Below are 141362 nucleotides of genomic sequence, written 5' to 3' on the forward strand. Positions count from 1 at the left end.
GATTTGTAAGGACAAATCCTTCCGCGCAAAATATGGGCTGAAGGGAAAAAAAAGTGAATCATGGAATGAATGTAGCACATAGCTGACCTGATTTTGCCCTGCACCCCCCTGCTTCATATTTCCCCCTCAAACGATAACTCATCTATCATCTACGAGCCATTAACAACCATCCCCAGTCCAGCTAATACCATCAGGAAGAGGAGAGCCACTCTCTGCCCCCTCTGCTGCCGCTAACATAACTGTTATGCATCGTCTCCAGTCAAACGCTGCTCTCCTCTTTATAACCAATTACCTTTATCTTTGTCAATTTCCCTTCAGAGCATAATAATGAAAAACAGCTTCTACCACATCGTAAATCCCCCTTTGATAAAAAGTGGATATATATATGATTAACCTGTTACTGTAGGAATTGTATTTTTGAGTAGTTTATTATTTTTGGAACATTTAGATTCTGTGATTAAACATCAATAAAAAATATATGAATATAAAAATATTTTTCCAATATCTTTCATGAAGCTCTGTCTTCATTCTGTGGTTTTCCCGTTACCTCAGGAAACAGTTTCATTTGGCCGTGAAACAGACTGGAGGATCACATTTTCTGCTCTCTGCCTTTGCAGAGGAAGTACTGTGTATTTGCAGGATTGCTTTTCTGGCCTGTTCATTACATGCTTGGGAAAATGCTGTTCTTACTGTCATGAACAGCAATATGGATCAGTCTTGGTTTTAAGACATATTCCATTCTGACCAGGAATATGTTTCTTCAGTGCTGCAACCTACAACCCTGACCTCAATAGATCAGATTCCCTTTGTCCCTATAATAAAACTAATTCCAAACAAAATGAATTTGGGTTTGCAAATATATGATAGAATGAATTATATATATATATATATATATATCTTTAAACCATATTCAATGCATTTATTATGGTAAAATCTTTATTTAAAGGTGTTAATATGTCAAATGTATTCTAAACAGATGGCTATGCTTTTTGAAAATGCGCCAATTAAAGGTTCAGTGTGTAAGATTTAGGTGAAAGGGATCTATTGGCAGAAATTGAATATAAAATAATCCTAGTGATGTTTTCACTGGTGTGTAATCATCTTAATTATGCTGATTTTAGTTTTCTTGACCCTTTATATCTAAATACTTTATATACACCTTTTGAGTTTTTATATATATATAAGATGTTAGATATGTTTATATATATATATATATATAACGAATCTAGCTTCTAATGTGTGGTGAATAAAGTATATACAAATACATGCATATATTCTATTCCTCGTAACAAACAAAGCTAAGACTTACAGCAGACTGAATCATAGTTACTTCACTGATGAGTTCAGTTTCCAGCAGCAACAACTCAAAAAGTACCAGACAGTGAATAGAGGTTAGATTGTGGTTACAGCCTCTACAGATATTTTTACACTTCACTGAAATAACAGCCTGTAGCCGAGTTATAGTTTCTCGACATGGCATGGAAACAGTTAGGATACAGAAAGGAGACAGAGCCATTTATAGATCCGTAGTAATACAACGTGCGGATACTTCCACCAAAGCGACTACTACACCTGCATCTGTTCCACAACCATCTCCACCGGAGCAAACTGCCTCTTCACTCCCCAATTACATAACATTACTTAATCCTTGGCCTCTTACTCTCCTCCTCACAAAACACCATCTCCATAGTGATAAACTCCATCCAGAAATAATTGTTGGCTGCTGCCTCAAATGGTTGTTCTGTGTATCTTTAAAATTTCATAAGTTGTGCATCTGTGCCTACCTTTGGTATACATAACATAAAAGCCCGAGGCCTCTGACTTTTCTATTTATGTCCTGGGGGTGCAGCCTGTACAGGGCTGTTATGCAGAGAATCAGTTGGAGGAGAGTTGCCTGCACTGATCCAGACAGCCTGGTGTATGACAGCAAAATCATCACAACAGAGCAGAAGGGGTTTGTATTGGTTTGTCTCATATTCTGGGGCCATATTGAAAAAGTTTTTATAGTTTTTTTGTGATTATTATATGACCAGAATGTCACTCAGTAGGGCGCATACCTCCGCCAAGGCCCAACAGGCTCCGTAAATTCAATCAAGCTGCACCACATTTCACAAACTCAAGATCCATGATTTATTCCCTGGGACACTGGGGAGAATGTCCAACCCATCCTTCCATTGAGTTGTGTGGTAATCCGATCTGTTGTTTTTGTGTAATCTGGTTTATAAACACAAAAAAACAACCAACAAACGAACCAACAGGGGTGAAAACATTTAACACACCTTTAATCTGCTTTTTACAATGAGTGATCCTATGTGAGAAAAAGGTTTTGTTATATCACATGAGAGTTTTCTGTATGTCGTATTTTCCTCTGTGCTGTTAACAACGGTTTGAGGGGGCAGGGTGTAGTAGAAAAAAAGCTATGTTGCAAACCCCTGACAGCCAATCAGGATTTAGCAATGTTTGAAATTTAGAATCTGACGACAGATAATGGGTTTGTTACTGTCGAGCAAATTCCGATCCAACCGCAGCCCTGATGATGGAGGGTAACCAAGATGTGACTTAACTCACCATTAATTGATTAGGATTTGGTTTGTTCTTATTTCGTCATGACTTTTCAACGTTATACAAAAATATGCTACTTCGAAATTTGGGACCCCATAATCACAAAGTCCCGGATTGAGCCCAATCTTTTTCTCACTCGTTTTCTGTCGGCTCTTTACAGTGTAATATATAAAAACACATTAATACTCAAGAAAAACACCTTTTAAATTAAAAAAAAGACACATGACGTTTAGAGCTGGGGTCCAGTGTTTTTGTTTTATTTTTGCAATTTATATTATTCACGTTAAAATGTTTATCCTTTGCAGAAGTGTTGATCAGCAAATAGTCTCAGTAATGTCAGTTAAACAGCCACAATATCTATCAAAGGTTGCAAACTAAAACTAGTTAACATAAGCCACCACACTGGAAATATCAGACTGTGCTGTATATAGATACAGTCATTGCACCAGACCATTGAGACTGCAGCAGCAAACATACTGAGCGTAGAGAAATGACCAAGAGATAGTTCCATCACTTTCCATTTGTTAGAGGAAGAATCTTTAAGGAATATTAACTGTCACACTTTGAAAACTGTATATGTTTAATGTCACAGAGGAGAACTGGAGCCTGAGATAAAAGTTTCAGGGTCTTTTGGCTGTTGATATTAAGCTTGTTGCACCGATGTTTCTTTAAAAACACAAGACGAGCAGGAATCAGGCTGAAACAGCAACGTCAGTTCAAAGACAGTAAATTCCGTCCTGACCTGATTCCTTGCACCCGGTTATCTCCCTGAAAATGTCAAGTAGCTACCTGAGTACGCTGATCAGGGCATGAAAGTACTTATAGATATTATGTCCTTGAGTCACTGAGATTAGAATTTCCATTTCAGGGGGAGCCAAATATCACATGCTGAGGGTAGGAAACTGTAAAGGTTATGGAGCCTTATCTGCAATTATGCAAAAACAAAGATCGGCCAAACCCATGCTTATTGGTACAAAGAGAATCTACAATGCCTTGATGTTGCTTACAGCCCTCTCCTCTATACACGCAGATGTGTAGCATACAGCACATCCTAGAGGAGAGTACAGGCAAGAACAGCTGACTGTACACTCCTCACACCTTGCCATGTTTTGAATAATGAATTCAGGTGATTAAACTTTAAAAGATAGAGAAGGCTAATTAAAGGATTTTTTTTTTTTTTTTAATTTGCTTTTAGCTCAAGAGCTCCTCGTTTTCATATGAGATATGAGATTCAGGCAACATCAAACTGGTTTTGTAACATCCGAGGCTTTGTGTTTCTGTTTAACAGAAAATAATAAAAAAACAAGCACAAGATTCCTCCCACACCACAAACAAATAGCAGGGAATGTTTAAAGCTCCACTCTTTCTGACCCTCTTCGTCTCTCAGCCTCTCTGCGTGGAGCTGCTCAGATGTTGACAGCTTCACTTCTGCACTCATTGTGTCAATTGTTTCTTTTTTTTTTCATTAGACGAAAGACTCGGGACAAGAAATGGAAATTTTGGAACACGGGTCACATGGTAGAAAAAAAACAAAAAACCTGTTCTCTCGTCATTTCATCAACACCTGGGGGTATAAATAGTTCAGTTTAAAAATAATGGCTTTCATCTTCAATTGTGGCCCTGAATATTCAATATGAGAGCAATGGTGCCCCCTTGTGTAAAATATAATCAATAGTCTGGCGTTGACGTGCATACAAGGTGGATTCTAATAAAAAAAATCTCCTGACAGCAGAGATTGTGTCTCGCTTAAAAACTTACTGCATTTCACCCCTGTGTCCTGAGGAGAGGCATATTATCTGAACGTTTTCATTCCACACACTCGCACATTTCCCCCTCTGCAGCAAACTCCTCTCAGAAGTGAAGGGCATCCCCCTCTGTCCGTCTTCGGCCCTTGTCCTGCTCTGTCAGACACACTGCGGCTCTATCCTCCGCCGCCGGAGCTCTGGGCGCACTGCACTGCCCTGGGCTCGGCCAGGCGCTCGTAGGACAGCGCCGCCATAACCTGCAGGAAGATTTACAGCGTGATGGGGCTTCGGGAGAATAGAGGGCACCGAGTAATAAGCAGACGCTGTCAAAGACATGCTGAGTGGAGGATTTCTCCGGGAATCACGGCCCTCAGCTACTGGGGTTTTTTTTCAGTTTGCCTTGTGTGAAAAAATGACGTTTTAATGAATGTTTTCCTTAAGCCGCAGCTTTGAATGGTTCCAGATGGCTCAAAGTATTAAACTGTTGTCAAATCCAGAATCCGAATTACAGCAGGGCTCCCGACATTTGGGAGGGATTCGTTTTATTTACCACCTACAAGCAAAATTGATTTGTAATTGTGTAACGCCACTGAAAGATCTGGACTATAGCTTGATGATGAGTTATATATTCATTCCATAATTTGTGCTGAGCTGTTGTTTACAGCTGTGGAGAGTTTTCTTTTAGAAAACAACAATTATAATGTTAAGGACATGTCCTGATGTTTGACTGGTACTACGTGGTTTATTATGTTTCTAACATAAAAGTTGTGTCCATTGCATGAGACTCACACTCAGTGTAGCTGGCAGATCGGATTAAAGCAACAGTAAAACATATTGTGAAACATGTATTTGCTTTTCTTACTGAGAGTTAGATGAGACGTTGGTCAGGAGACATTGGATTACATCTTCTAATTTTCATATTTTCATAAAGAAGGATTGTACTTATAAGCGTTACATGGACCAACATTTGATATCACTCTCATAATTGGCTATGTGGGTTTTTGAGTTACCTTAAGAACACACCTCAGTTTGCTATTTCCCCCTGTTTCCAGCATTTACACTAAGTGAACTGACTTCTGCCAGTAAGTTCTTATTTAATGTGCAGAAACAAGTGCAGTCATGTCACTATTCTCCACTGAAAGAAAGCAAGTAGGTTTATTTCCCCAAAACGACTCCAAGCTACTAATGTAATTCATCATGTTAGCACTTTTCTTTCTGTCCAATGCTCTTAAATATTTGAAGGATGTGTGTTCTTCTTACTGTGATCAGAATGAGGAGAGCTAACATCATGCCCAGCATTATGTACATATTATCGGTCAGTCCTCCAGCCCACAAAGGACCCAGGATGGTGGCCAGGCCCCCGACTGAGCGTCGGACTCCTTGGCTGAATCCTTCAGGCGACACACAGACACAAAGAATGAAAGGTTACATTAAAATATAGACTGAAACTACAGTACAGATAACTCGTATACACTGAGCAGTAATCTTTTCTTTCAGTATGTTGGATTGTGCAAACAGCACCTAGGTAAAATTAGCCAACCCTGTGTTTTCTCATCGGTGACTTTGGAGAACAGAGACACCTGAGACACGGCCACAAAGGGAAGGCCCAGCAGCTGCAGAAACACTCCGATGATGAAGGCCGTCAGCTCCCACCCATAACCACCTAAAGGATGGAAAGATAACACCACCACATTACTTTATCACAATTGTATGGAATATGTTGTTTTAAAAAACACATTTACAGAGTGTAAAACTAACACCAACTCTCAAATAACTAAAAATATATATATTTCGTAAATCGCAGAGCTGTTGAATTACAATTTTTTGCTGCATATTATTTCTCATATGATTCAAAGCGATTCAAAGACAGTTAATACTGGAGTTATCCAGCCCGTCTTCTCTGGGTTTTTAAGTTCCTTCCACAAACGGGTTGGCACCAGCAGAGATGGCTCTATCTGTAAACCAAACCCCTGCCAAGCTGGCAGCCATTCCAGTTCTGTTCTCTGCTGCTTTGCATCATGCACATGTTTGTGTGAATCTGTGCCCACTCAAACTGTTGGATGTTCCTGCACTCTTGCCATCAAAATGCATTTTAAACCAATGAAACATTTCTCTTATGGCGCGAGAACGAAAAAAAATCCTCTTTCTTCAGGTGTCTGTCTTGTACGTTTTGTTTCTCAGTCTGGTTGTTCCCACTGTAACAAATAGCAAACAAATGCAGGGTATGCTTTAACAAATAGCGTTTTTCTCTAATAAGATTACTGTAATCCTTTTATATGTACTCAGGCACTCCCCAGCTCCAGCACCTGTTACTTATAATCAGAGTGATAAACGTGACGAGCCGCAACAGACGCAGGCCAACGTGAACATACAGATTCCAGTTTGCCTGTGTGATCTCCGTCTGTCCTGCCAGAGCCTGAATGATATCGTTTACAGGGCACATTCAATTCGGCCTGTGTGTAACCCAGTATGGCTCCACTCGGCTCTACGCATCAACACCAGTCGCACAAAGAAGGGATTTGGCACAGAACTCGAGTCAGTTGTGAGTCTGTGTCTGGCTTCGCATGTGTGTCTCGCTGTGTTTGCATGTTTTCCCGCGACAGGTTGGCACCTCGAGGGTCGCAGAGGAAGACGAGGGACCAGATACAGGCGGTGCAGCAGATGACCAGGCCCACGGCCAGCACGACGCGGTCCGCCACCTTCGAGCTCAGCCAGCGCACGAAGAAGAAGCCCAGGATGACCTCCACCCCACACAGGCTGTACATCAGGCTGTTGCCCAGCTCACCGAAGCCGAAGTAGCGCTGCGTCAGGGGAGTCACCATGGTCTGGGGGTTTTCAGAGAGATGTTCACAGGGTCAGTCGGTTGGATAAAAGGATTCAGTCGAGGAGGAGATTCTTATCAGGGCTGAAACAGGCAGCTTTTTAAATCGATCAGAGGCGTCAGATCAAAAGAGGTGTTTGATATTAAAATGAAAGTAAAATTGTATAATCCATGTCAGCACTGTGTGACTATTCTGTCATTTTTCAAGTTCACAGCATAGAGACTGATCATGTTCACTTGTTTTATTTTGAGCGTGAAGCACTACTTAAAGGTTCAGTGTGTAGAATTTAGTGACATCTAGTGGTGAAGTTGCATGTTGCAGCTGAATACCCCTCACCTCTTCCTCCCCTTCCAAACAGGAAAGAGAACTTGTGGTAGCCTTCAGTTGTGATAAAAACTCAAACGTTTGTCCAGTTTGGACGACTGTAAAAAACATCGGGCCCCCGTTGAGAAGACCTAAGACCGTTCCTAATGTAAATATAAAGATGCATAAAAAATGCCCCTTTAAATCTCAATATCTAACATTATATTACATACAATTTTAAGTATTTATATATAAAGGGCCCATTCTAGGGTAAAAAAAAAAACGTACATTTTCAGTGATTACACACGAATGAAAACATCACTAGGATTATCTTTTTTTCAATTTCTCCCAATAGATCCCTTTCACCTAAATCTTACACACAGAACCTTTAATTATCATTATTATTAGAAAGACTGCAGCTCTCTCTAGGTGGGGCTCAGATGGATGCAGTGTGGATGTAACCCTGGGTGAAACAGTGAGACGCTGGGTGAAATGTTTGGAAACTCAGGCTGATGGATCTCCACGTTAACTGCCCTCACCTCCAGCGCTGTCTGATTGAAGAGAGTGATGAACTGAGCCGTGAGGAGCACAACCACCTCCTCTCTCAGGAACTCTGCAGAGCGAAAGAAGAGATATACTGAAAAACCGGAGGAACCAAACAGAGAATCATAAAACAAGCTCAAGTGGTAACGTTAAATTGAAAGTTTCGACTGGCGAGTCACGACGAGATAAAAAAAAAAGTTTCAAGCGAAAAAAGAAAACTTGGACTATCTGAGGGGGATGTTTGGACTGAAAGAGGCAGGTGTAATCAATCATGTTGATCCTCTCATCCAATAAACTATTTCTTAATCTAGAGAACAGTGAGAATTCTGTTTTGTCCTAAACACATTTCAATAAATTCCAAATTGTGGTACCAGCTTTTCCTGGAACAAAAAAATCCCTTATGGACTTGGAGAGCAGGAAAAATGAGCCGGGCTTGATGCTAAATTTGGGAGGATGTGCCAGATGGCTGTAGGAATGGTTTGATATAACAGTGTGTGATCTGCTGTGGTTCAGCTCTCTCTGTTTAGTGTTTATACCATCATTCACAGGATTTCATTTTTCTATACGCCTGCATATACAGTACAGTTGGTTGTATGTAAATGTGCATTAATCAGGCTTTAAACGATGATGATATAGGTGTAAAGGGGCCCTCAAGTGGCTTAATATTACACTTACATAAGCTGAGGGACTTGGAAGAGACAGATAGAATAAATACAATTTAAATAAATGCAGCAGAGATTAAGATGGGTTGAAATTCCAAAACATTGAATTCTGCATTTCCCTGAATGTGCTTCTTTGGGCCGTTCTTGCCTCGTAAGAGTTTACCTATATGTCAAACTGCACATTCCCAGATGATGTCATCAGGTACAACTATAGTGTGAGGAGTTTTGTCTTTTAACGACTTTTTGGAAAAAATACAGTTTCACTTTAGAGCTGAGAATTAGACGAGAATATTGATACCACTCTCTTATCTGTACATCTCATATAATGCCAGAGCCAGCAGCGTAGCTTAGCATAAAGACAGGAAACAGCATCACTAACAGTTCAAATGTAACAAAAGTCCTCGGATAGCTACTTTGTCCAGGTTCCAGACTTTATGCTAGTAGATTCTTTGAATTGATCTAAGATGGTTTCTGTCTTTTTAAGTAGTTTTTATCACACTGATGTATGTTCAAATATAGTATATATATATGTGAATGTATGGATCACATATAGGAATGATTATTTAGATACTTAATATTAAAATATAAGTAGGATTTCGTATATCTGTAGAAACACTGATACTCCTCCCAAACCAGAACTAAAAATAGTTGAAAAATGAAAGATTTTCTTTTTCCTAAAAGATACACAGCAAGTCAGAGAAGATCAATAATTCACAAGAGTGAATACTAGGTACACCACAGCGGCTGACACACACTCAGTACAGCACAGTATATGCCAGAGCTGCAGATATCCTCTCGTTTTTCTTATGAGTTTCTGGTGTTGTAAGATTTCTTTAAAACAAAGCAGAATCAATGAGAAGGATGTTGCCACATAACCAATTCTTTCTCCATTTCATCCACAAGTCAACCACAGCAAAGCCAGTCAATAAAGGAGGAAGTCTGCTATCCATCCCTTTGCCACATCTTCAAAGAGTGAGAGAATCGATATGAAAGTCTGACACATGCACACACACACACACACGCACACAAACGCACGCACACACGCACGCATGCATGCACACACACACACACACACACACACGCACACTCAGATACACTTGCCATTCTCCAGACCTCTGAGGAATTCTGTGTGGCATGTTAGATCAGATTTCGAGTGTATTGATTGGATGTGTGTATGTGTCTGGTACTGTATATGTGTGTGTGTGTGTGTGTGTGTGTGTGTGTGTGTGTGTGTGTGTGTGTGTGTGTGTGTGTGTGTGTGTGTGTATGATGTCAGGTGTCCTACTGGATTAGTGTTATAGTAAGTTTACATGGGATGCAAGCAGCGATTGTGTGCCACCATTGATTAACTTCCTTTGTACTTTGTTAGTCCCTCTCTCTCTCTCTTTCTCTCTCTCTCTCTCTCTCCCTTTGTGAGTGCGTGTGTATTTTTGTGTGTTTTCAAAAAGAATCAATAGAGCAGATTGGAAACATGTGCATTGGCAGTGACACCTCCTCCTAACAGAACCTCACAAACAGGGCAGTGGAAAACAGTTATTGCTGTCTCACCTCTGCTGGCGCTGAAGTTTTTGAAGGGGTTCGACGCCGCCGTGGCACCATGGTCGGGCTGCGTATCTGACAAGGCGGAGGTCTCCAGTTGGTTGGAGCTGACGGCTCTGTAGGTGTGCGACAGATCCTCGTTGGACTGCATCAGTGGCACCTCCTCATCATCATCCTCCTCCTGTTTCATCTCCAGGATCACGGCTTCATCTTCTGAGCTGATGGGCGGTAAATCCCAATACAGAGCCAGGACAACACACTGGAGCAGCACCCACAGCAGACACATGAAGATCTGAGAGTATGAAGACAAGAAAGTCCTCAAACAATATTTAAATTTAAGTTCAAATAATGTTATTTTCATGACACCAGAATCCTAAAAAGCTATCAGGAGTGAAACTCTAAATTAATTCTTCTGATAGAGTTAAAGTAAGCATTTTTACCAGGCACAGTGAAATCAAGAGCGACATGCAGTGTCAAATTATGTGGGAAAATGAAAGTAGGCATAGAAGAGCTTTGTTATATCTAATTTAAGCCACATTTGTGCTACAGTTGTTTTATTCAAAGACGTGTGAGATGGAAATAGATCAATATGGGTTGTTACAGGCCTCAGAATGTCTTGTATTTGTACAGTGTTTTGTATTCTTTCAGAGGAGCAGCAAGAAGAAAACAACACATATGAGCGCAGGATGCAGAGAAACTATTTCTGAGGATTGCTTTTGTATTCATGAGGCTTTTGGAGAACCTTAGATTACTGATTATCTGGATGCTGTTACCCCAGGAGACGTATACTTGTTCACAACAAAGGGCCCCAGTTTGAAATCACACAGCCGCAGGAACAGGTTGAACGCCGGCCCTGGAGAGACAGGATGAAGTGCTGTAAAGAGGAAATGGAATAAAAACAGGGGATGTGCGGAAGCAGTATAGCCTCCACCGCGGTGATTTTATCAAATGTCCCCTTCTCTCAGTTGAAACTGCACATCAAAGAAGACAGCACAAAATCCTTTCGTCTCAGAAGACAGGGGAGGTGGAGACAGGTGAAATGACACCTCTCTCTGTGGTACGATGAAGGGGGGGACTGACCGACAAGGAGGCCAGCTTGTCGACAAGCCATGATTGCAGCAAAGATACCGGCACGCTCCTCTGGCCGAGTGCTCTGAGTCAGGAGACCGAAGATGGAGGAGCCCGCTCCTGCTCCGACACCTGAAAGGAAAACAGCTAGTGTCTTCAAAAAGTCGACATTTTGCTGAAACACGTGTGTGTGTGTGCGCGCACGCATGCATCACCTGTCACAAGCCGACTGCATAACAACAGCCACTTTGAATATCCAATAAAATACATGAAGTTACCTGCAAACAGAGAAAATACAAAAAACATCTTCATTTAAGACTCAGTGTTGTTTCCAAATTTTGCTATAGCCATGCTAGCAGAAGAAGCTAAAATATGAACGAGCTCCACCACCACTGGATGAGTTAGCCATGAAATGTTGGACAGACCTTAACTTATGGTACTATCATTAGGTCAATATGGAATTTTGCCCAATGTTTTAGCTGTTATTGGAGGTAATAACTACATATGACACATTGACTATGGGTTATTAAGCTGATATTAGCCTTTAACTAATATCTAGTAGTAGTAGTAGTAGTAGTAGTAGTATTCGTGGTTGTGGCAATAGTAGTATTAGTGGTAATAGTGTTTACCTACCACTGTTGTTGTTGCCTTTTTCTCTTGTTTTTACCTTTAATACAGTTTTTGTCATTTTTGCCACCAGGGTTTTGCTTAAATGTTTAGTCACCCATGCAACCCACATTCAAAATATTCCCATAATGCATTGTAAAGACTAGTCTATAATGAATGGTCATTAACCAAGGAGTTACTTCAATCATGCACTGTGCAGACAGTGGTTAAGAAAAAGGCCAATTTAAATTGCTGCAAAATTAAAAGACATTTTTGAGCCGACCATCTAAAGCTCTTTATAGTTGTTTAGATAGAAACCACATTATAGTGTGTGGTGAATGCTAATTGAGACAGAGCACAAATATGTGTTACAGAGAGTCTCACAACAACTGACCACACAATCTCTGTCGTGTGATTTGTCTCATGGTGCGACTACTCACCGACAATCTCAAAAAGATTGGAAAAAAGAATGATGGACTTTGTCGTTTTCCACCGATCTGACCAGAACCCAAAGAGCGGGCCTGTGAGCAGCCCGCTCAAACTGAAGGCCGACAGACCCAGACCCAGGAAGTAGGGGGGGGCCTCCAAAATCTGCAGGTACGTCCATATCGTAGGCAGAATGACGGCTGGCTCCACCACAGACAAATAGAGGGTGAGCATGGAGGAAGAGGAGGGAGATGTGTAAATGACAAGCTTCATTTACCCAGAGAAAAATATATTTGAATAACATCAGAGGCCATGTCCTCTCTGATATGAGCTTACAACCTAAATGCCAAGCCCATCTGTATTTCAGATTGCTCCCATGAGACCAGTATCTTGTGTCTACAAAGCTGCCATAATGAACTTACCGTACTCAATGCCGCTCAGCAGGAATATCAGTCCAATGGTAAAGAAAGTTAATTTCCTCTTTTGGTGATTATCCATCGTGCCCAGTGGTGTGCAACCTTTTAAACACGGAACTCTGTCTGCACATAGTCAGAAATGTTCTTCAGATTCATAATTAGAAAAGAGGAGACACCGTGTGTCCAATTACAGCTGCTGACCCCGGATGATCACAGGAATTTGTTGTGCGATTGTAGGAGGCCAATTCAGGACTTTGCACAGATATTAAACAGAGGTCGTATAGAGGAGTCTCAGCAGGAGGGAGACCTGAAACACCGGACAGAGCACCTCCAAACAGCGCTGGAGACAGAGCAGTCCACTTTAAATCATGCAGTAGTCCATTTCCATTAGTCGTCAATGTTAAAGATGAAATTCTATTAGAGCCACGTCCGCAGCCCAGCAGCCCAGCAGCCCAGCAGCCCAGCAGCCCAGCAGCCCAGCAGCCCAGCAGCACGCAATGAGTGTCGCGGACGAGTCAATGTCTCAGGTTACCAGGTGAGGTAAAGTACACTGAGCTTCATACATTTTTAATCTTGTTTTCTTCAGTTTCATCAGAAACACTCGAGTCTCATACAACCCTGTGAAGGAATCTGTCAGGCCTGTATCGCAGATGAAGATCGCCAACGTTGTTGTTTTGACAGAAAATTGCCAGTTCACAAACACAATAAATAACAAATAGTTATGAAGCCAAACAGGCAATAAAAATATATCGGATGAAGCATGATGACATTACATGGAGATGAAAGGCTAGATTGTGTGATGAAAGAAAAGATCCGAAATAACACTGTATTGTATTGAATACTGAATAAATTAGATGTGACACACTGTCTGTTTTATTGAATGACTGGCTCCATTTCCAAGCTGCTGTGGGTTCCTACCCTTGGGCTTGTTATGTTAAACAGAACTGTCACCAATTTAATATCGCCACATGTTTTTTTCCAGCCCCACATGAATAATACAAGGAGTTTCAGTCGTTTGAATACCACATAAAAAAAACCCGCTCACCATCTTGCATGTGTCAGGACAGTCTGACAGGTTTCAAGATCAACAGTCCGGCGGCGTGTCGAGATGCCGCAGGTCACGTGTGTTTGGGTATGTATATTTACTCTGTGTGTGTGTGAAGGTGCTTGATTTGAATTACACACTGTAAGTCTCCTCCCTGTCCTGCTCTGCTCATTCTGTGCAAAAAAAGTTAATCATCACGGGGTGGGGGGGGGACTCAGCTTTTCCATGACAAACTGCTGCATGCAGCTGAGCCTCACGGGCCCACTGAGAGGCCATTAGCATCCTACCTGCCTTACCTGTGGCGGTTTCTATGGAAACACACATGAGGGTGGAAGGTGTCGTTGCGCTCACCTTTGAGCCTCGGTAAACAACAGGGAGTTCCCCAGTGTATAAATTGCAATATAGTCCACCCAGTCATTCACTGCGCTGCACTGGAGCCAGTCGAGGATGATGAGTGAGTCGCTGGGAGAACGACATTTGACTTTCAGATAGACAGGAGCTTGTTCGGTGCCTGTACGTACTCGGGACTTAAGGAGGTGGCTGCAGTATAGGAGTGAGCATGTTCTTGAACGCAGCTTCTCCCCGGAGGTCGTTCAACATCCCCATTAACATCAACCTGCAGGGTGCTCGCAGGCGGCAGACACGGTAAGAGAGGAAAATCGACTGGGCCGGGAAGCAACTCTTTGAGAACACTACCAGGGGTTCATTATGAAGGAAAGTCTAGCAAAGTTACACATTCAGGCTTCTGACTCTTGGGAAAATATATGCATGTGATATTATACACACTGCATTTTGTATGTTAATATTAATATTGGATTCCACTGATTCTATTTACTTGTCATGCAGACTATTAGGTGTTTTTTTGCTTCTGTGGCTCTGGAGAAACGTTTAATAGAAGATATCCTTATTGATGTCATCAGGGTTATCACTTGAAGTAGTGTAGGGGAACGTTTCTCCTATCAAGGGCCATTTTAACAAGTTTTACAACATCCTTCGAGGGTCATACTAAATTACTGAACACATAGATCACACTATCACACTGACTAGTAAGGGTCATAAATCCTGCCTCCTCTATGTCAGTGGACGGAATATGAGTCAAAATAAAAAACATTTCAAAGATGGTTTGGGTATCACACTGATATTTGTTCAAGTGCAATTTTTTCCGGTAAGTATGATTTTAGTTATTTATTTGATGTTGTAAAAACGAGGGTGAATCGTCATGACTGACAACTGAGACTGACTCGCGATTTGGATGAGCGCATATATCATCTATAGGCAATACTGCGACTCTGGCTCCAAATGCACAAGATGACACCATTTTCATATCCTGCACATTTCAGCTTCATTTCTGGATCATGGGAGGAAGTGAAGAAGTGTTGCCCATCTTTATATAAAGTCTTGGTCTTCACAGGAATACGTTTTTTGAAAAGTACTGCACACTGCAGCAGGTTGCCACAAACAGGGATCCTTCAAACGTCTATGCTCTATATGGATGTAACGCTCTGGCAGCTCCCACATCTGTCAGTCACTCTTGGAACTGGATCTGATGGCCCAGCAGACTTGAGAGGAGTTGACCTTTTTTTGTCTTATGCCTGGCCTGAGGACTATTCTACAGAAGAGTGTTAGGACCAGGTATGAGGAAAAAACAGAGAGGAGGAATATTTTTTCCAGTTTGCAGTTGAAGTAAAGAAGATGAAATAGTACTTTGTGAATAAAGTTGAAACATAGTGGAGTAAATTCAACTCCTCTGGTCTAGTTAGGAGTGACTGGCAGCTATGTGGGCTGTGTGTGTTACATCCTCGGGGTGAATGGTGCAACCATTGATATCCTTGCATTTGTCCATCACCATTTATTACAGGATTCACAAATGAGGCCACCTCTTCCAAGCTGCTGCACAAGCTGCTTCCAGTTTAAACTAGAAAATAAAATGTTGTTTTTTAACTAGAGCTTACACATCAAAATCAGACTAAATTGGTTCAGATACTTTTTGTATTTTCTCCCTGAGGAAGAATCATACTGTTTCAGAGAAAAGGATCAAGTCACGAGTCGAACATGAGAGTTGTTGATGCATCGAACCACAAATACAATCGGAATCATTGCGACCCTGGTGGCCATGCATCTGTCCCATCTGGATTTAATAAATTAAACTTGAACTTGAACTTGATGCATGTATTTGCGTGTGTGTGTGTGTGTGTGTGTGTCTTTGTGTTTGAGCGACGCAGGGACCTCCTCCACACCTCCTCCGCAATGCAGGAGCAGGAGTGGAGCCGAGGGGTGGATGGACGTGGAGGGCAGAGAGTTCGGTCCCAGATGCCGGGGTCGAGTGTCGGGGAGGACAGAGCCATCCTGCTGGGCTTCGCCATGATGGCCTTCTCCGTGCTCATGTTCTTTGTGGTCGGCATCACTATGGTCAAACCCTTTGTCAACAGGTACACTGCAGTCTGTCATCTACGTTAGAAAGGAAGTCGTATGGTAGACAGTACAATGACTTTTATTTGATTTTTGACAGTAATGGAAATTAAAAAATATATTTTGTTCTAAATATCAAAACAAATGAATAAATGATTTCATATTTATCAATTGATTAGATTTTAATTAACTAATTCATTGTTGAATTCAAACCCAAACAGGGATATTGTATTTGCAGTGACATGAAAAAGCAATCCCTTACATTAGTACATTTGTGTTGCTTTTTTAGGATAATTGTCTTAATGTAAAATGCTGTAGATGCTATAGAAATATAAAATAATATATATTTATCATACATACATACATCTTTGATTTTACTGGCACAAATTGGCTTCCATAAAACGTGCAACCCCATTATTACCAAGATTATCAGACCATGTCCCGAATCCATGCTTCCATGATACCGATTTTTTTGTGTTCACACTAGAAAGGTGACCACTACACTCAGACATGATTCTCCCTCAATGTGATGGAAAGGAAAAAGTAAATGGAATAAGATAGAATAGTAAAATGTAATTAGATTACATGCTGACAAGCTCAAAATGTAACATGATAATATTTACCATGTTGGTGCTGATGCTAAAAAAAATTTCTGATTAAATTAAGACAAGGCTTATGGGAAATTCCTTGGTGTGATATTATGCAATGTATGGTACATCTTTGACCTAATGGTGGCGCTAGATGAAAAGTCAGCGGATTACCAAAGCAAGGAGTCATCCTACCATGAGTGTCAGTACTCAATGTCACAACGATTCATCCTATAGCTGTTGAGATATTTCAGTCGTGACCACAATGGTGACTTGACTGACAGGCAGACTGACATTGCCATTCCTCGAGCCCAGAGCATAGTTAAAGCATAAAATAAAACCAGGGCACACAGCAGAGATACAGCGAGAAACAAGCAGTGGCTTCCTGGTTTAAGTTTGCATGTTTTGTGGATGTGAGGGTCGGGTCTCCTGAACGTTTCCTGCCTCTTGTTTTCCAGTGACTGGGTGGAGGAGGCCAGCTGTGTGCTGATGCAGGCCGACATCCTTACAGAGTGGGTGGACTGCAGAGGTGTGAGCACCGTGCCGTGCCTCAGGGTGATGGTTAACCTCACGGGCTCCAATCAAAGTGCTTTTCTACACTTCGACGAAGATTCGGTCCTGCTTGCTCCTGAGGTACTACGGTAAAGTCCGGCTCGTAGGTCTCACCTATAGTTTCACGAGCCTCTGGTTTGGATGAGCCTCTCACCATGTGAGGCTTGTCGAGTGGCATGTGGGAACACCTGCAGGATACTTTGCCTGGAGGTGGATCTGAGCAATAAAGGGGACATATAGTGCTTTCTCAGTTTCTCCCTTTCCTCTTTCTTGTGTATTCAAAAGTTCTGCAGAGTTCTGTTTTGTGAATGGTGATTTTACTTGTCAGGATTCAGAGTTTTCATCAAGCCGTGACTAAAAAAAACACCTAAGAAAGCAATAAAGAAAAAAGATAAACAGACAGGACAACAAAAACTAACATCACTCTGATTCCTGTGCTTGTCTGAATAAGAGATGCTCCTCTTCAGTCCCACTCACTGAGACTGCATGAAACAATCGGACGTATCTGTGCTGCAAATGGAGGCCGAGAAGGGCTTTTCCTTTTTTGACCTTGTAGCTCGTCTCACTGATTGCAATCAGCACTGCCAACAGGGACAGGCAGCTCGATGATGGAAATGACACTTCTTGAATCATATCTTTTCTTTCACAGTGTTTCTACATACCCAAATGTCAGATGGACATTACGGATCTTCAAGCTGAAGTCCACAGAGTGAAACAGATGTTGGACGCTCAGCAGGGGACCACGTCATCGTGCTTCATCGACCGCACAGGACACCCCGGGGAAGTGATCTTGAGCAGGAAGTACACGCTGGAGAAGGCCCTGTTTGCTCTGCTGTGGCCCTGTCTGATGCTGGGCGGTGGAACTCTGCTGGTGGGCCTGGTGAAGCTGACACAGTACCTGGCTCATCTGTCCGCTGAGGTGTGCAGTAGAGCTGCGGGGGGCTGCCTGACGTCAAGATACACCCAGGGCAAATTGTACAGACTCCTACGGAGGTCCAGCCTGCAGTCGCCATCTTGACACAGTTGGTGTTTACGCTGCCATAACTGTAACAAGCCAAAAGAGAGATGAACAGATTACATTAGCCCACAGCAACCAGTTTGTGGGAAAAAAACTTGAATTCTTTGATTTGGCTACAGAAGACTGTAATAATAAGACTGTAATGACCCCATGGTCGAGGACTTCCCTTTCTGCCACAAGTTTCTTAATTTTAGAGGTGTGGTCGAGGACTAGAACATTTACGTGTGTATGATGTGCCTGAAAGGGGGGGAGGGGGGGATAATACCTTTGCCTGGGCCCCCGAAGTGCCCTGAAACACTCCTTCTTGCCAGACCTCTGTCGCCCCCACCTCATCTTTAGTCGCCAGGCCACAAAAGCTGCAACACACCCAAACCTGTGGCTGAACTGTAAAGAGCATCTCCTACATGTTTTATACGCACTGCTGCAGTTTGCATTGAGGAGTCATGTGTCGGTAAAAAATATTTTTTGAACACAGATACAAAGATTGTTGATGTACTGATTCAAGCCTTGTTCCACACTGTTTTTCATTTTTATTAGGAAGCAGAAACAAATTGAATTTCCTTGTAAATAACATCATTTGAAGTGTCAGACATTGTAATAAAATAACCTATTTAGATAGGGAGAAATGTATTTATTCAACACAATAAATGAATGCATACAGTTCATTATCAGACATGGTCATATGATGACTAAAACAAATATTTGAAGGTTTTTTAATGATATATACAGATGGACAGATAACTAACATCATTCCGGTTCTTTTTTTTTTTTTAAAAACATGCAGGGCAGCGTCTTCCTCCGTATTGTACTCACAGGGCAAGAGATCTCCACGGGACATGAGGGTCGCACTGGGACAACTGCATCAAGTCCCCGTCCTTCATTCAACAATTCACCTCTGCTTTGTCATTCATATCGTTTCAACAACTCGAGGCCGTCTACTGGGTTTGCGTATGAGGATGGTGCATGTTATGCATGATTGCTTTTTTTGGTTAGCAGTTACATATATGAGTTTGCTTTACATTTAAAAATACAAAAATATATTACCTCTGTAATTATTCAAGGAAAGCATTTGCACATGTAGTAGCAGGATCAGTATCTGTTACCTTCATTGTGACTTTGTTGTACCCCCACACAAGTAACAAGGTCATTTCTATACATGAAATTCAAGTAAACAACATCAGGTCAAACAAAAGGAAAAGTAGATATTCGAGGACCTCATGCATAATGAAGTGTGAGAAACAGAAAACAACCATATCATGTGGAAGTATAAAGGGAAATCGCATCATTTAGTTTGTTCTTCCATAAAGAACATGGGGACTAGTTTTCTCAAGTTGGGGTCCGGCCCACTGCTCTGTATCCCGTACAGAAGCACATGCATTTCGGTAGGATCGGTTTCCTGAGCATTTTTTCTTTTTTTTTTTTTTAACCAGGAACAGAATTGAAAAGAAATTGACTTTCACACAGACTCGTGTCCAGGAAACCGCCCTGTGGGGTATCATTTGGTAAAGCTAGAACATTTACTGACCTCTTACATATGTGTCTGTGCGGCGAACAAAATTGCAAAGACTTTTCTTGCGCACATAAGGGGCGACAATCATAGGAGAGAGTAGGGAAGAAGACACTTGGAAGGTTTAAATTAAAAGAATTCACTTTTTTTTAACCTGGATGTCACGATCTGGGTCCGTATGGCAAATGTGAGCAGAGAGTCGTCTTAAATTATTTTTTCTTAAAGGAGTTCGAGGAGACGGGAGCAAAACTCAAAATCTTAAATATTTTACAGATGGCTTAGATTGGAGCTCCACGCGGAAACCTGGTAGGGAAAGGGCAAAGGCAGGGTCCGAAGCTGTAGCTCATTGTTCTTACTGTTGGGAAGAAGTAAACAACACTGCTTTTCTTCCATGTACAGTCTGTACAGAGTTTGGACACGCTCGTTTGTGTGAAGCCTCTCTGCCTGACTCTGACATCAAGTTATTTTTTTCCCCTCAGCATACAGTACATATAAAGATCACAACTTGCATAGTGTAACAGCACAGCACACAAAATGAATGTTATGCATCCTTCTCTCCTGCGTTTCTCTCCTTCATCGGCTGAATAACTAAAGACCAATTCCTAGCGCGTGATACAGCTGGCCATCAGGAAGCTGTTCTGCAGTCACTCGATGTTTCAACATTTGTGCCTCAACGTCACCTGACACAGAATAATACTGATAGACAAAACAAAACAAATACTGCAGAGATCAGTGTGATGAGTACACGAGAATTGGAATAGTACTGACTATTTTCTTTTACAATAAGACTGCGGAGTAGTGGGGTTACACATGTAGTACTTTGGCTCAGTAGAAAATAGACTCAAAAAGGAATATGTGCACCGAATGCAAACAAGTCTGTGAATATTTCTCTGTACAAAGGTCAGTTATTTCGTGGTGGTGTTGGGATTTCTACACAGTGGACACATCGTCTGAGGGCTACAAATAAGTCATGATTCAGTTTCTGTGAAAGTGTTAAATGCTAGCTAAGTGTTTTCCACACTTCCTCTCTCAGTCTTGTACTTATAGTGTTTTTTTTTTTTGTAAGGACTTTGTTTGGGCACCTGCCAGGCTTCATTCACAGCATCTCAGCTGTCCTGGCTTGTGTCCGCAAACATCTCCCCATTCTTCATCCGGTCAAAATAGGTAGTGGAAATCAACAGTAAGTTTATCCGTAGAAAAAGCCTGCTGTGCTCATAGTGTACCACTTCAAAATGTTCCTTTCTTAATGCTGATGGTTGTAGATGTATTGAAAGAAGTTTTTAAAAATATGAAAAATAAAAATTTGTCCCAAGTTCTGTTTGCATGAAGAAGGTCAATGTAGTCCAGGTCCATCACACTTTTAGTCCCTATGGAGAAGACAGATGAATATAACTCCACCCTGCCTTGTTGAGTTCATAGTGCAGGGAAAAGACATTCAGACACCTGAAGAAATAAGAGCAATTAGGCATCATGTCCCTGAAATTGGCCCTTCTGAGCTCCCTTAGTTTGTGGTGCACGGGCACATGATGTTTCAGAGTCAAATGCTGGCGGTAATATTAACCAGGCCTTGGTGGAGCTGGGCAAATACTTATTTTTGCTTCTCCCTTCTCTTTTGGTTTTTAGTGTGCTGTTGTTGCCACAGTCCTTTACACCTCTCGTTGCGTACTTGCCATTTTAGTTCATGGCATGCTGGCGGATAGTGTGAAAGATCCAGTCCATCTTGGTCGTCCAGCCGCCATGGTGAGCGTCGTTCATCTGCTTCATGAAGTAGTCCAGGGCTTCCTGCTCTGTCTTGTCCAGGGCCAGGGTCTTCCTGATGTAGGCGATGTCATCGAATGACTGCAGCTCGGGCATCCCAGAGCCCAGCATCATAGAGAAGAGGTTGATGAAGAGGTTGGCGTGTTGTCGGATCGCCAGGTACGCTTTGTAACACATTTCCTGGAACCTGAGGGGCAGAAGGAAAACGTTACCTAAGGAGTGGAAGAAATAAACGTGGGGACAGAGAAAACAGACCAGTGGGGTCAAGTGGGAAATTCGGCCACAAAGAGGAGATGGAAGCTCGATCTCATGCCGTAAAAATACTGCAACCTTTTTCTTTCATCCAAAGATAACAAACTCATGTCCACTGCTGCCGTTACCTTTCGAACTCCCTCGTTTTGGTGCACTCTTGAGTTCCTTTGCTAATAACGATCAAGAAGTCCTGTGTAAGCACAAAAGGCACACGCTCCCTCTTGTACCCGAACTTCTTCTTTTTGTGGTCGAGGAAATGGCCAAAGTCTATGTGGAACAGCTGTGGAAATAGAAGGAAAAACACACAATTTAATTAAACACTTAACAGAAAGTATGTACGTGTATATATAACATAGAAAGAATGTCAAATGTAATCTTTACCTGTCCATCATCTTTGACCATAATGTTGCTATTGTGTCTGTCTCCTATGCCCAGGATAAATGTGGCTACACAGTAGCCTGCACATGATCGTGTGAACAGATCTATGGCCTGGTCGTACCTGAGAAATCAAACAAACGGAGAATACTTGTGTCTCAGAGAGGATCCAGTAACTGTGTGGTCACCTCTCTGTCCTACAGCTGTATAAATCACTGTTTCTGCCACTCACATCTCCCCCTTGTTCTTATCCTTGAGCCACTGGTGCAGTGTGTGGCTGTTGAACTGCAGCGCCCCCTTTAGGCCTCCTTTACACTGGATCTGCATGATGGTGTGCGAGCTCCTCACCACCTCGATCAACCCCACGCAGTCGCCGATTGACAGGCAACCGTATGGCAGCATTCTGTGAACACAAGCACAGAAAACATCAAGAGAGGCAGGGGAAAAAAATGATGGCGTCTAAATGAAATGACCTGAAGTGGCTGGCGGGATTTGCCACTAATCTGCATTCAAGCATTGAGTGCAGAACATGAAAGGTCTGGCGCTGTTGAAGTGTACCTTGTCGTTGATGTCACAGTGAAGTGAGGAGCCTACCTGAGATCAAGGCCTTGGTTCTGCCAGATGTTCTCCATTATCTTAATGATCTGCAGCGTCAGCATGTCCTGCCTCAGATCTGCGAAGGCACAGGGAGACAAGGAGGTGAAAGACAGTGAGGTGAGCACTAGCTCGTCTTTGATCAACTCCAAAGATGCATTATGGAGCAGAGCTGTCAAAGTCAGTTTTGTCATACACGGCGCTGCAAAATGCACAAGCAGCTGAGAAAAAGGGTGATTCAAATAACATGACACGTATTTCTCTGGATTCCGTGTAAAGAGCATAGATGAGCTCGTGATTGTGTAACAGGATATGCCCTACAGGCTTCCACTGAAATTTGCTGCATGCTCAGCAAACAGATTTTCAAGTCAAGTTGTGTGGTCATGGGTATGTGAGAGAGAGACAAAGGGTGGACAAAGAGAGGTAGAGATTTAGAGAACAAGAGAAAAACACAAACAAAACTCACCATCTCCATTTTTGAAGATAATTTCATTGTTCTGGAAGAGCAGCTCTGACATCATATCTGGGTTTTCCCAGTTGAGCCACAGTGGTCGCTTGGCTGATGACATCATCCTGCATTCCTCCAGACTGAAACACACACAAGGATGTTTAAAGAAGAAGAGAAATGACAGAAGGGAAACACCAAGTCCTCAGCAGTTGTTCCTGTGCTCTCGAGTCCAGACTCAGTAAAATATACAAAATATACAGTAAATTAGCTCTTCCCAACTGAGAGATGTGGACTGGGTCCACAAAATTAAGGTTCTGTTTGGAGAGCGATGAGTTCATTATGTTCCTAAATGTAATCATACACAAAAGGCTTTTTAAATTACACCTAATAGTATTTAAATCCTGAAGGACAGAGAGGTACAAGCAACACCCTCAGAGGAAATAAGCATTAAATGCCAACCATTAGAGTTAGATAAGAGAGTGCTGATGTACCGGAGGTTTCCGAGCTGATGTGCTGGATTCAGTGGGGAGGTGAAGCTTTGCAGTGCATCCATGTAGTCCGGCCTTCTCATCTGCTCCACCAGAAACTTCATTTGAACCTTAGAAGAGATGAAACAAGTGTATCAGTTAGTTTTTCCACCTGGACTGTGGCACCACTGTCTCATTTTTACAGGCCAGTTTCATAATGAGCAAAAACAAACTGTCATCTCTCACAATAACATAAATTATCTATAGTGTTTTCCATTCTTTCTGCATCGATTTGCCCGGCCTCTCCCCTTTAGAGAGAATCTAATTATGTAAGAAAGAATGAAGCAGTTATTAATGCTACTGCTGCTGCTGCCGAGCAGCTGGATGAGTGAGCCAGCCTGGTAAAGTTTCTGGTCCAGGCTCTTGTCATCTCACACCTAGACTACTGCAACTCCCTTTACCTGTTAGTGCCATCCGAGCTCTGCAGCTCATCCAGAATGCAGCAGCTTGACTGGTCTTCAACCAGTGGCTGCCCGCATCCGCTTCAAGACACTAGTACTTGCATACAGAATCAGGCTAATTCTATATCCAGGAGATGGTTAAACCTTACATCCCGGCCCGTCAACAAAATCACGTCTGTTTGCTGTCCTGGCTCCCAAATGGTGGAAAAAGCTCCCCATTGACATCAGGACAGCAGAAAGTCTACACATCTTCCGCCGTAGGCTCTATTAAATCAGTTTGCTAGTTAGCGAGCTAACCAAGACCTCAGCTTAGACAATTAGCCAATTAGCAGGTGGCTAAAACATTCTTGTAGCCTGTAGTTAGGTCTTAAATTTAAAATGACCTTCTGTGTTGTTGTTTTTTAGCTTTTTCTGTAGATCTAAAATAATCTGTTTTTGGATTCAGATCATAATATTAAGTAAAATCTTCAATAGTTACCAGTACATCTATTTGTTAATTTTTCATAATTTAGGATTTTCCTTGATTTATGAATAAAATATAGTCCCTCTAGTTTTCTCCTCTGCATTAATTTGCTCTTGCTGTGTTTTACTTAACATAAGAATCTTGTAGCAACTGACACTGAATAACGTTTTGACTTTGCTTAATGTCTCGTACCAATAATTCACTTACTTTAACCCATTTAAACACCATCTGATTTAACCTAAACATAATTTAAGTAACTGCTTTTATTTATTATTTGTATGATTTTTTTCCTATTACTGTAGGGATGAGTCAAGTATCATTCTGGTTTGAAATATATTTTGCTGTAAGCAGACTGAAGGCAACTGTCCAAATGTATCCCTCTGCTATATATCCTAACATCTGTAAGGCCAGATAGTCCAGATGTTGTCAGGATTAAACTCAACGATTCAGTGGCTCACAATTAACAGGTAGTGGCTGTTAGATTACCTTCTGTGCCTCATCTTTTTTCTCCTGTTTGAGGAGGTCTGTGAGATTGATGAGTTTCTCCATGGCCTCCACCTGTCTGCTCAGGTGCTTCAGATACATGCCACACGCCCGGCAGTATGACTCCAGCAGCAGACCGAACCGCTGGCTCACTGTCTTGTTGTGCATCTCTGACCTGTGAACATACAAGAGAAGTAAAACAATTAGATGTTGTTGGTGCCCTGATGGAAAACATTGCATGTTGCAGCTTAATACCCATCACTTCACCCTCCCCTTCCAAACACAGAAGTGAACCTGTGGTAACCTTCATTTATCACAAAATCTCAAAAGGTGTTTAGTTTGTCCATTCTGGACGACTGTAAAAACTACTAGGATTATTTTATATTCCATTTCTGCCAATAGATCCCTTTCACCTAAATCTTAAACACTCAACCTATAAATTCAACAAAATTTGGCATCAGACAGTTAAGTTCCATTAAAAAAATGTTACCAGTTAGGTCTCAAACAAACAGATACAACTTGGTGAAAGAAGGCTTTTTTTCTATTCACTCACTTTAAATGCCAGAAGAAGAAATGTCCTATCCTCTGATTGGTTAATGCTCTTTTCAGCAAGAAGCGTGCAAGTGGGTTATCAAGGTACTGCTCATACTTTAGAACCTGGAAACAGACACAGAAAATAATTTACCATAAAAACCACTTCGAGAGAACATGAAACTAAAACATTGAGGGTATTTCTTAGAATAATTCACACTGCTGACTTTACAGTCCAGCCAAATAAAGATGCAACACACCTGAACTAGCTGAATGAGGTACTGAGAAAGTTTGTCATCTGTTAGATATTTCTCAAGGCACTTCACGGCAAAATCTCTGATCATAGGATCGGGGAAGTTGCAATCTAGCAACTCCATGGCTTGTTCTGGCTTGATAGCAGGCCAGTCCTTCAGAAGGCAATACATCTATAAAAAACAAACAAACATGGGCTGGTACAAATTTACATAGATAAATGTTGTTTTAGCATTTTCCATTATCAAACAGCTACGTGGCATTGGTACAACAACCAAGTTAGACAGAGTATCTGTTATGGTACACGATGTCCTTCAAAATAAAGGTGTGTCAGCAGTAGAAACCTGAGCTCACCTGTGCAACCTCATCTCTGGAGTTCCATTTCACAGCCAAGAGGATCTTGGGAAGGATCTCTGGCATGTTGACACAGTCTTGTCTAGAATAAGTTTGGAGATAGAATTAGTTTCAACCCTAAATGCAGGGTTTCCCTTAGGTTTTGCTGTTTTGGTCAGGTTGGGTCGAGGGGACTGTTTGGTTGGGGCATTGTGAAAATATGCATTTCCACTTCATTTTGGACCACAGAGTTAAAAACCCACAGTTTAAAACACAACACAGGTTGTTGTTTTCACAGTACAATCAGACATTTGCAAGAAGAAAAGCAAACGAATATGCTCACTGAGGATACAGGAAGTGAGTATGTCATGAAGCAACCTTTGCATTTTTGTGAAGGATCACACTGTGCGCCATAGAAAAGGAAATTTCTAAAACAAGACTCATAGTGAATGGATTTGAAATGCTATTTAATCATCCGCTCATGGCTCTCTGACAAAGTAACAGTGTTTGGCTGCGTACCAAAATTTCTCTAGTCTGTCTGCAGACAGCTCACTGTCTCAGAGGCCACTAGTCAGCTAACTGAGTCACTGCAGCGAGACCACTCTTCTCTCACAGTCCTCAATCCTCTCGCTAAATTATTTTTTCTGACCGTTAAACATTTTTCACACTGCAGTCTTTTTGAGATCATCGTCTGTGACAGATGTAATTCTTAGCTAAACTCCTGCAGGTCAAACTCTATAAGTGTGGCTGTGGATGAGGGGTAGAACGGACAAAGATTAAGAATAGAAAGACTCGAAAACACTCACTATCCTAGCAACATAATAAAGCTAAAAGAACCCATAATGCATTTCAAAAGACCATAGTTACTATTGTATGTTCTCCATTCTAAAAGAATACCTGTTATGGTTTTACTTCATGGTCGATACAGTATTTTATTTCTCCAGTGAATACTCAGTATAGTTTTTCTCTTGCATTCAGTTTAGGTGATGCACCCAAGTCAGATAATTGTAGGGAAAATCCTGCCCATACAACAGTGGAATGCGTAAAATGTAATGATTTGGATAAGAGAGCGTTTATATCCAATCCTAACAAACCACTCATACACCTTCAAAACCCCCCTCACCATGATATATAACCATATACACATTACCTGTGCCTCCACAGAAAGTCTTTCTCCTGCTCTGTGATGTCAGACAGCGCATCTCTGTTGCACACCTGCCGCAGCTGCTCGTTGTCAGTGTCAGTCAGGGGGTTGTCACGCGCCAGTCTGTTACTCTATGAAACCATATAATTCACTTTAATAATAATATACACAGAACCACATGGAGTCAACGCTGACGAGTGTCACATAAAACTTCACATGTGAATAAGACAGTGATTTCATGTCAACCTCTGTGATGTGATTGATTTATGTGGCAGCTGCTCATGATTTAAAGAAAATGTATTTCTTTCGATGAATCAGATTAGTGAAGCAAAAACATGAAATAAACAACAAATGCTTGTTATCTTACCAAACCAGTGTGGCAGTAATTGAAGCCAAGCTCTCTGGATATATTCCAGTTCGCATGGTCCTCAATGGTGGTCATGTCAGGGAACTTGACAGGGCAACTGAAGTGGTCGAACTCTAGCTCAAGACAAGGGGTTTCCTGTGTGTTCAGAAAAGGTTGTCAAAGGGTTTAATTCAATCACAGAATTGCGCCTGGATCAATGAGTTATTAATTAAGTAGAATTAGAAGCTTGGTTGCTTAAATCTAGGCAGCTGAAATCCAGCTCTGTGACACTATAGGTTGTCATAAGCTCAATTAAAATTGGGACATGAAGCTTAGAGGTCATAAGCAGACACAAGCATAATATAGACTTGTGTTTGTACCTTATGATAGTCGGAGAAAGTTAATGTTTTAAATCCTGCCATTCCATGTAATTGAGTGGGAATTATATTCACCTTGTTGGGGTTGGAGCCTGTGACGCCGATAGGGTTGAGCAGGTCTTCTAGGCCATGTGGGACAGGCCATAGGTTGAGAGCCATCTTCCCTGCTACTAGTGTGTGGGTGTAGTCAAACAGGTTGATGTTGCCCCAGGCAAGGGGACAGTGCTCCTACAGGAAAATACCAGCAGGATGATGCATATGAAGATGATTAAACAGTCAGCAGCTCAGGGCTATGAAGAAGGAAGGCGCAGTGCAGCTCGCAGGGACGTTGTATATATTCCATTTCTACATTCACTGACCTTGTTAACTCTTCTGACTCACTAAATAAACAGAAATTCAAATGACCACACTGCATCCAAACATTGTAGAATCTTTAAGTGACAGTTAATGTTATAATTCCTAATATTTTCATGAAATAACATGCTTAAATTAAATTATTTTACAATAATTTGGGATTCGAATTGGCTTTTTAGGTATGAAGGAAAACAGAATGATGATGCGTGTTATCCACCATTAGTGTTTAGTATGACACACCGCTGTATATCAAAGCTGTATTAACATACATATACATACAAGTTATATACAACTTCAATGTAGCGTTTCACTGCTAACCTCTTTGGCTCCCTTCCTCCCTTTCACAGAGCAGATAGAGAGGCAGAGTCGGGCGGCACGGGGGATGTCTGGAATGTACATGTCGTAGTTCAGCCACTCATTCCACCTGTAATAAACAAGGAAACGCCCATTACCAAAAATCAATCTTGTTACTGATGCAAAGCTGAGAGAAATTCCAGAGTATAAAACACTACTCCTCATTGTGTATTACCTGGGGTTCGAACAGGGCACCCGCTGGGTGTTGACATTGTCACACAGCTGCTCTCCACCGTGGTATATCCCAGTCCTGACGTAGATCTAGAGCAGTCACAAGAACAACAGATTATTTACTAAGCCCCTGAGTGATAACAGTATCTTTCACTGGATGAAGTACAGGAGATGTTAAGATTTTGTTTTAGTCAATGCAGAACAAAGCAGAGACTCTTTAAAGAGAGCCAGATAAAATAGTTACAGCACCACACTGCATTTGTACCTTGTCAATGTCTCTGATGTTGACATTGACGTATGTGGCGCACAGTATCCTGATCCTCAGTGTTCCACTGATAGTCCATAGAGCCTTGGTGGCTGTTTCCCCATTCATGTAGGGCGTTGCTGTGGATATTCGCCTTGCATACGACGGCATTGTGAAGTTGTCGATGGGCAACTGGGAATACAGGCTGTCTTTTGCCATTAGCATCAGGTTGGGCATCCGTCCAAGCATGATACAGCTGCGCACATACTGTTGAGCAGAGTCAAATTGACATTTTGAAGCAATTCATGCTGTTTGACATTTCGAAGCCATTCAAATTCCTAGGTTTATTAACATCTGAATTACTGAATTTTACAATGACAACTCTGCAATAACAGACATACAGCACCTTGTACTTAACATACCATGGTATGTATGGTCTATTCTTGAATCAGCACATTATACAGGCAGCATATTTTCTATAAATTGCATTTCATGTCATGAATGTCAAGCCCATTTGGACTGGATGATAATTTGACGTGAGGTGGATCTCTTCCCCCATTAAGTACAATAGCATCAGATAAGCTATGATTAAATTAGATTACCTTGTACTGACTCAGAGGGTATTTCTCCAGTAAGTACTCGTCACAGCCGCACACTTTGAGGATGTATTTGCCCTGATACTCCTGCACACACATCTTTAACTGCTCCTGGGAGAGCAGCATGCTACGTGTCTTCTTACGGATGGCTTCCGCAATCACCTGCTCCGGCACATAGTCATGGTTGATCTTGAGCGTATACTTCTGTTTGTCATTGCTGGGTGACACAATAACCCAAATGACAACGATGATTTGACCTGAGGGAAAGAAAATTAAAAGAAACATTTTATCATTTTATCCACACACCCAGTGAAGGTGCAAAGAGAGAAATGTGAATGTTTATAAAATATATTGTGATGTTCAACATTTGCTTCCCAGTGGCTGTAGTAAGATGTCTTACCTTTATCTAGTTTGTTATAGATGTGCCGGGGAAGTTCTACTGAGGATTCTACATTGGGAGGGTACACATATAAAGCTCTACTGTGGGGTCCGTTACTGTCTCTGAGGTCCACAGCATCTTTGCAAACATTTAAAATGTTTCTTCTGAAGTCCTGCACCTCCGGATCTTTCACCAAATCAAACTCACATATAGGCATTCCAATAGCAAAACCTATGAGGGAACAAGTGAATAAAAAAAGTGAGTTGCGAGTCCTTCAACCTCAAAATGATTTAAGGTGGATTTTTCATGTCACATAAAATAATACGTTGCATTTCATAAACACAATATATGTTGTGACCAGTTAAACCCAATGGTATTATGTTAATCCTCCTCACTCTGTGTAATAACATTGCCAAGGACAACAGCTATTATAGTTTATTACTGTATGCTGCAGCATATTGTTTTGACATCTTATGTAGTTACATAAGATGTCAAGAAACATACCTATCTCTCGGTTGAGAATTTTCTCTTCCCTGTTGCCCACTGGCTCAATAACTTTGAGGAAGGCCTGGAAGAGTCTGAGATCGCACAACCTCCTGGTCTCATCGTAAAACTCCTCCCGCTCTGCCTCCTGGGTGACACTGACAAAGATGTAGGAGCTCTCCTCCTGCAGCAGATGGTACAGAGGGTACTTCCTGGCCTCTTTGAAAAGCTCATGCTTGACTGTGATGAGTGTGGCCTCCCGAAGGCACTCCAATGTGAGAATCATGCCATTTGGCAGAAGGCAGTCGACTAGGATGCTGGGGGGCATCAAGTGCATCCCCCATAGTTCTCCTGAGGATGGCCTGGGAGGCATGGTTGTGCCAGCAAATCTGCTCTTTTCAGAGGCTGGTAATTATCAGATGAGTGATGCCAACTAACTGTGAGAGAGAAGGAAACAGAATTATATAACAACCTCTGACCTGTGGACAGAACTAGTACAGACGCTTGTGGTTAGGATCTGGCTTCAGAGATGGTGTAAATGTACGGGAGCAGAATATAAACATGTTAAAGTTAACTCCTGAGGGTATTCTAATGTATTATGGGCGGCCACAAGTTTTCTATAATGTGTTTACATTACATAGGAAAGCCTACAGCAGCATTACATAGTACTAAAACAGGCCTTTTGTTTTTAATGTGCTCAGCACACTGTACACAGCTACTATGTGGAGATATTTACACAGACAATAGCAACACGCTAACAACTTAACACAACTTGCAGCAAATGGAAATGTCATTTTGTTCATTTAATTATTATGACGTTAGCATCAAGGCTAACGATAACACAGCTTGTCAATGCAAACTTTAGCTCTGGTGAATTTAAGCTAACAGTGGTGTCAAACGAAAAGCACTTGCAAAACCATGTAAACAAACTTGTTAGCAAACACCCACACACAGTTCAGTGTGGCTAACGCTGCTAAGGTTTAGCTTTCAGCCCAAGCTTGACAGGCGCCCTCGGCTGGTCTCAGTGTAAAGCGGCTGCTGTTGTGTTTTGTTTCTCTGCTAGCTAGCTCGCCGTGCTAGCCAGGATCCCTGAGCAGATCAATGTCATTTTAAAATATGAAAAACATCCGCTCAGACACAAGCTAATGTGACGTTACTACAATAAAACGGGTGCGATCCCACCGCTTGTTGTGAACCCGTGGAACTCGTTTAGTTGAAAGCAAAAGCAAACACACCACACAACATGAGGGGAGGAAAAAACAAATATTGGGCTACCTGTGTCAGACAGCTATCACCACCCGGTTAGCCGCGGCTAGCTCTGGAAGTCCCATTCGTGCCCGCTCTGGAAGTCTCACCCAGCGGTGCTAGCTCTCCAGTCGTACTTCATCCAAACAATGCTACCGAGGGCCCGGGACAGTCCCGCTTCACCGGGATAAAAAGACGCCCCTAGCTCCTGGTGAAGTTGCCAATATGCTGCAGCGGAATAAATGTATAATGCTTCATAATGCTCTCCATCGTGCTGTCCCGAAAACACACACACACACACACTAACAGTTTGGTAGCGAGCTAGCTCCGCGCAGCAAGGCTAGCAGCAGCAGCAGCTTGGGGATTGCTAGCAGGCTCCTCATCAGCAGCACGCACCGCCCACACACACACACACACGCACCGCCCCCACACACACACACACGCACCGCCCCCACACACACTCACACACTCTCACACAGTGTCATGAGGTGAGACTGGGGGATTCACGGGAAGCGGGTCTGACTCTGTAGAAATTCCAGCGAAGAGCACATGAGAGAAACAGTGGCTGAGCTGTGGTTGTTTTCTGCAGACAGGTCATAATGTGGAGACCAAAGCGAATCCCCCCCCCCCCCCCCCCCTGCAGCGTGTGCGTGTTTCTCCTCCGGGAGAAAGACGTGGAGCTGGTAGATGCAGCGCTCTGATTACGACACTGTGTGTTTATCACTGTGTGTTGTTCATCAATTAAACGATGTTACATCTCAATGGAATTCAAGCTATGTGATCATGTGATTGAGCTCCTGATAGAGGAGCATTTATTACAGCTGCAGAGCCACGTGTGTGTGTGTGTCGGTGTGTGCGCGTGTGTGTGTGTGACCAATGCACCATCATTATAATGCATGAAGATTGCTGTTATCGTTAATAGGGTTGTTGTTAATGTGATGCAAGAGTGAACCTCTCGACCCTATGTATGTGGAAACAGAATTATTGATCAATTATACTTTTTTACAGATGTAACATTTTATTCTATTTTATTTATATTCTATTTTATTTATTTATTGCTTAGCTATTTGCTTTCTCTGAGTTTTTTTCACTTTAATATTCACTTTCTTATTTCTGGTACTTACTCCTCTTATAGCATTTTATCTTTATTTCACCTTTATGATTTTCACGTCTTTTAGTATATTAGTATTTTATCTTTTCCCCTTTGACATCTCTTTTAGAATGTTATTTTATTATCTTTATCATTTTCACATGTCTTTTAGTATTTTATTATTTAATAATTTCCACATCTCTAAGAATTTTATTATTTTATCTTAATCTTTGCCACCTCCCTTTTAGCATTCTGTTACTTTATCTTTATTCTTTTCACATCTTCGTTAGCATTTTATTATTTACTAAAACATTTTCACATCCATTTTTAGCATTTATTTTCAACTTTATCGTTTTCACATCTTTATTTGGCCTTTAATTATTTCTGATTTATTCATTTCATATCTCTCTTGTTATTTTATTTACGACAGCATCTTGCTGTGGATGTGTCTTTGTCTTGCTTTTATTCTGCAAAGCTCTTTGTGTTACATTGTATGCATGAAAAGTGCTATTCAAATATTTCAGAGGTCTAGCACAATTTTATTTCATCGCTATTCGTGTATACACAAAAATAGGTAAAAGGCCTACTGCATACTGGTCATTAGTCATAATTGGTCATCGTGGTGGTGAGTATAAAATAAGAATATATTATTGTTTCAGAAAACTATTTTGATTCCAAATCACCAAAGACAAATTCTCAGAGTTGTACAACGTTGCTCAACATCAAAAGTTTGAACACAGAAGACATTGTTCGGAAAGACAGGGCAGTGTTTTACAATGTCTGTTTTTTGGTATTATCATATAAGTGTTGGCAATATAATATAATGTAGTATAATACACTGGATTTAAAATTACTGGTAGAATAAACTTCCTCATAAACAAGTAACCACAGAGCATTTTATAATCCTCCAACACAATGCAAAACCCAGTCCTAGTTTTCCCTGTACAAGAGCCAGCTACACATCTGAACGTTTCCGCCTCGGAACATTCACTCCACTTTTATAAACAGTCACATCCTCAGGCCGCAGTGAATCTCATCTGTTCCACATGTCTCAGCTGAAGAGGAAAGTTTGCTAGGGGGTCACAGCAAGGTTGTTTAGTTCCAACAATCCTTGTCATATCACGTGTCCGTCACCAAACCACCATATGATTGGCTTTCGCAGCTGCCAAATGTATTTCACCTCTTGATCTTCCCAATCTCTTCACAGAGTCTGGAGAGGTACTGTGTGAGCTTCACCATCACGATGATGAGGACCCCCCCTGTGATCATGCAGGAGGGCCAGAGCAGCGAGTGGAGGACGACGCTGTGGTCGTACAGCCGGGTCAGGAGGACGGTCTCCTGCTGCTCGGAGGGGTCGTAGTAACAGGGGACCTGCTGGTTGACCTTCAGGCGCTCGGAGATATTCATAATCATGGTGTGCATGGCCACACTGTCCCTCTGGCACCTGGGCACATAGAAACACTGCAAGGACAGGATGGAGGCACACAGAGGTTATTTAGAGGGCAAGGATTTTTGTTTATTTCACAACACTGAATACATTTTCTTTTAGCTTGTCCAGGAAAAATTACAAATCCTATCTGCTAACATTTTCTGCACTGGGAGCAGAGTGCATCTATAATCAGGCCAACATCTGACAGCCGCTGCCAACATTTGAAACGGTTCAGTAATTCCTTGTATTTTCCCTCTGGCACAGTACTCACTTCAGAGCTGGCGTCCTGGGTCTCTTCATTGTGAGATAAACGGCTGACACGGCCCGTGTTATTGACGCTCACGTAGACCTGCAGACAGGGGTATTTGGAGACTCTCCAGCAGTCTGACCCACAGTTGTAGGAACAGTTCATGTCTGCCGTGACCGTGGAGTTGCGAACAACACACACACCCTCCTCTGTCCACACACTGTGTTGACATTTAAATGAAGATTCAATTTAATGCAAAAAAGAGAAAGCATTTTGAGGGTCTCTCTAGGTGTGAAATCAACTCGGTTTGGGGGTGTAAATTGTCCCAGAAAATCTGCTTTCATAAAAAGTATTTATTTTTTGCAATTTTCAGCTTGAGAGAGCACTGACTCAGTTTTTCAAAAGGCACATGTGATGAATTAAACATGTTTCTTGCAGGAAGTTAACTCCTACGTAAGGTGTTTGAATAAAAGGCCTGTACCTGTCTGCATAGGAGCGTAATATGGTGATCCCCAGGACAAAGTACATCATGACAGATGAGAGGATCATTCCCAGACCCAGGAGAATGGCCCGATCTTCACCAGGCTTTAGAGCTGTCACTGTCTTCTTTTTGTCTAATAAATCTACCTCTCGAAATTTCTGGTAGATTGAGCTGATGATGGAAAATGACAAATGACGTGAAAATCCAACCTCTGTTTTTTTTAGTGGATGTTCAGGCCTGGAATTGTATAAGCCTTGTTACCTCCTCTCATTTCCTCTCACCGCGCCTCTTGTATTTTTGGCCCCTGCCACAAAGAACATCTTTCCAGATGATCTACGTCCTCCTGTGCTTGCTGAGGCCGAACGGAAAGATTGTTGAAAAGACCTGTGAAGAATCACAGCCTATTTTATATTTAGCTGTGATGCAGCATAGTCGGAAAACACTTTCACCAGCAGGATCATGAACAGAGCAGAAAGCCTCAGCCACCGGTCGCAAAACAAACTTGCCATGAAAGAGAACCACGCATTGTACCGTACCTTTGGTGCATGTTTGCTGTGAAAATCAGGGTTTTTAAAAATAAGTCCAGTGTTGTACAAAAGAAATAAGAATCCCGACAACCCTGCAGAACAGCAGTGCCTGAATATGGGAGTATTATGCTGGGCTGGGACAGGAAGTACCCCAGGTAAACATCACGTTTTGAACACAATGCAACTCTACTAAAGGGTAAACAAGACGGCAGATGATAGGTGTTAATGCTGATGAGGCGCTCCGTGAAAAAAAAAAACTTACCTGCTGTATCCTGTACACTTCAGCTGTCAACACAAAGTCATTGGCTCCTCTCTTGACACAACAACAACAACACCTTGCATGTGCCTCCTCCTGCTCCCTGCAGCTCCTATAGCATTTGCAGAAAACACAGTATTCAGTGCTGCACATGAGGCTTTCAGCCCCATAAACCACATTAGCCTTGATTCAGAGGCAAAAGAATGGGCGGCTGAGACATTATGAGTTATTAGTTTTGGGTCTGCCGAGCGTTAGCGTCAAGGTGAGGGTCAATGCAAACCCACTCATGAAATTGCCAGGTATTTATTCACAAACAGGATTTATGACAAATGTCTTTACGTGACCGTGTTGTTAAGCGTGTGCGGTCATTTGCTCAGATCAAATCTGTGATGTCATGGCCCTGTCTAAATCAATAGTGTGCTGCATCATGACCCAGAGGAAGTAGCAATAAATCAAGTAGGAGTCAACAATCAAGTCACATTATTTATTTACTCTCCTTCAATATGGAATGGATTAGGTTTTATATTGTTGGGTATTTTTGTAGCCTCTAACATTTTCATTTTTGAGGGGATAACAACCCGACCAGAGGGAGCAGCAAAGCTCGAAAACAAGCCAACAAGTTCCTTTTAGATGAGTAATTTCCTTATTGTATTACATTCCCAGCTGCGTTGGGGAAATGTTGCTGAGAGACAACCCCAGTGTGACATGAGACATCTGAAGGAGCCCGTAAAAGTTTCCTCGAAACATTCCAGGCGAGGTTGCATGCTGCGTGTGTGCACAACAAACAGTTTTACACTTACACGTATTTTTTTTCTGCTTGCGTATTACAACCTCCCAACTTTTCTCCTCTGTAAAGGCACGCTGACCGTTGCCCCTCTACTGCCTCAAGTTCCACACATAACGGTATTGATTTCAGCTAAACATGGAGACGCACACGGTCAGAAACGTCACCTCACCCCTTGCATTACAGTCCAGCAAAAAAAGGTGCCAGGTGACTTCCTACCTAATAACTTATAAGGAATAACTGGTGTCCTTAATGACATGTTGGACAGGCCGTCTCACTCGGGTTTAGAGCTTCACCTTGCATGGCCTTCTGTGACAGCTATAGGGAAGGAAACACATTTATACCATGGAAATATAGTGTTCAAAATTAAAGTACATATTGTCCACATTTCAGATTGGACTACTTTACATGAAAACTCTTTTTTAGCTTGATAATTTTCTCATTTATTAAAACCGACAGTGATTAAAACATTTTTCACATGGCAATAAAATAGTATATTCGCTCCTAAGCTAATCAGACCCGTGAAAATCTGAAATGATTGAAGTGAAATGGCTAAAACTGAACTGAAGTGGAAACAGTATCATAGCCATCGGGTGAAGGAGGGGATCTGAACGACAGCCACCGACTTGAAAAGTAGATTTAAAATAAATCCTTCCTCATATCTCTGCCTATTTAAAAAGCTACTGAGTCTGCAGTGTCACTGCATGAAGCAGTGGAGGGGGACAGTCTGAGGAGCTGCTTCAGCTCACAGCGCTGGTGTGAAACTGCTTATCCTAGCAGGAACGCATTGTTCACATTTCCCTATTATCAGTTTAATGAAGTACATATCCTGAGCCGAGGGCCGATGGGATCAGCTGACCTCACGGTATAATATTTACGGGTGTGTCCTTGGTTCATGTTTCTTCCAGCTGCCCCGCTCACATCTTGTGACACTGAAGGCCTGACTGAATGAGGGATAAAACCTAATTGGCACGTGGTAGACAGAAAAAAACACAAACTACAAAGAAAGACATAAAACAGCAAAGACAATTAAAGAGTAAAATAAACACACAAAAAGTGACAAACTAATTTGAGGAGACACAAACAGAACTAGAATGACCCTCACCTTCACCATGGCCCAACAGTCCTCTTATTAAACCTCATTTAACAGGTTCAATCATTCAATCAATCCACATTTAAGGGGGAACTGCACCAAATTGTACATAATTAGAAATATCAATCCCCTAAACATGTTTGATTTTTTTTCATCGAGATCCATGAATTATTCTCTGAGAAATCAACAATTCTCCATCTCACAAGAAAGTAAGTAAAAAAAATTGCTCTGCCCCATGATCCAGATCTGCACCAAAATGTAATGGTTTGTCTCCTGACTCATACTGCATCCTTCCACCGAAGTTTCATGGTGATACATCCAGTAGTTGTTGTGTAATCCTACTAAATATCAGACAAACATAAACCTAACCTCCTTGGCAGATGTAAATAGAAAAGACACAACACAACTTCACAGAGACAAAGAAACAACTACCAAATACCAACAAAAACATACAAAACCACAAAAAAAAGACACAAAACACCTACAAAAAGACTCAAAACAACCACAAAAAGACAAAAAAACTACCAAAAGACACAAAACACAGGCAAAAAGGCTATGAAAAAGAGCCAAAAGAAAACAAAAGCACACACAACAGCCATGTTTTGTGTTGTTTTTGTGGTGTGTTGTGTCTATTTTCCGGTGGTTGAGACAGCTTTTATGTGTCTGTGCCTCATAATTCACCCAATTGTTTTTAACTTTCTGTGGATTTTATTGAGCTCGTATTACCAAATAAAGGCTTGTACAACATACATGGACAAACCTGAGATGTGAGGACTCTGAGGTTTACTGCTGCACATTTTGCTTTAGTACATGTGGACTCTGCACGCACGCTAAGCAGCACGGTGGAATTTAAAGCCTGACCTGCTATCATCACGCTCTCTAATGACGAATGTCTCAGGATGTATTTTTTGCCACGTCCTTCCAGTGATAACTGCCTCGCTGTCAGGTGTCCCAAGCACTGTTCGGTGCCTTAAAAAAAAAGTTGCACCCTCCACTGCACAGCAACAAAGCAGCAAACACTTACGTGAGGAGCACACACTGGCAACTGAGTGGTGTGAGCAGAGGATAGCCTACTAATCTACACGTCTAAGGTATATTGTACATACATTTATTATTATTATTTTACTGTGGAGTGCATGTGCCCATTAAGTCAATTTAATTGGGATTCATCCAGGACCTGAAGAAGAAAAATCTCCATCCAGTCAGTCATAAAATCCATAAATCTTTTAACTAAATATCAGAAGGATGAGACATGTATACATTCAAATTACAATAAGCTCCGGCTCCTGTGTGTGCTGGGTTAAAATAGTGGTGGTAATATGTCCAATCTGTGAGGTCCTACCTGTTGTCGCTGGGTTGTTATGATAATCCTGACACTGGGCTACAACTGTCAGCAGTGACTCTCCGACATGGTGTGGGCTCCGAGGGACATCAGCTGTGACCTCTTATTTAAACTCTTACCCCAAGTGGACAGGATGCCTGCCATACCTGCGTGAGTAATATGAGTTCCCTGCACAATGCTGCTGTGCTTAAAATGGTCCCACACAATGAATCTCCACTGTACTCTGGCTCTGAAGGGGCTCCGCTGGGGGCCCGCCGCTATGATTATTGCAGACACTTCCACGAAGGATTTCAGGAGCAGTTATTTCAAACACCTCCGCCTTTCCATGTACAGTATGTATGGGCAACTTCAAAGTGAAACACGGAGACAAGAACACTTACGGCCACTAGGTGTCTCTGCAACCTCAGATACAGGAGAAAGAGTGGGTTGGGGAGATTCCTCTTTGTCTGATTTACCAGCAACTGATCAGATGAAATGTGAAACTATGTTAGTGTTAGGTTGTTGGTTGTAGATCTATAGAGTTATATCTTTATAATGGATACATAACACACAGCTTCCTTATTTACCCCAAAAAGATGCACATTAAGAAAGATTATCTGTGTTAAATCAGTAAAACAGTTAAAGATTATTGTAGTTATTTATGTCTGTATTTCATTTTGTTTCATGCTATACAGATATCATTACTCAATAAGGAAATTTGTGAAATAAATCACGCTTTTTATATTTGTTTTATAACCATTATACCAGCCCCTGACTTATTTCACCCTTCAGAACATTATACCTTAATTTGTAAGCTAGATGTATAGACTGTATTATTGTATATTGTATATAGGTGTGTTTATGCATAATTTTATATTCCAATTAAGTAAAAACAATTTGATCATAGGGGCCTTAATCCCTTTGTAAAGTGTGATGATTGAATTCAAAAACATTTTTGCTGTATTTCTTAATTCATTTACTTTTATTTCATTTTGATATGGACCTGCCAGTCTCAAATAAAGCGTTACTAACTATTTTGTCTTTCTATGTATTGTCTTGGTCTGTATATATGTCTAAAATTTGAATAACATACAGAACAATCTGAAGCTCAGATCATCTTTTATTATTAGGGCTATTTAACTTTTCAATCTCTTCTTATTTTTAGTTTATTCATTTGTTTTAATTGATTCACTTGCTTTAGATAAAATTCTATTCACTTGTACTGTTTCTTATTTGTGTCTTGGAATGTTTTGTTTATTCTCTGAAATTCGTCATATTATAAATAAGGTCTCTAGTTCAAATAAAGGTTGAATGAATGAATGAGAATCCAAAGCATTTGGCCAGTGATGACAGTGTTGTTCTGAGCAGATGGAGGGTTTCCCCTCGCAGTCTTCAGCTATGAGCCAGTTTGTCCTTCACACCAGCAGCGTCAGGTCATATTCTACTGGGAGTGCACACTTATTACCACTTTGTACCACTTTCTGTCTCCTCGAAGACACATCCAGTGATGACAACAGTACAAAGAGTGCAGTATAAAAGAAAATCTCCACAGCTGCTTCCTTACTCTTTAGCTCAGATGCCTTTCTGAGGTAATTATACATTGGCCTTCAGCCTTGGGGGGAAAAAAATAGCCCCCCTTCTGCATACAGTATAGGACAGCAGAGAAAATGTGCACAAATAGCAGGATGAGAAAAAAAAAGAGGGCAGATGGAGAGGCATTCGCATTTATTTGAGGTTAGGCCTAAACATAGCTGCAAAGACGTGCACGCTGTCTTTGTGCCACATTTGGACGCGAAACAACCCAGTAAGAGAGAGAGGGGATGAAAGACGATTCTGCTCCTTTGTCTCTCAGCAACTAAAAATAGCTCTTGCTGAGCAGGCAGAGGAGCTGAGCTGCAGTCCCTGCTCCTGCTCCCTTTTCCTCCTTTTTCTGTCGCTCACTGCCTTTAGCACGTAAAGCATCATGTTGATGATGCACGTGAGGAGACTTTCACATCAGCTGTAGGATACAGTTATTATCATCTTAGGTACGGGAAGTGCCAATGATATTTGTACAGTGGTTAGTGGAGGTGTCGCCTGCTGTGCTGATGGATACAAAGATTTCAATTCCACTGTAGATATTTCTAATCTGTTTTCGCATCTTTATTATGGACGCTTTTATTTTGAGAAAACACATCTATGCAAATAAGTACAATACAATGCATCCGCTTGTTAGAGTTTTTGTTGTGTGCATGTGTTAATACCTCCAAGGAGTTTTCATCTTGACCCATATTTGTTTGTTGGTTGGCTGCTTTGTTTCTAAACAAGATTATACAAATACTACTGGACGTATTACTATGGCGTATTACTATTTCAGGGAAAAATCAGAGGCGAATCCAGGAATTTTTTCTTCATTCGCTTTCTTTAACATTGTGAAAGAGGACGATTTGTTGACATTTTCACTGATTTCCCATAATTCATGGATCTTGTTGAAAAAAATCTGGCATCTTTAGGAAACTGATATCTATGAGTGTGTGCAATTTGGAGCCGCTTGATTGAATTTGAGGAGACTGTTGGGCCTTGGTGGGGACATCTGCTTTATTTAGTGCCTTTCTGATTTATTTCAGGTGTTTTTAAGAAGAAAAAATATATACTGATTTCAAGTTGTCGTCTATATCTTGACATCTTTTTCTTTTTTTCAAACATGAAAATCTGAGACCTGTGTTTACGTGATATTATTTTTCTGTCTTCTTAACACAAAAATGTGCAAACAAGCCAGTGAAAAGGCAATGCTGCTGTTGCTAAGGCCGTGGATAAAGCTGGTGTGGCTGTATCCAAGCAATTACACAATGCCAACATGTCCAGCACATATTTATCAGTGTTGCGGCTGTGCTCACATGCCTAGCAACCTTGTGTTATTGTCCTGAAGATTAGCTCCCTGGCTCCACACACACAGATACCGCACTGCTGTCTCCCCTCCCAGCCTCACATTTATGGTGGAAAACAGTGCTAATCTCATTTTAGGGACTACAATGTGCAAACACAATTTACCATTTAATGATGTAAGCTGTTGTGTATCTTTTATACCTATTAACATACAGTATACAATATGTGCATATGATGTATTTGAAAGTGGGTGAGCAGGATTATAGTCACAGAGAAGAGGTGAGTCAGTTCACAATATCTGCCCCTGGAGTGAATCACATATTGCGTAAACCCTGGCACTGGAGAGGAGGAGGAATTTGCTTTGCGTTTTTCTTCACTGGCAGCTAAAAACACCCTCACACAGCAGTGGGAGTGATGGAGCACATTGTTTCTGTTTATTCTGGCTGGAGAAGAAGGGAAGAAGAGGTAGCATTTGGGAAATCATGCCTCTGAATGGACCAAACAGCACTGAAAAGAAAATCAGATTTTCAGAATAAGGCCTGCAATTTTTTAGTGGTGTGTATAAAGATCCACCTCAATCCTTGGGCCTTTAACCCTGTGACTTTTGCTCCATGTAAAGAAGTTACATCGCCGTGTAACATCCAATCACCCATGCATGATTCTGAATGTGTGGCACAGGATACTAGACTGGGAGGTCTGGGGTGGATGAGTTGCTGACAAAGGGTCAGATGAGCGCTGATATAACTGAGTGGGAGGATCAAATACAGTAGCTCAGAGACTGGGAGGTGGCAAAGGATTTTTTTTTTTTTCAATCAGTGGACTGCAAGAGCATAAATTATCTGAAACAGCCAAATCCATCACTCAGGACCCCAGTTATGATATACATGCTAACCTTTTAGACTTTTACTATCCGATTGAATGCAAATGATGTAGCTTGGCTTTAGTGTCTGTGACCTTGGCTGAAGATTATAGGTCAAACTCCTCAATGATTTGCCTCGCAGAATGAAACATATGATTCTGAGGCGATGCTTTGGTTTTCTTGTGTTTTTGTGAGGATGCAGATTGTGAGGAATTAAAGTGGGATGTTGTGAGTGCATGTTTGTACACAGCAGAGACTTACCTCCACCGAGGTGGTTATGTTTTCCTCTGTGTTTGTTGGTTATTTAACGGGATTACTCAAAAAGTGCTGCACGAATTACCACAGATTCTGGGGGTAAGGATGCAGAATGGTCCAGGAAAGGACCCATAACATTTTGTTGTGGATCTGGATGAGGATTTTTTTTGTTCACTTTTTTTAACATCGTGAAATAGTGCATTATTTCACGTGTTTGTTGATTTTGATGAGAAAAATCAGACGTTATTTAAGGGGTTTGTATCTATGAGTGTGTATATTTTGGGGCAGATCCAAATAAAAATCTGGACATAGTGAATTTAGATGAGGTTTCATAAAGGGACAGATGGGCCTTGGCAGATGTATCCACTATAGAGGGTCATCCCAGATGCATTTATGACAGCAAGAAACCACCAGTGCCACAAAACGATGCACCGAATATGCTTGTTGCTGTTGTAAGAACTGACCTAACGATCCTCAATTCAGCTTTTCACGTCATGTCATCATCTCACATGCAGGAGCCTGAGGCGATGCAGCCACTGAACTGGAAGCTGGGGGAGTCGACACTGAGGGGGAAATGAATAATCCAGTGTGTTACGTATAGAGCTGTATAAAACAGAATCAGTGTACAACACAGATTGCACTGATGATGTAAGCTTGTTGTTGACTTTCCCAGTCTGAATGACTGAGCAGAGGAAGGGGGTGTCATTAATCCAGAGCTAGTGGTGACCAGACAGGCGGAAAGGAGGTGTAAGTGGGGGATGGGCGAGCTCTTGTTATGACTGGTGCTTGGCTGTGGGACAAACTTCCAGAGGAGGCCTCGGTGTGTGTGTGTGTGTTTGTGTGTGTGAGTGTGAGTGTGAGAGTGTGTGTTTTGTCTTTTTCCATCTCATGGGTCGGTTCCAGTGGAGAAACACGTCTCCGTGCTGACGTGACGGAGCAGCGGCTGGTATCCGATCATCGCTGGAGGACGGATGGTGTTTGACCGCAGGGGGAAGCAGGACGGGCTGTGTTTGTGATCGCGTCTGGAGAATAGGTTAGTCATCTCCGTGATGGCGGTGTGTCCTGGTGCTGCTCGGCGGGACTGTGGCGCGAGGGGTGTAGCCGGGTTTGAAGTGGCACAGCTCACTGTGCTGTGGTCGGTAGGGGGGGACACGATGAAGGCTGCCTCCTCCTCTTCCTCCTCAGTCGTCACGGGTTAATCATTATATTGAGCCTCGGCGAGTGGCGCTTTGAAATAACAGTGGTTACAGGCGGCTCATTTCCGCATGTCGGGTCACCCCCACTGTGTCGACTATGTGAAGCCGTTGCTGGCTTCTCACCGCCTGGCGTTAGCTTCAATATCATAACCCGGCGATAGTTTCACTGTATGTGCGAAAACTAAGTGATCCGAACACATAACACGGTCTGATGTGAACACACGAGCTGCGGAAGATATCGCCAGGCGAACAGTTTTATCCAAGTAGGTACGAGATTACAGCAACACTGTCATTAGCATAGCATGCTAGTGCTAGCTAGCTAGCTCGCTCGCTGGTTCTTTTCAGTGGGGTGTAGAGTGGCAGCGACGGGTTTACGACCCCGTCAGAGATGCTATTTAAAAAAAAAAGCTAACCACGTTTTACGGCTGAAGTGTTGTGTGTAATGAGTACGTCTGCTAACACGCGCAGGGTGCAGCACATTAGCTTGGTAGCTAACTGGCTCCGTTTGACGAAATCTCGGAGCCCGAGTGGCATGTGAGTGGACGGCTACACAACTAATGTTAACGCGCACGTTAGCCGGGGTGCTAACGCTACCTAGCTTGTGGCATTAAGCATTTGAATGGGCTGGAGAGCGGAGGAAGCCAATCACACAAGTTAGCGAGGTAAACAAGAAGAGAAGTGTTCACTTGACAGGCGCCTCGAATAAGTTACGGTGGCCGACAAAGCCTGTTCCCAGGTCCCCGCGCACATCCACTCAGTGACCCGTGACATGTGGGCGATCCTCAGCCAGCAGCGCATTGTAATGGCAATGAGTTGAATGGAGCCATTGCTACACTTAATAGATGCGGCATGTGTGCATTCATATAAGAAGGGCTGTTTGATTCGGGCTTGTATCACGGTAATAGAGCGCACTTTGACTCCGCCATTAGCACAACGTGAGCCACAGGTCTGCCTTCCTCCAACAGCGCGAGGGTTAACGGACTCCACCGTGGTCCGCTCAGCCCATTCACTGGCCCCCGCGTGTGGGGGGATGGGCAGCGTATTTCCGCTAGTAGCTTACCGTGCTATCTTGCTAATTTAGCTACCGGAAGATTAGCATGGTGACATACCTCGCTTTGGGTTTAACTTGCACGAAATCTGTCCAAGGCCCTGCGCTCGCGTAGACCGCCGATGGCGACACAAACCAAAACACTGAATGGAGCTAGATTAAACACGAGAAGGAGCAAGACGCTGCAATCCCCTGGCACCAGTTTGTGATCCATCAGCACAAGTGAGCTGTAGTTAGCAATCATCTTCTTAATCATACACCTTTTTAATAAGTTAAACTGACAGTGGCATGTCTGTGCTTTATTTACTTTATACAATACAACAAGGAAACACACTTCACCTCTAATTACAGCCCTTCAGGGATGGTTCAATCATGCACTGCTCAAATATCTGCAGACTGTTTGGGCTTCTTTTGCTGACCCAGTTTCTCGCATTGTTTTTGTGACACGCCCCTTCGTGCAATAACACTTTGTCTGTGCCGCCTTTTCACCCACTGACACATTGCTGCTAAAATGTCCCCTCTAATTGGGGCAATTTCCTTCAGCGCTGATAGACAGATACCGTCTCCCGTGACTATTTGGCAAGGCCTGCTGTTCTTGCATGTGAAAGTGTATATTTGGCAGTATTGAGGGAAAATAGGAGCAAAACCCCAGTATGTGTTGGCAAATGGTCCAAAGTGGGAAAAGCATCCCAAGCAGATCCTTTTCTTGTTTGTCAAGTTATTCTACATGCAGAATATTTCCTTATTTTCTGAACATTTGTGAGTACGTGATTTCTGCCCGGAGAAACACTGTCATCTGTTTTATTGGTACAATGTAGATATGATGTCCACCTGTGATGTTTCTTCAGTTTAATGAATGTGTTGGAGGAAGTTAATTCATTTTCTCTCCTGTTTTTCTCAGGTTCTGCGAGTTCTTGCTGAGGACAAGGGAGCTATGATGCGCCTTTTTGAAGACGTTGTGATCACATGGGTAGGGTATCTCACTAAACACCAATATTATGAAATTGACCTGATAAAGAGAATAGTCTTAGAATCAGTCAATCAAATGTTATTTGTATAGCCCATATTCACAAATCACAATTTGTCTCATAGGGCTTAACAAGGTGTGACATCCTCTGTCTTTAACCCTCAACAAGAGTGAGGAAAAACTACCAAGCAACCCTTTTAACAGGGGAAAAAACACAGAAACCTCAGAGAGAGTCACATGTGAGGGATCCCTCTCCCAGGACAGACAGAAGTGCAATAGATGCCACGTGTAAATGAGAACATCAGCAAAATAACAGTATGTAGACATGTATACATCTTAATCACATTATAATGTCCTATTGGACCTTACACAGCTTTTTGTGACCTCACTTTAAAGTAATTCCCCTTGCCTGATGATGCATGCCATGCATTGGTAAACAATGTTGATCTGACTCATAATCAGACTATGCTCTGTGACAAATAAACTGGAATTTGAATGAAATATTCTATTAGCAATTTATGTAAACATCATAATCAAAATAATGTCATATTCAGTATAAGGCCAGTAGCTAAACATTTTGCTGTCACTGATACATGTCCCAGTTTTGTAGCGTTTTGTTCCATGTACAAAAATAGTTTTGCCTCTTTCTGTGGCTGCATATTGACACTTGGAGGATCACCTCACTGTGACCCAGTGTCAAGAGTCAGGTTGAGAAAGGAATTTAGTTTTGTATTCAACGCGTGGGAGAATGGTGTACACAAATGCCTCACACAAAACCATCAGTCTTAAGCGTGTCTCAAAAAATGGCTGAGAACATGCAAAAGTTTCATCTTGAAACATCTCAAACATCCCAGTTGCTTACATAACTGTTCCTGTAAGCAAGAGTGGCGATAGGTTACCACTACAACTGTCGACATGTTAGTGTAATGGATATCTTGTCATTTTGTTTAAACAATGAGCTGAGGTTAAGTGTTGGAGACATTCTTGTTGTGGCTTCAGAGGAAGATAATGGTAAACAACATACACAGGTCCATAGTGTGGGAGCGTCTTCACTGGACTTTTTTGTCTATACATTTGATTTACTTATAAGTTGTGTTTTACACCTGTATAAACGGTTCAGATTTGTTTGGTTGTAACTCAAGGTCCATCGGTATAACTTGTTGAAGGTGTGTTAGAAACATCAAGCATGCTCTATGAATTTCTGAGGTTGTGCACAGCTCTGTGTGATACTCGTATAAGAACAATTCTGCGTCAGTGGCGTCCTCAGCTGTTCCTGTGTGCGTATAACTTGGTCAACACTCAGCGTGAGTCCTACTTTGGCACAGTTCAAATAACTGGATGTCTGGTAATGTGAGACTGGTTTATGTCGGTGAGTTTAATACTGGAATACGCTTGCATGCAGAGAGCTGTCACCCTGCTTCTCTGCGTCTCACTATCAGCAGAGACTCCAGTCAGCAGTGCTGAGAACTACGCTGCATTACATGTATATTAGCGTCTGTCCATCTGCATGCTCCCTCTCCTGATCGCCCACATGTGGCCTCTCTCTCTCCTCTGTGGGCCATTCACTTAAATGACGCCATCCCACTAAACCAGGGCTGTCAGACCCATATTCACATACTCATTAATATAGACCCCTGACATGTTTAAACTGCATCACTGTGTGGGTCTGAATGGAGTAATTGTTTGAACAGATATCCACCATATAGCCTTCAGTGTGTGTAATTTACAGCTGTGAATGTGGAGGTTGATGCTTTTGTTTGATCCACTTTCAAACGTGACACCGTAATCTTTAATGTTAACCAAGGGACCCTGAAAAGAAATGGCTCGTTGTTTAAACCTAGCTTCGGCCGAGCGAGCTGCTAATGAGGCTGTCCAATCCTATCTTGTCACACCTGCAGCTGGAAATAATGTAACTTGACAAGATTCAGTCCGTGAGGTGAGGACGGGTCATGTTCCTCCTGAGTCGAGTTAGCAGCTAAAACACTCCCTTGGAGAAAGAAGCTGTTTGTCTTTTCTGAATAAATGAATTATATGTCAATAGTGGTGTGTCGGTGTTCTTGATAGAGCTAACGATCAGTGCTGAGGTTCATCAAACATTAAAACATATTGGACGAGATGTCAGCATGATGAATTGGTCGAACTATTCGCGTAAGGAAGCTCTGACCCTGTTCACCGCTGCTGCGTCACTTGCATGGTTATGACATTTTGCTGGCACTCTATGAAAGTGGACTAGTATTAGATAAGCCCAAGTGTTATATCAACATGATTATGGTGCACCTTAACAATAGCAAACATGATTGTTGAAGCCATGTTGTGTTATGTCATTTACTGTTGCTATGTAAGATTTTCTGGTTGTTTCAAGCCATGTGCTGTATTCTACTGGTTGTGCTTCGCTGTGGGAAACATTCGCCATCAGGACTTGTTGGGGATTGCTGAAGGGCTTCTATTAGATTCCAGGCCTCTTGGTTTAGTTGGTCTTGGATTTCAGCCTCTGGGATGCGGTAGGAGGCATGTTGACTTTTTCAGTGGGCCGGCACGATGGAAACAGTAGAGGTTCTGTCCCTCATCCAGACCCCTTGTTTATTTCCACAGTCCCGTTCAAACAGTGCGGGTTCTGCATGAATAAATGTGGAGGCTGGACACGAGCTGTACAATCTGTTTTTGCTGAGGTTTAAAGCCAGTCTGTTCTAGACATGTTTGGTCCCAAATATCCCGCCTAGGTAATTATTCCCAGTTGTAGGTTAATGAATGGAAAATGTTACCCTGCCTAGAGCCAGGAGGTTCCTGCATCCACCAATCGGAGAGACAAACAATATATCATTACTTATCAAATGGCAAATCACAATTTATTCTAATTCCCCTAGTCTGAAGTTGCAAGATGTAGGTAAGGCTCGATGACATGTTTATTCTCTCTTCCTCTTCTCTGTTTTCATCATGTGTGCCAGTTTGGGAGTTAGCTCGTAGTGTAACACCATCCTCAGTCTGTGTGTGGTGACACTTCTCTTTTTCACCTGGCTCAGTGCCACTGCATGTCCTCTTCCTTTGGAGTATCCATGTTATGTTTCTGTGTGATGTGAATGCTCATAGGTAATGAAGATACTTTGAAGATACAAGTCAAAGTTATTTTCAGCTCATGTCTGTGATGTGTAACACCACGTCATGCTCTGTGGTTTGTTTTTACAGGCTCCTATGCTGTGCTGACCCAATGGTTTGATCACCAGGACTAAAAATGAGCATAAGCAGTGATGAGGTCAATTTCCTGGTTTACAGATACCTGCAAGAGTCGGGTGAGTTGCACTAGCTTTAGTACATTAAATTATTTTAAATGAAGTATTGTTATACTGCTGAACATGTCTCCCTGGTATTGAACTTTAAATCCATTCTTCTCATTGATTTTTATATAAAGATGGACGACACGACTGCCCCCCAAAAGTACAGCCAAAGCTTTTCGATCGCCACCTAGTGGCTGGCTGCCATATAGGTCATAAATCCCACCTCCTCCGTGTAAACAGTTGGGACATGGGCCACCCAAAAAGTCAAAGTAGACGTTAAATGCATTTCAGATACTTTAGATAGTTCTTATCACACTGATGTTAGTTTAATTGTAAATTTTCCAGTAAGTTTGGTTTTAATTAGTTATTTGATGCTATAGAAACGGGGCGAGACATCATGACTGACTACTGTTAGGTTGAATGTGTGTATCGACAGGACCATGATACACAACGGTCGCTGCTGCACAGACTCTGACTCTAAATGTTCAAGAGGGCTGCGTTAGTATCCAGGGTATTTTAGCTTAACTTCTAGATCGTGAGAGGAAGTGGAGATGCGTCATCCATCTTTACATACAGTTTCTGTTCCCACTTTCTAAATGATCCTGCTTCCACCAGGCTTCTCCCACTCGGCATTCACCTTTGGCATAGAGAGCCACATCAGTCAGTCCAACATCAATGGAGCCCTGGTGCCCCCTGCTGCCCTCATCTCCATCATCCAGAAGGGCCTGCAGTATGTGGAGGCTGAAGTCAGCATCAATGAGGTCAGGCATCATCTTTACGCCATCAGCTACTAATTAGTGTCATTTACAAAACACTGGCAAGAAAAAGTCCACTATCAGCGTTATGTTTTGACTCAAGTATGCCTGTATGCCAAAATGTTACTTTGCTGACTTATAATGATCTCAATTAGCAATAAATCTCTTCTTACATGAGCAAAGTCTGGTTATATAAAGCTGCATGTTTTCTGTGTAGGACGGAACCTTATTTGACGGGCGGCCCATCGAGTCGCTGTCCCTGATCGATGCCGTGATGCCAGATGTTGTGCAGACCAGACAGCAGGCCTACAGGGACAAGCTGGCCCAGCAGCAGCAGGCGGCAGCAGGCAGTTGCAGCGGCACAGGACCCCAGGGAGGCACGAAGAACGGAGAGGGTGCCGCCAATGGGGAGGAAAACGGATCCCACGCCTTAGCCAGTAAGCTAGCTCATGGTTGTTCAGCCTCTGAATCAGCACCTTAGCAAAGATCTGTGTTTTCTTGTGTTTGGTCACACAGGAGGAATCCTTTTGTTTCGTGATCTTATGCAGGATTTTATTTTGGAACTAAATGCTGTGGCATCAAGATTAAAGTTTATGTGGAACTATGCAAGCTGTCTGGGATAGTCTGACACTGAGAGTTATATAAAGGATGTAATGTAGGATAATACCGTAGCAGAAAGTTGGCACATTTATATATAAAATACAGAAAAAAATAATATATGAAATTATATTATATGATGGAGAAAAAAGTAAACTGATAGGACTAATCCTGTTTCTAATTGTGACTAAAATGCTATAAAAGACTTAAGTCACATTTTATTCCGTAGAGTTAAATCCAACCCCTTTTTATAACCAGTTCGTTAACGTATGTGTGTGAGTGAGTGTATGAGAGAGTTGTTCACTTCTTTTCTTAGGATGTTTTAATCACAATAATACACTGGGCCTCAGAATTAAATGCTGCTGAGGGGTACTCACAGGCTTATAGCATGAATTTATAGCATCTAACATTGGCTTGATAACGCTTATGTTACACTCAGCGCCCACCTTGTGGGCACACTGTGTTTTTATATACACTCTTGGCCTTTCAACAGTAGCATAGTGTGCACTGTAATGCCACAGCTGTCATCTGTTCAGGCTGGTATTCGCTCAGTGCAGCACTGTTTACTTGACTCCTCAAGAAACACTGGCGTCGCTAGTCTGTTTGGATTAACAACATTAGACGAAGTAAGTGGGCTGCTGTGGGACTGAAGCTTTCTAGGAAATTAGATGATGTCAAACGTTGTTAAAAAATAATCCAGTTTGCTTGTTAGTATATTTTCCTGATCTACAAAGCATTACCGTGGGAAAGTTGGTTATTCATTTTAAAAAGTTTAGACCATTTTACTGGAAACGTGATTCATTACATCTTGCAAGGTTTTCGTAGGGACTTAAAAACCCTATAATTTCATATTCTGAATTCTGAATTTAAGCATTAAAAAGTCCTAAATTTGTTCAAATATTATGAGTTTGTCTTCAGAACAGTGGCACTGTCGTTTATGAATACTCTTGTACAAACCTTTGGATAAAAGTTTTGTTTGTGCTTCTCACTCCTTCCCGTAGATCACCTCGCAGAGATGATGGAGGATGATCGAGATGTGGAGATCCCCCAGAGTAAAGCCATGGTCCTGAGGGGCCACGAGTCTGAAGTTTTCATCTGTGCCTGGAACCCAGTGAATGACCTCCTCGCCTCGGGGTCAGTATCAACACATCATGCCTCTCTGTCCATGTGGTTCCTCATGCAGTGTTAAAAATAGCACGGAAAAGTGTCACTCTTCCAGGACACTTAAGACATGTAATGCATTCGATTATTTTAATAAATGTTAGTTATTTGTTGTCACTGCATTCCTAATCAAAGTCCTTTGACCCAGAATAGATTGAGTTGTTTAACTCAAAAAACCCTCCAATGAAAATCAAGTTTTATCCTTATTTCCCTTTGGCGTTTTTTAATTATGATACAAGACAAATCGCTGAAATCAACAGTCAATGCCCTTTCTGAGTATTTTCACCTTGGAACTGCAGTTTAACAATCACACCCAGACACCATCATAGACATAGTCTCATTCACATGTATCCAATATCAGCAAAACATAATTATCTGTATTGTAGAGAATTGTCCTGATACATCGATTTTGAAGCAAGGGCTATGTTACCACTACTTACTCCATAGCTGATCAGGCCAAACCACATTTAGCATTTTATTGTGTTCTTGTTTTACACATTAAGACACCACCCACGGAAAAATCTTCTAAAACCTAATGGCTTACAACCTGAGGGCTTCCTGAAAAAAATATATTTCTAAGGGTCTGAAACAGATATACATTTTTATTGTAAATCATTGACTTTGCGCTAATATATATTGACATTTAAAAAAGAAAACCAATAAACCTGTGTTGAATATGTTGACAGAAGGTCTTGTGGTTTCCAGTCATGTCCAGTTTTCAGGACAAAGGCAATGATTAACAAAGTCTTTTTAAGCGTTTTAACTTTCAGCTGCCACCTGGTTTTTATTTACTGTTTTTATCTGCTTCAGACCATGAGAAATTCGAGTTTTAGTGACCATAAAGTCAACTACAGTAAATTTACTTAGTGACCCTGTAATGGCGTTGCACTGTTAGACAGATCAATCTTTACAGCTGGTGAGGGTGAAACTTACTGGCCAATTTCCTCCGCCTCCTTGTAACCAGCTTCTTTAACAACCATTGTCTGAACTGCGACTTCAAAAACATTTGAGAAGGCTGAAACTGCCAAAAAACACAACAAAAATATTTCCCCATCATGCATTTCTCCTTCCCAGCTTGTACTTTAGGTGAATTTCAATGAAGGTCATTAGTCTTGTGTCTTGAAAACAATGACATCATAAAAACCGCATCTTGCATCAGATCTTAGTGGTTTAAATGCACAGGTCTGTCCGCAACAAATCGTCTCACCGAATCAGTTTCCTCCTGAGAGGATAACGTGCATTTACATCTCTTACCACTCCTCCCCACTGTGTTTGGCCCTGTTTAAACCTCACATCATATGTCTGAAGAGATCCTATCACAAGTGCACAGCTGTATGTCAGTTCACACCTGGCTTTAGAATGTCTGTCCACATGCATCTCAAGTGAGCACTTGTGATCTTATCTCCCTTTGCAATTAAACACACACATCATTGCTGGTTGCAAAGACCAAATGTTTTGTTTTTTTGTCTCGGGCAGGTCCGGAGACTCAACGGCACGGATCTGGAACCTGAGTGAGAACAGCACAGGTGGATCCACCCAGCTGGTCCTGAGGCACTGCATTCGGGAAGGAGGCCAGGATGTACCCAGCAACAAAGATGTCACCTCACTAGACTGGAATGTGAGTGTGTGTGTAGTACAGTAAGATTGTGTGCGTCGGCTCAACGGAGTGCAGATTTGTAGTAATCTAATCTAGTGCCGTGTGTGCATGCCTGTGGCCACTACTTCTGCTCAAGACATTCCTTCTAACCAGATCTATGGGAGAGAGTCACTCCCACAGCAACAGGCCTTTTATGCTGTTCAGCCTGAGTAGTGCAAGTCAATGCACAACACCACATCAGCACTAATATCTTATCTTTCATAAAATATTTATTAATCAGAAGAGCCTCATGAATATGGATGGTGGAATTTATCTGTGCAATATGGAACAATTCTTAACCAAAATATGCAAATTAAAGTGAAAAAGATTTAATGCGACTGACTGCAGATGAATAAAAAACATTTTTGTCTCTTTCAGAGTGAGGGAACGTTGCTAGCAACAGGTTCATATGATGGCTTTGCTAGAATATGGACAAAAGATGGTAAGACTTAGCATATATTACAGCGATCTATTTGTGGTCAAATGTTTTTGTTGTCTTTCTAAGTGGCATTGGGTTCTTTTATATTTTCAGGTAACCTGGCCAGTACCCTGGGTCAACACAAAGGTCCTATATTTGCACTCAAGTGGAATAAGAAAGGAAACTTCATCCTCAGTGCTGGTGTTGACAAGGTAAAGCCTGTTGATTTTATCTGTGGTTTTGAATAAGCTCGTTGAATACCCATGGGTTTGGGAGCAGTGCAGCTTTTCCAAAATATGAAAGTTTCTTGAAACGTTATGTTGTTATTGTCTCATGGACCCCCTGAAATATTTCCATCTAATCTTAACCTCCTTTAGACAGGATGAAAGCAGCATTTCCTACTGGTTTGAACGTTGGCGCTGTTGTCATGAAGATCACATCGTTTCCCAACTAACTCATCTTTGCTCATTTTAGAAAGGCCTCCAGCAGAAAATATGATCTTTGATACAATTTTCAGACAAAGATTCATAGATGCAGGGGTGGAAAAAACGTATATTTACTTTTGTTTCTTTGTATTTGTACTTTTGCGTACTTCTCTTAATTTACAGAGTAAATCCTGACAGAGTAAGAGCACCATCAGACTTACTTGAATGTTTCAGTGTCTCTACAGAGAAGAGCATCAGCAAATACTGTGTTGCCTAGCAATGTAGTGTTTTCTGTGTTGGTTGGCTGCAGCCACTGTGGATTGTTGTTTATACATCTCCTTATCTGTTGCTTTCTTCTGCTGTTAGTTCTAAGAAGTGACAGCTTATTTGATTTCTTTAGCTTGATATTGCTCTCTAATACCTGCTATGGAGACTGGTAATTAACAACTACCAGTTGTATGCACAGGTTTCAAAATGCCTGACTGGAATTTATTGGTTGTTTTCAGTACAATTCTCATCTGCAACAAGAACAGGCATATATGCATTGAAATACCATGAAAATACCAGGGCATGTACACTTACTGCAAATATTATTGTCTCCGATCTTCATCAATACAAATACAAATAAACGTCCACAAATGATAGAAAAATACACTTCAGATTTTACCTGATAATTATTTTATTTAATCTAAGTTTTCTTCAGTATCATAAGCAATTGAGTGGTAGTCGTCAATGTCATCCATGGGTACATTGCAAACCAGACCGGCTAATGGTTGATTCTGCGTATGTTTAGCTGGAAAATTATTTTCAAAATATAAACAAATATATGCTATAAAAAGGGCTCTCGCATGAAATACCAGTACATACTTGTAGCTGACATTGCAACGGTATATTTGATAGTAGATATGAAAGGTAGAGGGACAGACGGAAGAGTAGTTCACAGAAAAAGAGAAATTCGCAACTCATAAAGATGACTGACTGAATCCCCTCCACCTCCCCTAGAGAAATATATCCAGTCTGCATGGGGCTGTACTTTTCTATATTACCTGTAGGTCAAACAAGGCGTTACACAGGGAGGTCACAGGTTTATTCAGGATAGGATATTAGTCGATCAGTTGCATTGGAGGGTTGAAATTGTACAGAAATGTGTAATGGTTTAATAGGTTGGTGTTTTTTCTTTATGTCTACTAAAGCACTTGTCGAAGATGAACGGTTTTCCAAGATACAACTTTCCTAAGATGTTAAAGGCAACTTTTCATGGGTATTTCAAATTCTATTTTGTTGGGTCACTATTTGCTCTCGAGGATTAGAGAGTTGGAAAAAGTCTTTAATAGCTAATGTTCACTTGAGAGCTGTATTCTGAAATGACGCTGTGGATTTTAGGTTGTAGTTAGCACTGAAAAATTCAGCCAGACAATAATCGATAATGGAAGAGAGACAAAATTACAGCCAGAGGTAGCAAATAAATGAAAATGATCTATGCGCATCAGTTATGGTAAGGTGTGATGCATTTCCATCAAACTGAGATCTCTCTCGAAGTTGTCACAACAAACCATTCATGGACATTGTGCAACATTGCCATCTAGTGTACTAAAATCTAACAACACACCATGTCACCTACAGGATAGGCTGCACATTAATACTCAAGCGCAGTTGTCTTGCAGGTATAAAAAGGCCTGAGGTGTCTCTATAAACATATATATATGATTGTGTGTGGGTAATGTAAACTGTGTTTAAGTAATGATAAATAATGGAAATATCCTCTCCCCCCCCGCACAGACGACAATTATTTGGGACGCACACACGGGAGAGGCAAAGCAACAATTTCCTTTCCACTCTGGTGAGTAACAAGACTCTTCATTCAACGGTTTCTGTTTTCAGACCTTCTGCCACAGCTCTATTTTTTTTCCGCCATCAAATCTTTCAACACATAGTGACTGATACCTTTGCCTCTGTCATATTCAACGTTTCTGAACAGCAGCTCTTTCTCTGTGACACTGTTTAGCTTGTTGGAGTGTGACAGTAACAGACCTGACCCTCTAATGTACTATCTGCACTTATAGTGTTGTTACAGATTGAGTGTGGCAATAAGAAATCTTCTATCGGTCAATCATATACGCATGTTGTGCTTTCTCATGTCCTGCTTGTACATGTCAGCGCTGCCGCAGCCCTTAGCTCTGTCTCTGCCTCCCAACAGCACCTGCTCTGGACGTAGACTGGCAGAGCAACAACACGTTTGCCTCCTGCAGCACGGACATGTGTATCCATGTGTGTAAGCTGGGTCAGGACAGACCTGTCAAGACCTTCCAGGGACACACGGTAAGACATGAGTGTTCTGCGTGTGTGGAGGAGTGGAAATGAAAAGACAGACCAAAGTTACAGTTTTCAGAACAACCTCTTTAAACTGATTATCACATCGTGTTTATGAGCTGAAACAAAACTGATTATGAAAAACTATTTGACTCATTTTGTAAAGACCTGCCAACATACATAGTGTAATGTTTTCTTAAGAGTTCTATTTTAATCTTAAAATTGGTTTATTGTCGATATGAACATTTAAAAAAACGATCACATAATAAGTTCGACTTTTCTCTATATTTTGACTTTATTCTTAAAAAAGTGCTTGGCTCTAACACTTTATCGTAAAACCATGTCAAACTTGAGACCTAGTTTTAGAAGTTAGTTATCAGGATGCATGGAAATACTGTATAATGTTTCTAAATTAGCTGTTGCCTGTGTTCACCACAACACATCTGTGTTTTGTTTCTAACCCCCTTCTTACTCGCGACAGAATGAGGTCAACGCCATCAAGTGGGATCCCACTGGCAGCTTGCTGGCCTCCTGCTCTGATGACATGACGCTCAAGGTCAGTTCACACAATGCACAATAAGTGAATGTCACCTAATGCCCGAGAAAAGTTAGAAATCAGCCTCAATCAGACATAGTTTGAAGAAAAGTGTTTTGTATTATGTTTGTAGCAAACTTAACAGCTGCTTCTTTATCATCACCTCACACAGATCTGGAGTATGAAACAGGACTCGTGTGTACACGACCTCCAGGCTCACAATAAAGAAATCTACACAATCAAGTGGAGCCCCACAGGCCCCGGGACCAACAACCCCAGTGCGAACCTCATGTTGGCCAGGTAAGAAAACAACAGCAGTAGATGAGCACCAGTTTCACTTTTCTTCTACTTGTGTCATTTGACTGGACTGTTACAGGGTAGTTTTCTGTTTATAGATACAAGATGAAACCAAAAGTATGAAATCCTACAATCTTAAATTTAGAAGAAGAAAAAAAAAGAAGCTAATAACAAATAGTTTTCTTTGTTAGAATTATTAGGTGATATAAGGATGCTTGATAAATTCAGGTGTTCTGTGTTAAAACAGATTCTTTACTGCCTCACTCTGGTGAGTCGTTGATACAATATCGCGACCTTGCCGCAAACTTTTTATCTTTTTTTCAGGGGGCAGAAAATGTGGGAAATTTGTAATAACTTGTTTATATTTTCTGTCCTCTGATCAGATCAGTCACAGTCCTATTCCATAAAATACCTCATCAATAAAATACCTGACAATTATTTTAGGGTTTTGACTGATACAGTTTTTAGGTTTGACTTGTCATACTAAGGTTGACCTGGATTCATCTGAGGAAACCGCTCAGGGGCCAGAGTCTTGCTTTAAGCACACAGCCACCTTCAGTAAACTTCAGATGCATCATGAAGTACGCCTCTGAAGTCACACATTATCTCTGCCTGGATTTATTTGTCTTTTTTTAAATAGAGCCTGATCAATGTGTCAGTCAACTGGTAAAAATCAGCATTGATGTTTGCAGTTATGAAAACTTTTGTTTTACAGACAATGCAGACAAAATGTGTATTTAGGTTTACATTTTACATAAAAAAAAAGTATGTTTATTTTCTTAATTCAAGTCCTGTTTATATGGTTTGATATTTAATGTATAGTTATTTAAAGTAAAGCTTATGGTCAAACAGTTAAATGTGGAGCCTCGATTACATTTTTTTTGTCACCTCCACTGGCTCCCGATCAAGGCCTGCATCAACAAACTCCTCCTCCTCACTTATAAAACCCCCCCCACGCCCTCGCCCCACCATATCTAACCGACATCCTCCAGCCCTACACTCCTCTCAGAAAGTCCTCAAACACAGGATGTCTCTCCATCCCCAACACCAAACTGTGAACCTGTGGAGACAGAGCCTTCTGTGTCGTAGCCCCCACCCTCTCTCTCCCTGCCAAAATCTGCAACGCTGCATCTCTGGACAGCTTTAAAAAACTCCTCAAACACCACCTGTTTAACGCTCCACCCTGCCATTAGTGCTGTTTATTTCTGTCCTGTTTTGTGCCAATTACTTTCTTTTCTCTTTTGTCCCCTCGGACACATGTAAAGCGTCCTTGGGTCTCTTGAAAGGTGTTATATAAATTCAAGCTAATATTAAAATGTTGTCGTTACGGTGTGATAAAGACATCTTATGAATGATAATTAAGTATTTCTAATATTAATATATCCACATCAAAAATTCTAATACTGAAATATCAATATCCGTACAATCAGTATCAGCCCCCAAAAATCTAGATAGGTCAGAATTGTCTATTTGCTTGTGAGGATTTTGTATCTGAAATATGAGATAGTCGACACAACAGTGAATCAATCATTTATATTTAATCACTCTTCTATGATGAAGCGACTAATCATTTATAATTTTAATTTATTTGTAGCTGTCATGTCCTGTTTACATGCTTTACTTTACAACTTGCTACATGGCACCTTATTTTCATTCCACTCGACACAGAGCCCACTTTAGTTTCCCTTTCTCTTCACCTCTCTCCAGCGCATCATTTGACTCAACAGTGCGTCTGTGGGACGTAGAGCGCGGCGTGTGTATCCACACGCTGACCCGCCACCAGGAGCCCGTCTACAGCGTCGCCTTCAGCCCTGATGGCAGGCATCTCGCCAGCGGCTCCTTCGACAAGTGTGTCCACATCTGGAACACTCAGGTGTGGGATCATAGCAGATTAACAAATACAGTTCTAAAGCTTTACAAAAAATAAAAAAGCTTGCAATTGCTCACATGTGTTTTTGTTTCCTCAGACGGGTGCTTTAGTTCACAGCTACCGGGGAACAGGAGGGATCTTTGAGGTGTGCTGGAACGCCACAGGGGACAAAGTAGGCGCCAGCGCGTCAGACGGATCGGTGAGTTGCGTCATACACGTAGCAGCCATTATGATCTCTGTGTACAACACTAACGCCTGCCTACGGAAATATGAACTTTGTAGGTCAAATCTGTGAATAAACAGTTTGACTCAGGCAAATGGCCGCTAAATGGTAATGGTGTGTGGCCAAACTTAAAAGTTCAGTTTCACTTCTGCTGCAGATAAATTTAGGGGTAGATTCATGACACAGGGCTTCCTTGTTTCAGTAATAGGAAACACACACACACACACATGGCTAAAACCACAGTCACGTGAGATTTTTGACTAATCCAAGAGTGTGTCAACTCAAAATGTGAGGCAAGCACAGCAGCTTGGCACGAAGCCTGTGATCAGGGAGGTGACTGCAGACACTTAATCAGTCAGTTGTCTCTGCTTGAGCAAAATTGAACTTTGAAGCCATTCCTTTGTTTGCCAAGTAACACTGACATCATTTAAAAATGTAATGTGGGAGAAAATGTCCATTTTGGCACAAACTCTTTGACATGCTGTTGGCAGCAGGTACTTGAGGACTGGCCAGGGTAGGAGAATAGTATAGAGGGGCCCTTAAAGAAAACCTGCATCACTGTTCACACTGCAGCACAGTAGCTCATAGCTTAGACACACTTTGAGGTGGCTTTGGATCAAGTATCTGAATGTCAATAAGCTGTTGGTCCAAAATCCGGTTCTCAACTCAGCCAAACAGAGGAACAGAGGACATTTGATGTGGGAAAATGAATGAAATTCCTTAATAAAGCTGAATGTGCATCAGTGTCTATATTTATGGACAAGACAAAGGTTGTGTTTAAATATTCGACTCTTATTCCACACAATCATTTGGTCTCATCAAGTCACAGCATGACAATTGATGCTCCTCAGTCTTTATCTGTTTTCAGACATGAATTCAGGAAAATCTCCTGAGAATTTGGTCTGGACATTTCTGGACTTTGCCTTTCACAAATGAACAACACAGCAGGAGATTGTTCGGGTTAGACACAACAAGAGGAAATTGTCCAGAATATTCTGGCGAGGGCTGGCACCTGGGTAGAGCCGGCAGGAGGCAGGACATGATGTTTAAATTCTGCGGAAATGCCGTGTATTTGTCTATCAACACAAGCATCAGGCCTCCCTTGGGGAGTTTGTAGCTTTGTGTTTAACTCTCCTCCTTCCTGTTTTTCCAGGTTTGTGTATTGGACCTGAGGAAATGACACTCGTCTGGGGGGAGCCGTGGACCGACTACGAATGTGTACATAGCCAAACTGACTGACTGTCCCTGCCTGTCCGGCACACTGCTGTAGTCCCATCAGATGCGATGGCCTGTCATTACAGCCCCACCCCCCGCCTCTCTCTCTCTCTCTCTCTCTCTCTCTCTCTCTCTCTCGCTCTCTCTCATGTACACACAAGGACCAAAACCTTTGCCACACAAAGTTGTTATGCACAGGTCTCTGTGGCCACGCCCAAGACCTGCAGGAAGAAACATTAGATCACTCAGTATAACCATGTCGGACCCATCGTACACAAACCAAAACACCAGGATTCTTCTTGCTTTGCTCTTTTTATCCTTTGTACCAGGTTTATAAAGATGCTTGTTTTCTGCTGGCCTGTGCATATTGCACACGTCTGGTGTCCTGTGGACATTGTTGTGTTGAATTTGGATTTTACGGATCTCTGTAGGTTTTATATGACGAGTAGGTTGGGAGAGAAGGGAGGGGCTGGGGTGTGGGAGTGGTTTGTCTTTTACAGTGGGTGTTCGAAGCTGTTCATTGGGCGATCCGCTCATCTTGTTCTTGGCATTCTGTCAAGCTCAGAAGATGAAAGCATTGACAATTTTTCCGACTGTCTTTACAAAGTGTGAAGCAGTCTGTCAAACAGTGAACTGTCCTTTGTTTTTTTTGCAACTTTAATCCTCAAAAATGGTTTTCAGGTGTTAATTCATCAGGTTAATATGAATCTCTAAAGAATTCAAAACCTCTGCGGCTGTAACTTCATGTTGATATCATGTTCTAACAGTGTGCTGAATGTGTGGACAGCTTGAGGTTCACGTCATTGAAATAGAGCTCGTAAAAACACGGCCGTGCTTTGTGTGTCATCAGTGAAGTAATGTGGCACAGTAATGGCTTATTTTCTGGCATCTGTCTAGTTTCTGGGATGTGTAGGGAAAGGGAGGGAGGGAGAGAGATGCAGGAAAACAAGTCCATAACGGCATGAATTCATCTGACGTGAAATAATTATTAGTCATAATTGTGCGTGTTTCTTCCGTTAATAGCTTGTTGCTATCCAGTGCTGGAAGATAATCAGAATAAGTTGGTCTAGTTGTGTCCCATTTCCTCTGCTTAGTCATTAAAACAACACGGCATCATCCGCAGTATCACTTCTTCTGGCGGCACAGGATCCTTTGATCGCACCTTCATAAAAACACGACTCAACATTTGCTCACATGACGACAGCGATTTGACGACTCTGGATTTCCTATCAGTTTGTCGTGTCGAGTGTTCGCAGTCAACTTGGAGTCTTCGTTCCACTTTCACTCTGTAACGTGTGCAGCTTTTCATACCCAGTGTCGAGTACACACTACAGTCCTTGGTTTGCTGTTGTCAGGCAGTTTTTGCCCAGCATTACTACACACACACACACACACACACACACACACACTCTGGAGACGGGCTGTGTTCAGGCCTATGCACAGATAGACAGTGCTTTTGTTTGTAGTGTTCAGAGTTGCCGTTTTGAGGCAGTTCTGCGCTTGCATATGACTTGATGTAACATGGTATCTGCATATAATATATATATAAATATATATATCTGTGCTATCACAGGGGATTCTTTTGTATGCCACTCGTGTGCTGAGGGTGGATTTTAAAGTAACTTTTTGAAGACGCTTGAAATACAGTATGTGATGTTGCTGTGCATCACCCGAGGTCGTGACCATGAGGTTTTGTTTTTTATAAAATACCATTAAACAGTCATAGCGAAACAATAGAGCAGCCCCTTTTAAAGGGTCTTTTTTTGTTCTTCCTCTGCACTTTAGGCTAAAAATTGAGAAACAGGAAGATGTGTTTATTCAAGCCATCACAGACGCATCTAATGTTTGAAATGCTCTTAAAAATGAATCAGCTGAAAGTGTTGCAGCGACAGCGGGGAAACAAGGGTAACTAGTGTCCTGTCGGACTCCTGGATTAGGTCGAACCCAGCCAACTTCATGGCATTCCAGGTCTCATCCCGTAGCCATGGAAAACATCAAACATACATCATCAGACATTTTCTTTAGAATGTTACTTGTTAGAAACAAAAAAATTGTACTGAAGCTAAAGAATATTTTGAAGTTTGCTTTAATACAGTCAGCAGTGATTGGACTGTAACACAAAGACTATTTCAAATGATGTCTATGACAGTGGAATGGTATTTTATAATGGTTAGTTTTTAGATGATACGTTTTTTACACTGCATTCAAGTGTGTTTGCTATTTTTTGTTCTTACCGAAAGTACTAATGTCAATTCTATCTTTGCTATGTCGGAGAGCCCTTGAAGGTTTTGTATTTCTCAAAACTTTTGTAATTCTGATTTATTTGTAGCTATGTACTCAAAATGAACAAAAAATATAAAATTTGGATTTAATTGTTGATGTGTAACACAGAACCTGTAAATACCAATTTACATTTTTTTTTTTTGTGTTGTCTTTGCCCTCACTTACGTTGTACTCTTCTCTCTCACTCACATGGTTGCTGTCTGCAGCCTCCTGATCTGACTGTTGTAATATCACTCAGATCTCAAGGTCTAGAATAAAATCTATTTTGATAATATCAGCGTGTTCAGTCGTTGGGTTCACTCTGCTGCACTAACTGTCTTTACTCAGGGAGTAAACCTATGCATGGGAAGGACAAACCAGTATACACTATGTTAAAGGTCATGTATGCACACCAAACACATACGGGTTGTATTAACCAGAATAATACTCTGAGTAAGACACTGCCATGTAAGCAGTGTTTTCGGATTCAACCCGAATAACGTCAGACTCAGATTAATATATACAGTAATCTAATTAAAATTTGGATTATACTGATTCAATGTGCAATATATAGACACATGTACGTCTCAATGACATTGTAACATTCTATTAGAGCTTTCACAGCATATGGCAATAGCAACATATGACCGTTCAAGTGTGAATATGAATGGAATATTATAAATTAGCTACTAATGTAAACATAATCAAAATAATACATTATTCAGAATAAGATTACTGGGATCCATGTAAACAAAGTTAGTATGGTCTAAAGCTCAGCCTTAGTTTGTGAATTCAGAGATATTTGTGGTCCAAAGATAAAAACAATTCATGATAAAAGTCACATTTCTTTTTAATCAAAAGACAGATTTTTTTCTCCTGAGTGAATGTTGTGACTTTAAACTCTTCATTATGAGCAGAGAGTGACGGACATGTTCAAAAGGACGCAGAGCATGTAGACCTAATTCAAAGGATACAATGAATAAATCAGCTAAAACAGTTCAGAAGATGCATGTTGAACAAAGTATCCATGTGTCTGTGGGTTTTCTCCAGGTTCTCCAGCCTCCTCCCACAGTCCAAACACATGCAGGAAAGAGTAATTGGAGACTCTAAATTGACTAGGTGTGAATGGTTGCCCGGTGATATGTTGGCGACCTCTCCAGGGTGCACACCGCTTCTCGCCAAACGTCAGCTGTGATTGGCTACAGCTTCCCCCCGCCCCCACAGCCCTCAAACGATAAGCTGTATAGATAATGGATAGATGGATGTCAAACAAATGTGCAGCAGCATGGTCTCAGATAAAACCAGGCCATTATATAACCGCCGAACCTCTGATCTCCTCCCATGCAGTGCCCTGACCGTCAATCTCGCTCTGATCTGACCTTCAACCCTGAGATTCTCGAACATCGTCCTCTCCTGTCAGATCTGAATAACTCATCTGACACCTTGTCTCATTTCCTCATTGATAGACAAGAAATGGAAGCCCTTACTGGAATGAATTTTCAATCTTAACTTCTCATCAGTCATTGCATATTAATGGAGATGATGTGGTTTTGATAAAGTGATCAAATCAGTTTTTTGTATTTCCTGCCTGTATTTCATGACTCATGTCCCATCCTTTCACCAAAATGCCATAAGGTCACATCAGCGTTTTTTGCAAAATCCTGCTACATGACGGAAGATGGTAGAAATAACAAAACACCAAACGCTGTCAATCAACTCAATGTTACTGTCATGTTTGGTGGTTACCAAAATAACTCAGTTTTCCCTGTGAGAGATTGCAACATTGCCAAGTAAAATATGGAATGCCATAAAAATCTGTCAAAGCTGGTTAATGTGGAAATATAAAGGGGAACAAATTAAAATCATAAATAACGTACTAATAACTTTAAAATGTGGAAGTATAATGACTAATCTTAAAATAAGAATAATTATAGGAGTAATTCCCAGCAGCAGTTAAATTAAATTCAGTCGTCTGTGCAGTTTGTTCACTGACACCGTCCGAAAGAAAGAAAATATACACCTAAGAAAGAGAGCAGATATATGTTATATAATGGTTGTACCCTAAAAGATTACAAATAAAAATAATTGAACACATACGGATGTGTTTGTGTTTGGTTTTTTGGGGCCACCTTTGGCACCTTTGGTTGACATGCGGTATTGCTGTGGCCTAGTTCTGGCAAACAGGGGCAGGCAGCCCAAGTTCAGACACCATTCACTCTCACATTCACACGTACAGACAATTTAGAGTCTTCAAATAACCCATCTCCAGTCTTCGTGTCTTTGGGCTGTGGGAGGACGCTGGAGTACACAGAGAAAAACCCACGCAAATATGTAGAGAACATGCAAACTCCACACAGAGGGACCCTGGCCAAACCAGGATTCAAACCAAGAACCTTCTCGCTGTGAGGCGACAGTGCTAACTCCTGCTGGCCTGTTTATTGTGAGGCCATTTCATTCATTCAAACTGTTTGTACTTTGGTATTGTCCTAGTTGCCGGTCAAGCCTCCTTGATCTTGACCAATCAGGAGAGTGCATGTAACTGATGTTAAAGGGGACATAGCATGCAAATTACACTTTGTTAGTGCTTCTACACGTTAATGTGGGTATCTGGCATGTCTACCAACCCAAAAACTCTGGGAAAAAAACACTTGCGCGTTTTGTTATGGTTCCTCTAAGTCAGAAACGTCATGCTTGAGTGACTGGAATGAGCTTCCTGTGTATTGTGTCGTAACAATACACTGGAAGTCTCCCTACATGGCCTTGGCCCACCCCCCACCTCATACAATGTCCCCTTTAACTGAAGTAAGTGAGCTGGGAGGAAGTGGAGGTTCTTTTCGTTTTGCTCTGTGTCTGACCCGAGTGAGAGTTACGTTGCCGCTGAGACATCGTTCCCCTAACGTTACACAGCCCCCTGTTCTCCTCCTCTATACACCTGCGCTACAGTATTAAAAACTCATCAAGACGCTAGGACATTTCTTTTAAATTGATTATTTGTGTGTGTCTTTCCAAGTTTGGAAGAAATGGACACATGTATATACAGTATATCCTGTTGTCGTCGACATCCGTGACCTCCTGACAAACATCTCTATTAATCAGGTCATTCAGTATATTTTTAGACCCCGGCCGACTGTACCAGTCCCTCGCTTAACTCTCAGGTGAAACTCTGAGCTCCATTAAATGAGGTCGGACAGTTTGGACTTTGTTAGCGTAAGTCTGCCCTGAATAGACAATAAGTGGAGATGATGATAAAAACTACTTAACCGAGTCAGTTTGTCTGAATAAAAAAACAAAATGTCTGGTTAGGGTAATAAAAGTACAAAGCAAATGATATTCCAGTGGGGAATCCATACACACTATCAGTTACTTCAGGTTTACTACATACAAGAGGATAAATCTACAACAATATGAAAACCTGAAACCATCAGATATTACAAACTGTGTTATAAACTGATACTTCACAGCAAAACAAATGTTTGAATGTATGGATTTATATCAATGACACACAGATGCGGGCCACTTCGATGCAGCACTTCGATCCTTCTTGTGACCCTGGGTTGGACTTGACCCTAAAGTTGCCCACTTGTAAAATAGCAAATGTGGCCCAAATATCCCCAAACAAATGTTTTTTTGGCCAACATTCGGTTCAAAATGTAATCTGGACGTGAACCTAAAGTGGCCCATGTGGTAAATGGTGAATATGGTCAAATTCGGGCCACCTTCGGTTGACATGCAGCAGTGCCATCACTCCATGTGATATGTGAGCCAAATCTTGGCCAAAATCATTTTGCTTTCTGGGTTATTGCAAGGAATACATTTGTCTGGTTTTCTGTTACTACTTGGATAGTATTAGGAATTATAAATATACGATTTTAATGACACTACTACTCTTACAGATCCTGCGTATTTATCCAATAACGATATTCTTATCTGTACTATATTTTTTCAAGATAAAGCGAAACGGTTTTTGACCTAAGATCAAATCAAATTTGATGCTCTTTTATTAATGAAGCTATATAGCATTATTTAGTGATTCTAAAGGCTCCACCTTGAACAGATGTCTGTGTACATTTAAGTACATATGGCTACATTGATAATAGTCCGCCTTACTAATTATTTACTTTAAAGTAAAATATAGAAAGCAGGGGTTTTACTTGGCTGTCCCTGCACTGGTCTAAAACTATAGCTCTGAATATCTGAACAGTTCCGATGCTTTGACCATTTCAGATTGAATTTAGAAAAGCAACCATAATCCAATCATGTTAGGATCATTTTGTTAACACAGCTGGGCCAACAGCAGATGAACTATTAGCTCACTAAACTGTTAAAATGTGCATCTCCCTCACATGTACCACTGTGTGCAGGTGCAGTGCCGGTGTGGTATATGCACCATAATTCCAGCACTGTACCTTGGTACACTTCAGTGTAATTCTGTGCCTGATTTCTGTACGGGATGAAGCCAGGAACCTCGCACAGTGAACCTGAAGATTTTATTGATTTGAACCAATAGCTGTAGATCTGGTAGGAGGATAAAAGCATAATTTTGATGCAAAACAATTTCCTTAAGTTGTAATTACAAATTCACAGAGCTGCACTTCCAACAAGTAGGGCAATCAAAGAACACATGCCATTGCAGAGAAACGCCCTATCTCGACAATTAAAAGGCAGTGAAATCAGATTCCTGGATCCACCTGTTTATCAACCCCACCCTGTGAGAGCCTTGTTGACCCTCCTGATACAGTTAATATGTTCACCATGAATAGATTAAAGCCAGACTCACTCCACAGATAGTCCCTTCTCTGCAAGCAGTACCCAAGGTCAGGTTATAAATAAAGGGGCAACTAGCAGTACATTGTAGTGTCTACACTCATGGACTTTCATATCTAATTCAGATGCCCAGACAGAGGCACCAACTCCAACTCTTTTGCATAATACATCAATGGCTAGACGTAAAGTTTAGGTATGCATGCTTTCGTGGATGTGCTGTTAGAATGGGTGACGCAAGCAGAGGGAGATATACATGGGATGCTGTGGGAGACATCTTCAGACTTGGGGGTGACAGTTGCTCATGTTAGTGTTTGTATATTGTTCCACCTTCTGGTCTCCTTGATGCATCAAGTCTACATTAAACTATTCTGCATAAAACATCAGCTGCTGCCTGAGTTCTCCTTTCACCAGCTTCCAGAAAACTTCCATCCCACATCCCTGCACAATATTTCATGGAATTCAGATGACGAACAGACAATTAAAAACATGGCCTCCTTGGTGGAGGTAAATATTTATTACAATTACTTCCAGTTCACAAGAGCTCGGCAACATACAAATACATAATATGAGAAAACAAGATGAATCTATTCCATAGACTCTGTATATAGACATGGATGATAGTTCTCCACACCCTCCCACTGTCAGAAATGAAGCCCAAATATCCCAGATATGAACGCTGCCCTCTTTCTGATGTGGAGCCAGAGTCTGCGCAATAGCACTTTGCTTCACTTTTGGGGAGCGTGCTCACAATGATGATGCTAATATGTTGATATTCAGCAGGTTCATTTAGTAAACTCACTGACAAATGACAGGACCTATATGATCTGCAGTGAGAAGTGTAAACACACATTTCTGTAGACTGGTGTTTTTTACAGTGATTCAATCATATACCATTATATTTGAATAGTTTCCCTGTTGTGTTGTTGCCACGTTTTTGTGGCAGAGCCTTTATGGTTATTAAGCAGCCATGCAAAGTCATTCAACTGTGAGGAGTTTCATGACGGAAGTATTTTTTGGTGGTTTAAGGATGTGGTGTATAATTCACAGCTCGAGCTTGAGAGGATCTTCAACCACACACCTAAACATCGAGGAGAATTTTAATAACTTTGCCTCTGTGCAACAATAATGCGTCAGAGATATTCAAATGTCGAGCCTTATCAGCCATAAAATCCTGCACATAAATATTTTTTTAAAAAGTCTGTCATGTAAACAGATGCAATAAACCAGGGGTATTCAACTAAAATTGAAAGAGGTCCAGATAGAGACAAATTCTTGAAGCAAAGGTCCGGAAGATCATAATGTCTAACTATTTAGTGTGATATATATTTAAGTAGCCTAGTAGTTGTATCAACATCTGCATGTACTAAATACCTGACTGTCAAATCAAATGAATTCAGTACGATTCAAAAAGTTTGACAATATTTATTGTCACGTAACATAGAACTGAACATATATGTATATATAATGTTCTGTCATTAACTAAATAAAAGTAGGACTGCATTTCAAAATAAGAGAAAATAAATAAAATGTGAAAATTGTGCATGTTCAAATAAAGGCTTAACTCAAAAAATAAAATAAAGGAGCAAAAGCTTGAATTTTTCTGTTTCACATCTTGACTCAAAAGTCTCAACCAATTTTACAGATAATAAATCTCAACACATCTTAACAATTGAACAGTTTTAGAATCACTTTCTTCCCTCTTATATCCCACTTCCCCACTTTGTTCGTCTGTTTCTCTCCTTTCTCCGTCTCACTCCTCTGTTTCTCTCCTTTTCTCTCTTCCGTTCACCTCTGTTTCCCTTTCTCCGTCTCACTCCTCTGTTTCTCTCCCTTTCTCCGTCTCACTCCTGTTTCTCTCCCTTTCTCCGGCTCACTCCTCTGTTTCTCTCCCTTTCTCAGTCTCACTCCTGTTTCCTCCCTTTCTCTGTATCACTCCTCTGTTTCTCTCCCTTTCTCCGTCTCACTCCTGTTTCTCTCCCTTTCTCCGTCTCTCTCCTCTGTTTCTCTCCCTTTCTCCGTCTCACTCCTCTGTTTCTCTCCCTTTCTCCGTCTCACTCCTCTGTTTCTCTCCCTTTCTCCGTCTCACTCCTGTTTCTCTCCCTTTCGTTTCCTTCTCGTCTCACTCTTTCCTTCTGCTCACTCTGTTCTCCCTTTCTGTCTCTTCTCTCTTTCTTCTCCGTCTCACTCTCTGTTTCTCTCCTTTCTCCGTCTCACTCCTCTGTTTCTCTCCCCTCTCCTTCTGCCCTCTGTTTCTCTCCCTCTCAGTCTCACTCCTGTTTCCTCCCTTCTCTGTATCACTCCTCTGTTTCTCCCTTTCTCCGTCTCACTCCTGTTTCTCTCCCTTTCTCCGTCTCACTCCTGTTTCTCTCCCTTTCTCCGTCTCACTCCTCTGTTTCTCTCCCTTTCTGGCTCACTCCTGTTTCTCTCCCTCTGTCTCACTCCTGTTTCTCTCCTTTCTCCGGCTCACTCCTGTTTCTCCCCTCTTTCTCTGTCTCACTCCTCTGTTTCTCTCCCTTTCTCGCCTCTCTGTTTCTCTGTCTCACTCCTCTGTTTCTCTCCCTTTCTCTGTCTCACTCCTGTTTCTCCTTTCTCTGTCTCCTCCTTTCTCTGTCTCACTCCTCTGTTTCTCTCCCTTTCTCCGTCTCACTCCTGTTTCTCTGTCTCACTCCTCTGTTTCTCTCCCTTTCTCAGCTCACTCCTGTTTCTCTCCCTTTCTCTGTCTCACTCCTCTGTTTCTCTCCCTTTCTCCGTCTCACTCCTCTGTTTCTCTCCCTTTGTTTTCTCTCCTGTATCTCTATCTGTCTTTTTCTTTCTACCGTCTTTTCATGTGTAACTTGCCTCTAACTCTCTCATCTGTCTGCACTGTAGAGTCGCAATGTTAACCGCCGGGAATGCACAGACTTGATTGGCTGAGTGGTATCACGTGGGATGGCTTAACTCGCATGCAATTGGTCTGTGCGTTTCCTCATCCGCTAAACCACTACCGTAAAGACTACAAACGCTGCGCCAGTTACAATAGAAGCGCCCCGTCAGGTTTTAAATCATAACCTTCTGTTTTGGCTGTAGGTCCGGGTCCGTACGGGACGGCTTCTGGGTCCGGACCCGGACCGCGGTCCGCCTGTTAGTGACCTCTGCAATAAACCATTGGTGCTCTTAAAGGGATTTCTCACCTCATTACATGCATCATTTTGTCAGACACAGAATGAGTCTGATATTCTCCTGCCATTCAATGTTTTGTGTGTCACTCACACTGAGCACATTCATGAGGCTCAGAGCAGACCTTCCTCATATTAATTCCTCCTCTCTCTGTTGCTTTCACACTGTATATTATATTACATTGTGCTCACTTTAGAAAGCAGATAACCTCCCATGGTTTAGTCTAGGTTCAGTTCACTTTTGGGGAGCGTGCTCACAATGATGATGCTAATATGTTGATATTCAGCAGGTTCATTTAGTAAACTCACTGACAAATGACAGGACCTATATGATCTGCAGTGAGAAGTGTAAACACACATTTCTGTAGACTGGTGTTTTTTACAGTGATTCAATCATATACCATTATATTTGAATAGTTTCCCTGTTGTGTTGTTGCCACGTTTTTGTGGCAGAGCCTTTATGGTTATTAAGCAGCCATGCAAAGTCATTCAACTGTGAGGAGTTTCATGACGGAAGTATTTTTTGGTGGTTTAAGGATGTGGTGTATAATTCACAGCTCGAGCTTGAGAGGATCTTCAACCACACACCTAAACATCGAGGAGAATTTTAATAACTTTGCCTCTGTGCAACAATAATGCGTCAGAGATATTCAAATGTCGAGCCTTATCAGCCATAAAATCCTGCACATAAATATTTTTTTAAAAAGTCTGTCATGTAAACAGATGCAATAAACCAGGGGTATTCAACTAAAATTGAAAGAGGTCCAGATAGAGACAAATTCTTGAAGCAAAGGTCCGGAAGATCATAATGTCTAACTATTTAGTGTGATATATATTTAAGTAGCCTAGTAGTTGTATCAACATCTGCATGTACTAAATACCTGACTGTCAAATCAAATGAATTCAGTACGATTCAAAAGTTTGACAATATTTATTGTCACGTAACATAGAACTGAACATATATGTATATATAATGTTCTGTCATTAACTAAATAAAAGTAGGACTGCATTTCAAAATAAGAGAAAATAAATAAAATGTGAAAATTGTGCATGTTCAAATAAAGGGCTTAACTTCAGAAAAATAAAATAAAGGGAGCAAAAGCTTGAATTTCCCTTTTTCTGTTTCACATCTTGACTCAAAAGTCTCAACCAATTTTACAGATAATAAATCTCAACACATCTTAACAATTGAACAGTTTTAGAATCACTTTTTCCCCTCTTATATCCCACTCCCCCACTTTGTTCGTCTGTTTCTCTCCCTTTCTCCGTCTCACTCCTCTGTTTCTCTCCCTTTCTCCGTCTCACTCCTCTGTTTCTCTCCCTTTCTCCGTCTCACTCCTGTTTCTCTCCCTTTCTCCGTCTCACTCCTGTTTCTCTCCCTTTCTCCGTCTCACTCCTCTGTTTCTCTCCCTTTCTCCGTCTCACTCCTCTGTTTCTCTCCCTTTCTCCGTCTCACTCCTGTTTCTCTCCTTTCTCCGTCTCACTCCTCTGTTTCTCCCTTTCTCCGCTCACTCCTCTGTTTCTCTCCCTTTCTCCTCTCACTCCTCTGTTTCTCTCCTTTCTCCGTCTCACTCCTCTGTTTCTCTCCCTTCTCCTCTCTCACTCCTGTTTCTCTCCCTTTCTCTGTCTCACTCCTCTGTTTCTCTCCTTTCTCCGATTCACTCCTGTTTCTCTCCCTTTCTCTGTCTCACTCCTGTTTCTCTCCCTTTCTCCGGCTCACTCCTGTTTCTCTCCCTTTCTCTGTCTCACTCCTGTTTCTCTCCCTTTCTCTGTCTCACTCCTGTTTCTCTCCCTTTCTCCGGCTCACTCCTGTTTCTCTCCTTTCTCTGTCTCACTCCTCTGTTTCTCTCCCTTTCTCCGTCTCACTCCTGTTTCTCTGTCTCACTCCTCTGTTTCTCTCCCTTTCTCCAGCTCACTCCTGTTTCTCTCCCTTTCTCTGTCTCACTCCTCTGTTTCTCTCCCTTTCTCTGTCTCACTCCTCTGTTTCTCTCCCTTTCTCTGTCTCACTCCTCTGTTTCTCTCCCTTTCTCCGTCTCACTCCTCTGTTTCTCTCCCTTTCTCTGTCTCACTCCTCTGTTTCTCTCCCTTTCTCTGTCTCACTCCTCTGTTTCTCTCCCTTTCTCCGTCTCACTCCTCTGTATCTCTCCCTTTGTTTTCTCTCCCTGTATCTCTATCTGTCTTTTTCTTTCTACCGTCTTTTCATGTGTAACTTGCCTCTAACTCTCTCATCTGTCTGCACTGTAGAGTCGCAATGTTAACCGCCGGGAATGCACAGACTTGATTAGCTGAGTGGTATCACGTGGGATGGCTTAACTCGCATGCAATTGGTCTGTGCGTTTCCTCATCCGCTAAACCACTACCGTAAAGACTACAAAAGCTGCGCCAGTTACAAATAGAAGCGCCCCGTCAGGTTTTAAATCATAACCTTCTGTTTTGGCTGTAGGTCCGGGTCCGTACGGACGGCTTCTGGTCCGACCCGGACCGCGGTCCGCCTGTTAGTGACCTCTGCAATAAACCATTGGTGCTCTTAAAGGGATTTCTCACCTCATTACATGCATCATTTTGTCAGACACAGAATGAGTCTGATATTCTCCTGCCATTCAATGTTTTGTGTGTCACTCACACTGAGCACATTCATGAGGCTCAGAGCAGACCTTCCTCATATTAATTCCTCCTCTCTCTGTTGCTTTCACACTGTATATTATATTACATTGTGCTCACTTTAGAAAGCAGATAACCTCCCATGGTTTAGTCTAGGTTCAGTTCACTTTTGGGGAGCGTGCTCACAATGATGATGCTAATATGTTGATATTCAGCAGGTTCATTTAGTAAACTCACTGACAAATGACAGGACCTATATGATCTGCAGTGAGAAGTGTAAACACACATTTCTGTAGACTGGTGTTTTTTACAGTGATTCAATCATATACCATTATATTTGAATAGTTTCCCTGTTGTGTTGTTGCCACGTTTTTGTGGCAGAGCCTTTATGGTTATTAAGCAGCCATGCAAAGTCATTCAACTGTGAGGAGTTTCATGACGGAAGTATTTTTTGGTGGTTTAAGGATGTGGTGTATAATTCACAGCTCGAGCTTGAGAGGATCTTCAACCACACACCTAAACATCGAGGAGAATTTTAATAACTTTGCCTCTGTGCAACAATAATGCGTCAGAGATATTCAAATGTCGAGCCTTATCAGCCATAAAATCCTGCACATAAATATTTTTTTAAAAAGTCTGTCATGTAAACAGATGCAATAAACCAGGGGTATTCAACTAAAATTGAAAGAGGTCCAGATAGAGACAAATTCTTGAAGCAAAGGTCCGGAAGATCATAATGTCTAACTATTTAGTGTGATATATATTTAAGTAGCCTAGTAGTTGTATCAACATCTGCATGTACTAAATACCTGACTGTCAAATCAAATGAATTCAGTACGATTCAAAAAGTTTGACAATATTTATTGTCACGTAACATAGAACTGAACATATATGTATATATAATGTTCTGTCATTAACTAAATAAAAGTAGGACTGCATTTCAAAATAAGAGAAAATAAATAAAATGTGAAAATTGTGCATGTTCAAATAAAGGGCTTAACTTCAGAAAAATAAAATAAAGGGAGCAAAAGCTTGAATTTCCCTTTTTCTGTTTCACATCTTGACTCAAAAGTCTCAACCAATTTTACAGATAATAAATCTCAACACATCTTAACAATTGAACAGTTTTAGAATCACTTTCTTCCCCTCTCATATCCCACTCCCCCACTTTGTTCGTCTGTTTCTCTCCCTTTCTCCGTCTCACTCCTCTGTTTCTCTCCCTTTCTCCGTCTCACTCCTCTGTTTCTCTCTCTTTCTCCGTCTCACTCCTGTTTCTCCTTTCTCCGTCTCACTCCTGTTTTTCCTTTCTCCGTCTCACTCCTCTGTTTCTCCCTTTCTCCGTCTCACTCCTCTGTTTCTCTCCTTTCTCCGTCTCACTCCTGTTTCTCTCCCTTTCTCCGTCTCACTCCTCTGTTTCCCTTCTCCGCCTACTCCTCTGTTTCTCTCCCTTTCTCCGTCTCACTCCTCTGTTTCTCTCCCTTTCTCCGTCTCACTCCTCTGTTTCTCTCCCTTTCTCCGTCTCACTCCTGTTTCTCTCCCTTTCTCTGTCTCACTCCTCTGTTTCTCCTTTCTCCGACTCACTCCTGTTTCTCTCCCTTTCTCTGTCTCACTCCTGTTTCTCTCCCTTTCTCCGGCTCACTCCTGTTTCTCTCCCTTTCTCTGTCTCACTCCTGTTTCTCTCCCTTCTCTGTCTCACTCCTGTTTCTCTCCCTTTCTCCGGCTCACCCTGTTTCTCCCCTTTCTCTGTCTCACTCCTCTGTTTCTCTCCCTTTCTGCCTCACTCCTGTTTCTCTGTCTCACTCCTCTGTTTCTCTCCCTTTCTCCAGCTCACTCCTGTTTCTCTCCCTTTCTCTGTCTCACTCCTCTGTTTCTCTCCTTTCTGTCTCTCACTCCTCTGTTTCTCTCCCTTTCTCCGTCTCACTCCTCTGTTTCTCTCCCTTTCTCCGTCTCACTCCTCTGTTTCTCTCCCTTTCTCTGTCTCACTCCTCTGTTTCTCTCCCTTTCTCTGTCTCACTCCTCTGTTTCTCCCTTTCTCCGTCTCACTCCTCTGTATCTCTCCTTTGTTTTCTCTCCTGTATCTCTATCTGTCTTTTTCTTTCTACCGTCTTTTCATGTGTAACTTGCCTCTAACTCTCTCATCTGTCTGCACTGTAGAGTCGCAATGTTAACCGCCGGGAATGCACAGACTTGATTAGCTGAGTGGTATCACGTGGGATGGCTTAACTCGCATGCAATTGGTCTGTGCGTTTCCTCATCCGCTAAACCACTACCGTAAAGACTACAAAAGCTGCGCCAGTTACAAAAAAAGCGCCCCGTCAGGTTTTAAATCATAACCTTCTGTTTTGGCTGTAGGTCCGGGTCCGTACGGACGGCTTGGGTCCGACCTGACCGCGGTCCGCCTGTTAGTGACCTCTGCAATAAACCATTGGTGTCTTTAAGGGATTTCTACCTCATTACATGCATCATTTTGTCAGACACAGAATGAGTCTGATATTCTCCTGCCATTCAATGTTTTGTGTGTCACTCACACTGAGCACATTCATGAGGCTCAGAGCAGACCTTCCTCATATTAATTCCTCCTCTCTCTGTTGCTTTCACACTGTATATTATATTACATTGTGCTCACTTTAGAAAGCAGATAACCTCCCATGGTTTAGTCTAGGTTCAGTTCACTTTTGGGGAGCGTGCTCACAATGATGATGCTAATATGTTGATATTCAGCAGGTTCATTTAGTAAACTCACTGACAAATGACAGGACCTATATGATCTGCAGTGAGAAGTGTAAACACACATTTCTGTAGACTGGTGTTTTTTACAGTGATTCAATCATATACCATTATATTTGAATAGTTTCCCTGTTGTGTTGTTGCCACGTTTTTGTGGCAGAGCCTTTATGGTTATTAAGCAGCCATGCAAAGTCATTCAACTGTGAGGAGTTTCATGACGGAAGTATTTTTTGGTGGTTTAAGGATGTGGTGTATAATTCACAGCTCGAGCTTGAGAGGATCTTCAACCACACACCTAAACATCGAGGAGAATTTTAATAACTTTGCCTCTGTGCAACAATAATGCGTCAGAGATATTCAAATGTCGAGCCTTATCAGCCATAAAATCCTGCACATAAATATTTTTAAAAAGTCTGTCATGTAAACAGATGCAATAAACCAGGGTATTCAACTAAAATTGAAAGAGGTCCAGATAGAGACAAATTCTTGAAGCAAAGGTCCGAAGATCATAATGTCTAACTATTTAGTGTGATATATATTTAAGTAGCCTAGTAGTTGTATCAACATCTGCATGTACTAAATACCTGACTGTCAAATCAAATGAATTCAGTACGTATCTAAAAAGTTTGACAATATTTATTGTCACGTAACATAGAACTGAACATATATGTATATATAATGTTCTGTCATTAACTAAATAAAAGTAGGACTGCATTTCAAAATAAGAGAAAATAAATAAAATGTGAAAATTGTGCATGTTCAAATAAAGGGCTTAACTTCAGAAAAATAAAATAAAGGGAGCAAAAGCTTGAATTTCCTTTTTCTTTCACATCTTGACTCAAAAGTCTCAACCAATTTTACAGATAATAAATCTCAACACATCTTAACAATTGAACAGTTTTAGAATCACTTTCTTCCCCTCTCATATCCCACTCCCCACTTTGTTCGTCTGTTTCTCTCCCTTTCTCCTTCTCACTCCTCTGTTTCTCTCCCTTTCTCCGTCTCACTCCTGTTTCTCTCCCTTTCTCCGTCTCACTCCTGTTTCTCCCTTTCTCCGTCTCACTCCTCTGTTTCTCCTTTCTCTGTCTCACTCCTCTGTTTCTCTCCCTTTCTCCGTCTCACCTTGTTTCTCTCCCTTTCTCCGTCTCACTCCTCTGTTTCTCTCCTTTTCTCCGGCTACTCCTCTGTTTCTCTCCTTTCTCCGTCTCACTCCTCTGTTTCTCCCCTTTCTCCGTCTCACTCCTGTTTCCTCTCTTCTGTCTCACTCCTCTGTTTCTCTCCTTCTCCGGCTCACTCCTGTTTCTCTCCTTTCTCTGTCTCACTCCTGTTTCTCTCCTTTCTCCGTTCACTCCTGTTTCTCTCCTTCTCTGTCTCACTCCTGTTTCTCTCCCTTTCTCTGTCTCACTCCTGTTTCTCTCCCTTTCTCCGGCTTACTCCTGTTTCCTCTCCTTTCTCTGTCTCACTCCTCTGTTTCTCTCCCTTTCTCCGTCTCACTCCTGTTTCTCTGTCTCACTCCTCTGTTTCTCTCCCTTTCTCCAGCTCACTCCTGTTTCTCTCCTTTCTCTGTCTCACTCCTCTGTTTCTTCCCTTTCTCTGTCTCACTCCTCTGTTTCTCTCCCTTTCTCTGTCTCACTCCTCTGTTTCTCTCCCTTTCTCCGTCTCACTCCTCTGTTTCTCTCCCTTTCTCTGTCTCACTCCTCTGTTTCTCTCCCTTTCTCTGTCTCACTCCTCTGTTTCTCTCCCTTTCTCCGTCTCACTCCTCTGTATCTCTCCCTTTGTTTTCTCTCCTGTATCTCTATCTGTCTTTTTCTTTCTACCGTCTTTTCATGTGTAACTTGCCTCTAACTCTCTCATCTGTCTGCACTGTAGAGTCGCAATGTTAACCGCCGGGAATGCACAGACTTGATTAGCTGAGTGGTATCACGTGGGATGGCTTAACTCGCATGCAATTGGTCTGTGCGTTTCCTCATCCGCTAAACCACTACCGTAAAGACTACAAAAGCTGCGCCAGTTACAAATAGAAGCGCCCCGTCAGGTTTTAAATCATAACCTTCTGTTTTGGCTGTAGGTCCGGGTCCGTACGGGACGGCTTCTGGGTCCGGACCCGGACCGCGGTCCGCCTGTTAGTGACCTCTGCAATAAACCATTGGTGCTCTTAAAGGGATTTCTCACCTCATTACATGCATCATTTTGTCAGACACAGAATGAGTCTGATATTCTCCTGCCATTCAATGTTTTGTGTGTCACTCACACTGAGCACATTCATGAGGCTCAGAGCAGACCTTCCTCATATTAATTCCTCCTCTCTCTGTTGCTTTCACACTGTATATTATATTACATTGTGCTCACTTTAGAAAGCAGATAACCTCCCATGGTTTAGTCTAGGTTCAGTTCACTTTTAGGAGGCGTGCTCACAATGATGATGCTAATATGTTGATATTCAGCAGTTCATTTGGTAAACTCACTGACAAATGACCAGGACCTATATGATCTGCAGTGAGAAGTGTAAACACATTTCTGTGAACTGAGTGTTTTTTACAGTAGTTCAATCATATACCATTATATTTGGTCGTTTCCCTGTTGTGTTGTTGCCACGTTTTTGTGGCAGAGCCTTTATGGTTATTAGCTTAGCCATGCAAGTCATTCAACTGTGGGGAGTTTCATGACAGGAAATATTTTTCATGTTAGTTTTAAGGATGTGGTGTATAATTCACAGCTCAAGCCAGAAGGGATCTTCAACCCACACACCTAAACATCGAGGAAATTTTAATACTTTGCCTCTGTGCGGCAATATTCGTCAGAGATATTCAGGTAATCGAGCCTTATCAATATAAAATCCTACACATAAATATTTTTAAAAAGTCTGTCATGTAAACAGATGCAGTAAACCAGGGTATTCAGCTAAAATTGAAAGAGGTCAAATAAAGACAAATTCTTGAAGCAAGGGTCTGGAAGATCATATTGTGCAACTGTTGAGTATGATATATTTAAAGTAGCCTGGTAGTTGTCAACATCTGCATGTACTAAATACCTGACTGTCAAATCAAATGAATTCAGTACGATTCAAAAAGTTTGACAATATTTATTGTCATATGCTATAAAACTAACATTTATATATGTATATATAATGTTCTGTCATTAACTAAATAAAAACTAGGACTGCATTTCAAAATAAGAGAAAATAAATAAAATGTAAAAATTGTGCATGTTCGAATAAGGAGCAACTGGGGAAAAATGAAATAGGGAGCAAAACAGATTTTCCTTTTCTGTTTCATCTTGACTCCAAAAGAGTCGCTGATTTTTACAGATAATGAAATCTCAACACATCGTAACAGTTGAACAGTTCGAAATCCACTTTAACCCTCTCACTTATCCACTCCACTAATAATCTGTTTCTCTCCCTTTCTCCGTCTCATCATCTGACATAAACATGAATGTCATGCATGTTTCATATCATGCCATCAAGTCTCATCATGAACATATCAGCATATTAAAGATGTAATAAATATGACATATAAAACATGGTCATAATACTGAGCATATACATTTTCTCAGGTCTCACTCTGTTTCTCCTTTTCTCACATCCTCACTCCTCTGTTTCTCTCCCTTTCTCCGGCTCCTCCTCTGTTTCTCTCCCGCTTATAAGGTCTCACTCTCCTCTGAAACCTGCTCGCTCTCAGAGTCTCGCTCATATTTCCCTCTCAGCACTATGTCTCCTCCTCTGGCTATCCCTTTCTCGGCTCACTCCTGTTTATATCGCTGCTTCTGTCTCCTCCTGTTTCTCTCGGCACCTGCGACCATCGCAGAACATGTAAACATGTGTCATCTGTTTCTCTCCCCGCCTCTCTGTCTCATATGAACATGTCGCTCTCAAAGAAACCCCCTCCTGTTTCCTCTCCAGCACAATGTGATATGCATCGCCTGACACCTTCAGCGCCCAGCCAAGGTGTAAATAACGAACATGCAGTAGCAATATGTGACATGTAAACATCGAGCAAAGCTACTGTTTCTCTCCTTTCTCTGTGTAAACTCCTCTGTTTTATGTAGCTTATCTTATTATAAATATCTTGACTACTCTCCTTTGTAAGATATGCTCTCATGAACATATCTTTCTCTCAAATCTCACTCCTCTGTTTCTCTCCCTTTCTCTGTCTCCTCCCTCTATTCTCTCCCTTTCTCTGTCACTCCCTCTCTTCTCCTTTCTCCGTCTCCACTCCTCTGTCCTCTCCTTTGTTTCTCTCCCTGTGTCTCTATCTGTCTCTTTCTGCAATCTTTCATATGTAACTTGCCTCTAACTCTCGTCTGTCTGCACTGTAGAGTCGCAATGTTAACCGCCGGGAATACACAGACTTGATTAGCTGAGTGGTATCACGTGGATGCTTAACTCGCATACTAATTGGTCTGTGCGTTTCCTCATCCGCTAAACCACCGTAAAGACTACAAAGCTGCGCCAGTTACAAACAAAGAAGCGCCAAGTAAATTTTAAATCCTTAACCTTCTGTTTGGCTGTAGGTCCCGGGTCCGTACGGGACGGCTTCTGGGTCGGACCCGGACCGCGATCCACCTATTAGTGACCTCTGCAATGAAACCATTAATTGCTCTTAAGGGATTTCTCCACCTCATTACATACATCATTTTGTCAGACACAGGTGATCTGATATTCTCCTGCCATTCAATATTTTATTATATCCACTCACACTGGCTTGTCCATGAGGCACAAACGAACCTTCCTCATATTAATTCCTCCTCTCTCTGTTGCTTTCACACTGTATATTATATTACATTGTGCTCACTTTAGAAAGCAGATAACCTCCCATGGTTTAGTCTAGGTTCAGTTTAAATGGTTGAAATTGACGTCACCTAACGAGTTTTAAAAATATAAAACTGAGTAAACTGGATTTGAGAAAATGATCTCATAGTTCGATTTCCTCTGTGGTAAAGAGTCATGCAGCACTTCCTCCTGTAGTCATTTTGTCGAAGTCACAGTGAAGACAACTCACAAAGGTGCTCACGGTGAGCTAGGGTGAGGATTTAATTCACTATTAACCTGCTGCTAATTTAGATTAAATTGTTATGAAAGAAGAATGATAGCAGGTCAGTCAGACCATACACACAGGTGTGGACTGCAATGCATGTGTTGTCAGCCCAGACAACACATTGTGAAATGTTTATTTAAGTGTAAACGGTCGTGTTGTTATATGCAAGTGTTCTAAGGTAAATTACATGGGTCTTTGCTTTGGCCAACTGGAATAGTTGCCTCCAACCTTTTCAATTGGTGCAAACACCAATTAGCAGCTGCTGCATGGGGAACATCTGCATCTTTCCTGCTTCATGGAGGCCCCATGCTTTTTGCCTCTCTCTTTGCAGGAACTTACCTGCAGACGATGGTTTAAAGCTGATATTTGAAGGTATCACATAGAAGTTTGGCCTTTATTGCATTTGGGGGCAGGGTTGGCAGGAGGAGCCTGGTTATTTGCTTGGCCCCAAACGAACCTCTGGATGCTACCTGTCATGGGTATAGATGAGGTGGGGGTATAGCTAGGCCCAGATCAATTATTTTGCCTTCCTTTTGTCTTTGTGGAAGCAAGGAACAACATAGACAGCTAGCAGTGCTAGTTGTGTATTCAATTGCTAGCTTGCACTTTCACAGCATTTGTTTTCTAGGGTGGACGAGAGAGCTAAATGCACGGCAAATTAAGAAAAGACATGCAAGCAGAAAAAACACATGCAAATTAAGAAAACAAAAAGAAACATGTGCAAATACAGAAATGCGCTGCAAAATGCGAAAACAACAACTGAAATGTTTCCAGGGGACCCCAAAAGTGATGAACCTGGCTGTAGCTCCGATGCTTCATTTGCATATGTTGTTACATAGGGCGTTTCTGTATTTGCGCATGTTGCGACTTTTTGCTGCCGCGCATGTCGTCAAATTGATGACGTTTTCTTAAATTGCACGTTTCTTTTAATTGCATGTGTTTACTTAATTGTCAGTGCGTTGTGCTCTCTCGACCACCATAGTTTTCACCTAAACGGGGGTGTGGTCGTTTTGGCCTGCCTGCTCTCATCTCTAACCCATGTGAGTTTTGTTCCAAGTTCATCATGTGTCAAAAACGCCTCCAGTTCTAAAGCGACCAGATAATGGAATAAACATTTCGAGGTGAATTTACATAATGACATTGAGGCGATGAGAAATGAGAAGTTCAACTTCCCGCGTGGTGTTTTTATAGTGGACCTGTTCACGCTGGGCGTGGTTTACACCCCACTCTGAAATAGGGACGGAGGGAAGAATCGAGCCGGCAGCTGATTCGTTTGCAGGCAGGGAAGTTAGAGTCCACACACTGATGGTAGAGGAAAGATCAGAGAATAACACACACGGAGTTTGGCAGGTATTCTCACGCACACATGCGCACACACACACACACACACACACCTCCTTCCACACTGTGACACTAAAGGACTGAGCCCTGCAGATTGGTCTGTGTTCCACCTCCTGTCATCTGAGGGAAAACTCCAAGAAGAGAGAGCGTAGAAGTCAGACTGCTGCTGCTGCCTCTGTGTTGGATTCACTTGTTTTGCCGGTGAGTTGTTTTGCAGTGGTCCGTCGAGTTTCTGCTGTGCTCCCCTCCCTCGCTTGTGTGTTTCAGGTCTATTTATATGAATGGTGACTTTGGAAATATGTTGGGTGAGCTGGTTCCCTTTCGCAGGGCTTGTTTTAGATGCAGTGTGAGCGTGAGGATCAACGCTCAGTGTTGTGCGCTTGGTGTTGGGACAGCAGCTCGACCTGTTTACGGGACAATGACAACATAATGGAAAAGGAGTTGAATAGGCACCAGACAATAGTAGATCACAGAAAAACGATCAAATAACAGTTAACTATAAAAAGAAGAAAAAAAAAATCGTAAACCATCAATCAAGTTCAGACTGGAACAAGGCCATCTGAATTAAACACCGTCACAGTGTTGACAGATGACACTGGACACCTGTAACGTGAGCACTGTCTCTGTGGACATCATAACCACACAATTCAGAAGGTATTCTGTTGCGATCACTATTACTGAGATCGTCTGGTGCCGTATTCTTGGAACTGAGTATTTCCTCCTACCTGAAGTCATGTGTGGCAGCCTCTTATGAGGCGGAAAATATACGTATTACTGGAAAACACTAGATGTTTTACTGCACTATCATGTGGCATAGTAGGAGTGGCGTAAGTATATTTTCAGGCTGGACAGGGAGACAAAAGCCATCTTTAAATTGCAGCTCACACACCTAAGAACAAACATTGGACTACATTTTTATCTAAGCAGATAATGATGCTTTTACTTCAAATCACTCCAACACTGTGGAGCTGAATGAAACTTTTGTTGCTAAATAAAAACTATATATAATGTGAAAATACGTTTTTAAAAAGCAACCTTTTTCTGGACACAATGTCTCTGTCACCAGCTGTGGATTGGTTTTCATTTTCCTGATACTCTCTCACTCATATGATACATGTGTTGCTCACAGTCTAATTGTTATGTGAGCTTATCTCCATGCCGGCCACTAGACATTCATCAACTTCTGTCATGTTGCTGACAAGAGTGAGCAACTCTTGTCAGCAAGCTTTATGGCAGGCTGTAAAGTCAGGTGTCAGGCCCAGCCTAGATATGTACACTATGAAACCCAGACATGGGTGTAATATAATAGTGCAGGTTTTTTTTCCAGTGAGAGAGCGGAGATGAGGCAGAGTTTCTCATTAACAGGCAGCAAGAAAAGAAAGCCATTTCTGACCCGGTGACCTCATTAGGCACAGGCCATCCTATGATGTTTAATCCTTTGATATTCTGCAGGATGCTCTTCCTTCTCTTTATTTATGTCGGGACAAACTTGGCTGTCATTTAATTCAGGAAATCAGTTTCTTCTTCTAGTGGAAAAGGCCTTAAAAGTTGGTGAGAGTAATTTGGACTGAATGAACTCCAGCTTGATCCTGTAAAACATACTCTAGGTCCTCAGCATCAGAGATTTCAGATTTAGAATCAAGACCAAGAATTGCGCCCTCCTACAGTTCTTCTTGCAGCATCTTTATGAACATGGCAACCATAAGTCTGAGATGATTGCGACCAGCCATACTAACACTCTGGAGAAAGAAAATCAAAAGCATACTTTCAAATGCATATCAATCAGCCTATTTAGTAGATACTGTTATATTTCGAGTTTTATTTTGTTGATCTAGCTATAGTTAGCTAGCCAGAAAAGAAGCTAGCTAGCTAACAGCTAGGGTGTAAAAGTGATGTAGAAATACAAAATGTACTTTGTTTATAAAGTAAGAAAGGAAAAGGAAAATAATGATTTGTGGTAATCAAAAACAAGATATTGAATGAATACTTAGAAAAGTAAATGATGAAATACATTTATTTCAAAAATATAGCAAAGAAACACTCAGCCATGCATGAAATAACAGAGGAAGTGAATACGGGTCATTTTTGACCGATGTGCATTAGAAGGGTAGTGATACAAAAACGATTTCTATTCAAAAAGTGACAAAGGAAAAATTTAAATAAGGATTTGTGATGATCAAAAACAAGTTAATTGGGGAATAACTGAAATACTGAATGATGAAATTCATTCACTGCAAAGATATAGAAAATAAAAACTGAGCCGGGTCACTTTTGACCCATGTTGTGTATCAAAGAATTGAAAAGCTCTTGGGGTGCAATTGGAGTCCCCCCTCGGTTTGAGCCCCCGGGGCGGAAGCGCGCTATTCTTGTAGCGCATTGTGCCGCAGAGCTGGTTCTGACACCGCCCATTGTGTCCGAACGCTTTCCATGACTCTCAGCGATTTCAGTGGGTCCACGCCTTAAACCCCTCCATTATGGAAGAGCTTGCGTTGCAGCATTTGCTGTGTAGGCTTTTGCATTCAGTGGCCATCCCGATCCCCTAACCCCCAACCCACCCACCAACGTTTTGACTTTTCAGCGAACGTTTCTACACCTTCACAGAAACGACGAGTGTTACGTTGGTGCAGCCAAATGAAAATATTACAACATTTTCTGTCAGGTTTGGACAGAGAGAGAACTCAGACAAAGAGACAACAGACAGGGTCGTCAAGGGTTAAATTAGATGTAAAATAAAAGGAACGAAGCTAGGTCACATTGCGTTATCAAGATCTATGAGTCCTTTGTGTTCATGATTGAGTTCCTTAGGTCCATTTTCTAACACACCATACAAAAGAGAGGGAAAGAATAGGGGGTGTGTATAAAGACCATTCCTTTAGTTTCAGTTCTTGAATGATTTAAATCCATCAAGTGATTGTAGGAGATTCTTTACTTACTGACTGACACAAAAAAAGTAAAAGGAACAATGCTAACACTTGTTTACCTCTCATTGACAAATGGTGGTTACCAAATCTGGACCATGTAAAGGCCCTTGCACTTGTTTCAGCAGATGGGGATAACTAAAGTCATGTTTCCAATTCACACATTTATACATGTAGTGTTTTATTGCCTTTTTCTCGCTGTTGTTTTGTATTTATTAGTATCATCAGTTGTTGGTACTTTTACTGTCCCAACTTTGTGTGGGGGTTTGTAGCTCAATGAGTACCTACCTCGTATCTGGACTCAGTACATGACGAACAGCAGTGCTGTCATTTATCTTTTGCCTGATGATGTCAAAATTCAGTTTGAACTGATCACAACAAAGGTCCTGTATGTGATAAGTGATACGCACCCATTTTTATTCTCTGTTTAAGTTTTGCCTCATTTTCTTTTTCTTTTCTTTTTTCCCTTCCTCCCATGCTGGTGCAGGATAGGAGTGAGGGAACGTGGGTGGGAGGGGATTTCTAGTATATGATATAATATTATTTTATATTATATATGTTGATTGATCGCAAAACTTAACAAAAACAAGTGGGAAAATTTCTGTTTAATGTAGTTGACATTGTGCTGCTGCATTAAAACCCAGTGCAGTCCTAGTGAGACGTGTTGAATTAATTAAACTAAACTCATTGAATGAATAAATTGTCTGTACTTTTAACATATTGAGGGTTAGATGATGTACTTACATCTGTTTCAAAATTAAATAGAGGTTTCTACAGTCATGACCCAACATGACAGAAGGATGCATGTGTCAGTCTTGGCTTCCAAATATAGAAGATATTGGTCAAGACGACATTGAGTGGAAATGCCATCAACTGTGGTGTGATGGCATTTCCACTTCCTGCTGTTGAAAGAAAAAGAAACTGAATTTTTAACGCTTGTGTTTCAACAAAGCTCATACAGTCACCATGTGCTCTTTCCTCTCGCATCCCAGCAGACCCAGTGACTCCCATCACCGCCCGTGCCTCCTGCTGGATGTGGACAGCCTAGGATGGAAGACCCACCACAAGCTGCTCTGAGGCACTGCAACACTACACGCTCAACCCCCGCAACTTTGGTCGTCTTGTCTCCTCCTCAGACGCCGACACAACCAGCTGCTTCGCCGCCATCGCTTGTCAGACCACCACCACGGCGTGACGAGATTCCAGGATGTTTTTGAGGTTCCGCCGATTACGGAGATGCCAATGTGTGCAGCTGATGACCACCTGCCTGGTGCTGTCAGTGGTGATGGTCTGCTGGGAGCAGCTGGACAACAGTGTTGTCAGTCACGTCAAGTCCTACTCCTACCGCTACCTGGTCAATCGCTTCTCCTACATCAACAAGAGCTTCACCATCCCACGTGAGCAGGCAAGAAGCTTCAGCAACTTCCGCTACCTGCTGGATCACCCGGACAAGTGTGCTAACAAGGACGTCCTCCTCCTGCTCTTTGTCAAAACGTCCCCAGGGAACACTGAGAGGCGTAAAGCCATCAGATCCACCTGGGGTAATGAGACCTACATCCAAAACACCTTGGGAGTGACTGTCAGGGTGGTGTTTGCCTTAGGAGCGCCTCGGACCAAGACGGAAGAGCCTTCTTGGAGGAAAAGGAGTAGGGTGGGCCTCCAGGAGCAGCTCATCCATGAGGACCGTCTCCATGGTGATTTGATCCAACAGGACTTCTTAGACTCTTTCCACAACCTGACCCTAAAGCTGATCCTACAGTTCCACTGGATGCACAGCCGCTGTGCACACGCCCGCTTCCTCATGACTGCCGACGACGACATCTTCGTCCACATGCCCAACCTGGTGAGCTATCTGCAGGACATGAGCAGCAGAGGCGTCACAAACTTCTGGATCGGTCGAGTGCACAGAGGGGCACCGCCCATCCGCAGAAAAGACAGCAAGTACTACGTGCCCTTCGAGATGTACCCGTGGTTGTCGTATCCTGACTACACGGCAGGGGCTGGGTATGTTGTCTCCAGCGACGTAGCAGACAAAATCTATCAGGCCACACTGACCCTGAACGCCTCTCTTTACATAGACGATGTGTTCATGGGCATCTGCGCCAATGCCGTCGGTGTGACCCCACAAGATCATGTCTATTTCTCGGGGGAGGGCAAGGCGCCTTACCACATGTGTATCTATGACCAGATGATGACCTCACATGGTCACGTGGAGAATATCTATGACTTGTGGAAGGCCGCGACACGCCCACAGGTGAAACAGTGGACCTCTGGAGTCGTAGGTAGGCTGTACTGCACGGCCGTGAAAATGGCTCTTCTTTGTAAACCTTACTATGTCAACACATACCCCTGCAAAGCAGCCTTTTTGTAGTACACCTGAATAGGTGTTTGTGTGTGTCAGTATGTGACAGAGAGCGAAAGCGTGTGTCATGGAGTGTGTCTGTGCAACATAATGAAATGACGAACATCACTGCGAATATTACCTCAGTCCTTTCGGACACCAGCGTCTGTCAAAAGACTGGAAACATGGTGTGTGTGAGGAAAAGAGGTCACATGATTTATCTCTGTTAGTGGGACATCACCAAAATAACAATGACCACTGGTACAACAATGCACTGACACTGGTGTTGGACTGACTGCAGAATGTGATGAAAAACCAGGCACTCTAATCACGGCTCACTCTCATTTACCTGCTTTATTACATTGAGAGTGAAATAATTACATTTTTCTAAAAGTGTTTTAAACCCCTGACTGCCCAATAAGGAGATCTGTTTTTCTAAACTGATGGTGCAAAACATTTGGCTTGTGGTCATGATCACTTATTGAAGGAAAAAAACAGTCAGATCTAAAACTGCCTCCATGACGTGTAACGGATAACGTGTAACTGAGAAGACTTCCTGTGCAGTAATGACAAGCTACGAAGTTAAGTATGTTATAGGGGGTTTCTTTTTTTTGTAATGGCATTAGTGATTTTTTTAATGAAATAAAATCCACACTCTGTTTCAAGTGACAAAAGAGGTGTCAAATGTTGTCAACGTTATTTATTTTTAATGTAGTAATCAATCATGCCCTGACGTGCCATGAGTAAACATGAGCTCAGGAAACATCTTAGTATGAGGAAGCTAAACCAGTTGAGGATTTCATCGCTTCAACTGCTGTTAAATTACAATATCAGGTGAAACAGTGGATCTCAAAACAATCTGTCTGTCCCAGATATATAAAACACTTTGTTTTCGAATTATTGTCCAATGAAGTCAATTCTCCAAAGATTCTCAGGAAATGGGCAAGAAGGATTTACAACAGGGATTCCTAGTGGCACTTTGGATCAGTAGAGTGGTAAAATAGTTTGCCCTGCCCTTTCTGTGATGAGATTGCAGGAGATTCCTTCCTTGGGCAACAGGAGCATGACACACAGATTGAAAGTTTAGTCAAACTTCCAGTTAAAGGAATCAATTCAACAGTCTGCTTAGCGAAGTGCAAAAACTGGAAACCTGGGCATGTGCCCGCCACTACACTTCTAAAGCGGATTAATTAATATGTTATCTCATTAGTTTAATCAGTCCAAAATACAAACATAACATGTCTGACATGTAACACAGGAGTTATCTAATGCACTTATTCTACTGCCAGGCACCAGTTACTTTTTAACCTCATGGTGAACAAGCGAGCATCCCCTTTATAAAGAACACCCTGTTGTTTTGGTATAAGCCTGCTTTCAACAAATTATGTTTTTATGCAACTAATTGCAACAGCAAATACATTTGGAAGGAAAAAAGTAGGTTTTTCAGATTAGTTTTCTATTTACATAATTAGAATACATTGTTTATTTATGTGGAAAATTGCAAATATGTTGATACTGGATATATTAGTAAAAAATGTTAAAGACAACATTATTTGTCCACAGTAGTATTATGAACATAACAAAGGACGCTGGTTTGTTTTACACTGACACTATAACCACTTTTATATCTGTACCATCATCTGGTTAGCTCAGCTTGGCATAAACTACAATTAACGTCCTGCTTAAGAATTTCTCACAGTGTCGTGTATATATTCTTTTCTGCTGCAGACACATGTTTCCTCATTCAGATTATTCCATGTTACAGTAAACCTCATCTCACTGATTATTAGTATCGGTACATGAGTTAAAATGTCAGTGTGTACAAGCTTAAGGTCACGAGAGCGTTGTCCTCTCCTCCTTTGTCTATAAATTTATTTATGGCACCTCTTCCTGAAATGTGATGTGGTCCGGATTAGCTGTGCTCCAAACAGCTGCCCTGTTTCCACGGAAACACAAAGAGGAATAATTCACACAATGGATTTAGACGAGACTAATAACACAACCACCTGCCGACATCTGTTTATAAACAGTGCACAAACTGCCTGCACGTGTATTTTTAAGAAACTCCCTCAAATATGATGAACATGCAGTTCTATTTAGATTTAATTTAGAAAATGTGACACCATGTAGGACATGTGAGCTGTGCTGTGTTATTTTTAGATTAACCCGAGGGATCATTACTGAGCATCAGCCGCTGACTTACAGGTAAGTAATCAGAAACTCAATCAATTAGGCTCTTCTTTAGTCGCCTCCCAAGAGGTGGCTAAGGAAAATAATTGCGTTCATGAAAGTTGGCATGATAAATATAGTCATTGTACTACCTGAGGCCCACAGGTGAGGTTTAACTATAGAAAATTAGAAATACTGTCTCTCTTTGAAAACAAATGTCACATGAGGGTGGTTGTAACCAGCAACACACAGGATTTACCACATGGTGACACTAGAAGAACGTAAATCAGGCCTTCTCACTCGGTTTTCATAGTTATTATAGATGTTGCCACAAAAAATGTTAATAAATAAATCCAAAAATAAACTAATTAGAAAACAAATAGTTTGTGATAAAAAGGCTATTGTATTCTGTGTATTTATTTCTGTAATTCTGTGTCCACGTGTTAATTAGGTAGGTGGGTGTAACTCAGTCTAAAACCGGATTGGTTAAACGGTGTGGATTAATCAGATTAGATTAATTTTGGTTGCATTTTGGGAAACAGATTACTTACATGCTTTTTTGCTGAGAATTTGAAAATTTAAAGCACGCTCATGACTGCATCAGCTCAATATAAAACCCCCATTATTTATGCTTAGGTTGGCTTATTTCCGATTTACAGTTCAGACAAGTTATCCCTTCTCTTACCTAACACTGGGCAAATAAAAGTATTTTCCAATAACTATTGAAAGAACAAGTTTATCTAACAGTTCCACAAACAGCTGGATTATCAGGAGGCACAATATAGTAGAAAACTCCATGATATCTACAATTTAGTTTGTTTATTAGGAGTTATGGACTTTTCAAATTGTTGTTTCCAATACCCTGGTCATCACCAAGAGTTGTTTGTTTTTTAATTAAAATAAGATCTGTATTATATTCAAATGTTTTAAGTTTAAGGGGTAACAGTTAACACTGCACAATTTTAAAAACTCAGTATTGCAGGAATCAGGTGTTAAAAATTCATTCCAGTCATGACAGCATAGCTTAAGCAATCAGGCCTGAGGTTGTATCCTCTAAATATTCAGAAACTAATTAATTTTTTTTTTTTCCTTTTTTAAATGGTCTTACAAAATCAAGCCTATGAACGTTTTACTTTAGTAAATAACTAAAACTACTTTTAACTTAAATCAGTGCATGAAAAACAAACATGACACCGCAGATACAATCAAAGAATATATGGGTAGAATTGAGTATTTTGCATTTTCTGAAATTCCTTGCATAATTTGTTAAACTATTTAATGAATCCTGTTAAAATAGGTCATTTTTAAAATATAAAAAAACAGGATGCAAAATTAATCTAAATTTGAAGTACACCCATCAGTATATTGCTTCAGTGCTCAAAGGGTCTTAAAATGCAGTTTAAGGAAATAGTTACATTAAACATGTTAGCTGTTGATTTTTACATGTTCAGTATTTCCTTTTTACTGTGAATCAACATGCTTAGTTAAGGTCTTACAGCTGGCTTGCCAGTAGGTGGTGCTGCAACGCAACTCTCCCACTGCTATGTTAATAGGTTGCTTTCAAATTCCAGATGGTACTTGAAGATACCATTTTTAACAGTGGCCACGCATTAAGACCAAGACAAAGGGAGTTTCCTTACAGCAATTTGTTTATTAAGACATTCCTACAATTCTAGGGAAAAGGAAATCTGAAAAGTAGTCACGGGGCAGAAGCAATATACTCTGTAAGGGTAAAACCACGTCAGCAAACTATGGCCAACCAGTGAGGAATTATGAAGTGGGATAAAAAAACATTAAAATTAACAGTCACAAAAGATAACAAAAAGCAAGTGAATCTATACTATGACAAGTGCCTCTATTTAAGCAGGCCCACAATACACCGCATATATGTTAGCATAACATAATTTGCAGACTTTATACAGCACTTATACCTTTTAGTCCACAAGTAAATTACTAAATGGTGGAGAACATCAACTACACGCATCTTAAATGAACATGGAAAGAAATACCTCAAAAGAACCATAACGTTTTCAGACCCCATGGCTTTGTAGCTCCAACCAGCCGTCTGTCAAGGTTAGAATCTACAAGTGTCAGAGAAGAACCACCATAGACGTCACCTCGCTTTTAACACCTACCACAATTCTGATCCCAAGGTTTAGCATCGACAAGTTCTCCCCCCTGGAATAATATAAGCACAATGCAAGTGGAACGACCGCTATCACTGCGTTAAAAAAACCAAAACGAAAGATCCTGGGGCTCAAATCAGGTCGGCCACATTCATTGGCATCTCGTCCACGGTTGTATTGTAAAACGTCTCGATGTCCCGAAGAATCCTCTTGTCTTCCTCAGTGACGAAGTTGATCGCAACTCCTTTCCTGCCAAAACGGCCACCACGACCAATTCTGGAGAGACAAGTTGAGTCGTGTTATAGTCGCACAGAAGACTGAGGTGCAAATTTGGCAGTGTATAAGATTTTGTCTTACCTATGAATGTAGTTCTCTCGGTTTGTAGGAAGGTCATAGTTAATGACCAAGGAAACCTGCTGGACATCAATCCCACGAGCCTGACAAAAAGAAACTAGGTATTTAAAATTACATTCAAGCAAAGACAGATGAGATTATTTGTGCACATGGTGTTGTCGCTCGCGAAAAAGTAACAGATTCCTACTTTAGAAGAACTCATTGTGGAGCGCGAGCCCTATTCTACCAAAAGTTGAGATTGCTTGGTCATTTTTGGACTGTTGCAAGATTTAAAAACTTTTGGTTTTAACTGAATTGATAAGTTGTGTCCTTCATACATTACTACCCCACCATATTGCACCCCATACTAACCAGAAGATCAGTTGTGATCAACACTCTGCTTGAGCCAGATCTAAACTCCCTCATAATGACGTCACGCTCCTTCTGGTCCATGTCACCATGCTGTGAAGAGACTTTTTTATTAAAGAGAAAATGTGCAACGGCAATACCAACAAGCAGAGACAAGCAAAATAGGAGTATTCTGATGTAGAACAGGTTATACCAAGGCAGAGACAGTGAAGTCTCTAGCGTGCATCTTCTCAGTCAACCAGTCAACTTTTCTCCTTGTGTTGAGGAAAATGACAGCCTGAGTGATGGTGAGAGTCTCATACAGATCACACAGGGTGTCCAGCTTCCACTCCTGCAGACATCCACAAAAAAAAAAAAACACAAGTCATGCACTGTCAAGGGGGGGGAGATATCAAACAGCCATTTAACTCCTTGATAAAATCAGCCGAGATGTAACACAGGATCGTGAGACAAAGGACATTGGACATTAAGAAAGAGGTCCCTCCAAGCCTCATTTCTGATACTGTGTCTTTAATTTCCTTCCCTGGTGTACCCATGCTTACACGGCCACATGAGCTAAACCGGAGGTTTGGCTCCTGCAGTTTTAGCAGAGTGCTTTAAAGAGAAGACTGATCTATGATGTTCAAAAACACAACAAACTGGGTGACTGATCAGCTAACCCACCTCTCGCTCCACATTTATGTAGAATTGCTTGATACCCTCGAGGGTAAGCTCTTCTTTCTTCACCAAGATGCGAATGGGTTCTCGCATGAACTTCTTGGTCACCTCCAACACATCTAATGGCATCGTGGCAGAGAGCAGAACCACCTGAAGGAAAAGAATAATGAGTTTTATAAGACTCGGTCAATACCCGGTCAAAAATGAAATGCAGTGTGACAATAGTTATTTGTTTAAGTGCAGACTCAATTGTGGCACTTCACCTCGAGAAAAGTAGCCAATGAACATTAAGAAAGAGGTTCGACCACATCTCATTTTCAGTGCAGTGCATATGGATCTCCTTCCACGCAATAGTTTGCTAGCATTATTGCATGAAACAGATCAAATCTGGATCACACAATTATAGCAGACTTCTGTTAATGCAGAAGGGTTTCATAGTCGTCTGCTGCGCCTGTACACAAATTATCCTTACTTGAATGTTTGTGCTCAGTTTCTGGAAGATCTCATAGATCTGGTCTTTGAACCCTCGACTCAACATCTCATCAGCTTCATCCAAAACAAACATCTTGATCCATTTTGGGCCTGTGCAAGACATTTTGTTGTTAGAAGTGGCAGAGTTCAGTCAAAAGCTTTTCTGCTAAACAGGACATGTGATACTTACAAAGATGTGTCCTGTTAACCATGTCGAACACACGCCCTGGTGTGCCCACCACTATGTGAGGGGCCTCAGACGTGAGCTTCTGTATCTCGTTACGGAGATTGGTCCCTCCGATGCAAGCATGGCAGGATGCCCCCATGTAGTCACCCAGAGCCAGAATTACTTTCTGAATCTAATGAGACAGTAATAAAAACAAAAAACCACCTCAGGATAATGTCGTACACGGGGCACGGCAGAACATGCAAACTCAAAAGTCTAGAACTGTTCATGGTGATCAGTGTAATAAAGAAACTCAGCATTTTAAGTCAGTCCCGAAAGATGGTAAAGCATCATATCACCTAGTTTTCTAGAGCAACACAGGTACAATCAAATAAATGGAGCCAGATCACCTTTGAGACCAATGTAGCCATGGACAGAGACTACACCAATCCTCAGAGGACACTTTGTTGCAAATTTGGAGCGAATATTACCTTAGTATTTGAATCAGTGTCCTCAATATGCTGCCTAGGTCTGAGAGACTGAGGCTATCTTGACCTCAGGAACAGCATACCTGCTGAGCCAGCTCTCTAGTGGGAGCCAACACCAGAGCCTGAGTCTCCTTCTGAGCAATGTCCAACTGCTGCAAGATAGAGATGGCAAACGTGGCCGTCTTGCCAGTACCTGACTGGGCTTGGGCAATGACATCGAAGCCTAACGGCAATGGGACAGGGAATATTTGATGTTAAAAAAAAACTCAATCCTAACAGTGCTAAAAAAGTCTAAAAAGTCTAAAATGTAATTGATAGTCAATCAACACTGCCTCAATGCATTTAACACAGGATATTTCTGATGCTTCAGCTGAGACAGAGTTTATAATATTGAGTGATCAGTGAAAAAAAGTTATCCCCATTATTGGGTAAGTCCCGAAAGATGGTAAACATCATTTCACTCAATTGTTAACTACTCACTTAATTCTAAACAACTAATTTATGGGTAAATTAGGTTTATGTACCTTTGATGCAAGGGATGATTGCCCTCTGTTGAATGGCAGATGGTTTTTCAAAACCGTACGCATAGATTCCCCGGAGAAGAGTCTCTTTCAGGTTCATATCATCAAAGTTGTCCGTAATCTCGTTCCAGTTGCTCTGGAAAACACAAGGAGCAATATCCTGTGAATGAAAGTACATATTGACGGAGCATCAAAACTCTGTATTATCATGTAGTTACCTCGATGACGCCATCAGGCTCCATTGATTCCGGTCCCACATTCTCTCTTGAGCTGTGGAATACAAGAGACATATGTAAAATGTACTTATGTCACTGTGTTTAATTGTAACATTAACGTCATCACAGATAAAGAACAAAAGGTCTTAAATCTATACTAGTTAACAGAAGTACAGCGAGCAGTCGTTCCCACCACGTGTGTGGTTGTATGGCGGCCGCCATTAGACTTGTTAGACCGGTCGCAAAGAACTCCAAAAGTTGCACTTTGCCTCACTGAATCCATAAAGGCACACGTACGATGAGTAATCACCGGATTCCCGGTATTTCGGGTTACGCCCAAAGTATCTCGTTACAGCGCGGAGCTTCGCTGGGTTGCACGTGTGGCATTTTACGAGGGGGGCTCCACTTTCTCCACTAAATCTGCGGTTATGTAACATTGACGTGCATCCACATCGGATCACATGCCCCCTGTGCTAACTGGTCGAGCTAACTCCACTTTCTGGGGTGCTCCGCTTCGCTGCCTGTTAACCAATATGTCGGACCGCTGGGCCTGCGCTGCCTGAAAACGAGGCCGATCTGCAGCCTGCCCCCGACGGATCCTCTCACCACCACCGGCCACCATCAATAAAAATGACGTTTCACTTATTATAATTCTTCAGCATATACTATAAACCGATCATGCTTGCGTGGCTGGTGATTATTTAGAACTGCGGTGTTAGCTTAATTCACAAAGCTAACGGGTTAGCATCCAGAGCGCCCCCGACACTTAACCAGCGATTTTATCACTAATTCGACAAATCAGGAGGCAAACGTCGCCGTTACACGGTTATTTACATCTCAACATCGAGTATTGTTAGAAAAAGCAGGACGGAATGCGTTTCTACCTGTTTTGTTCAGCAGGATCACAAGACATGGTCTGTTCCCAACTTCAGCATGCAACTGGAAAGATCGCTGGTGGCGACGCCGCGTGCCTTTATACAGCCGGACTATTTTCACCCAGGAACGTAATGCTCAGTTCCGTCCACAGTTTCGTCCCAGTTGCCGGACATAATTTTTTGGAGCACACCGTGTTTGACTCTACATCGGCTATATAAAGACATATGTGCCAATCACCGATACAAATTAGAAAATTGTTCCAGACTATATTTATCAGCGGAAGGATATTGCAGTAATAGTTGGTGCTAGGGCCGGTACAGTGTCCCCGACAGGTCAAACTTCCTCCTGACGAGGTTGTGCAACAATTTTGGCGATTCGGTTTGCGTGAGGCCGAACACGTGGGAGAAATGGAAAAATAAATAGATGTGAAGAACAAAGAACAAAACTGACTCATCATCATGCGATCATTTTTAGTTAGGATGAAGTCTAGTCTGCAAGTGTTTGTCATCATACTACCTTTTGTCCTGCTTTCATAGAGATGTATTATAGAGATATATTAGATAGCAGTGAGTTCACCACAGCTCCTAGACTGTTCAATATATCCTTTCAGTGTTCAATATGTTCACAATGCCTGTCATTCATACGTTGTGTGTATACTGGAGCAGGTAGAGCAGACGGAAAAGTACAGAGTGTACTCTACAGAATACACTGAAGAAACCTGCTAACCGGCTAATCAAGTTTTTTTTATTTTAAACATGATGTAAGAAATAATATCCGGGTAAGGCTCCCACTTTGGTCACTCTAAACCTAATATAGAAAATCCAGCATCTAATTTTTCACATGGTTCTGCATTACACTGTTACACCAAACATGATGTTTTGTGTCTGTCAGAGTCTTCCCGTGTTTCTCAGTGACGTTAAAGAGTGCAATTAATTTCACTGTGACCAAATAATGTATAACAAAGTACATTTTTCATGTATCTGTACTTATTGTAGATTCAATATGGGGTACATTTACTCCACTACATATGTCAACAAATATTTATAAATAACAATGACTATATGTTTATATTACACTATACTTTCACAGTGCATAGTGTTATACGTTCTGATTGTTTTTATATTTTTAAAAGCAATCATTACAAAGAGGGGAATTGTTCCACTGATCCAATCAGAGCATGCAGGCAACATTAAACTCTGCCTCCTCCAATGAGAGCAGAGTACATCTACAGCATAAGCATCACTGGTGAAGAAACACCTCAAATGTTTTCATTCATTTATTCATTCATTCATCCAGCCATAAAGATATAGTAGATTGTTGCACTAGGGAACAGGCTACACTCGTCAAGTACTTTTACCTTTAATACTTAAATTATATTTAAAAGCAAGTACTTACTTACTTGATCAAGTAGAAACTTTCAATGCCACTTTTACTTTTACTTGAGTAAACATTCGTCACTTTATTTGTACTTTCACTTAACTCAAATAATTGAGTACTTCCTCTACCACTACCACTTTCTTTCTTTCTGTTTTCCAGGTTCCAATCATCTGAGTCACCTTTGCCATCAATTGGTCGTGGCTCCAAGTAAAAGAGTTGACTTCTTTCGCGTCCATTTAACTGTGGCTGTGTTTAAGGAATGTCCCCTTACTGTTGCAGTTGTGAATGAACTTCACTTTGATCCCTAATGGACAAATAATGTGCATGAATCTTCGTGCAGTGATTATAGCTTTTAAACCTCCTAAAATTGGGCTTGTAACTGAGCTCTTGGTCCCTCCCCCTAAGCAAAGCTCAGTTTATGATCACTTCACTGCTGCTTTTCCAAGTTTCCATTACTGTGGTGGATCTCAGCACTGTTATTTAAGAAGGGGGTGCAATTTTGAGGTACTTAGTTACCAGTTTCTTTAAAACTTCAAACGTCAAAAGTCCTCAACTGAAACACAGGAGCACTTTGATACACTGTTAACAAACTATACCCATCTCAAACTCTAACATATTGTCTCCAGAAATACAGCAGCAATCACAATACAGTAACATTAAGATTTTGGTTAGTACAGACTTAACCCTCTGAATAATGGCTATTTTTATTTCTGGATATTTAGGTGTATTTTTGCCCATTTATAATTTTGCTCATGTAATATTTTGAATGCAGATCCTTAATGGAATGGATTTAAATCAAAGTATTTATGTATTTTTTCAGTATAAGATATAAATAACTCTTTCCTGCCTGTGTTTAGGTTTGGAACATGCTGATCCTATTTCCCGGCCCACTTGATCAATCGATCAAATTTTATCGAGCCAATATTCACAAATCAGTTTTTATTTCATGGGGCTTAAACAATCTGTACAAGGTGTGGTATCCTCTGTTGTTACCCATTGCCAAGGGTGGGGGAAAACTCCTCCAAGCACCCCCTCTAACAGGGGGAAAAAACACAGAGACCTTAGAAAGAGTTGCAAGTCGCCCCAGGACGGACAGAAGTGGAATGTATTCCAGGTGTAACAGTGCACATCCACAAAATAAAGTTGGATCCCTTCTTTATATTCCTACATTACATTTCAAAACTTAATTAATGTGACCCTTTACATTTAATTTATGTAAAAAGTTACATGGACGTTTATTATATAATACAAACAAAATTTTTTTGGAGTGTGAGACGTATTTCATCTATATTCCGTAATGAGTATTTAAGAGTGTACAAAGAGTTTTGCTGAAAATGAAATAGAAATAATGATATCAATGTCGATTGATTTTCAAAAATATAATTTATCTTCAGTTCTGACAGTAGCAGGGGGAGTATGTTTAAGTTCTAATGCACAATCGTGAAGTAGTTGGAGAAGAGTTCCTCCCCTGCTGCAATGTCTCTGAGTGACACAAGGACAACACAGCGCAGGGGCCTCCGTGTGTCCTGGCTGTAGTTGACATTGGGGAGGTATTGGTAGAGCTCAATGGGAAACTTGTCTGGCACATCATACTCCTGGTAGCACACGTTGGCAGGACGCTCGTTGGAGCAGTTGTTCACATACTGACCCACAGCCAGTGGGTTGTGTGGGGTGGCTGTCAGCCAGCTGGTGTCACTCATCATGAAGGGCCCCAGTCTGTCCCTGCCGCTGCAGGACCTGAACACCATTCTGGAGATTCCTTTGTCGTTTCCATCAACCAAGACCCCGTCGATGCACCTGAACACAAAGGGGTTACAGATGGACTGGAGGAGGATAGGCTCGTAGGCCTGATACACTGTACCAGGGTACATGGCCACTGTGGCTCCCCCTGGCACAAACCCTTTGGTGACAAACACTCCAGTTCCTGCAGAGGGCAGAGTGCTGGGCTGGCGATCAATGCAGAATCCCAGACACCGTAACATGGCATCATGTCCACACACGGGGTTCTCTGCATGCTGCTCTTCTTCGCCACATGGCACCTCTCTGGTAAAGGGAGCTGCTCGCAGTTCCCTGTGATCGGCCCCATGGCTCCTGATCAGGGCTGAGAAGAGCTTCACCAGGCTCCGCGACACCTCCTCATCCGGCACCACCTTGTCCCTGCAGCGCTCCGTCACCTTCCGCAGAGTTTTCTCATTTTTAGACAGGTTGAGAACAACCCAGGGCACAAACCTGTGTCTGTACGACCTCCATATGTCCCGAAGTCTCTGTAAAGCAGGTTTAAACATCCAGAGACTTCTGACAGCTCCGGAACAGCCGAGCTAGCTTAGTTGCACCACTTCCGCAACCACTTCCGGCAAGATGCTTCAAAATAGAATAAATCACGTGGTAATATTTCAAATTTCACCAACCAACTTTATGAAAGTCAATAAGGCGTTGCACTAATAAACAATGCTATATTATTTAATGAATATAAAGCGAACAAATTATAATTTTAAGGCATGGCATCACCCAGGAGTTCTTCATTTGGCGCTTTTATTTTGAAAAAGAGAAGCCCCAACCGGAAAAAAGAAATCTTTTTGCATGACTACTATAACTTTACAGTCATTAGCCAGCTGGATGGGAGGAGAGGGAGTCGGGCGAAGACAAACATGGTGAGAAATGAGCCATTATTTTACCCTGATGCCAGGTTTCTAGTGTTATTACCCCTCACACACATTAACTGGCACTTTCTGGAGACCGACACAGACCGGAAGCCGCGCCAATCTCCCATTTATTTCCTTTTGCACAATGAAAACAAACCTCCCTTCGTTAGCATTAGCCTACTAGCTCACGGTGAGACTAGCCCAGTTAGCCAGCTAAGCTTGCTAGCATTTAAGCCATCGGACAAATAACACCACACACTCTGCATCAACGTTAGTTGTGAGTTGTTGTCCACCGGGTTTAAGACCAGATTGTTGGTTTGGTGTTGTTTAAATCTGAAAACAAGCTCGTGGACACATTTAAAACCGGTCCCGGCTGTCAGGGTCGCATGTTATTACAGAATGTCTTACTGCTGCCACCACTGGTTTGATGTTTATGTGCCAGAAACAGACCAAACTTCGTGGTTAATTAGTGACATTTTGGATGATAAGCATCCTTCAGCCACATGCAGCTTGTTGTTGAAATATCTAGCCTTTTACAAATCATAAATAAATATGCCCATTCCTCTATAGAAACGTTATTATCTATGTGACTCAGCTGTTCTTCACAGTTGTCTGATCATTGCTTTTTTTTGAGTTTAGTGTATGTTGTGTCTTTGTCTTTGTGCAGAACAAGCTGAAGTCCTCACAGAAGGATAAAGTTCGCCAGTTCATGATATTCACACAATCCAATGAGAAGACCGCGCTGACCTGTTTGTCACAGAATGACTGGAAACTAGACGTTGCCACGGACAAGTTCTTCCAAAGTCCAGAGCTCTATGTTCCAAATCTAAAGGCAGCTTTAGACAAGAAGAGGCTCGATCAGCTGTACAACAGATACAGAGGTATGGAAAGACTTGTACCTGGCCCTGGCATCAACATCCGCACTGACACATCCAATCACAAGGGGACAGTGTCAAGTTAGTCTGTTCACACCTGAAACTAAAATGATTCCACTTCCTCACTCAATATGCAAATAATCATGACCTGTGTTTGTGTGTGTAAAGATCAAATGATGTTGCTGTGACCCAGTCTAGGTTTACAGATGTGTTTGATGACAATGTTTGTATGTGAGAGAGACAGAGAGAGAGAGAGAGCAGGGACTGAATGAATAAATGAGTGTAGCTATGAAGAACGATTTTAAGAATTTAAGTAAAGTATCAGTCATTATGTGGTGGTCACTGTTGAAATTGTGATAGTGCAACAAAAATGTTTACAGTGAGCAGCATAAAATTACATTCAAACTGTAGCGTGTCAGACGACATCATGTGGCCCAGGACGGATTTGCCAAAAGAATGTGGCCACATGCGTACCAGACCACCTCTGAATGTGATCTGAGTGATTGGATCTCAGGGTGCATTCGGGTGCGCTCACACCTGTACTTGGTGCTGACCACTGGAGATCTGATCACTCAAGCTGGTATGAATGGGGTCGATGTATAAGAATACGTTTTTATAGAAAGTAGATTAATAAACATGCATTTACTATGGACTTAATTAATAATCCAATCCCTCTCTCCACACGTCACCCTTAGATCCTCATGATGACAACAAGATCGGCATCGACGGGATCCAGCAGTTCTGTGACGACCTGGGTTTGGATCCGGCCAGTATAAGTGTCCTCCTCATCGCTTGGAAGTTCAGGGCAGCAACACAGTGCGAGTTCTCGAAACTGGAGTTCATGGATGGCATGGCCGAACAGGGGTGAGAAAACATTTTTGCAAACATGACTCTCTTCTGAAATGGCTCCTCCGTTCTTTGTGAGATGGACTTTAACACGATTATCTCTGAGACCGGAAGCACCCTAACCCTACTATATTTCAAAGTCTGACTTTATTGTAGTAGGATTTTTGTCGAAAATATGTCTGTGTCACGAACAGAATGTTGACATGATTCTAAAATGTTTCACTTTTTTGATACACGTTCTCCCTAAATATCTTGATTGCGATACTGAAAAGATGCGATGGCAAAAACCTAAACCATCAGGAAAAGTTATGAGATGACAGATGACAGAACACGGAAGAGAGAGACTCTGTTCTCATTGTCATTTTTAAAATCTAATTTGATTAAGTAGTAGCCTAGAAAATACCCCAGTAGAGCTCAGACCTCAGTCAGGAATGTGTAGTAAATCATTTGTCTTCGGTCTAGTTACTGTGCTGCTGAAGTGTGGACACTAATAATCTGGGCTTTGACCTTAAGCACCATGAATTGCTGGACTTGAAATTAATGTCATTTGTGTTTATTATTTTCATGCCAACTAAAAGTGTAGTTTGTGCTGTTAAGTGTTTGCTTGTTTTGTTTTTTTCTCTAAGTGTGCATGTTTTGACAGTAACTTTGTGCATTTATAACATGAATAATTCGATTATTATAAATGATTAGATCAAGGCCACAATGTTATTAATTAGCTAAAAAGATAGTTTGCTCATCACAAAATGAATCACACTTTGCCAAGTTGGATGTGTTGGGTTACTGGGTCTGCGTAGGTTTCAAACATCTTTTACAGACGGGCTTTGTCTGTCAAATCAGGGGGTTGACGAAGCCATCCACCGGTCGAGCGCTTGCCAGGTTCATTCTTGTCAGTTGCTGGTCTTTTAACTGGTCATAACTGGGGTCCAGCTGGGATCAATTGCCCTGGCCTTCGGTGTCGACTTGATATTTTAACACACATGAAAATCGTAGTTACTGGATGTAACTCCACTTCTATGAGTTCACGTGTAGCTCTCTAACTGCAGACCAGGCTGGCCTCCTTTTGGGTACACGTGGCTGCGTTCCGAAGGGAGACGAGCAGCAAAAGCACTGGGGTTCTGTGCGATCGCTCCCAGCCGATAGGTCATTCAGTGCAAAGATCTGTCTCAGGGTGTTGAAGGCAAGACTGGGAAGGGTTAACCAGTTGCAAAGCCGGTTAGAGGGTTGCACCATTACTCATAGAACCAATGATACGCCCAGTAACTGCTATTTGTGTACAGAAAAAAACGTAATTAAATACCTTACATTAAAATGAAGATTTGTGTAATGCTCTGAAATGTTTCTCTTTGTCTAGTGAAACTAACACTTTGCTTTCTGTTTCTTCAGGTGTGACACTATAGAGAAGTTAAAAGCTCAGCTGCCAAAGATGGAGCAGGAGTTAAAAGACCATGGGAAGTTCAAGGATTTTTACCAGTTTACATTTAATTTTGCAAAAAATCCTGGCCAGAAAGGTTTGGGTAAGAGTCTCTTGATGTTCGACATATATGCTGTTTTTATTTTTTTTATTTTTATTTTTTTATCTTTATTGACCTACTTCTGGTTTTCTTACAGATTTAGAGATGGCAATTGCATATTGGAATTTAGTACTGGCTGGAAGATTCAAGTTCCTGGACTTGTGGAACACATTTTTAGTTGTAAGTTCATAATCGCAGATGTAAGTCATTCACTTTATTTCGCCGTGTGTTGCTTCAACTTTACTCTACACCTTTTGCAGGAGCACCACAAAAGATCAATTCCCAAGGACACTTGGAACCTCTTACTAGACTTCAGCACAATGATCACAGATGACATGTCGAATTATGACGAGGAAGGTTTGTACAGTGCTCGTAATCAGCTGTGTGAAAACATCTTCGAGCCACAATCGTTCTCTCACAACCTTAAGGGATAGTTTACACCACAGACTGCATATAAAGATAGATGATGCGTCTTCTCTTCCTCTCACTATCCAGAAAGGAAACTAAAATATCCTAGATACGAATGCAGACTATGAATGAATGAATTCTCATTGTTGCTCTTAATATTGTCTCGTGATTCAGTTGGTTAAATTTGTTTGTGTGTTTATTTGTTCACTAGGAGCGTGGCCTGTCCTTATCGATGACTTTGTGGAGTTTGCACGGCCGCATATTGGGACCAAAAGTACGGCAGTTTAATCGCCGAAGGAACGTCCATGTGAGGTTTCTACAAAAACAGCGAGCGCAGTGAACGGAGCACCACGGGACCACACTGAGCTGAGAACTATGTTGCCTTTTCAACCCTCAGGACTGAAATATTTTACACAGCAGAGACTTTATATATGTGTGTGTGTATGTACATATATAAAAAGGCATATCTCTTTGTTGTTCCAAGTATTGGGCTTTTTTGTGTGTGCTCGAGCCAACTACAGAGGAGTCACCACCTTCGCCCACGTGGTTGGACTCCACTGAAAAGCAGGTAGATAGACACACTTTTGAATTGCAACGTTAATACGAGGGTTCGTGAGGGGATATCAGTCTTTAAATATTGAATTTTAACACTCTTGTGTGCATTCATGATTTTTGCTTTTGTTTTATAATACATTTGTGTGACAAGTCAGTATAAAACATTGATTGTAATTTTTTAAGCATAATGCTGTTTGTTTAAACACAAATGTATAAATATAAAATAAATGTTTCAATTTGGTATCTTTAAAGTGGCCGGTCATTCTCAGTAGCCTGGATAAGGACAGCTGTAGGTTGTCATGATTTAGGGCCCACAGACGTTCTTTGACAAATCTGAAGAATGAGTCATGTCAGTGAAATACAAATGCTGTTTAGCTCCTTGTTTAGTGGACTGTCAAGGTTTATGAGCAGCAGGTCATTTAAAGTTGACTATAACAGTTTTCTTTCAAGAAACAGAAAAAGTAATTTATGGGACTGGATAATAATAACATACAATAATAATAATATCTTTATTTAAAGAGCATTTTGTCAAATCCAGATTGATTTATTTCAGGGTTATCCAAAACATTTTAACAAAACAAAACATTCATGAACGAAAAAGGTGCATAAAGAAGAAAAATCTTATATTACCTGCCCCCTTTCATAATATAACACAACATAAATACAGATAGCCATTCCTTTTTTGATTTCCCTTTCACAAATCAACTTCATTAATCAATACCATCATCCTAACAAATACTACTTGATAAATTCATATCCCTAACGATCATAATAATGGTAATACAACTTTTCATTATTATTTTTACTATTTTTGTTGATCATTCTGAAATATATTATTATAATCCTGTTTTGAGTGCTATAGACTTTAAGCAAAGATGTCTTTGGTTGTATTAAATTGATCAATTCACATATATATGATCCTAGATTATAATTTGCCTTCAGACAGACACAGTGTGTATAAATTGAGATGTGACCTCTGTATTACTTTCTATGCAGACACTCCTGTTTAAATGTTTTAATGTCCAACTGGTGTATAAACTGAGGTGTAGAAATGATGACTGCAGTACCACGGACGGACAGTGTGAGGCGCTGGTGTCGCGCTGCTTCCCAGTGGCCACACAGTTGAGGGGCTCGTGCCGTTGCTACGGGCGACAGACAACAGACATCAAACAACAGCAGCAGCAGCAGCAGCAGCAGATCTTCCTGTGAATCCTCTGCCTGTTATTGGTTCTGTTATTGGTTCTGTTGTAGCAGAAGACGCGGCGCATCATGAACTCCGTTTTATCGGACGTGAGCTGGGACGAGCGCTTCGCTTTCCCTGAAGTTAACGCTGAGAACCAGGCTGTGACAGCGGAGGTGAGTGACAGGGTTAGCATCAGGTTAGCATGTAGCTCACTGAGCATCATGACAACACAACAAACACAAACAACTGATGAACATTAGACATTTAAATACAGGGTCTCCAAACTATACTATCTCAAAAATGACTCAATGCATTTCATGAAACTAGACGATACTAATACTACTACTAACACCACTACTACTACTGCTATTACTACTATTACTGCTACTAATACCACTACTACTGCTACTATTACTACTATTACTGCTACTACTACTACCATTACTATTAGTTAATTTCCCTACGTGGATCAATAAAGTTATCTATCCATCCATCCATCCTATCTACTACTAATAATATTATATAAACATATATATATATATATATATATATATATATATATAGCACAGTTCATACAAGAAATGCAGCTCAAAGTGCTTTACATACAATATAAATGAAAATAAAAACATGTTAAAATATAATTCAAAATAAGAAGAGAAAAGATTTTAAGAAACAATTGGAAAGAAAAGGGCAAAAAAAACGTAAAGTAAGAAAACAATAAAAAAAGAGCACACAGACGATATTTATAATACGTATATTTGCTTGTAATCTTATGACGTTTTCTCACGACAACAGATTCGGAAAAAAGAAGCAAAGCTGGTGCAACTGGAAAACAAACTTGAGAGCAACAAGGATCAAAAGCAGTTAATGACCGAGTTCCTCAAAAATGGTCAACAAGAGCTGGAGAACACTGTGGTAAGTTTATCAGAAAACAATACATATATATGTATTACGTGTCAGGTGTTCATCTCATGATTGGGTTAAAGTAACAGGACCACTGTATGGTGCTTTGTTCTCTTGTTTTTTATGCACCCAGGCTTTATGTAAGGCCAAGGAAAGAGAAGAAGCGTTGGAGAAACACCTCACAGCCCTCGCAGAGAGGGAGACAGGTCGCCTGGAGCAGGATACGACAAAGATGGAGAATGAGCGTCGATCTTTAGCAGAGAGGAGAAACATGCTGGAGGTCTGTACCATTCACAATATAAGAAACACTTTTAGCTGATGGTTCCATCCCATCCTCACAATGTACTGACCTCTGTCCATATCCTCAGAATCACATCTTCAAGACCAAACAGAAGCTGGAGGAGTTTAGGAACCAGATGAACTGGGACCAGCAGACCATGGATGCCTTTTTGGAGGAGTCAGCACGTCACGATGAGGACGCAATGGCCATCATGAAGTACGCCCAGCAAGATGAGCAGAAGATCAAGGTGAAGTAAAAAGACCTCAAAGTATCTACAAGCTGTTCATTCTGGTTTCAGGAGAAGCTGCACTAATCAGCCACAACATTAACACCAGTAACCTGTTTTAATGTTGTTGCTGATGGGCTGTTGTAGCTAAACTGCCCTTTACAAGTCTTACTCCTCCTGAGCTAACAGCTGTGTTGCCTCCCCTGTTGCAGTCACTCACTCTGGCTATAGAGAAGAAGACACTGGAAGCCAGTGAAAAGCGAAAAGCAGTTGACAAGGAGTTGACTGAGACTATATCTGCACAGGTACAAGAAAAATACCTTAGACAATGATATCCTGTAAGAGTTGGTGGCCTGGACTCAGGGGATGGGGTGGGTGGGGTGTTTCTGTGGTAATCCTTTTGATTATTCCTATAAAAAAATTCATCTGCTCTTCTAACAGCTTGCTTTGGATAAGATGACAGATAATTTGCAGCAGACTCACCTGGAGACACAGCAGCTGATCCACCAGTGGGAAAACACCGTCAAGCAGATGAATCAACGTGATGCTGAGATGCAGCAGTGTGCACTGGTAAGGTCTTTTACCATTGCACTTTTGCTGATAAAAGACAAACCAATGTATATTAACCTCTGAACAGTAGAAGCCATCAGAATGTGAATGCTCACTGAACAGTACACTTGACTAACACCCTGTGTTTGAACTCCGATTTTGTTTCTTCCTCCGTTCAGCAACTTGCCGAAGCTAACCAGACTATCAGGGAAAGGAATGCCACCAGTAAAGAGAGGAAGCACTTGCTGGATGATCAGAGGAACAACAACAAGGAAACTGAGAGGAAGATGTCTGGAGCCCAGCGGCAGGCTGTGAAGCTGCGGCAGGATTTGAAGGAGCAGGAGAATAACTGCAGTACACTGCAGGATGAGGTCAGCTACTCAAAGAAATTCAGCCAAAGACGAAGAATACATGCTCAAGGAATGTTGCAGCTAATCTAATCCGTATTCTAACTTTATGTTGTTGAGACTGATTCTAATGCTTGCTAATTGCAGCTGGATAGTTGCAAGGGCGCACGAGACAAAGCAACGTCCAGTGTGAAGTCTGTGACAACCAACATATCCAGAATGAAGAAAGACATCCAGGATAATGACGAGAAGTGAGTGATAAAGTATATTACAACATGTCTCTGGCGATATATAATCACTGTAGTACTTCATAAACAAGCTCTGTCTGTATATGTGTGTGTGTTGTAGACTCAAGGAGGCCAGGGCGTATAACACTGCGCTGGAGGAGAAGCTTAAAGAAGTTACTCAGACTGCCCTGAGTGAGGAGGAGAGAGCTGCTCAGATGGACCAGTTTGTCAGGGATGAGGACGAGGACATCAAGGTGAGCAGCCTGACACAACCGCGAACTGATAAACTGCTGTGGTGTCAGGCTGGAGAGAGTGGTTATTTACGTTACAACATCTTTTTCAGTTTTTCATTTGAGGACTTTCACATCTTAAGACACTGTTTGATTATTATTTTTGCTGGTAGCTTTGGGACACAATCAAAAATAACAACTATTGTATGTTAGTGTTGAGTTTAAATGAATTTCAAACTGCTCTGGGCGACATGGGATTGTCCTTCATATAAAACAACTACTGTAAATCCTGTCTCCACATTGTCTCACTTGTTGGGGTGGGATATGTATTTTTTGTCATGGCCCTTCTTCCCGATTCACTCTTCTCCGAAATTAAAAAGTTTACCATTAGTGACTGCATAGTTCAATTTAAATACATCAACTTTAAAGTGAGATTATTCATATGGAACAGAGGTAATAATATAGGTGTGGTGCAAGAGATGAAATAGATTCAAACCGACAATTTCTTTAAACTCAAAGCAGCACTGGTGCAAAATGTAAATTTTTGACTATAAAAGTCGTATATTACGTACGTAATAGGTCTTAATTATATTTAGGTGGGCCTTGATTGGTTAATGTTCATTCAACATTACTTGTGTTTTAAAATGAGTAGGACAACATGTAACTGATAACTACAAACATCCCAGTCAGAATTTATCACTCAGCTTGGTTGAGGGAAAGAGATACCCACAGTCCCTTTCTGTCGTTTGCAAGATAATGTGACGTTCCGAGGGTCATTCAAGGGGCATGTTCCCCTCACTTTTCAAAATGTTATTGTTTTTTTACTGTCAAACCTCCATAAGCCATGTGAGAGAAGCTCTGATTTGATAAAGAATGTGAATACATGTCTCCAGCAGTCTGGACTTTCAATTTAATCTCTATTATAATCTCTATCATAATATACATTTAATATGCTCCCACAAACAACTGAAAATATTACAAATATTAGACAATACAATTCGTGTTATTCTGTTTTAAAATGCAAATATGTGCTATAAACTAAGTCTGAAATTAGTTGTGAACTTTAACTTTTTGTTGAAATCACAGGAAAAGCAGGATAGATAATCTCATACCTCCACCTTTGTTTGTTTGTTGGTTAGCATGGAAAACACAAAAGCTACTTAACCGATTTCCATGAAATTGTGTTTCAAGGAAGAACCCATTCAATTTGGGGGTTGATCAGGACCAGGGGGTAGTTCCAGGATATTTGTTTCCCCCTTTCTTTAACATTGTGAGATAAGGTGTTTGTTTTTTTGACATTTTTATGGGACTCATATTTATCCCTTTGTGCAGTTTGGATTAGATTCAAACAAAATCTGGTTACAGTGAATTTACAGTAAATGTGGTTTCATTCGGTGACAGTTGGGCTGTGGTGGATCTTTGATTTCTCAGAGAATGATTGATGGATCTTGATTAAAAAAAACAGACATGCTCAGGCATGTTTATGGGACTCATATTTATCCCTTTGTGCAATTTGGATTAGATTCAAATAAAATCTGGTTACAGTGAATTTACAGTAAATGTGGTTTCATTAGGTGACTGTTGGGCTGTGGTGGAGGTATGCACTGTACTGAGTGCTATCATGCTATGTTTCTATGAATTAATATAAATGCAGGGTAAAACGCCCCCTACCACCCTCACAGTATACTAATAAAATTGTTGTGTTTCATGAATCACTGTTAGAATCTATAAAGTGCTCAAAATATCATAGCTTTGTACTGTATTACTACTTTGTAACCCTGTGTTTCCTGTGCTTTCCTTTAGGAGCTGGATGTGCAGCTGCGTGACTGCAGACATGAGCTGTTCCGTCGTAAAGAGCATTTGCAGGCTCTAAAGACAAAGGGGAAGGATTCTGTCGCCTATGTTTCCAGGAGCAAATCCACCATCACCGGCCTGGACAGCCAGCTGAGAAAACAGGAGAAAGACTTATTAAGACAGCAGATGATCATTAATGAGCAGGTAAGTTTACACCAAAAAATAAAACCTGTTTTATCCAGTCTTGTGCGAGACTCTGCAACATCAACAAATAGCTTCTTATTTTCCTCTCACTTTCCTGCATCATAGGACTCCAAGGTCATCAACCTGGATAGAAAACTGGCACGGCTGCAAGGAGACGTTCAGCTAGATGAAAAACAAGCGCTAGACATGAATATCGCTGAGCTGACCAAAGCCCTGGAAGAGAAGAAGAAGTCAGCCAACATGCTAACCAACATTCTCAAGGAGTCTGAGGTCAGTCTCACTGCTCGTTCTCTCTCTATTCTTCTAAATGAAATAATGATATCTCACATACCTCTCTCTGGCTCTCTCTCTGACAGGAAGATATCCGCTTATTGAAGAAAGAAATGGGAAAGTCCGAAGCTCAAAAGAGAGATGTGACCGAGAAGGTAGAGGAGCTCATGCTGCTCCGTATTACCAGTGAGAAGGAGCTGAAGACACTCCGGCTCAGGAAACAGGTAACGCACTGATGACACAGCAGATGTCATGAATTCACCTGAGTTGTTGACATTTAGTTACCACCTCAGGACGTCCTGTATTCAAACTGTGTTTAGGAAATCAGACTTAAATACTTTGATCGGAGGTTCTGTCACTTTGGAAGAACGTTCCCCATTTTTGCTTAATTCGATTTTTTTTTTCTTTTCATTAATAATAAAAAACAGACAATTTGATAATGACAATAATCATTATTTGCATCTTTAATTCTAATTTTAGTTCATAAAAACGTAGCAGTAATTGGTCTGTGGTCATACATTCACAAGGTGGTTTATGTGACAATGTGAACGATATTTGTTAGAAATAATGTTTAAACGATTAAACAACCGTCAGTGTTTGATACATTTTATGCTAAAACACAACCGGTTTTATATAATGTAACTCAGAGAATGTATGCTAAATGATACTTTGTTTTTGACCTCATGTTCCTCTGTAGGACGACTTGGTGGAGCTTAACATCTTGAAGGTAGAGGTCAAGCGCATTAGAGATCTGCTGTACAACAAGACGGACACTGTGCTGTCGTTGGAGAGGAGGAAGCTGGGTCTGCAGAAAGCCTTAAAGGAGAGGGAGGCTGAGATCAAGGTCTACAGAGAGATGCTCGGCCAGAAGCTCAAGATCAGTGAGCAGGAGAGACAGAGACTGAGGTGAGTACCACAGCAATTATCTCAAATCTCATATACTAACTAAGTCCAATAGTCTGAGACCACTGCCCCATCCAGGTGAATGTGAAGTGGTCTTAGACCTCTGGGGCCTCGTGTACAAATGTATCACCTGGTTTTTAAGTAACTTCTCCATTCGTAAAATGTTTTACAAAGACAATCACTGTGACTGATTCTGTTTCAGTGCTGAGCTGAATGAGAAACTGTCCAAGATTGTCATGATAAAGAGCCGTTTTGAAGTTGTGACCCTCTCGATGGCAGCTCCTGAGGGGGAAGAGGAGAAGTCACAGGCCTACTATATCACAAAGGTCTGAGGTCTACACAGACACACACACACACCATCGTGTCACATGCAGAGTCGGCTGAGGCTAACCATGATCAGATTGTCCCTCAGTGTCCACCAGCTCTCTGAGTTACTGCGGTTTTGTGCTTTTCACCAGGCTGCACAAGAGAAAGAGGAGCTCAAGCAAAAGGGAGACGCTCTAGATGCTAAAATACACAAAATGGAGCTGGAGAACAGCGCTCTGGAGAACACCATCCAGCTGTTCAACAACAGTAACTCAATGTTTCGCAAATCTCTCAACAAAGTCAATGAATCAAGTACGTATGACGGGGTTGACAGAACAACTTCAAAACAACAAATCAAAAACAACACTCACACACAAAGTAATTCAGATTTTTTGTTTCAGGTCCAGAATACCAGGAAAAACTGAAGTTAGAGGAAGAGTTAAGTGCAGCTGAGGATACATTCAAGTTCAAGAAGAGACACGTCCAGGAGCTGCAACAGGACTTACAGGTTAGTCCCGTTTATAGCCGGTGTTGAGCAGATGACATAGAAAGATGTAACAATTATTCCATAACCACTGAATAAATAACTCAACCTGAATCATAACATGTCCCATCACAAGTCTCACAGAAAATGTCTACTGGACTTACATGTACAATACATTCTCAGAAGATTGGCTCACATTTTCAACAATTTTACATCACATTTGTTGTCAATAATTAGCATCTATGTTCTGTGATGGAAATCAAAAAATACAAGAGGCTGGAACACCAAATTTGCCTATGTGTATTTACATTTTTCTTCAAATATCCTGCCTGACCAACATAAATCCTAATGCCTTAGAGAAATTGTCTATGTAGCGCGCTTTTGGAGTCTTGCTTCACACAATCCAAATACTACCCAGTATTATATAATTCCGTGGTTGTGGTCTTAACAAACTCTGAGGTACCTCGTCAGTCCACCTTCCAGGTTTCTTCTAAACCTTGGTTAAAGATTTACGGGGCTTTCACCCGCCGAAGGATCCAATCCCCTTGGACCAACTTCTCCTTAACACTATGCATGCCGGTATAAAATACACTTGAACTTTAAGATTCTCACCAGATAGATCGCAGCGCTCAGACGATCCAGGCTCGGGTCTCGGTCCCTGCGTCTCACCCATCCTTTTGGGGAGTTTAAGGTTGGAAACTACTTTCCCAAGAAGGCCACTCAACCGTAGACACCGAGTCCAGATGCCCCCAGTCGTGCAATCCCACTTCTGACACCAAATTGTGATGGAAATCTGAAAATACAAGAGGCTGGAACACTAAATTTGTCTTTGTCTGCAGGGATCTCAGAGTGAAGGTGCAGAAAAGTCAAATGCAAGGATCTTATATAGGAGAACTAAGGCTGTTTGTCTGAGCCAGTTCAGACTGGTTCTGTAGGCGGAGTTTGAGACATGAATCAAAACACAGAAAAATGATTTACATATGTTTCCTTTGGAGATAAAGCAGACATAAATTCAGTTCTTTGGAGAGTAAATAAGTGATAAAAAGGTCATACAAGTATTTAGACAGGTTATAAAAGTATTTAGACAGGTTATATATGTATTTAGACAGGTCATAAAAGTATTTAGACAGGTCTGCAAAAACTTACTTTTCAACTTCAAAATAGGTTTCAACCACACTTAGTTATTTTTCCATTACAGTTCCTTGTAGTTATAGTAATAAGTAAACAAAAATCTTAATTGACGTGTTGATATCTATGACCAAGAATTCATATTTTTTTGTATTAGATTCGGGGGCAACAGCTATTTGTAAATCCATTTTTAAATGTGTGTTAAGTCCTTCCTAACTTTTTAGAAAAAAAAAGTTGATCACATCTAGTTTTAATGCTGTTTCGATTCTGACAAACACCTTATTGATTTTTTTTATCAATAGTAAACATTTAAAGATTTGTATCCCACAGTTTATTTTGTGTTTGTGTGCTACACAGCAGGGTTGTAATTTATCGTCAGCCAATTGACGCTTCCACTTTTAAATACCTACATATTTCTTGCATGTTGTGGTGGGTTCTTTTTTTATTCTATGACAGCTTTACAAAAATTGGATTAAAACATTTGGCAATATGGCCAATACACAGCCCTACTATATACACATTAGGTCATTGTAGCATCACAAGCTGTACCCAGGGGTTAGTTAGGTGTCCAAGGCCGTTTATTTCCAGCAAAAGTCCAAATATTGTTTCCTCTGGAGAATCACAATGGTTTTCTTCCTGATGCATAAAGTGGTTGATTACAGGGAGTTTTCAGTTGTTTTGCTTGAGCGCATGTCCATGATATATTGTTAATATTCCTATATATTTGATATGGCTTCATGCTTCATTGTTTCTTAAAAACTATTCTAGTCCTTTGCAGTTTTTCAATGTTTTTCTCGATAGCTGCTATTGTGTGGTGAAGTGTGTTTTTTTGTTTACCACCCTCTGTTTCCAGGACATGAACAATACCTTTGAGAGTCTGCTGCAAGAAGAGCAGGTTGAGAAAGATAAGATAGAGTACAGACAATCACTCATCAGCAAACTGATCAAAGAAATCACCTCCCAGCAAGAGAAGATTGACAGGGCAACCAAACAGGTTTGATGTCCACCTGTAATTGTTTGGCTAACCACACTTTATATGTTTTAATATTATGAAATATCTATATATTAATAATATCTCAACACTAATATTTTATTTTTATTGTCAGTTAATAAGTCAGACTAACGCAATTGAACATTTTTTATCTGAAAAAAATTGTTTGTGTTTTTCTCTAGTTTGGCTCAACCTAGTATAAATAGGGTAGATTATGCTCTGGCAATGGTTAGTAAATAAAGGAGGAATGCTGTGTGTGTGTATGTAACCTTTAATCATAATTTAATTTTGTACTTTCCTTGTGCTTTCCAAGTGCTCCAAGCTGACAAAAGAGATCCGTGCAGCGAATAACACCAAGTCTGAGACTTTAGAGGAAAAAGACATTAAACTGAGGGAACTAGAAGAATTCAACAAGAGCATCGGTAAGATGCTAAATGAGGCCGTGGAGGACAAGCCTGATCTCAGACCAGTGCTGGAGAAATACTTCCTGCAGGTATAAAACGAAGGGCGGTACAGATGATTTATTAAGCATTAAACGTGCTTGGCTTTGCTTTAATGTCAGTAATGGGATTTAACTTGAATTGTGTAGAAATTTTAGTGACAAAATCAGATTTCTTAAATCTTTTTTGTTTCTGCTTTTTCATTCAGGCCAATCTGTCTTTTCCAGCTCCTTCCTCCACGCCCACCAGCCATCGCAGCTCCAAGACAAACTCCGCCCGCAGCTCTGCATCCCTCAGGTCAGACTCTCTCCTCAACAGGCTTCACACTTAATAAATCTAGTTTAGTACTATTAAAGGTCTTGTTTTCTTTTTTGTCATACGAAGAATTGAAGATTTCCCAGTTCTACTCCTCTTCTGTATCTTCATGGTGCTGTTCTCTCTCTTTATTGAAGGTCTCCTGCATCTTCAGCCAGCAGCAGCCCCAGGGCCTCTGCACTGCATTCTACCGTGTTGAAGACTGTGGACCTGGGCTTAGACATGACTGTGACCTCCCCTCCTCCCACCACCTCCAGACGTTCCAGCTCTGCAAGTAGCAGCACCAGCAGCAGGAAGTTGAAGAACTCCTAGTTGCATAGAATAACTGTGTCACATCACTCAATGGACACAGACTGGGAAATATTTTTTTTTACTTTTTTAGTTGAAGCAGTAAGGAGGAAATTAAATAGACAGAATGGCCCTTTACACCTGAACAGGAAAAGAAGGCAGGGAAACGGAGATGATAAGTTGGACACACCTGTGAGCCAAAAGGAGAGCAATCAAACAAAGGCAGCATTGAAGAGAACCGAGGAAGGATATCATTGTACAGATAAACCAGTTTCTGGAAATATGTGCTAAAAGAGGAAGAAAAGTGTCTGTCTAGCCTGCTCTGATTAGGCTGTGGTCTTCTCTGTCCCGGTTGAACCACAAAAACTAAATCTGTCTCCGTTGTGAAACTCTCCTGGCTTCCCCGATTCCCTTTGCCCAACACACACATTATCATTGTTTTCCACTCTCATTGGACATTAACTCTCCTCTCCAGCACACACACACACACACACACACACACACACACACACACACACACACACACACACACACACACACACACACACACACACACACACACACACACACATCCATCTCCAATAATCAGACTATGAAGAACTGAACTGAATACAACATACAAACCGTTTTTCCTGAACACACTCCGCACACACCCTATAATCTCATACATCATCTGAACTCAAAAAACACTAATTATCTCATTATTTCATTTGTTTAATCAATGGACATTTAATATTATGATTTGGAAGTGAATTCTATTGATTAATTGATATTTCGGTGTGAGTCTTTGATGTTTGTTTATCAGTCATACTTCTTTGATTTGATTGTTATTTGGATTTGAATAATTAATGGAACACTAATTGATTAACTGAATTGATTGTTTCTGATTTCCTTTCCTCTGATGCCTTTTGTAGCTATGACAACAAGCTATCTGGGCTTAGCTCTCTGACTGGGATATATTCTAATTAATTGACAGGTTAAGAAGCCCTGTCTGGCACCCAAGCCCTTTTTCCTTAAGTAAAGCTGTTTTCAGAAATGACCTGCGGGTAAATTACGGAGAATTTGCTACAGAGTTCACCCCCAGTTTGCTTTTCACACATACGCAACGTAGCAAGAGATTCACTGCACAGACGCATTCACAATAGCAACAAAAGCCTTTTTCTTGGCTGTTACTCATGACATCCTCTCGCTCACTTGTGTGTTTAAGAATGACCCAAAGAAAGTTGTTTTGCTCTCGGCTTCTCTCAGCTGCTGAGGCTGCTGAGCTCTGTATTCTCCATTTGAAAGTACTACATAATAATAAGAATAAAACTTCCAGAAGACAGTATTTGTATTTGGCCTTATTGTTACAGATTATCACCACAACTTATATTTCAATCAGGAGAGACATTTTATAATGATCATAAATATATTGTGAACAGAGGAATAGACTTTGGCACATAGACCCCAGCAGGAAGTGGAACACAATGGAAGCAATCAAGACTTCCCCAGGTACCTGGGCAGTGGTGGTGACGAGGGATGGAGCGTGAAGTTTGGACGTCTGATGAAGGGCTTCTGGTTGGAGGGTTTAATGGGAGATGATGTATCCAGAGGTGAGGTGCAGGGTTAGAGTCGCGTCTGACAGCTGAATGACAGGAGGGAGAGAGAAGACTTCTGAACTTTGAAAGTTTATAGGTGATTTACTTTTGGCTGTGTATCGTTTACCATACAATATTTACAGACTCACTAAATCAGTATGTGTAAAAGTCAACAAAATACAATGTGATACTGCAAACAACAGTAGTGTGTTTTGTGTATAAGAATAGAAAGTGATGTATGTGCATTGTTTGCCGATGTGAAGCTCGATGTACATTTAGGAGAACAACAGGTTTGTGATATATACATGACACTGTCAGCTATTCAGGGTAATAATCTGTTCTGAGGTGGTTTCGGTGTACGGTGCCTGCCAGAGGACAGGAGGTGTAAAAGGACGTGTCGAGGGTGAGAGGGATACTTTGAGATTTTCTCTGCCAGCTTCCTGGTTACTGTGTCCTTCAAGCCCTGAAGGGAAGGCAGGGGAAATCCCAATGATTTTTTTTATAATAATATCATATAGCACTTCTCAAAGCAAAGTTACAAACTGCTTTACAAATAAAAACACAAAAGTAACATGAAAACATAAAAACAAGTAATGAAGTAAAACACTAAATATGTGACATAAATGTAAGCCTGTAAAGTATGTTTAAAGCTGTGATTTAAAGGAAGCTTCTGACTCAGCTGGCTGTATTTCCTCAGGCAGCGTGTTCCAGAGCCTCAGAGCTCTTATTTCAAAAGCTCTGTCTCCCTTAGTCTTTTGCCAGGAGTCTGGAACAGTAAGAGGGCCAGTGCCAGAGGATGTCGAGCAGGTTGTGTGGAGATAACAGATCCGCGATATGAGGAGTCCGACCAGTAAGTGCCTTTCCTGCTGATCTCACTGTTGCAGTACACTCCTGCTGTCATGGTTTTGTCATCGGACTGTTTATTTTCTGCCTCTTTATGAAGAGTGCTTTCAGTTTAATTATTACCTCCTTGTGTTTCATGTTTATCCCTGTGTTTGTGTTTGTTTATGACTTGTTCCTGTGTCTCATGTTTTCCCACTCCCTGTGTTCTGTTTCCTGTTTTATTTTGTAGTTTCTGCTCCTTGTGTGTTTTCTTTCTTCACTCCCTGTCTTGGACCTGTTTCACGCCCTTGTGGTTGTCTGCACCAGTCCTCATGTGTTCAATTGCCCCTGCCTTCCCTGTGTATATATAAGTCTCTGTGCCCCTGTGTGCTCTTCGTTTTTTAAGTGTAGACATTTTGAGATCTCTCTGTTTGTGGTTTTCTCCTGTTAAGATATTTTTCCCATTAAAAGGACAATTTTTGTTTAAAACTCTGCCTCTGCATCTTGGGTCCACCTGCTCAACCATACCCTGACACCTGCGGCTGCTCTAAAACAGTTGGATCTCCAACAAGCTTTCGTTTAGCTTTGCGAGAGCAGCTACGTCTTTTTCTGTTCTTTATTTGTACTCATTCAGCCTTTCTTTCACTGGTTAGTGGGAGGATTTCAGTGTTTTATGACAAAGCAAATCACACAGGGCCATGCTTCACCGACTAGAAAGGTGCTGTATTTGTTTGAACAATGAGCCCATTATTCTGACCCTTGGTTTTCTGCTTGAGTCACCCCTTCAGTAACTATTGTTGCTAACATGACACACCCTCTGAAAAAGGGTGTCATTTCCTCCAGGACAAAAGCAACCAGAGGTCCTTTGAAGGCAGAAACGACACTTTCCCACGACAGACTTCACTCTGAAAAAATTCAATAAATAGGTAAAGCTTCGACATGCTGCTGCTGATCGTACTCACTGCAGGTTTGGCCTCAGGGGCCGCCCAGACATGTGAGTGCAAGGATAATTAATAACTGGAATATGTACCAAGTAGATGGGTAGATAGTAGATAGATAATAGATGGAGACAATTTGAGCAAATTTGTTGAGCTGAAGTTTTTCGATGATGTAGATTTCAAATGTACTTTACTTTATTTGGAAAGTTTCCCCAGCGTCTTCTTCCTCCTTTACTATGGGGACATCCACCGCAGAGACTCCTCACTCTGCTTTCACAAACAACAGTAAGTTTTATTTATAATTCACCTTGAAGTCCAACATGACTTTTGATGGCTTTGAACTCATGCCTCTTTTTGTTTGTCCCACAGCTGTGGCAATCCTTCAGGCAACCGTTCAGGCCAATCGTGAGTTAAATGAAACGACACTGGCTCCAGTCTTAACCAAGGTAATAACGTGTTCACAGGACGACTTTCTTGTCCACGCAGAGTTTAATGTCCATTTGAACGTCTATTGTCAAACATTAATTAAACCTATGCTGACTGTGTAGTGCACGTTCTAATAATAACAACAGGTGGACCAGGGGTCTCATTTATAAAACAGTGCGTGGGATTCATACTAAAAGTGTACGTACGCACACCTGAACGCAATGTTGACTTTATAAATCACAGTCCACCTGGAAACGTTCGTACGTGGATCTGCCTCCAAGTCCGCCCTCCACAAACCCCCTTTCAACCACAAATGGTCAATGCAAAGCACGTCATGAATATGAAATTGGGCTGCTGACCAATGGGTTTCCACCGTGAGTCCTGATGGAGTCACGGCATCACGCGATGAGAAGAGGAAGCGAAACTTTCTGACACTGACGTCGAGGTGTTTGTTAGTGAGGTGGAGGTGAAGAGCGATTTTATGGGACAGCAGTGATGTCACTAATAAAGAAAATACACTGATACTCTGCTGCTGCTGTGGATAACACAATGTGTGATTGCGATAGAAAGAACGAAGCCTGAAATAAAAAAAAAGAGATCCAATTCAAAGGTGGAGGTAAAAAAAAAAAACACACTCTCAGAATATGAGGGAACGTATTTTAATCATCCAAAACTGCAGGATTATTAAATTCAGAAACAGCTGTGATGTCCCCTATCTGATAGAATTTGACAGAATTATTATTATATGCTCGTGTTTGTACTGGTATGGTTCGGTTCCGTCGGTTGATCTGTGTGATACTGGACTGAGTTCAGCTCCGAGATCGCAGAGCAATAGAATCTCTATCAGCTGATCAGACATCGCTGAACCCTCGTTTCCTCCTCATCCTTCTATTCGCGTGCACCCATCACGCAGAATCACGCACCAGTGTCACGGCAGTGTTTATTTATTTAGAGCATCGGACCGATTCCCTCACATCAGTGGATCCTCACCTCCACTCTGGGATATTATTTGGAAAGTTTCTTCATTTCTTGTAAGAGATCTCCAGTGCGCTCTGTGCGCTCTGTGCGCCTGATGGCACAGTCACGTTCACTGCAGCGATTTAATACACGCACAGTGTTAGAAGATGTTATTAAAAACTGTTAATGACTCGGCTCTGTAACTCCGCTGTTTAATGGAGTCTGAACGTAATTTGCTCTAAGTTGTTTTATATATTTTTAATTAAAAGGTTCTTGTGGAACAGATATGTCGCGCGAGCACAACTAAAGCTGTTGGTTTTAATGTAAATGATGAAGTGGATCAATAATCTGCTTCAGTTCACCACCTCACGTCTGCGTCGCCACTTTCCCGTCTCCAAAACGTTCGTACGCATGGGTCAGAGTTTGCGTGGAAATACGCAAATTTTCCCGTCAAGTTTGTTTTTATAAATCCCAACGTTTGCGTGAGAAGTGGCGTACGCACGTTTCAGGCCCCGTTTTGTGCGTACGCAACGGTTATAAATGAGACCCCAGGACCTGAATATGATGAGTTTATTTGGATTTGTGTCTTTCAGCTTTACGACATCATCCAGCAGGGTCAACCACATATGAACTTCACTCTGACTGTAAAGAACATCACTGAAGTCTGAGAGGGACTCATCTCAAAAGTTTCTGTGTGTTTCTGAGAGTTAGTTCACATGTTTCACAAGATAATAAAAAAAAAATATATATAATGTGAATACGGATGATCCTCTGCTATTTACAATGTATGTGTCAAATTCTGATTTTGGAGATATTCCCTGAGAATGTTACGTGTGTATTTCTTTCACTTGTTAAAGCAACACCATGCAACCTTTTTACCTTAAAATAGCAGCTACATAATTAGCTCACTGTGATGGCTCACTGACTTGGAATAGGGAGAATTTTGCAGATTTCATTCCTCTTCCTGAACGCCTTTTCTTTCTCTGTGTCTTTGATGAGTAATCTCCTGCGAGAAGTGTGTAATTGACTGATAGTCGCAGCTTTAACTGCCAGAATCAGGCCCATTTAAAAACCTGCATTAATCTCTGATAACCAGCAAGGAAACCTTTAAAATATCAAGAATTGTGAACAGAGTTTGGTGTATTTGTCACAGCAGCAGCTCTTCTGGTTCAGGATCATGAGGAATATGTGTTCAGGACTGTTTCGGTTCATAGAGATGGACAATGATGTTAGAGCTCTGGCTTTGTTTTTTTCTTGACATAAAAAACATTTACTCATTTTGACATAGAGCCCATGAGAGATAATCACCATGTGTGGCTGCAGTGGCCGTTGCTCACTAAAAGCCTTCAAAAGAGCCTCCAATGATTATTATTGACATATATTTATTGGACACAAGCCACTGTGCTACCGAGCAGTCATTCTTTAAAATTTCATATTGAACATAAGTTTCAGATGCACTATGGAACACAGATGATCTTCATTGTAATGAGTACGTTTTTAATTGTGGAAGGTGATCTCTCTCTCACACACACACCTGACACTACTGTGATGCTTCTCCCATCTGAAATGTACTCTTCCTGCCATCGCTGTCGTTTAATTTTTTTGGTCTTTTTGATTAACATGAATCAAAACAATTCATAATTTTTTCTTCGATAAAGGTCTTGCATTATTTGGATGGTGTGACTCTTGTTTCAACAAACGACTTCTCATTGTAGTGAGTCACAGATCCTGATCATCGCCACAGGTGCTACCCAGTTTATGACCTAATTGTCATGGCAGAAGTCCTCAGATCTTTTGATCAGTAAATATTTGTTATTTTGCCTAAGCACAACAGTATTACCATCACAACACTAACACAAAACTAAAATTAGATGTACACATTGTACAGAATTGTCCATTCAGGAATAATGTATAAACGTATATTGTTGTTAATGATGGTTATGCAGATTTTTCACTATTGGCAGTGGCAATGGTGTTTAACCAAACTGATACCAAAACATAAAGCAGCATCACCTAAGATTGATACTTGAACTGTGTTAGTTTATTACTGTTGTTGATCCTTGTATTAAGACCAATCCGTCAGTTTGAGAGTCAAGGTTCCTAGCCTCGGTTTCCAGTTTTATTCATAGAGATACATTTCTGTTTGGATAACTCTTAATTTTGCAAACATTGCTCAATATTAATAAAATTATTTGAACACATATTTGTAGAGTAATAAATGATGAGTTAGTATTTTTGACTGAGTGTGTTTATGATTAGTTAGCTTGACTGTGGGAGCCCGCCATTTTCCAATTTGTCCCATCACAATTTCATGATGAACCATAATATTTTCTACACTTATCAAAACAATGTATGACATCTCTAACTTGATGTGTACAGCCAGCCTGTCCAGCTACTGCATGCTCACGCTATGGTCCATAATGTTTTTACCATCAATGCAGACAGTCGGACCTCAGAGTTTCAACAACGCAGTTTTTTCTCTCATGCAAGAATTTATCTTTCACTTTTGGAGTCTGATGTGCGTGAGAGTGACCGTCGTGTGCGTGCACCCCAATTACTGACATATTGAACTAATTCTGTGGGAAACAAGTTATTTAACATAACTATCCTTACTAAGATCAGTCAGTCAGTCTGAGAGTGATCAACGTCCTGTTCTAATTCTCTGGTATATGTCATGATTCTTGATTTGAGTATTTCTGAAACTACTCATCTCCTGAGATTTTTTGGACACAGCAGTCTCTGCAGTTTTTTCACAAAATGGTTAAAAACGAAAAAGGCAAAAAACATCCAGCCAATGCCAGTTGGTGGAAATATCTTGTTGAGTTGAAAGGGACAGAAATGATAACTGAGATCATCACTCTTTATAACTGTGGTGTGCACAAAAACGTTCATTCTTGAGGTGGACGCACACCACCAGCAGACGACCATGTCAAGTTTTACCCCCCGTCAACCAAGAACAGGCATCCGAGGCTCATCAAGACTGAACAGGTGACGACTGGCACACTCTTGGCATGCTTAGCGCCCCTTAAAACCAATCAATGATCATTTTACTGCCTCAGCCATTGTTGCTGACCATGTTCATCACTTTGTGGCTTCATTTCACCATCTTCAAATATATATTTTTGAATTGAAAATGAACCATGTCACGGAGAAAAATCTCAAACGTGAAATGTTTATTGAACATTTCACTGTACTTCACTGAGTGACAGTCACCAAATCTGAATCGAGTCGAAAACCTTTGGGATGTGTTAGAACAGGGGATTGGCAGCATGAATGGGCAGCTGAAAGATCTGCAGAAACAAATAACATCTCATTGACTCCATGTCACAATGACCTCAGGCAAAGGGAGGACCTGCCCAATATTAGGATGGGGCTCCTAATGAGGTGCTCCATGAGTGTAGCTGATGAGTATTTGTGTGTTTCAGTGTTCTGACAGACTTCACGCTCCAGTGAAAACTGAGGAGGGAACACCCTGACACATACAGAGGGGAGAGGATGTCAGTGAATTCATTTTCCTCCTCAATTTTGACTGATCCGGATTATCTGCTCTCTGAACGGTACTGTAAACTGTACACTAAATATTCTTTCTTTGTCACACATCAGCGTAAATTTAATATTTGTTCTTTTTAATCTTTCAGTCAAACAAAACAAGATGTGAAAGAGTTAACCTCGTTTTTTTTTTAAATCAAAGAATCAAAAATGAAAAGAAAAAAAAAAGGTTTGCTCCAGCACCACAAGAATAAATATTCATATATTCAATGATGTGACATGAACTGTAGATTAAATAGTCTGCAAGTATTCTTCAACCTTGATACCCTTATCTTTGAAGTCAGTTTTTGTACTTGCGGGTGATAATATTAATCATATCTCACTTTGTATTTCACCTTTCAAGCCTGAATGCTTATAAAATAGATATTTAAACTGAGATGAGATTAAAAACACATTTTATATAACAACCGACCAGAGTAATTTCTTTCAATGTGTTCATTGACATTTACATGTGTATAAAAGTTTTGTAAGTTTGATTTTTGATTCATCACTTTGTACAGGCCTAACCACATCTTATATTATTGTTCTTACGGGTTTCATGGGGGGAAAAAAATTAATATTAAAATAGGTTTAATTAAATAAAAACGAGAGGTTACCCAACAACTGGAATTAAGACCCTACGGTCAAAACACAAGAGCACAAGGGAAGACAAAAAGATGATCTTGAAAAAGTACTGATGAAAATGGCAGGTACGGTAGTTTTAGATGGTATTTCAAAATATTTGGTACTTGTAGGTCAAATGTGTTTGATGTGATTGAGATAATTAAATGTATAAATTGCGTGAATCTCCACTAGGTGGAAAAAATAGCACTCTCAAACTGTGTCTGACAATCACAACACATCATCTTTAGTAAAAAAAAAAACACAACAGGCTGTCTTGATAAATAAAAAACTCTAGCTTTGCCTACAGAGGTGATGCTTATGGTAGTGAAGCCTGTATGCATAAGAGGAAACAGGTCTGAACTCGCCAAGCACCTCAGTGATGGACGTTAAATCAGTTAGTAACTTTTTGTTCAACAGAGACGTCATATCTTCCATGAAGATAGTGACCTTTCTCACCGAAGACATTTTGACTTGTTATAGCAGGGAAAGCTATTTTGTAGTTGAAGAGTAAGTTATTGCATAACTGTCTAAGACTTTTATGACCTGAAGTGTTTGTGACCTGAAACCTGTATGACCTTTCTATTACTTATTGACTGTCCAAGAACCTAATGGAAACGAACGCAAATCATTTATTCCTGTGTCTTAAATCCTGTCTCAAACTGCGCCTACAGAACCAGTCTGAACTGGCTCAGACAAACAGCCTTAGTTCTCCTATATAAGATCCTTGCATTTGACTTCACTCTGATATCCCTGTGACTCTCCGTGTTGATCCTTTCTGCAGAAAGCCCCTATTGAAATACCCATAGACAAATTTGGTGTTCCAGCCTCTTGTATTTTCAGATTTCCATCACAATTCCATAATAGTTTTGCCATTGAACAGAAAACACAACACCTACACATTATCATTAATATTAATGTTACTATTTCTGATGAAAGGAAATATGATGGTGAAAACTCCCTGACACTGTTCTTTCATAAACATTCCATGTGAAATGTTTAACTATCAGGCTGCGTGTACTGAGAGTGAGTGTATATGGCACATGGTTGTTTATGGTAGTATACGGCAGAGTTTCAGTGAGTGCAAAATGATTACCTCCCTCACTACTCCCCCACTGACCTGCGCTCCCTTTTACCCTTTAACACCAACACTTATTTTGGAGTTATTAGGATTTGTCCATTACTTGAAGTTTACTTTGTATTTGTTTGATTCGCTCAAGAGTTTATGAGGAACGTTTTTAACCCTTGTGTGGCGTTTGGGTCTGTGGGACCCATTTTGAATGTTTTCTAAAAGAAAACTGATTTTTTCAACCATTTTCTGTGAGAAACATAGAAAAAGAACATATTTTCAATTACTGCACACTTTACACCCCCCAACACATTCATATTACATATTGTTCGGGTGCGCATGTGTGTGCATGATTTTTTGGCTTCCTGCGCCTGTTATTCCTCCACAAGGTTGCAGCATTGCTACATTTCAAGCATACATATCTTTGCTCCTACATTCCCGCACATTTTATCCCTGTGTCTTGGGAAACCATTCTATATTTCCTCCCGCTCTATCCGAGCTGCAAATTGGGGGTGGGATACAATAATGGATCAAGGTGGTGAACATATTCTCTGTTCAGAGGACCTTAGAAATTTTTTTTGAAGAGAGAGAGAAGCCTTGAAAGATGATGAAGAGGAAGAGTTTTCAGAATATGAGGATCACATTTCTGTAAATTCAGAGTCTGACATTGAGTTTGAGGAAGACGATAAGATTGACCATCAGCCAGCTCCAAATAAATCCCGTGGTCTACAACCACAGGACCAGGCCATCAGCAGGGGGATTTATGGGAGATTGATATTCTGCCACAAAGCCAATGACAAAAAGATGAAGAGCTCAATTTGCTTGATATAGTGGACCTGACAGGGTCATCTCAGACAATTTGATTGTGCCCAGTTCTGCCAATTTACTAAGTGGGAGACACTCTTACAGTGGTGAAACACAAACGGGATGGACAGCAGTCTTTCTAAACTACTGATGTCACTGCATCTCAAGTCTCAAGAGGTCATCATGGATGTGGTAGACAAACTGCGGAAGCAGTAATTTAACCTCATCTCAGTTTGGACTGCTAAGGATTTAGCTGCGTTGGCTGTGTCTTTCAGATCATTGGTTTGGTTTTACACCCTGTAGCTGTTATTTGTTTTTAGTTGACTCTCACCATTCTCATCTTTTCCAGCTTTTCTCTGAATGTCCAGCACCCAACAGCAGCCATTTGTCTGTCTGCCAATTGAGGGGCTACTAGGCTACTTTGAGCTGCTGCACTTAATGCAGCTTGACCGCCCACATAGCTAACTCGTTAGCCTTATTACTGGTTCACAATGAGTTCTGCGATAGGTTGGCTCAAGAGGGATCCACCAATTGGAGCTTTTGTTGCTCAGGGATTGAAGCACACATTCCTCTATAGCATTTGAAGGAGCCTGGAACATATAGTAGAGTTGGTTCGTGGCTAAAGGCAAAAATTATTAATTATGTTTCATCATGCATTGCCAAAAAAATAATAATTTCATTCTGTATCCCCAGTCTCTAAAAAGTTGGTGTTTTGTACTGTGAATAGTAAAGAGGTATCTAAAACTAAATAAAGTATCTTAAAACTCACACTGTTTTTGTTCCAATGTAACATCCCACAACAGTTGCCCTGTCCAAATGGAGCCAGCAGCGAATCCAGTGAAGGAGCTGATGAAAGATGACAGTATTCCAAATCATCCCACATCAAAGTGTAATGAGAGAGACCAGTGGGCCAACAAGACGGAGTTCTTTTTGGCAGTAGTTGGTGAAATCATTGGCCTGGGAAATGTTTGGAGATTCCCATATCTGTGCTTCAAAAATGGAGGTGGTAAGATAACAATTCTCAAAAGTCTAATCTGTGAAAGGGAAATTTGGGGAAGACAGGATACTTAGTTCAATCTGCTGCAACCATCAGTAACACTTGCTATAATGTTGTTTTTACTCATAACAGTTGTGGTTTTTGTCAACCCAAAAAATAACCTAAACATTTCCTTTAGGGGTTTTCCTGATTCCTTATGTTTTGTTCCTGGTCACATGTGGAATCCCCATCTTCTTTCTGGAGTTGTCTCTGGGGCAGCTAACTGGTCAGGGTTCAATCACATGTTGGAGGAAAATATGCCCTATACTTGAAGGTACTGTGAGTTCAGTTAAACATTTAATACAGAAGAGTTGATATAAAATTAAAAATTGTATTGTTGTATCTTATGTTCCAATTTGATGACATGTGTATTTAGGTTTAGGCTATGGCGGTCAAGTACTTATGCTTTACACTGTGATGTATTACATCATCATCTTGGCTTGGGGAGTCTTCTACCTCTTCTCCTCCTTCAACTCTGAGCTCCCCTGGACCAGTTGTAACAACACCTGGAATACAGGTGAACATACGCAACCAACTCTACGACATATTATCACTGTGTTAATTACTTATATGTTGAGAGTTTAAAAGTTCAGTCTGGTAATTAACAGATCAAAAAACAAATGAATCCCACTTTCAATTGTTAGCATTACGTTACTTTACATCACACGTTACGTTACTGACGTCAGTAACGTAACGTAACGTAACGTAATGTGACGTGACGTGACGTCACATTACCGGAGGTGCTCGGGCCCTAAATATGTATTTAAGAAAAAGACAGGGAAACAGTTGTTTAAGACATTTCTCACAAAGATATTCAATAATTAAATTCACTGGACCACAAAATGTAAATTTAACATCTTACTCTTTTCTATTACAAGGGGAATGTGTGGATTTTCTCGTCAATCATTCATCAAATAATTCCAAATCTCCAAATGCAACATCTCCATTTGGGGAATTCTGGCAGTGCGTATTCACTAAAACTCTCATTCATATTGAAACAGAAGATTCATTTTACAGGAAATTGTGTCTAAACATACATTATATTCAGGAGAAGAGTCCTGGGTTTGTCAGGAGGAATTGAAGAGATGGGTAGTGTCCGCTGGGACCTGGCTGGATGTCTTCTGCTGAGCTGGATTGTTTGTTACTTCTGTGCCTGGAAAGGAGTCAAGTCTTCAGGAAAGGTGAACTTCCAAACAATTATCTCTGACAACTCTAAGGAACTAAAACAAGTCCTGTCTGAAACCGACAATAGCTTAAAGAACTCTGAGAGCTTAACAAAGTTCGATTTTTAATGTATTATGCTGTAGTGTTAGTATTTTGTATACTCACTGTATCTTTATCACTCCTCCTCTCTCAGGTCGTCTACTTCACAGCCACATTTCCTTATCTGATGATGATTGTGTTGTTGATCCGTGGTCTGACTTTGCCAGGAGCTATAGATGGTATTCGATTTTACCTTTCTCCTGATCTGACACATCTGGCTAATCCTCAGGTAAAACAAAAATGGGAGCAAATATAAAAACAGTCCGCATCACTAGTTTACCTAATATTTAAAAATACCAAACTTTGCTAAATGGTTCCAAGACTTACTGCTACCCTTCTCAACAAGGAGGCTGAATGAGACAGATTTATCGACTCTACTGGTCAAACATGAGATTGATTTTAAAGCTTAAACAAATTAGTTTTACATTAATCATTGAACTGCTGAACCAAACTTAAACTCTGCGTTTTTATCGGATGAGCCATTGCATTTTCAAACATAAATGATCAAATGAAAAAGTATATAAAATAAAATATAAAGAAAGGACACACTAAGAAGTTTTTCATGATGTGAAGGTGTGGATGGATGCTGCCAGCCAGGTATTATATTCTTATGTTGTGGGCACTGGCTGTTTGACATCTTTGGGAAGTTACAACAAATACAACAACAACTGCTACAAGTAAGGAAAAAATATTTCTCTCCTCTGTTTAATTTTTTTTTGTTATTTTCTATGACTCAAGAAACGTATCTATTGATTCTACAGGGATGCATTTGCCCTGTGCTTACTGAACAGTGCAACCAGCCTTGTTGCTGGCTTTGCAATATTCTCCATCCTTGGCTTCATGTCCTATGAGTTGGGTGTTGACATCGCAACAGTGGCTGAATCAGGTATTACTTTTTTCAAGCTCTAATTAATTAATGAATTAATTTATTAATGATTGGACATATTTTGTGGTCTACCTTGTCCTTTGTGCCACTTGCAGGTCCCGGCCTGGCATTCATTGCCTATCCTCGAGCAGTTGCAATGATGCCATTACCCCAACTCTGGGCTGCCTGTTTCTTTCTTATGATTGTCTTCCTTGGAGTGGATAGTCAGGTAGGACACACCAACAGACCAAGACTTGGTCTCATCAAAAGAGATGGTCTCACTCCGAATCAAACTGAACTGGATTCAGTTAAACCCTATTTTGTATAGTTCCAACTTTCAGACTAATTGCATGATGTTGAAACAGCATGAAACAATAGAAGAAGAAAGAGAAGCAGAAGGCAGCTCCCAGGATTGCTTCCAGTCTTCGTCTCCAAAGATATTTGGGTGACAAGGATGTTAATTTCAACAAAAAGAACTACTTCATTCATTTTCACCATTCACCCCTTTATTCAAAAAAGTTGGTTAATACAATAGCCAAATATGTAACGAACCAACATCAGAATGACTGCAAACCAGACAATGTGAAATATAGGTAGATATAGCCGAACTAGGTGATGACGACAAGAAGTAACAGGTGTGAAAGGTGCCCTGAAACCAAGGTCCAGACTAATGGACCAAAACGTTTTCCAACCAGAGGAGGCAGTCTTGGTCTTGATCAAATTGAACCATGGTTCAGTTTATTTGCAGTGTGAAAACACATTTTTGATAGTTTGGATTTTTGGACCAATTTCAGGAAGTTAAGACAGCATCAAACAATAGAAGAAGAAACAGAAGTGAAACTCTTTCTGGTTTCTCCAGAAACAGGGTTTCCTAGGCTCACAGGATTGCTTGCAGGTTTCCCCTCTGACGATATAATGTTTGAATGATATGTTTGGTATGTGGCAGTCAAACCATATTGATGTTACCAAGGCAACGGATGCATTTTATTCAAAAAAGTTAGCAAATTTAATAGCTGCATTAAAAATGCACCGACATCACACACACATTCATCTATAGACCAATCAATCGCAAATGATGACGACAGGAGTAAGTACTGTATCTCATATAAATGTTTTTGCTGCGCTCCCTCAATTGTAATGTGAAATTATATCTAAACCTATAAAATGTAAACATTAAAGACTTTGTTCGGACCTTGGTCTAAACTTTCATCTGTGAAAATGCTGTAAAGGAGTTCAGGATGAAGTAAAATCAAACAAAAAACACTTAAGACAAGCAGCTGAAAGCTGTGGAGAGCTGTTGCTGCATGAGTTGAGTGTCAAATGTAGCACTGCTCTCCTTCTCAATGCATTTCTCTGACATCACAGTCATAGTCTGTGTTAATGTCACTAAATAGAGCTTTAATCTATGTCCCTTTTTACCCACAGTTTGTGTATCTGGAATGTCTGGTAACATCCATATCAGATATGTATCCGTCCTTCTTTTTAACTGGTCATCGACGTAAACTACTCCTGCTGGTCATCTGTGGCTTGTCCTTACTCATCGGTCTCTGCATGGTCACTGAGGTCGGTGTGGTTTTGTGTCTCTGCCATTTCAGATGTTAAAAAAATAACCTCTCTGTCTCTATCTGTGTGTTCTGCTGTTCGACTGTTCGAGTCCTCTCAGTATAAGGAGTTAATAAAGGGTCACAATAATAATAAATAATAGGTGCAAAGTCTTGTCTCCTGCTTTACCTACAGTTGACCAATTTCTGTACAACTTTACTTTTCTCTGTTATAATTATTTTCTCTCTCTCTTTGTTCTAATGGACCACAGGGAGGACTCTATGTATTTCAGCTTTTTGACTACTACGCCTGTACTGGTATCCCATTCTTACTTATTGCCACTTTGGAGACCATTTGTATAGGATGGGTTTATGGTGAGTTACTTTGTTATTCAAATACAAATAGCTACTATATAATCCTATCACAAAATACAGAAGGACAATTCCACTTCGCACCAGTACAGTACCAGTACCACCAGCAGGTGGAGACGTCACATTTGGCCTTGACATCAGTATGGCGCACTGAGGACTAAACATCTTGAAACAAATAGAAAAGTGTATTTCTCTCTCAACAATCATGTTCAAGGGGATGATTCCACGCAGCACCAACGAAAACACCACACATAAGTTTAAATCCCAAACTTCTCTCAATGTTAAAACCATAATGTAATTGTTTACAATACTACTGGGGGAATACCAACCCAGAGCAACAAGACCACAATGCCAGCTGGGTAACAACAGAGTCATAATTATAATAATGATTATAATTGTGACTTACTAACTAAAATAAAAACAGGTAGCAGAGTAAATATCCAAAACTATTACTGCCCCCGTACATTTAAATAAAACTCATTCTCAACTCTAAAGTTTTGTTTTGGGCTGGACATGTTCTGTTTTCACTCTCCTTACCATCTAATATAGATTATCTGATAAATGTCTGTCTCCAAGGTGCTGATCGTTATTACAATAACATCAGGGACATGATTGGCTACAGACCTTCACTTTACATGAAATATTGTTGGAAGTTCATCACACCATGTTTGTTGGCTGTAAGTAGATAAAGGAAACTACCTTTATTGTCTAAATATACTTGACTGAGAAAATAAAAATGAGTTTTCAGTTTAGTAAACCAGTTATGTTTCTCTCTTCATAGAGCGTCTTGCTTTTCTCTCTGATCAAATTCACCCCTCTGACATACAACAACACCTACCACTACCCATGGTGGGGCCATGTCCTTGGGCTACTTCTTGCAGCCTCTTCAGTCCTCATGGTGCCGCTGTGGTGTCTCTACAGTCTGGCTGTAACTCCAGGAACACTAAGACAGGTACTCTAAAGATCACAGATGTCAAACATACTGGGATATTACACCTATTTCAGTTTGTTGTGCTGTTATTATGGATTGATACTGGCTCTTTCCCCATAGAGAGTGAAAATGGTGACCACTCCAGCAGATGACATGTTAAGGGCACCAGGGGAGACAAGTACATCTAAGACATGCACTGTCAACAAACCCAAACATACGGACTTACATGAGGCCTCCAAAGACTTAGGAGAAGGCCTTCTACATGGAGAAGGCCAAACGGTAGTCTAGTCCAAACAGAGAGGCAAGTCTACATGGTCAATGAAAAGAGGCCTTATGAGATGGAACCTACACAGGCCCATTCCAACAGTCAAAATCCAGAGCAATGGAGGGAGTTACAGTAGAAGTTAAATAGCAGCATGATTTAAGGGGCAAGTATCAGTCTCCAATCAATCAGTGTATGATTCATTTGTTGGGTGGAATGTTAAAATTATTGTTTCACACATTTGTAACAGTGATTGTAGTAATAATCATTTAATAATATATTAATCACACAAGTAGGGACAATGATATGAGTGATATTAAAAATGCCTATTGATGCTATGTTTGATAAAATGTTTAAAATAAAGTGTCCTGATGTGCCCTGAGTATCTGAGTACCCGAGGTACACAAACTAGCCAAATGTAATGCATAAACTAAATAGTTATTAAGTAGGTTTCCCTTACAGCTCTCATTAGTAAAAGCTCTCAAGTCTTGCTTTACTTCCAAGTTTACACCTTCGTTGGCGTCTTCTACATGTATGACACCTCTTTTTAGCCTGTGATATTTGTATTCTTTTTATCAGTTTGGTGTCAATCCAGTGTTAGAAATGCTATCAACATGCCTGTGATTTTTCAGGACATTCTCCTGCTGTATTTTACATCGTCTCTCATTTTGCAGACATGTCATTGACGGACCGGTTGGAAAAGTTTTGGAAAAGGTCCTGAGCAAGTGACTCAGACATTTGTGTTCCCTCACATCTTTTTCTGAGAACTTCATGATAACGTCTTTCAGGATGGTTTATACTGGCTGTTTGCCTGTCATGTCACAGTCAGGGGGAAGGAATCACACACTAACTGTCACTTCTGGTTGTTGACAAATCAGGGTCGCATGCTTGGTCATGTATAATCAGGGTTGTTTTGTTACATAAAGGGAATTTATTTATAGATGACATATAATGTGTCAGTACTATCTGACACATCTTTCTGCTCCTTTTCATTCAGGATTTGAGATTTTGTGTTTGCATTTAAATAGTTTTGTTTGTTCGATGAATGAAATAAATGTGGTTTGGAATATTGTAGTTTGAGACGGTCTCTATTCTTGAGAAGATTATAAAATCATGATGTTACTTTTTCTTCTCTATCATCCTTTCTGGTGTGGTTGGCTGCATGTGAGCTGTACCTCAAACTCATATAACTCATATATTCAAGCACGGACAACTGTGGCTCCTTAATTGGTACCATGTAATTACCACCATGATGATCAAACTGTCAGGTTTTGTTGAAGCAGGTGGACCCAAAAATGCAGAGCAAAAAGCTAATAAAATAAAAGGTGTCATTTAATGAAAAGCAAAGTTCTTACAGAGAAAAAACTAAATCCAAAAATGCATAAACTCAAGAAAGGCTAACAGCAAAAACAAGGAAAACACTAGCAGACACTAGAAACTCACGAGAGCAGGGAACTGATGGAGGAGAACTGATGACAGGGTCGTGAGACGACACACTGACAAAGACAAATTAATGAATTCCATTAAAGTTGGAATCAATTGCAATTGTGATAGGATGTGGATACTGAGAGCAGGAAGAGTGAGAGTGAAGAAAGAGAGGACATGGCTTGTGGGACATGGGAACATATCAGCCATCCTACATCCCTGGTAGCCTGCAGCATCACAACAGTATGACTCCATCAAATTATATATATTACAAATTCTGTAGGATTAGGTTTATGCAGTAAATACCCTACCCCACAGCGCGACCTCTTAACCACAGCATTTTTTACGTTTGCACAAGTCCTTTTGAATATTTACAGCCCCCACGTCATGGGGTTGCTACAGGAAACATTATTAAGTCATGAAAAGTCTGATAAATAAAAACTAAAGTGCAAACGGAAACATACACTCATAGTCCAGGATCCAAATGACCACACATCACATCCAAAGTCTCAGTTTCAATAAGATACACCTGCAGAATTTACCTGGAAACATTCAGGTGAGATTAGATTAGTTTGGGTGGCATTTTATGGAAACAGATTACTTACATGCTTTCTTGCTGAGAATAAGAAAATTTAAAGCACGCAGATTACCTTGCACTAAACATATAACTGCAGCCAGAAGATGTTTATCTTATCACAGAGACTGTAATTTACAGCTCAAAAAGCTAAAATATAAATTAAAGAATTGGTCTTTCAAAATCAAGTCTGTGAGAATGTTTTTATTTTGTAAAAAATAAATTGCTAACTAAAATATGTGTTTGCAGGCTCAGTATTTCTCCATAGATTTGACTGTTTTACTGTATCAAGCTTAGTGAAATTTTATGCTGGCTTGCCAGTAGGTGGTGCTGCGAGTCAAATCTTTTCACCAACTCTTCCCCCCTCAACACTACCATGTTAAAAGGTGGCTTACAAATTCCGGCAGATACTTGAAGACACCATTTTAAACAGTGAATCAAACATGTACACCATGATAAAGGATGTTTACTTAAAGCAATTTCAGTTTATTAAGACACCATAGAAGTCCCCTCGCTTGTAACACACATCAAAATTCAGATCCAAGGTTTTGACATTGTGAAGTTTTTCCCCCTCGAAAAGTATATGATTGAGTATATGATCCTGTCTTACTTATGAATGTAGTGCTCTCTGTTTGTAGGAAGGTCATAGTTAATGACCAGGGAAACCTGCTGGACATCAACCCCACGAACCTGACACAAAGAAAATAGGTATATAAATCCAATTCAAGCAAAGAAAGAAGCTTATAATATGTTATCACCATGCATGATGATAATGAACCCTGATTGTGACCCTGATTCTAGTGGCTTTATTGTTTTGGTTCTACATCCACAACTTTACTGTTGTCGTTCACTCTTACTACGTTCCTTAATGGAAGCTGTTTAATGGGGCCTACTTTCTACAAATGGCCCCACTGGAAACTGCTGATATTGAAGTCTATCTCGATTATATTCCAGGGGCAGAAGACAGAGGTTATCAAGTTGATCTAAAAAAATTGATTACACTCTGGAATACACAACCAAGGGAATAGTCCCTAAATGTTTGTGATTATACATTTCTGCACGTGCTCTATCGAGATCTTTGGCCAGTTTCCTGGAGTCTTGTTTTTTCCCATGTAGTGATCCGTGTTAATCAATGTTGTACTGTCCTCTTCTCCAGTTGTCCACATGACCCGTGCACTTTCCTCTTTAAGCCGTCGCTCCCGATCGAGTTGACATTCAGAAGACGACCACGCACTCGACGACATACTGAACCACCTGATCCACTCGTCCTCAGTATGGACCTGCGATTCCTGTTTATCGCCTCAGCTCTCGTTCTGGGGGCCACCGTCACCATGCCCCTGGCAGAGGAAACCGCACAGTGCAAAGTCAAATGGTAAAGTGTTTTATTTTTTAATTTTTTTGGGGGGGGAATTGTCTGCATAGTTATAGTTATAGTTATAGTTATATATATCATGATAGAGATATAGAATTTATAGATTGAATTAACCTGTGTTGAATCAAACTGTTTATATGAAGTGCACAGTGGGCACTGCAGGAAATTTGTCAGTGACTTGTGTAATTTTCCAACATCCATCCATTCATCCATATGTTATCTATACCGCTTATCATTTATAATTGTGGGGGGAACTGGAGCCAATCCCAGCTGACATTGGGTGAGAGGTGGGGTTCACCCTGGACAGTTCGCCAGTGTACTACAGGGCCAACATACAGAGACAAACAAACATCCACTCTCACCTTCACACCTATACGCAATTTAGAGTCTCTAAATAACCTAACCCCAATCTGTATGTCTTTGGACTGTGGGAAGAAGCCAGAGAAATCCCATGCAGACAGGAGAAGATCCTACAAACACAGATACCATCTAACCACCCAGAGGCCTCACCATGTAAACACTTATGCATAGATAATGCTTTATAAAGCTTGTTGGGTTGCATGAAATCCACTGCTGTCACAGTGCATTGGTCAAGGTGCTTAGGAATTCATAGTTCTGTGCATTCCAAGTTCACTTCTCATGCTTGTTATCATCGGTCTGTGCTCACAAGACTGCCGTTAGTCACATCTCGTGCAGACGAACGTTCAAATCAATACTCTGCACACTTCTCATAAATACTACATGAGCCTTTCAAGTGAGCTTTAACAAATTTGACTGCTCTTTTCAACAGGTTGTTTGGCATTTCATGCAGTGAAGTTAATGAGAAGCTGGTGAGCCAGATCAAGGCCTGGCAGAGCAGGCCGAGCTGTCTATCTGCAGGGGAGAGGTGCTCGTATGAGGTGAAAAACATCTGTCAGCTGTTGGATTTGAATAAATAATTCATGAAATAGTTATTATAATATCTGTTATCTCAGCAGTGATTTAAATGAGGATTAAAAAAATGTGGAAACAAGGTTATGAATATGTAAGAGTGGAGATTGATGTCTGATGTCTGATACATAGTTCATGTACCTCATTGTATATAAGTAATACACAGTAAAATGGTTGTTATTGCGATTCATTATTTTCCATTATCTTGTTTTAAATTATTGATCTGCTCGTGGTCTCGCTGACACAGGATTTTTCCAATTTACTACAGTAATAAGGATTTGTGCGATATTGGAAAATAACTTTGTCTTAGTGTTGAACTATTCCAACTATTACCACCTGCCAGAGGCCACAGTTGCTCACGATGCGCATAATGTCTGTGTCTGACTGTGACTTGTCCCGGCAGCTTGTGTCGACAGCTCCGTACCTGATCAAAGCCACGCACATGTCTCCAAAAACAAAGAAAGTCAACGACCTTCAGTTCCTTCTGGAGCAGTCCACTGTTTGCAAGATGAGTGTAAGTATATATATATTTTTTCAGTGATACAGCAGAACAATTTTATCTGCTGCTCCCACAGTTTCCCTCAGGACCAAAGACCTTTTCAGTCATCTGTGAGTCTATTTGATTTAATGCAGCAATAATGTAAATTTCAAAGGCTGGGTTTGAATATTTAAGTCAAATGTAAGTATAAAAAAAGTTCAATGAAAGGTTGAAACAAGCAGAGGGACAGCGTGTGAGAAATGTTATTCTCCTGACCTCAGAGCGTGTTCGGGGAAAATCAAAGAGGGAAATAAGAGTTCAGTTTAAGCAGCTTTGATCACTGAGGGGTTTTTTTCACACTCTGTTTCCCTCTTTTGTGTTTTGTGAAAAATCTGCGTCTCGTGATGTTCCTTAATGAGCAGGGTGATGCTGTGTCCGCGGTTTCCAAAGACCCTGCTGACAATAACACAAACTACTGCAGCCTCCAGAACCTGATGGACGGTAAATACTCTCTCTCTGTATGTTACATAACCCATATGTACGAGTTGGAGACTAGTCTCTTCACTCAGAACCAAGGTTACAATGTATTCTTAAATTCATTCACACATTGTAATCTCCATTATAACAATAGTAACAATAAAGTTTAACAATACCTTATCTCTGTTCAGGGAGTGGCCTGATTGATGCTGAAGGATACAAACAGTTCAGCAACAAGTGGATCTGCCCTGGGTTTGATACGGCAAACTGTACCTTATCTTAAGAGGAGAGTAAATCCTCTTGGTAGAATTATATCCTTATTATATACCAACTAATATGTAGAATAGTGACCCTCAAGAATAATATAACTCCTGAGTAAACTGTTTATGTTTCATCTGTTGAACCTATGTATGAGCATTATTCAATTCTTTAAAAGCTTTTTCATATGTAATATAATGTGAAGCTCTTACCAGGAGCAAACCTTTGTTCAACATGAATTCAATGAAACAGAATAAAAAAATCTACTGATGCAAAGCAGCTTAACCTGAATGCATTTATATATTGTATGGCTGATGTGATTTTTTACAATGAATAAACTACAGAGGAAGCTCTTAAGAAGAATACAACAAAAAGTCATAGGAGCTTTTTACTGACTCCTTTGTACCTCAGTAAACGGTGGGACTGTGTGGGTATGGGAGAGTTTTAACCAGATTGATATGTGCTTATTAAAAAATATATTCTAATGGTAAATTTGCACTGCAACTTTAAAAAACGGGTAATTTTGATGTATGGGGGGTGTAGTGCGGCACATTTTGGCAAATATAATCCACACATTTATTGTGAAAGGTTTTTGCATTTTAATCACAATACAAAAAAATTAAGAGACAAAGTTTGTTAATATTCAAGAAGACACACTACACGTGTAAATATAAGAAAACGTTATGTCTGCTTGAAAAAAGTTGAAGATTACAAGAGACAACGGCTGAGAATCACTTACAGAAAGAAAAGGCATCTTGTTTCTAAAAGTGTATTCTTGAATGTATTTGGTTGCACTTCACATGTGAAGAAAGTAGATTATTAAATGTGAAATAATGTGGAATTTACATTTATTATTTAAGACCTGTCAAATGAAAGTTCGATTGGTTGCCAGTAAACAACAGTTGAGGCTCTTGATACCGTAGCATTTTACAATACACACTAGTTCGTTATTATATTTCAATTAAAACAGAAACACAGGCCTTTCAAGTGAAGCATACAAAAGATGTTTTAGTCTAAAAAAACGAAACTCCCCCCCTTGTGGGAGAAGCTGCAGTTTGCTAAAGCTTTGCAGATACTGTATATTCGAACTTGCAACTTGCCTGCAAAAGGATCCCGGGCCAATTAGTTCAGTCCTGTAAAAAACATGAATAATTACAAAACACAATATATAAACTCACTGAAATCAACTGTTTAACCAGTTGAACTAACTAGTTGAACTAACTAGTTGAACTAACAAGTTGAACTAAAAGAATGACAAAGAAGGCCCTTGACTGAACCTGCTTCACAGTGAAGCTGCTAATGACCCAGTCATCAATATTGGTTGCAACTTTGGATTTGACAGTGTTCTTAATATGCAGTCATTCACATGTAGGTAGGATTTCCAGAGTAAATGTATGCAGGTCATCAAATTGGTGTAAACAGGTGAACCATCGCACTTTACATCATTAAACACAAAGAGTTTTTGATCACCACACCATGAACACGCTCTGTTGTACTGTTGATGTGTATGGAGATTAGTGTATGTAGTTATTTCAGTAGTCATGTAACAGTGACTACTAAAGGCAATTAATAAGCCAGATGCTGTTAGAGGCATTACATTACATTTGACTATGTAATCAAACACAATAACATTAGTCATACTGCGGCTAAATAAATACTTTTGTATAATTTACCTGTTGCCACATGAGTAGTATATGATGAATTCTTGAAAGAGACTAGTCATATTATATCTTAACACTAAATGAAATGTCAGCTTGAACTTTTATTGAATCCTCGTCGGAAATACTCCTCGTTGTCTGAAGAGAAGTGTGTCACATTCGCAGAGGAAAGTGAGTCTGCAGTCTCTCAAGTGCTCGCTCCTCGTGGTGAGTCATTTGAGATGTCAGGGCTCCTCTTTTTTTATTTCTTTTTAGCATGACCTGGCACACAAACGCCATGAGTCCAGGCCAGGCTGTGCTGTCCATCGTGGGCCTCGTCGTTCAGGACAGAGGCCTCCGGTAGTGTTCGACCGCATTTCACTGCGTTTTAGTGCCTGCTTGTGTTTCTGTCTCCGTGTTGACTTCTGTCAGGCAGCAGTAGAGAAGAGTCTGGGTGCATCTGGTGGCAAAAGCTGGAGGAGGGAAAGAGGGAAGATGTGTTTGAGACAGAGGGAGTGGAAAGGTCAGGTCTCGGTGATACTATTAATCTATGATGACTAACGTTTTAATGGGAAGTGATGTATGGGACAGACTGTGTAAGGAAGTAAAACTATGTAATGATCAACAGTAATCTCATTACGTGTATAATCTCACATCTTTGAATAAAGGTCAGTAGTCAGAGGGGAAGTGTTTTCCCTTTATCACTTCTTCCTAACATGTTTGAAATGACCAAACAACCACAGAAGTTAATTGATAATCATGCCATAATAAAACACACAATAAACTTCCTACTGCTCGGGACTATAGAAATTACTGTTACAAAACCTTACCATTTAATTTCTGTATGAACTTGGGCCTCTTGTCCTCAGGCAGGTAAATGGCCACATAGTAAACTGGCACACCAGAGAGCGCAATGCCAATCCCTATGAGAGAGTTGATGGTGTCTCCGTACAGAGGAACAATGACTAAGAACAGGCTGCACAGGCAGTAGATGAAGGGGAAGAACAGGCTCAACTGTGGACAGAAGAACACACACACACACATTTGTTATATATCGCAGATCCATTCTCAGAGTATTTGTGTGTGTCATGCACAAAACCAATAAAAGAAAATGTTTCAATAATTGTCATTGTGGTATGTTAATCGGGCAAGCTTAATTGGAATCAGTAAAGTAAGCTTCACAAAGACAGGAAATGATCTCCTCAGTCTCAGTTTGTGCTTTAACAGTAAAAGGTTTAAGTGAAAACAAGCAAAATCAATTTAAGATGACATACAGTATATCTTAACGTGGTAAATATTAATGTATTAAATGATCAGTGGTGGAAG

The 141362-nt window shown here is 41.0% G+C and overlaps 12 protein-coding genes and 4 non-coding genes across 26 annotated transcripts in view; 6 read left to right on the forward strand and 10 right to left on the reverse strand.

Annotated features, from left to right (window-relative positions):
- Positions 1-3460: 3460 nt before the first annotated feature.
- Positions 3461-12801, reverse strand: mfsd8l2 (major facilitator superfamily domain containing 8-like 2). The gene is made up of 11 exons (XM_035170857.2): positions 12699-12801; positions 12291-12476; positions 11460-11522; positions 11257-11376; positions 10950-11029; positions 10186-10468; positions 7972-8045; positions 6919-7132; positions 5848-5970; positions 5568-5698; positions 3461-4564 (listed from the first exon to the last, which is right to left on the reverse strand). The coding sequence occupies exons 1-11, from the start codon at positions 12772-12774 to the stop codon at positions 4484-4486; spliced, it is 1431 nt and encodes a 476-aa protein (XP_035026748.2). The 5' UTR covers positions 12775-12801; the 3' UTR covers positions 3461-4483.
- Positions 12802-14296: 1495 nt separating this feature from the next.
- On the forward strand, positions 14297-18744 carry kcnmb3 (potassium calcium-activated channel subfamily M regulatory beta subunit 3). Its single transcript, XM_035170487.2, has 4 exons — positions 14297-14382; positions 15960-16166; positions 17192-17366; positions 17935-18744. Exons 1-4 carry the CDS (start codon positions 14297-14299, stop codon positions 18301-18303), a joined length of 837 nt encoding a protein of 278 aa, XP_035026378.2. The 3' UTR covers positions 18304-18744.
- Positions 18745-18913: 169 nt separating this feature from the next.
- LOC118117868 (phosphatidylinositol 4,5-bisphosphate 3-kinase catalytic subunit alpha isoform) lies at positions 18914-32485 on the reverse strand. The gene is made up of 21 exons (XM_035170486.2): positions 31951-32485; positions 30697-31112; positions 30214-30423; positions 29820-30070; positions 29239-29484; positions 28978-29063; positions 28767-28872; positions 28170-28322; positions 27739-27873; positions 27378-27502; positions 26249-26330; positions 25903-26067; positions 25665-25768; positions 25115-25286; positions 23729-23835; positions 23256-23377; positions 22790-22868; positions 22428-22598; positions 22202-22319; positions 21949-22100; positions 18914-21755 (listed from the first exon to the last, which is right to left on the reverse strand). The coding sequence occupies exons 2-21, from the start codon at positions 31046-31048 to the stop codon at positions 21485-21487; spliced, it is 3207 nt and encodes a 1068-aa protein (XP_035026377.1). The 5' UTR covers positions 31049-31112; positions 31951-32485; the 3' UTR covers positions 18914-21484.
- A 567-nt stretch (positions 32486-33052) lies between these two features.
- Positions 33053-37105, reverse strand: LOC118117254 (calcium-activated potassium channel subunit beta-2). Its single transcript, XM_035169346.2, has 5 exons — positions 35957-37105; positions 35429-35551; positions 35168-35338; positions 34711-34906; positions 33053-34471 (listed from the first exon to the last, which is right to left on the reverse strand). The coding sequence occupies exons 2-5, from the start codon at positions 35485-35487 to the stop codon at positions 34187-34189; spliced, it is 711 nt and encodes a 236-aa protein (XP_035025237.1). The 5' UTR covers positions 35488-35551; positions 35957-37105; the 3' UTR covers positions 33053-34186.
- A 6748-nt stretch (positions 37106-43853) lies between these two features.
- LOC118117712 (F-box-like/WD repeat-containing protein TBL1XR1) lies at positions 43854-63609 on the forward strand. Of its 5 annotated transcripts, none has more exons than XM_035170194.2 (16): positions 43854-44160; positions 46273-46341; positions 49522-49625; positions 50226-50371; positions 50583-50802; positions 51964-52096; positions 53600-53741; positions 54138-54201; positions 54292-54389; positions 56382-56442; positions 56800-56921; positions 57394-57468; positions 57620-57747; positions 59452-59617; positions 59712-59813; positions 60991-63609. In XM_035170194.2, exons 3-16 carry the CDS (start codon positions 49568-49570, stop codon positions 61015-61017), a joined length of 1542 nt encoding a protein of 513 aa, XP_035026085.1. In that variant the 5' UTR covers positions 43854-44160; positions 46273-46341; positions 49522-49567; the 3' UTR covers positions 61018-63609. The 5 variants fall into 5 exon arrangements, with proteins under 5 accessions (XP_035026085.1, XP_035026086.1, XP_035026084.1 ...); XM_035170195.2 differs by lacking the exon at positions 43854-44160 and adding an exon at positions 44373-44590; XM_035170193.2 differs by lacking the exon at positions 43854-44160 and adding an exon at positions 44373-44586.
- A 17898-nt stretch (positions 63610-81507) lies between these two features.
- Positions 81508-88873, forward strand: LOC118117812 (lactosylceramide 1,3-N-acetyl-beta-D-glucosaminyltransferase A). 4 transcript variants are annotated; one of them, XM_035170383.2, is made up of 3 exons: positions 82814-82947; positions 83032-83139; positions 86849-88873. In XM_035170383.2, exon 3 carries the CDS (start codon positions 87064-87066, stop codon positions 88225-88227), a length of 1164 nt encoding a protein of 387 aa, XP_035026274.1. In that variant the 5' UTR covers positions 82814-82947; positions 83032-83139; positions 86849-87063; the 3' UTR covers positions 88228-88873. The 4 variants fall into 4 exon arrangements, with proteins under 4 accessions (XP_035026276.1, XP_047197817.1, XP_035026275.1 ...); XM_035170385.2 differs by lacking the exons at positions 82814-82947; positions 83032-83139 and adding an exon at positions 81508-81584; XM_047341861.1 differs by having other exon boundaries at positions 82807-83139.
- Positions 88874-91997: 3124 nt separating this feature from the next.
- Positions 91998-96742, reverse strand: eif4a2 (eukaryotic translation initiation factor 4A). Its single transcript, XM_035170382.2, has 11 exons — positions 96597-96742; positions 95716-95767; positions 95501-95633; positions 95060-95199; positions 94513-94681; positions 94324-94433; positions 93858-94001; positions 93388-93525; positions 93198-93287; positions 92850-92929; positions 91998-92768 (listed from the first exon to the last, which is right to left on the reverse strand). Exons 1-11 carry the CDS (start codon positions 96623-96625, stop codon positions 92624-92626), a joined length of 1230 nt encoding a protein of 409 aa, XP_035026273.1. The 5' UTR covers positions 96626-96742; the 3' UTR covers positions 91998-92623.
- LOC118118443 lies at positions 93622-93803 on the reverse strand. The gene has a single exon (XR_004697925.1). It is a non-coding gene; the product is annotated as a small nucleolar RNA SNORA81 (small nucleolar RNA).
- On the reverse strand, positions 94099-94281 carry LOC118118444. Its single transcript, XR_004697926.1, has one exon. It is a non-coding gene; the product is annotated as a small nucleolar RNA SNORA81 (small nucleolar RNA).
- Positions 94778-94849, reverse strand: LOC118118445. The gene has a single exon (XR_004697927.1). It is a non-coding gene; the product is annotated as a small nucleolar RNA SNORD2 (small nucleolar RNA).
- LOC118118446 lies at positions 95369-95439 on the reverse strand. The gene has a single exon (XR_004697928.1). It is a non-coding gene; the product is annotated as a small nucleolar RNA SNORD2 (small nucleolar RNA).
- A 2587-nt stretch (positions 96743-99329) lies between the features above and the next one.
- setd9 (SET domain containing 9) lies at positions 99330-100329 on the reverse strand. The gene has a single exon (XM_035170386.2). It carries the CDS (start codon positions 100248-100250, stop codon positions 99393-99395), a length of 858 nt encoding a protein of 285 aa, XP_035026277.1. The 5' UTR covers positions 100251-100329; the 3' UTR covers positions 99330-99392.
- Positions 100330-100564: 235 nt separating this feature from the next.
- On the forward strand, positions 100565-105046 carry dcun1d1 (DCN1, defective in cullin neddylation 1, domain containing 1 (S. cerevisiae)). The gene is made up of 7 exons (XM_035170387.2): positions 100565-100616; positions 101275-101488; positions 102178-102346; positions 103715-103845; positions 103940-104022; positions 104103-104199; positions 104462-105046. Exons 1-7 carry the CDS (start codon positions 100614-100616, stop codon positions 104536-104538), a joined length of 774 nt encoding a protein of 257 aa, XP_035026278.1. The 5' UTR covers positions 100565-100613; the 3' UTR covers positions 104539-105046.
- Positions 105047-105138: 92 nt separating this feature from the next.
- ccdc39 (coiled-coil domain containing 39) lies at positions 105139-122794 on the forward strand. 2 transcript variants are annotated; one of them, XM_035170372.2, is made up of 24 exons: positions 105139-106161; positions 106784-106903; positions 107025-107171; positions 107260-107418; positions 107610-107702; positions 107839-107967; positions 108126-108317; positions 108441-108544; positions 108642-108774; positions 110554-110748; positions 110854-111018; positions 111105-111242; positions 111716-111924; positions 112124-112247; positions 112380-112539; positions 112629-112735; positions 114693-114833; positions 115144-115323; positions 115479-115567; positions 115723-118300; positions 119099-119266; positions 119418-119495; positions 119580-119656; positions 121187-122794. In XM_035170372.2, the coding sequence occupies exons 1-20, from the start codon at positions 106075-106077 to the stop codon at positions 115895-115897; spliced, it is 2847 nt and encodes a 948-aa protein (XP_035026263.1). In that variant the 5' UTR covers positions 105139-106074; the 3' UTR covers positions 115898-118300; positions 119099-119266; positions 119418-119495; positions 119580-119656; positions 121187-122794. The 2 variants fall into 2 exon arrangements, with proteins under 2 accessions (XP_035026263.1, XP_047197816.1); XM_047341860.1 differs by having other exon boundaries at positions 119099-119198.
- A 3944-nt stretch (positions 122795-126738) lies between these two features.
- LOC118117807 (sodium- and chloride-dependent GABA transporter 2-like) lies at positions 126739-140400 on the forward strand. Its single transcript, XM_047341842.1, has 20 exons — positions 126739-126827; positions 127419-127621; positions 127791-127925; positions 128028-128168; positions 128530-128614; positions 128700-128832; positions 129009-129143; positions 129488-129591; positions 129676-129800; positions 129896-130008; positions 131205-131342; positions 131593-131695; positions 132269-132369; positions 132474-132644; positions 132744-132778; positions 137353-137359; positions 137530-137700; positions 138087-138165; positions 138333-138393; positions 140313-140400. Exons 1-20 carry the CDS (start codon positions 126739-126741, stop codon positions 140398-140400), a joined length of 2217 nt encoding a protein of 738 aa, XP_047197798.1.
- The window catches only part of LOC118117810 (Y+L amino acid transporter 2), a 9729-nt gene continuing 7328 nt past the window's right edge, over positions 138962-141362 (reverse strand). For all 3 annotated transcript variants that reach the window (XM_035170381.1, XM_035170380.1, XM_035170378.1), the window contains exons 9-10: positions 140867-141050; positions 138962-140509 (exon numbers count right to left, since the gene is read on the reverse strand). In XM_035170381.1, the coding sequence (XP_035026272.1) occupies positions 140415-140509; positions 140867-141050 (279 nt within the window). In that variant the 3' untranslated portion in view covers positions 138962-140414. The remainder of the gene's footprint in view (positions 140510-140866; positions 141051-141362) is intronic.

Source organism: Hippoglossus stenolepis, chromosome 11, assembly GCF_022539355.2.
Source record: "Hippoglossus stenolepis isolate QCI-W04-F060 chromosome 11, HSTE1.2, whole genome shotgun sequence".
In the NCBI taxonomy this organism is placed as follows: Eukaryota; Metazoa; Chordata; class Actinopteri; order Pleuronectiformes; family Pleuronectidae; genus Hippoglossus; species Hippoglossus stenolepis.

Bases quoted from the DNA above. Each gene is read 5' to 3' on its own strand.
- LOC118117868 (XM_035170486.2), bottom strand. From the start codon at position 31,048: ATGCCTCCCAGGCCATCCTCAGGAGAACTATGGGGGATGCACTTGATG. The intron at 30,424-30,696 runs GTATGTTTCTTG...GTTCCCTCATAG, and splicing joins AATTCTCAACCGAGAGATAG to GTTTTGCTATTGGAATGCCT. The intron at 25,769-25,902 runs GTGTGTTGCATC...GTCTGTTTCCAG, and splicing joins ACCTCATTCAGCTAGTTCAG to GTTCTAAAGTATGAGCAGTA.
- LOC118117254 (XM_035169346.2), bottom strand. From the start codon at position 35,487: ATGTTCTTTGTGGCAGGGGCCAAAAATACAAGAGGCGCGGTGAGAGGA. The intron at 34,907-35,167 runs GTACAGGCCTTT...ATGTCAACACAG, and splicing joins TTACGCTCCTATGCAGACAG to TGTGTGGACAGAGGAGGGTG. The intron at 34,472-34,710 runs GTGAGTACTGTG...CTGTCCTTGCAG, and splicing joins CCCAGGACGCCAGCTCTGAA to TGTTTCTATGTGCCCAGGTG.
- LOC118117807 (XM_047341842.1), top strand. From the start codon at position 126,739: ATGGACAGCAGTCTTTCTAAACTACTGATGTCACTGCATCTCAAGTCT. The intron at 128,615-128,699 runs GTGCGTATTCAC...CATTATATTCAG, and splicing joins CCATTTGGGGAATTCTGGCA to GAGAAGAGTCCTGGGTTTGT. The intron at 129,592-129,675 runs GTAAGGAAAAAA...TTGATTCTACAG, and splicing joins TACAACAACAACTGCTACAA to GGATGCATTTGCCCTGTGCT.
- LOC118117812 (XM_035170385.2), top strand. From the start codon at position 87,064: ATGTTTTTGAGGTTCCGCCGATTACGGAGATGCCAATGTGTGCAGCTG.
- LOC118117712 (XM_035170194.2), top strand. From the start codon at position 49,568: ATGAGCATAAGCAGTGATGAGGTCAATTTCCTGGTTTACAGATACCTG. The intron at 52,097-53,599 runs GTCAGTATCAAC...TGTCTCGGGCAG, and splicing joins AATGACCTCCTCGCCTCGGG to GTCCGGAGACTCAACGGCAC. The intron at 59,814-60,990 runs GTGAGTTGCGTC...CTGTTTTTCCAG, and splicing joins CCAGCGCGTCAGACGGATCG to GTTTGTGTATTGGACCTGAG.
- dcun1d1 (XM_035170387.2), top strand. The intron at 103,846-103,939 runs GTAAGAGTCTCT...GTTTTCTTACAG, and splicing joins TCCTGGCCAGAAAGGTTTGG to ATTTAGAGATGGCAATTGCA. The intron at 104,200-104,461 runs GTTTGTACAGTG...TTTGTTCACTAG, and splicing joins GTCGAATTATGACGAGGAAG to GAGCGTGGCCTGTCCTTATC.
- eif4a2 (XM_035170382.2), bottom strand. From the start codon at position 96,625: ATGTCTTGTGATCCTGCTGAACAAAACAG. The intron at 93,526-93,857 runs GTGGGTTAGCTG...GGATGTCTGCAG, and splicing joins ACATAAATGTGGAGCGAGAG to GAGTGGAAGCTGGACACCCT. The intron at 92,930-93,197 runs GTTAGTATGGGG...TCTTTTTGTCAG, and splicing joins TGATCACAACTGATCTTCTG to GCTCGTGGGATTGATGTCCA.
- mfsd8l2 (XM_035170857.2), bottom strand. From the start codon at position 12,774: ATGGATAATCACCAAAAGAGGAAATTAACTTTCTTTACCATTGGACTG. The intron at 11,377-11,459 runs GTGATGCATGCG...TTTTCCTTTCAG, and splicing joins ATGCAGTCGGCTTGTGACAG to GTGTCGGAGCAGGAGCGGGC. The intron at 8,046-10,185 runs GTGAGACAGCAA...TTCGCTCTGCAG, and splicing joins AAACTTCAGCGCCAGCAGAG to AGTTCCTGAGAGAGGAGGTG.
- ccdc39 (XM_035170372.2), top strand. From the start codon at position 106,075: ATGAACTCCGTTTTATCGGACGTGAGCTGGGACGAGCGCTTCGCTTTC. The intron at 108,318-108,440 runs GTCAGCTACTCA...TGCTAATTGCAG, and splicing joins GCAGTACACTGCAGGATGAG to CTGGATAGTTGCAAGGGCGC. The intron at 114,834-115,143 runs GTTTGATGTCCA...GTGCTTTCCAAG, and splicing joins TTGACAGGGCAACCAAACAG to TGCTCCAAGCTGACAAAAGA.
- kcnmb3 (XM_035170487.2), top strand. From the start codon at position 14,297: ATGTTCTTGAACGCAGCTTCTCCCCGGAGGTCGTTCAACATCCCCATT. The intron at 14,383-15,959 runs GTAAGAGAGGAA...TGAGCGACGCAG, and splicing joins GCTCGCAGGCGGCAGACACG to GGACCTCCTCCACACCTCCT. The intron at 17,367-17,934 runs GTACTACGGTAA...TTTCTTTCACAG, and splicing joins CGGTCCTGCTTGCTCCTGAG to TGTTTCTACATACCCAAATG.
- setd9 (XM_035170386.2), bottom strand. From the start codon at position 100,250: ATGTTTAAACCTGCTTTACAGAGACTTCGGGACATATGGAGGTCGTAC.